The 136140-nt window shown below is 50.6% G+C and overlaps 10 protein-coding genes and 1 pseudogene across 26 annotated transcripts in view; 8 read left to right on the top strand and 3 right to left on the bottom strand.

The window, feature by feature from the left end:
- Nucleotides 1-3304, top strand: part of CORO1A (coronin 1A) — a 5611-nt gene extending 2307 nt beyond the window's left edge. Inside the window, exons 3-11 of the mRNA XM_047712720.1 lie at nucleotides 775-897; nucleotides 1005-1134; nucleotides 1227-1411; nucleotides 1569-1688; nucleotides 1927-2031; nucleotides 2150-2295; nucleotides 2411-2468; nucleotides 2579-2794; nucleotides 3081-3304. Coding sequence (XP_047568676.1) covers nucleotides 775-897; nucleotides 1005-1134; nucleotides 1227-1411; nucleotides 1569-1688; nucleotides 1927-2031; nucleotides 2150-2295; nucleotides 2411-2468; nucleotides 2579-2794; nucleotides 3081-3185 — 1188 coding nt within the window. The 3' untranslated portion in view covers nucleotides 3186-3304. The remainder of the gene's footprint in view (nucleotides 1-774; nucleotides 898-1004; nucleotides 1135-1226; nucleotides 1412-1568; nucleotides 1689-1926; nucleotides 2032-2149; nucleotides 2296-2410; nucleotides 2469-2578; nucleotides 2795-3080) is intronic.
- Nucleotides 3305-5240: 1936 nt separating this feature from the next.
- Nucleotides 5241-6019, bottom strand: BOLA2B (bolA family member 2B). The gene is made up of 3 exons (XM_047712735.1): nucleotides 5864-6019; nucleotides 5678-5775; nucleotides 5241-5383 (listed from the first exon to the last, which is right to left on the bottom strand). Exons 1-3 carry the CDS (start codon nucleotides 5924-5926, stop codon nucleotides 5284-5286), a joined length of 261 nt encoding a protein of 86 aa, XP_047568691.1. The 5' UTR covers nucleotides 5927-6019; the 3' UTR covers nucleotides 5241-5283.
- A 358-nt stretch (nucleotides 6020-6377) lies between these two features.
- SLX1A (SLX1 homolog A, structure-specific endonuclease subunit) lies at nucleotides 6378-9240 on the top strand. Of its 4 annotated transcripts, XM_047712729.1 has the most exons (6): nucleotides 6378-6565; nucleotides 7088-7139; nucleotides 7230-7568; nucleotides 8661-8788; nucleotides 8958-9045; nucleotides 9127-9240. In XM_047712729.1, exons 1-6 carry the CDS (start codon nucleotides 6378-6380, stop codon nucleotides 9154-9156), a joined length of 825 nt encoding a protein of 274 aa, XP_047568685.1. In that variant the 3' UTR covers nucleotides 9157-9240. The 4 variants fall into 4 exon arrangements, with proteins under 4 accessions (XP_047568685.1, XP_047568688.1, XP_047568686.1 ...); XM_047712732.1 differs by lacking the exon at nucleotides 7230-7568; XM_047712730.1 differs by lacking the exon at nucleotides 9127-9240 and having other exon boundaries at nucleotides 8894-9028.
- A 772-nt stretch (nucleotides 9241-10012) lies between these two features.
- Nucleotides 10013-13539, top strand: LOC125090205 (sulfotransferase 1A1). Of its 3 annotated transcripts, none has more exons than XM_047712726.1 (9): nucleotides 10013-10165; nucleotides 10493-10627; nucleotides 11289-11471; nucleotides 11559-11684; nucleotides 11778-11875; nucleotides 12248-12377; nucleotides 12478-12572; nucleotides 13051-13231; nucleotides 13357-13539. In XM_047712726.1, the coding sequence occupies exons 3-9, from the start codon at nucleotides 11324-11326 to the stop codon at nucleotides 13467-13469; spliced, it is 891 nt and encodes a 296-aa protein (XP_047568682.1). In that variant the 5' UTR covers nucleotides 10013-10165; nucleotides 10493-10627; nucleotides 11289-11323; the 3' UTR covers nucleotides 13470-13539. The 3 variants fall into 3 exon arrangements, with proteins under 3 accessions (XP_047568682.1, XP_047568683.1, XP_047568684.1); XM_047712727.1 differs by having other exon boundaries at nucleotides 10034-10165; nucleotides 10537-10627; XM_047712728.1 differs by lacking the exon at nucleotides 10013-10165 and having other exon boundaries at nucleotides 10215-10627; nucleotides 11254-11471.
- A 222-nt stretch (nucleotides 13540-13761) lies between these two features.
- On the bottom strand, nucleotides 13762-28555 carry SGF29 (SAGA complex associated factor 29). The gene is given in 12 exon segments (XM_047713673.1): nucleotides 13762-14130; nucleotides 14849-14973; nucleotides 14975-15008; nucleotides 15096-15131; nucleotides 15371-15517; nucleotides 15605-15734; nucleotides 16617-16681; nucleotides 21687-21696; nucleotides 21699-21758; nucleotides 22457-22532; nucleotides 24103-24191; nucleotides 27789-28555. Coding segments are annotated over 12 exon segments (1032 nt in total). The 5' UTR covers nucleotides 27928-28555; the 3' UTR covers nucleotides 13762-14009.
- A 10263-nt stretch (nucleotides 28556-38818) lies between these two features.
- LOC125090731 (ATP synthase subunit alpha, mitochondrial-like) lies at nucleotides 38819-40584 on the top strand (annotated as a pseudogene).
- Nucleotides 40585-55385: 14801 nt separating this feature from the next.
- NUPR1 (nuclear protein 1, transcriptional regulator) lies at nucleotides 55386-56823 on the top strand. Its single transcript, XM_047714471.1, has 3 exons — nucleotides 55386-55653; nucleotides 56036-56185; nucleotides 56507-56823. Exons 1-2 carry the CDS (start codon nucleotides 55539-55541, stop codon nucleotides 56170-56172), a joined length of 252 nt encoding a protein of 83 aa, XP_047570427.1. The 5' UTR covers nucleotides 55386-55538; the 3' UTR covers nucleotides 56173-56185; nucleotides 56507-56823.
- A 7022-nt stretch (nucleotides 56824-63845) lies between these two features.
- Nucleotides 63846-79646, top strand: IL27 (interleukin 27). 3 transcript variants are annotated; one of them, XM_047713576.1, is made up of 6 exons: nucleotides 63846-63905; nucleotides 65797-65910; nucleotides 77167-77339; nucleotides 77423-77521; nucleotides 78140-78298; nucleotides 79382-79646. In XM_047713576.1, exons 2-6 carry the CDS (start codon nucleotides 65880-65882, stop codon nucleotides 79643-79645), a joined length of 726 nt encoding a protein of 241 aa, XP_047569532.1. In that variant the 5' UTR covers nucleotides 63846-63905; nucleotides 65797-65879; the 3' UTR covers nucleotide 79646. The 3 variants fall into 3 exon arrangements, with proteins under 3 accessions (XP_047569532.1, XP_047569533.1, XP_047569530.1); XM_047713577.1 differs by lacking the exons at nucleotides 63846-63905; nucleotides 65797-65910 and adding an exon at nucleotides 75063-75201 and having other exon boundaries at nucleotides 77167-77315; XM_047713574.1 differs by lacking the exons at nucleotides 63846-63905; nucleotides 65797-65910 and adding an exon at nucleotides 75063-75201.
- Nucleotides 79647-79798: 152 nt separating this feature from the next.
- On the bottom strand, nucleotides 79799-85625 carry APOBR (apolipoprotein B receptor). Of its 8 annotated transcripts, XM_047713572.1 has the most exons (7): nucleotides 85423-85625; nucleotides 84186-85082; nucleotides 84059-84104; nucleotides 83629-83707; nucleotides 81102-83385; nucleotides 80751-81016; nucleotides 79799-80658 (listed from the first exon to the last, which is right to left on the bottom strand). In XM_047713572.1, the coding sequence occupies exons 1-7, from the start codon at nucleotides 85477-85479 to the stop codon at nucleotides 80532-80534; spliced, it is 3756 nt and encodes a 1251-aa protein (XP_047569528.1). In that variant the 5' UTR covers nucleotides 85480-85625; the 3' UTR covers nucleotides 79799-80531. The 8 variants fall into 8 exon arrangements, with proteins under 8 accessions (XP_047569528.1, XP_047569521.1, XP_047569520.1 ...); XM_047713565.1 differs by having other exon boundaries at nucleotides 83629-84085; nucleotides 84167-85082; XM_047713564.1 differs by having other exon boundaries at nucleotides 83629-84104.
- Nucleotides 85626-86477: 852 nt separating this feature from the next.
- CLN3 (CLN3 lysosomal/endosomal transmembrane protein, battenin) lies at nucleotides 86478-97738 on the top strand. The gene is made up of 16 exons (XM_047713573.1): nucleotides 86478-87266; nucleotides 87452-87574; nucleotides 87738-87816; nucleotides 89040-89136; nucleotides 90448-90519; nucleotides 90882-90961; nucleotides 91103-91188; nucleotides 91700-91772; nucleotides 91855-91998; nucleotides 92798-92910; nucleotides 94435-94481; nucleotides 94566-94634; nucleotides 94729-94784; nucleotides 94914-95007; nucleotides 97105-97245; nucleotides 97361-97738. Exons 2-16 carry the CDS (start codon nucleotides 87529-87531, stop codon nucleotides 97478-97480), a joined length of 1317 nt encoding a protein of 438 aa, XP_047569529.1. The 5' UTR covers nucleotides 86478-87266; nucleotides 87452-87528; the 3' UTR covers nucleotides 97481-97738.
- Nucleotides 97739-106861: 9123 nt separating this feature from the next.
- Nucleotides 106862-127818, top strand: LOC125090777 (eukaryotic translation initiation factor 3 subunit C). Of its 3 annotated transcripts, none has more exons than XM_047713795.1 (21): nucleotides 106862-107004; nucleotides 107135-107274; nucleotides 108977-109042; nucleotides 109144-109333; nucleotides 109891-110016; nucleotides 110248-110302; nucleotides 110431-110540; nucleotides 110939-111066; nucleotides 117426-117585; nucleotides 117952-118055; nucleotides 118506-118647; nucleotides 118837-118962; nucleotides 119305-119398; nucleotides 120164-120354; nucleotides 120566-120790; nucleotides 125208-125571; nucleotides 126820-126979; nucleotides 127068-127133; nucleotides 127223-127310; nucleotides 127403-127565; nucleotides 127662-127818. In XM_047713795.1, the coding sequence occupies exons 2-21, from the start codon at nucleotides 107174-107176 to the stop codon at nucleotides 127742-127744; spliced, it is 2742 nt and encodes a 913-aa protein (XP_047569751.1). In that variant the 5' UTR covers nucleotides 106862-107004; nucleotides 107135-107173; the 3' UTR covers nucleotides 127745-127818. The 3 variants fall into 3 exon arrangements, with proteins under 3 accessions (XP_047569751.1, XP_047569754.1, XP_047569752.1); XM_047713798.1 differs by having other exon boundaries at nucleotides 106927-107052; XM_047713796.1 differs by having other exon boundaries at nucleotides 106938-107046.
- Nucleotides 127819-136140: the final 8322 nt, after the last annotated feature.

Genomic DNA, 136140 nt, shown 5'->3' with positions numbered 1-136140 from the left:
AGGGAGGAGGTGAGAGGCCCTCTCCCCTCCCCCAAACCTGCCTTCCCTCTGCTCCTACTTGCCCTGCCTTCCCCTCTGCTGACTCCCACCCGCAGCATACTCCTGTGCTCTTGGGGGGTGAGACAGGAAGGGGAGATGGGCCCTAAGTTGTTACCTTAAAAGGGCCGATGGAAGCCAAGAGAAGAGGAAGTGGTTGTGGGGCTAGAGCTGGGCCCGTTCTTCACACCGGAAACCGTGCAGCAGCGGCTGTCCCCGGAAGCGGCCATTTCCAAACCTCTGCTTCTGCCTGGGGCCAGTTAGGACAGACTTCCCCGGTCCCTATCCTGTTGGAAGCACCCCTCCCCATCCCCCATTTCCCTGGGGAACCCTAACCTTAATACAACCTCCCTGGCCCAGGGCCTTGGCCCATCACCCCCTGGAAAGCCTCCCTCGGGGAAGCTGGGATGGGAGGGCGAGCCCTTAGGGCACTGGTGAGAAAGGAGCCGGCAGAGATGTCAGGACCTTGGCCAGGGTCGGACAATAAGGCGAGACCAGGGCCCAGTGTGGCCGCTGGTACCCAGCCCCACACCCCCATCCTGTATTACTTGTGGCCAGCCCTTCTGAGACACCTCTGGGACTGAGGCAGAGGACAAACCCTCCTGCCCTAGGTCTTGTTCCAACCTCCCAGGGACCCCACTGCCTTCATCTCTGGGCCTCTCTGAAGGGGCATGGGGAGGCTGGATCAGGTTCGGAGAGCAGAAGTCCCTCCCTCAGAGGCCCTGCTCTACTCCCTAGACTGGACGTGTGGACAAGAACGTACCCACGGTCTGCGGCCACACAGCCCCAGTGCTGGACATCGCCTGGTGCCCACACAATGATAACGTCATTGCCAGCGGCTCTGAGGATTGCACAGTCATGGTGAGCGGTGGGTGGGGGGGGATACACAAGGGCTGGGGGGTGGGGGTGGGGCTTGAGCCCCGGATCTGACGTTTGGAGCCCCCATCTCACTGGCCTCTTCTCTGCAGGTGTGGGAGATCCCTGACGGGGGCCTGACACTGCCCCTGCGGGAGCCTGTCGTCACCCTGGAGGGCCACACCAAGCGTGTGGGCATCGTGGTCTGGCATCCCACGGCCCAGAATGTGCTGCTCAGTGCAGGTGCCTGGCGGGGAGGAGAGGGGCAGGCCGGTTGCCTGACAGCAAGGGAGGGAGGCTCATGGCTTTCCAACACTGGGGATGTGATCACCCAGGTTGTGACAACGTGATCCTGGTGTGGGACGTGGGCACTGGGGCAGCCGTGCTGACGCTTGGCTCCGACGTGCACCCGGACACGATCTACAGCGTGGACTGGAGCCGAGACGGCGCCCTCATTTGCACCTCCTGCCGGGACAAGCGCGTGCGCATCATCGAGCCACGCAAAGGCACTGTTGTTGCTGTGAGTTGCCCTGAGTTGGGACCCTTGACCCTAGGACCTTCACCCTCCTACGCCATCAGCCAGGTCCCCAGATGCTGCCCTCTCTCGCCCTCAGCTAGAGTCTGGTGCTTAGGATGTGTGTGTGGGCACCTGACTGACCACCTGCCTTTTCCTGCAGGAGAAGGACCGTCCCCATGAGGGGACCCGGCCTGTGCGCGCAGTCTTCGTATCCGATGGAAAGATCCTGACCACGGGCTTCAGCCGCATGAGTGAGCGGCAGGTGGCGCTGTGGGACACGGTGAGCGCTGGGTGGGGGAGCGGCGATCAGGCTCCGCAGGAGGCTTAGTCCCTGCCCTGCCACTTGCCTGATCATACAGAGCCACGGGCCTCAGTTTACCCTCTGTGGGATGGGGTCTCCACTAGTTGTTCTGCGAGGGCCCACCCCGAGTCCCTGCCCAGGGCTCCTTCCAGGCCTGACTTGGCCCAGCTCATTGTTCCCTGTCTCCCCTTCTCCACCCTACCGCCCATCTCTGCAGAAGCACCTGGAGGAGCCACTGTCCCTGCAGGAACTGGACACCAGCAGCGGCGTCCTGCTGCCCTTCTTCGACCCCGACACCAACATAGTCTACCTCTGTGGCAAGGTGTCCCCATCAGGCAGGGGCTCATGGGCAGGAGGTGGGGGGATGGGGCAGGACTTGGAAAGGCCAGGCGAGAGGACTCCACGGTGTTGATCCCTGCCTTCGCACCCACCTCCTGCAGGGGGACAGCTCTATCCGGTACTTCGAGATCACTTCCGAGGCCCCGTTCCTGCACTATCTCTCCATGTTCAGTTCCAAGGAGTCCCAGCGGGGCATGGGTTACATGCCCAAACGTGGCCTGGAGGTGAACAAGTGTGAGATCGCCAGGTGACTGACCCCGACCCTGACCTGAGCACGCACCCTGGGCTGTTTGGACCCTATGGGGACCTTTGGTTCCAGCCCAGCCCTGCGGTGGTCGCTGCTCACCTCCTTATTTCTACAGATTCTACAAGCTGCACGAGCGGAGGTGTGAGCCCATTGCCATGACAGTGCCTAGAAAGGTGACGCTCCCATGTCCCTTTCTGGGTTGGGCCGGGCACTGACCTCACACAGTTGCAGGGTGGTGGTGTGGCCCAAGCACTCTCTTAACCAGCCTTGGCCTTGCCCACAGTCGGACCTGTTCCAGGAGGACCTTTACCCACCCACTGCAGGGCCCGATGCTGCCCTCACGGCTGAGGAATGGCTGGGTGGCCGGGATGCCGGACCCCTCCTCATTTCCCTCAAGGACGGCTACGTGCCTCCAAAGAGCCGGGAGCTGAGGGTCAACCGGGGCCTGGACACTGGGCGCAGGAAGACAGCTCCAGAGGCCAGTGGGACCCCCAGCTCGGTGAGAAGCAGATGCGAATCTGGGAGTTGGGATGGGATGACACGTCGGGCAGGGACTGCTACTGATGGGGTCATTGTCCCAGTAGAAGGAGGCTGACCCTCTGGGGGCCAAGAGCGGGTAGTTCTCAGACCTCAGAGAACAGATTTCACGTTCTTGGCCTGCAGCTGTCCAGGCAGCTGCTGAGAGACAGGCTGGCCCCAGAGCTCTTGGGAGGGCAGAGGGGGAATGGCTGGGTGAGGGGGAGCCTGTGACAGAGCTGGGACTGATGCAGCATGACATACCCCAGGACACCGTAGCCCGGCTGGAGGAGGAGATGAGGAAGCTCCAGGCCACAGTGCAGGAGCTACAGCAGCGCTTGGATAGGCTGGAGGAGACAGTCCAGGCCAAGTAGAGGACCCGAAGGCCTCAAGTGGGGCCACAGCATCCCCGCCCTCCCTCCATTCGCACCCTTCTCCTCAGGCCACAATGGCAGATAAAAAAATAATAATAAAATGGCTTTATTTTCTGGTATCTCTGACTCTGCTGGTCACCTGGATGCTGGGTCTGCTGAACTGACCTGCTGTCTCTCGGTTGCCTTGATGAGACTGGCCCATGGCGGGAGCAGGGGGGGATGCTTCCGAGCACCGGAGGCTGCAAGGGAACAGGCCACAGTGGGTGGCAGCCGCCCCTTGCTTGGGTGGGTTGAGAGCTGGCAGGATCTGGGCTACACAAGGCCCTTGCCTGGGGCCTCAAGAATTCACATAACTCAGAATTTGCCTTTCCTGGTCAACCATGACAGGCTGCATGCAGACTATACGGGTCACTGTCGGTGGTGGGGAAACTGAACTCATGTGACACTTAAGATGGCACTTACGGGATGCGTTTCAAATGCAAGCCCAAGGGAGCAAAATCAGGGGATCTTTTGGGAGGTCAAAACTTAGAACCAAACCCTGGTTTACAGGTGAGGACTTGGGAGGCACAGAGCAGGAGGGGGACCTCTGGGAGGCAGACCTTGAGTCATGAGCCATCCCCCTCTTCCAGTTCCCAGTCTTCCCTGCAGTATGGCCCTATCAAGTTGAGGGTTAGATGGGGGTCCCGGCCACAGCGGCAGAGCTCCCCTCATACCACAGAGGGACCACAGCAAGGACTAAGTGCCTCAACCACCCCCTGACTCCCCTTCAGGACATGGGAGAGAACCACCTGTGTAGAGAGGCAGCTGCATGGACGTCCCTGTTGGCCCATCTGAGTCTCAATCTCTATGTGAGCCATGTGACCCTGGGCCAGTCACTTCTCTCCAGGCCTCAGGTGCTCTATAAAATCGGGAGGGACAGCATCACAGCTCTGTGAACGCAGTGGATGGATCCAATCAGGGGTGTGATAGAGAAGCAGAAAATCTGGAACGTGAGCCTCTTAAAGTGACATTCCTTCCCTGAGCCTCTCCCGCACAGCGGTGGTGACGTGGCCTCCTATGGAAGTCGTACATGAATACACTCAGTCAGTAGCTCTCCCCCTGGTCCAAGGGACCAAGGAAAGTTGAGGAAAGCCTCTTAGGAATGGAGAAGGGTTAACCCGTCATCACCATGACTTCAAGCTTTACTAGCCCCTTCTCCCTCTGTTAGGAACAAGAGGGAGGTAGGAAGTGGGATGGTTATTTGGGGCCAAGAAACTAGTCCTGAAAAGGGGAACAGAGTGGTGGGATGGTTCAAGACTGTAATCCCTCACTCCCTAAGAGCTCTGGCCCCTCCTGGGTCCCACGGAACCCATCTGTGCCAGACCTTACCAATCCTGGCACCTGTATTTAAGACTGCTACAAGGGTATCGTGTGCCCCGATTTTATGGCCTAGGTGGCCTCATTTTCCTGCTTTAACCCTATCCCTATGTCCTGCCCCCAGCTCCATTCCTGAAACTCTCATGGTCTCCCCAGGGGCAACTGTGGCCACCCAAAGCCCTGGGCTAAAGGGTCATTGTATTTTCTGCAGCAGAGCAGGAAACAGCAGCATTCCAGAAGTTGTGGTGTCCCCACTGGGGTACCACATCCCCTGAGACCATGAAGGGCTGGGTAACCTGCAGGGAAGCATGGGATCCTCCATTATGCCTCTGACATTAGGGTGACACTGGGGAGTGGGGGGAGTTTGATAAATTGGCCAGTGCCCTGAAATCCCGAGTACTTTTCCATCTGTGCATCTTGAAAACTGACAGAGGGCAGGACCCCCTGGTAATGGCCAAGGAACAGCTGCACTGTCCCTAGGGCTCCACCAAGGATTACAGAGAAGGCCGGTGCTGCCTGCCCTGGGAGAGATTTTAAGGACAGAACTTTCATTTTATAAGTGGGGACACAGAGGCCTGTGTGTGAAGGATTTGTCCAAGGTAAAGACAATGGAGAGTGGTAGAGCAGGGAGAAACCAGGCTCTAGACTCGAGCTCAGCATCCCTCCACCCTCCCACACACAACACACTGACACAGAAGCTGGCCCTGATTCATAATTTAATGGCTGTGCAGGCCTTGGTCTCTTATTTCTGCTGCTCACGGGCCCACTGCTCTGGGGTCAGGGTTTTCTGCTCAAAGGCATGAATGTGCAGAAGCTCTTCAGCTAGGCACGTGTTCACCAGCCTGGGGGAGAGATGGGGTTAGGAAATGGAAGGCCAGGGCCTGAGTCACGGCCTCCGAAGGCAGGGTGATCCAGGAGACTGGAGGTATCCCCCAAATTGTGTCCCCGGGCCTTGGGAACCAAAGAGGCAGAGGCCTAAGTCTCCACACAGGGGTCACGAAGGCGGGATCCTTGGGGCTGTGGTCCACGGTGCAGGACCGTACTGGCGGGGGCGAGGGAGTTAGATTTAGGGGAGAGGCCAGGGTTGGGGTCCCGGCGCTGAGATCGCGCTGAGCGAGGTATTCCCGAGGTCTCACCGGTGTCTCTGGAGCAGTGGCTTCCCCTCGAACTTGGCCGACACCACCAGGACTCGGAAGCTGGACGCGCAACGGTTGGGAGTCGTGTCCTCGACTTCCTACGAGGCAGAACGGTGGGAGAGTGTGAAACCCGCCCCTCAGGGGCGCTTTTCCCCTCGCCGGACGAATCCAGGCCGCTCAACTCACCACATGCTCCGCCTCCAGGTCCCGCTGCAGCTTCTCCCGGAGGTATTCGGCGCTGAGTTCCATCGCGGCAGCCCAGAAGGGGCGATAGCCCAGCCGGGATGGAACCCCAGCTCCGACCCCAGCCACACTGCTTCCGCCCTTACCGACGCCACTTCCGCTGAGGCCAATACTTCCGCCCTTACTAAGGAGTCCGTAAACCTAGCACTTCCGCCCTCACGCAAGCCCCACTTTCCAACAGTCCTGGGCTTCGGCGCTTACCATCAGCCGGCCAGAGTCTGCACAAGGCCGGATTCGGGCGCTAATAGGTGTCCGCCTCCTGCACCGCAGCCTGGGTTCTGTGACCCGGTTTGGACACCCTACTCCAGCCAGGAGGGTGAGCGAACCTGCATTGCTGCGTTCTCTAGGGTACCTCGGGATCGCCCCCAGACGCTTTTTCCGAGACAAGCATCTTGCGGCCCTGGCAACTCAGCTCTCCCTGAGGTCACAGGCCACAGCAATCAACCCACAAGTCCCGATGGGCCCTGCGGGGGACACGGCGAGGCCCGGCCGCTTCTTCGGCGTCTACCTGCTCTACTGCCTGAACCCTCGGCACCGGGGCCGCGTCTACGTGGGCTTCACCGTCAACCCTGCTCGTCGGGTCCAGCAGCACAACGGGGGCCGCAAAAAAGGCGGGGCCTGGCGGACCAGCGGTCGCGGGCCCTGGTAAGAGGGAGCGAATTTCTGTCTGGAGAAGGGCTTCAGGGAGGAGAGGCCTGCCGAGAGGGGCGGGGCCAGGATAGTGGGCAGAGCCCTATGGTGGCTGTTAACAGGGCCGGGGGGGCGGGCCTATCATAGGGGAGGAGCGTGGCCCCCCCATAGGGGAAGGCGGGGCCCTATGAAACTCAGCCGTGGGACTAAGGAAGGGATTCGGTAGGAAGCACTGTTCCAGGCTTGGGCGGGTGACAGCGGGCTGAAGAGCAAGGCGGGGGTTGGAAAAGACCCTGCAAGGGAGAGGAACTGAGGAGGCCAGTTAAGTACCTGTGCTGGAGGCGGGGCCTGAGGTTGGCAGGTGCGAAGGGACGTACCTCTACGAAGGGGGCGGAGCCTCGCGGACTAGGTTTGAAGCCAGGCGTGAGAATTCCACTCTCGGGTGGGTGGGACTGGGGGTGAACCATGGTGAGGGGATTCGGCCTGACACCGGTTGGGGCGGACGCTCACGGGCCGCGTCCTCGTTCCCGTCCCCAGGGAGATGGTGCTTCTCGTGCACGGCTTTCCTTCCGCTGTGGCCGCCCTTCGGGTAAGAAGTGAGACGGGGGCTGGTGGGAAGACGGGCCGGGGCTTGGGTTCTAACCCGGGAGGCCCTGAAGCCCCAACTCCCCGCCCGCAGTTCGAGTGGGCCTGGCAGCACCCGCACGCCTCGCGCCGCCTGACGCACGTGGGTCCGCGCCTGCGCAGCGAGGCGGCCTTCGCTTTCCACCTGCGTGTGCTGGCGCACATGCTGCGCGCGCCGCCCTGGGCGCGCCTGCCGCTCACCGTGCGCTGGCTGCGCGCCGAATTCCGACGTGAGCTGTGCCCGCCGCCGCCGCCGCACATGCCACTGGCCTTCGGACCTCCGCCGCCCCGGGCCTCCGCCCCAAGGAGCAGCTCCGGTCCCTTAGCTGACCTGGAGTCAGAGCCCCACCAGGACGCCGCGGCCTTCTGCGCCCTGTGCGCGCGCTCCTTCCAGGTGAGCCGCCCCACCTGGTCTTCACGCAGGGAGACCAGGGTTCAAGCAACTCGGGATCCAGCTGTTTATTGAAGGATCGGCCAGCCCCTCAGACACCTTTTGCCCTCATCACTAAAACGGGGACGATAGTACTTCCTGCCGTTCCTCGAAACCTGTACCTTTCTGCTCAAGGCCTTTTGCCCTTTAGCCTTTGACTGGAAGGTTCTTCCCTAGACCTTCATTTCAGTCTTTATGAAGTGCCACCTTCTCCTTCCCCACGAGGTCTTCCTTGGCGCTGCCATGTAAAACTGTTCTTTCTTGTACACGCCCCTGCCTTTTTTTTTTCTTTTCTTAGAGCCTAAAAACTTATTGTCTAACGTAGTAGGCGTTTTATTTATCTTATTGTCAGTTTCTCCCCTGCCCCAATACAAGGCAGTTCTTGTTCATTGATGTAGAAAAGGGTCTGGCAGGGTGCCTGGGTGGCTCAGTCGTTAAGGGTCTGCCTTCACCTCAGGTCATGATCCCGGGGTCCTGGGATGGAGCCACACATCCAGTGGGCTCCCTGCTCAGCCGGAAGCCTGCTTCCTCCCTCTCCCACTCCGCCTGCTTGTGTTCCCTCATTGTCTCTCTCTGTCAAATAAATAAAATTTTTGAAAGGAAAAAAAAGAAAAGGGTCTGGCAAATAGCAGGTGGCCAATACATATTTAACAAATGAACTGAGATGATGGGTCTGACTTCTGAACTCTCAAGAAATGTAAATTGAGTACTTGCCATTCAGAACTGAAGGGACCTCCCTGAGATCACTTAGCCTGTAAGAACTAGAAGTCTGGCTACAGTGGCCTATGCCGTTTCTGTAATCACTGCTAATGCTCAGGGAAACTGGCTAGTTTAGTCCCTGTGGGTAAGTATTGTAATCTCTCCGTGCCTCAGTTTCATCTATAAAATGCAAATAATAGTAGTGTGTGACTTGTAGCATTGTTTAACGTGAAGCTTTTGGAACGGTGTCTTTCCATATTTATTTCCATAGAAATTCTGAGCGTTAGCTACATCATTCCTTCTGGTTTTCTCTCTTAACTTGCCTGCCCTCCCCCCCCCTCCGCCCCGCCCCAACAGGAAGAGGAGGGCCCCCTGTGCTGCCCCCACCCTGGCTGCTGCCTCAGAGCCCACATGATCTGCCTAGCAGAGGAGTTCTTGCGAGAGGAGCCAGAGGAGCTTCTGCCTCTGGAGGGCCAGTGCCCTGGGTGAGTCCCAGCACCCCCACCCCAGCCTGTTTGAGTTCTGGGAAGATGGCGCCAGTTGTCCAAGTCCAGGCCCCGGGGCAGCTGAGTCCTTATCTCGGCCCCCAGGGGCCTAGCCTGCAGGAGGCTTGTGAGTCTGACTCTGTGTCCTGCCAACTGCACTCCTTGGTAGCTGTAAGAACTCACTGCTGTGGGGAGACCTGATCTGGCTGTGCCAGGTGGGCACCGAGGAGGAAGAGGAGGACTTGGAATTAGAAGAGGTGAGAGGTGGCTTTGACCCCAGCCTCCCTACCCCACCCCATACCCGAGGCTGCCTTTGACCAGTCCTCCTGTCTCCACAGGAACACTGGACAGACATGCTGGAGACCTGATCCTCGGCGCCCCCTAACCCTCTGCCCACTCCTTGTCTCTGTCTGGGCACTTTTTACTTGAGTACAATAAAGAGTCTGAGTTAAGGGAACTTTCTGTTGTTTGCTGGGGAAGGGGGTTGCTGGAGCTAGGAGACAGAGGCCCTGCCAGTCCCTGGGGCCTGAGGAGAAGAGCAGAGTGGGGAGGGCCCGCTCGCTTGTGTGGACCAGCCTCTCCCCTTCCTGGAGGCCCACGTGCCTTGGCTTTTCCTTCACATGCTTCTGAGGTCACATAATTCTTTTTTTTTTTTTTTTTAAGATTTTATTTATTTATTTGACAGAGACCGTGAGAGAAGGAACACAAGCAGGGGGAATGGGAGAGGGAGAAGCAGGCCTCCACTGATTAGGGAGCCTGATGCAGGGCTCAGTCCCAGGACCCTGGGATCATGACTTGAGTCGAAGGCAGATGCGCAATGACTAAGCCACCCAGGTGCCCCTCACACAATTCTTTGAATGCTTGGGAGACTCACACCCTTGATCAGAGCCTGTCCAAATCCAGTGTCCAGGTTGACTTTTAATCCAGATAGTATGGACAAAGGCCATGAGTGGGGTGGGTGGGGGGATACACTACCCCATGGGGCCCTGTGGCTCTCCAAGCCCCAGTTCCTTCTTGTCTCTGTCTGCAGAGCCCCTTCAAAACCAGTGAAAGAAAAGCACCTTGTGGGGCGCATGGCTCTGAAATCCTTGGGAGCTGTGTGTGCAGCTGGCCTCAGTCCCAGGGTTATGAGACTCTTGTTCTTGCTCTTTTCTCTCCCTCTTACCTCAGAAAGCCCGTCCTATCTCCGCTCCACCCCAACCCCTATCACCCTGCACCTCTGCCCCTCCCCCCCCCCCCCCCATTGCTCTGTACTGGCCTTGTGGTCAGAGGTCAGACCAGCAGTTCTGGAAAGCTTGTGCTGCTGGGGGGTGCCTGGGGGCCACTCCTAGCCTGAACCTCTGGCATCTGCAAGACTGGCCTGGAGCCAACAGGAAGGTGAGTGGCCCTGCTCACAAGGGTTTTACCTTTCCTCTCAGGTCTGTCCCCTCTAAACTGGCTGGGGCCATCAGGACAAGCTGTTTGTTGGCCCGCCACACCGGGGTGGAGTACAGAGGGCAGGTCAGAGCCAAGATTCCAGCTCCAAAACACCCCGCAGAATAAAAGTGAAAACTTTTGTCTAATTCAGTCTTCCCTTCATTTTCTACACACTAAACCCACATCTTGGGTTTTCAGGCCCATTTAAACTTGGCTCCTGCTGGGGTGCAAAGGTGGGGGCAGCACAGGGGCCCTCCCGCTCTAAGCTCCACCCTTTCCTTTCTGGAGGCTGGCTCCAGATCCCTCCCACTTGGAATTTATAAACGCTTCAGCTCGGAGAACAGTTCTGCACCCACCCCACCCCACAGCACCTGGTTCGCCACAGCACAAAGTGGTCACAGGACCGACATCCAGAGAGGTCTGGTGAGTTCTCCCGGTGGGGTGGCTGGGCAGGGCTAGCTCCTGGCCCTTTCCCTCTGGTTGGGCCATCTCAGTCAGCCGACACGACCCCAGGCGGAAACCCCCTTCCCCTTTCTGCTGACCCATCACTTAGCTCAGCTGCATGCCAGACTCTGGCCCCCCAAAACAGGCTCAAGTTGCTCACTGGCTGTGTTTATCCCCGAGCCAAAGTGGAGTGGTTTGGCTTCTGGAATGTTTTTGACGATGCATGAGGGGCCCAGGCTGCTCCAGGGACCGGCAGGGGGAGTGGGGCCAGTGCCGCAGGCCAGGGGCCGCTGCAGAAATAGTGGGAGGAGAGCTGGCAGGCGAGGAATTAGGACAGGCAGGCACTAGAGTAGTAGCTCTCAAGGTTGCACTGGAATCCCTTGGAGCTTCCAGAAGACGGGGACGGGGCCCCAGAGAGCGATGTCCTTGATGTGGGATGTGGCCTCAGGCATGGGGATCTTTACGAGCCCTGTAGGACAGCAAAGGCGCAAGCCAGCACCAGCCCCACTGTGTGAGTGTTCGGTGTGGGTTTGAGCCCCAGCTCCTGCCACTCACCAGCTTTGTGAGCAGGGCCGAGTCAGCCCCAGGCCTTCCTCGTGAAGCAGGATTTCAACACATGGCGTGTCATGATGTTGTTAAGGCAAGTCGGCTGCCCTCTGCCCCCGACGCCGTGGAATGGAGCTCATCCAAGACACCTCACGCCCGCCGCTGGCATATGTGAAGGGAATCCCTCTCATCAAGTACTTTGCAGAGGCCCTGGGCTCCCTGCAGGACTTCCAAGCCCGGCCTGATGACCTGCTTATCAGCACCTACCCCAAATCTGGTAGGTGGTGAGGGCCATAGTCCCCCACGTTGGACCAGCGAGGACCTGCCCTTCACCCGGCTCACCTCCCCTTACCCTGCTCTCCAGGCACCACCTGGGTGAGTGAGATCCTCGACATGATCTACCAGGGCGGTGATCTACAGAAGTGTCGCAGGGCCTCCATCTTAATCCGGGTACCCTTCCTTGAGTTCAAGGCTCCAGGTGTTCCCACAGGTTTGCAGTGGGGGCTCTGGGGACCAAGGGGAGCAGAGGGAGGGGGCAGGACTGGGCTCCAGCTCAGCAGACCTTTCCCTCCTCGTGGTATAGGTTTGGAGGCTCTGAAAGATACACCAGCTCCACGACTCATTAAGACACACCTGCCCTTGGCTTTGCTCCCTCAGACCTTGCTGGATCAGAAGGTCAAGGTTAGTGACAGAGGAAGCCAGGGAAGGGGGCAGGTGGTGGTCTTCATCCTGTGGTGGGGCTCTGTGCAAGGGAGACTCCTGTGTAGAGCAGAGAAGTCTTCTCTGAAGGCCTCCCCAGGCCCATGGAGGAGGGGGCTGGTGAGAACCCAGCATACCTTGGTCCCAGTCTGGGTGTGGCAGCACTGAGGGGACAAGATTAGCATCAAGTATGGTGTCAGGGACCACAAGCAAGTCAGCCTCCAGGTCAATGTCCCTCTTGGCCAGACCAAGAGTGAACTTCCCTCACTGGGCTGTTGTGAAAGGCGGAACCGCCTGGCTCGCTGTGTGGTGATGATGCTCTGGTGTGTGTGGGGGGGTAATTCGTCCCTCCAGGTGGTCTACGTGGCCCGTAACGCAAAGGATGTGGCTGTCTCCTTTTACCACTTCTACTACCGCATGGCCAAGGTGCACCCAGACCCTGGCACTTGGGACTGCTTCCTGGAGAAGTTCATGGCTGGGGAAGGTGGGCCTGAGTCTGGAGGAAGGAGCGGGGAGGAGCTGAGCGGCCGCCAGCCAAAGCTAATACCAGCCTGTGTGTCCATGTCCCTGTTCCTCCCCCCCAGTGTCCTACGGGTCCTGGTACCAGCACGTGCGGGAGTGGTGGGAGCTGAGTCACACTTACCCTGTTCTCTACCTCTTCTACGAGGACATGAAAGAGGTGAGGCCACTTGCTGCTGCTTCCCTCCAGGTCACACGTGCAGAGGCAGGGACCTCCCCAGGACCTGCCAAGGCCCTTTCGGCCACCTGTCCCCCAGCGCCCCCCACCCCACCAGTCCCGTGGGTCCTCCAGCCCACCTTCCTGCCAGGGACTTGGAGCTGCAGTGTCACCCAGGCAGCAAGGCTATATAGCTCTGATCTCAGACCCAAGCAACCCAGAGCCAGCCATCCACCAGCATTCCCTGTGGCCAGTTACAGAAGAGGACCGTCCTGCCCTCACCCATCAGGACCCAAATAGGAGCTTAGTTCAGGGTCATAGGGCAGCTAATGTGCCCCAGGGAAAGAGGACCCAAGTCAAGGAGCCGGGGCTGAGAGGTCTCTAGGCGGAGGTGGCCAGGTCCTGGAGGAGTTGGGGACCCTCCCTTTTATTTGCTCAGTGAGCCATCCCAACTGCCACTAAGAGCCCCTCTGCTCTCCAGAACCCCAAGAGGGAGATTGAGAAGATCCTGAAGTTCTTGGGGCGTTCCCTGCCAGAGGAGACCGTGGATCTCATTGTCCAACAAACGTCTTTCAAGGAGATGAAGAAAAACTCCATGGCTAACTACAGCACCATACCCGCTGACATCATGGACCACAGCATTTCGGCCTTCATGAGGAAAGGTGAGTGCCTGTGCAGGACGGGCATCGGGGCAGGCAAGCGTGGAAGTGGAGGCTGGGGCTGGCCTGAGCCACCCGGGGCCTGCTCTGTGGCTGGGGCCTGTAGCCTTCCTCCCCTCTGTCTGCAGGCATCACGGGGGACTGGAAGACCACCTTCACTGTGGCCCAGAATGAGCGCTTTGATGCTGACTATGCCAGGAAGATGGAGGGCTGTGGCCTCAGCTTCCGCACAGAGCTATGAGTGGTGTCCCTGGGAGGCATGCTCAAGGCCCTGCAGCTGTGACCCGTCCCCAGCCTCAAAAATAAAATTCCAGGGGCGCCTGGGTGGCTCAGTGGGTTAAGCCGCTGCCTTCGGCTCAGGTCATGATCTCAGGGTCCTGGGATCGAGTCCCGCATCGGGCTCTCTGCTCGGGCAGGGAGCCTGCCTGCTTCCTCCTCTCTCTCTCTGCCTGCCTCTCTGTCTACTTGTGATCTCTCTCTGTCAAATAAATAAATAAAATCTTTAAAAAAAAAAATAAATAAAATTCCATGTGTATTATTACATCAAGAGTCTTTAATGCAAGCCAAGAACAAAAAAGAAATGCCCACTGGGACCAAACAAATCTATCTCCCCCACAGCCTCCAATTCCCCAACCTGCCCTGTTATGGGGAAGGGGAGAAGGGCCTGGAAAAACAAAACCAAGGAGACATGGGCAAAGGGGAACAATATTTATTTGCCATGAAATCTTCTGCTGCATTCCCCTGTGAGGGTGGTGGGAGACTGGGAGTCTGCCAGCCCGCTTCACTTCTTCTTGGGCTCCTTACAAGCTACCACGTACCTCTGGGCCACATTGAGGGGAGGGGAGTAACCGTCTGCATAGGAGGTGTCTTCAAACAGGACTGAATAGTCATCCTGGGGCTGTGGCAGGGGGCGGGACAGGAGGGGCTGGTCAGAGACCCCCAGGCAAGGCCCCCAACCCAGACTGACAGGAACCGCTGATACACAGGGTCCCTGCCTCTCCTGTCCCCACCTTCACTCCAAACCTAGTCCTGCTACAACACAGCCCTTTTCTCAGCAACAAAGAGCACAGAGGGGGGAGACTTGCTGTACATGTGGGGGGATACTACATGGAGAATCTGGTGGTTTTGGGAGACCCTGTGTTAAAGGGATCAAGGAAAACCCAGAAGACAGCAGGCAGGGCACATGGAGGAGGAGGGGAGAACAGCCTTGAACCTGCCATCAGGCAATGGGTCACCAGCACGGGCGAGCACAACCTCACATGAAGAAAGGGCAGGGGTGCGACAGTCAAGGTTGGAGGGCAGGCCCTGGGTGTGTGCTGCCTACCTCAGTGCAGAAGTGAGATCAGAGGGAACGTAGCCCCCCATTCCATGTGGGGCTGGCTAGGGCTCTGAAGGTGGGAGGGGGGCTGGCTGGCACTGCCCTAGGGGACAGGGCTGGAGGGTGCCTGCAGGCAGAGTGTAAGCAGGAGAGACAGAGTAACATATAGGACTCTCCCAGCTCAGAGAGGCTGGAAGATGAGGGCAGAGAGGAAGGAGGGTGGCAGGTGACCCCATGACCCATCTGTTCTGGCCAGTCCCGGCGTCATGGTCTGTCCCTCCCTTTGGGGGCTACCTTACCCGCTGGGGGGCGTGTGGATCAGGGCACGGTAGAAGCAGTTGGTCTGGGGTACAGGGGCCAGCACAAGCTGCTCCTTCTGAAACAAGGCCTCCGGGTCCGTCTCCGGGTTGGCTTTCCACTGGGGCAAGCGGGATGATACGCCGTCGGCTCAGGGTGTGTCTCCTGGAAGGGGGGCTCAGGTCAACCCATGGCCAGGAGTGGGGCTGCTTCCCAGCCGCCTCCACATCCCTCCCTGACCAGCACACTCACTCTTTGCCTTCTTCATCAATGTCATCCACCTCGTATCTGGAGAACAAAGACAGAACAGTGGATGCAGGGAGACACGTGGTCCAAACTGGGGAGTGACGAGGAGGGGAGCGTGGGGCATGGGGAGGGGAAGCAGCCCAGGGAGCCAGAGTCATACACAGCCCCACCCCCGTCCCCACAGACACTCTGGGGGAGGCTCTGGGCCCAGCCTGCAGATGGGGCAGAGGGCCAGCGCAGGTGTAACGGGATAGCGGACTGAGGGCTGGGTGTCCACTCACTTGTTGGTGGCATGGCTGTAACTGACCACCTCAGCCAGGATCCACTGCTCATCCCCATCCACAGCCTTTACCCGGGCGGCCACCTTGTCTCCGGGCTTGGCCACGTAGTCCCCAGAAGCTGGAATGGCCCCACAGAGGGGTGGGGGCCTAGGGGTTGGAGTAAGGCGTTAGTCCCAGCCCTTCCCTCCGGTCAGCTCCCCGCCCCCCCCACCTCCGGCTCAAGCCTGCCCTCACTTGTCACCAGGCTTCCCGATCCACAGGGGCAGGGTCATGGCCGACTGCTGCAGCAGGGTCATCAGCACGCCCCGGCGCATGGTCTTCCGAGGGGGCTCCGAGTCGTTGTACAGGCCCGCGATCTTGGCCGCTGTGGGAAGGAAGCGCGCCCCTGAGGCACGAGGGACAGGGCTCCTACCCCAGACCCCCAGTTGCACAGCTGCACGGAGTGGTCAGTGGAGCTTGGCCTGGTGCCCGCCTCCCGAGTGACCGCCCGGGGCCCAGTGTGCTGCTTTCACAGACCTGTGAGAGGTCAGATCAGCGGATCCCCTCAGGGTGACGAACTACAGGGCAGAAAAAGGGTTCTGGGGTGCTGGCATGGCCATTTGTTCGGTTAGCAAACATTTCATAGAGCCGTCTGTATACTTATGTGTACTTTTCTACTAGGAGTACGTGTTGTCATTAGACAAAAAACTAAAAACTGTCAAACGCAGACAGACTCCTGACCTCAAGCATGGTTCAACACCCGCAGTCAACCTCGCACAAACCCGGCTGGCGGTGGGACCTGTCTACGGGCAAGCCATGTGCCCATGGAGGGGGTCACTCAAAGGGTAAGAGATGGGAGAGCCACGGCGGTTTGAAGGGATTTGGAAGCCAACACCCTGTGTAAGCTCCGTGTTGAAGGACGGCTCTCCCAAAGCAGCTGGCGCTCCCGCGGCAACGGGGGGAGGGGGGGGAGGGTAGCGGGAAGGAGGCAACTGCCCCAGGCACAAGGGGCAGAGAAGCATGAGGGGGCGCAGTGAGACCTTCCCAGTCTGCACAGGGACACTGGGAGCCCCTGCCTCTGAGCACGAGCCACAACCTCCGCTGCCTCCCAGACCCAGGCTGCCCAGATGCGTGCCCCTGTCAGAAGTCTGTGGATCAACACGGGGCTGAGGCAGCAGCTCCCCACTCCTGCGGGGAGCCACGACCCCAGCCCTCAGGAAGCCTCACTCTGCCTGATCAAGAAGCGCCATGCTGCCCTCCAACTCACCAATCCGCCTTTCTTCCAACAGAGACTTGATTTCCGCTATCTTATCTAGAGCTTTCCGGAGGATGCTGGCAGGGGAGAAGGGAGAGAAGAGGATGGAGCACGAGCACAGACTTCCTCCTGTTTTTCTATTTATTTTTACTTTACTTATTTATGATATTTATTTAGTTAGGATATTATATTTATGACTTTATTTTTAAGTAATCTCTACACTCAATGGGGGACTTGAACCCATAACCCCAAGATCAAGAGATGCATGCTCTACCGACTGTGCCCACCAGGCGCTCCCGTGTTTACATTTTTTTTTTTTTAGATTTTATTTATTTATTTGACAGAGATCACAAGTAGGCAGAGAGGCAGGCAGAGAGAGAGAGGAGGAAGCAGGTTCCCTGCTAAGCAGAGAACCCGATGTGGGGCTCGATCCCAGGACCCTGAGCCGAAGGCAGAGGCTTTAACCCACTGAGCCACCCAGGTGCCCCCCCATGTTTACATTTTAAGAGCATAAACGAACTGACAAGGTAGTAAGAGGCAGCCCCACCAGACCCCTGGAGGACCCCAGAGCAGAGAGCACAGCAGAGCACCGCACCTGACAGTGGGAAGGAGCCATGCTGGCCGCCCCCAGCAGCCTGCGCAGTCGGAGGGTAGAAGCTGAAGCCTGGGCTCCGACCAAGCTGGGACAAGGAAAAGAACACGCTCCAGACTCCAGATGACCGGGGGGTGCTCTCTGGGCTCGGAGCGGGGCTGGAGGTGGAAGGGACGGGTCTCTGAAAGGCTCTGAAAGGCAGCCCCGAAAACCTCTGTAGCTCCTTTCCGGGCTTCCGGGGTGGCTGGGCCAGGCAATCCCGTGGAAGCGAACACGGTCCCCGCTGGAGGAAGGTTTTTTCTTTATCCTACATGTTGAGGACTCTCCCCCAGGGAATATTTCAGTAGGAATAAGCAGCCCAGACTCCATCTGGGGTCATGTATTCTCCTCTCCCACGGCTCTTCCTCTGGTCCACCTTTAGTAATTCCCCTGAGGTTCTGAAGGCCTTCACTGGGCAGGAGGGAGGCCCCGCCTCGCAGGTGGGCCAGGGGGCATCCCAGGCTCCTGTGGAGCTCACCAGGCAGGGGCCGGGGGGTGGGGGCAGCCATGGCAGAGGGAGCCGGGCAGCCCAGAGCGGGATGCCTGCAGCACAGCTCGGCGTGGAGGGCACGGGATGCAGGAGGCACTTAGAGCTGCCACAGGCTCGTGAGCCCCGGGGACATGGGGCAGTCAGGCACCAGGACAGCTGCAGAGTAAAAGCCAGGAGACCAAAGGGAACTTTGAGTCTGACCATCGCTGCCGCACCTGCCTGCAGAACACAGTTTTATGCTCAGATACTAAGCCACACCCTGTGAGACAGTGACGGAGTGGCTCTTAAACCTCACCGCACATCAGAACCTCCGGGGGAGCTGGCATTTAACCAATTAATTAATTATTTAATTATTTTTAAGATTTTATTTATTTGACAGAGGCACTGAGAGAGGGAACACAAGCAGAGGGGAGAGGTAGAGGGAGAAGCAGGCTTCCTGCTGAGCAGGGAGCCCGATGTGGGACTTGATCCCAGGACCTGGGGATCATGACCTGAGCTGAAGGCAGCAGCTTAACGACTGAGCCACCCAGGCGCCCCTATTTATTTATCTTTTAAGTAGGCTCCACACCCAACAGGGAGCCCAATGTGGGGCTTAAACTCATGACCCTGAGATCAAGAGTTGACGAAACCACCCAGTGCCCCTCCCCTGGGGAGCTTAAAAAAAATCCTAATTGTTTTAGGCAAGAATCATAAAGAGATGCCAAAGCTAAGAGTCTGACCGGACATGGGGTATTACATAATCTCAGTATCTCCTAAGGGAAAATGGGAACTGGAAGAGCCCACCCTCCAATGGGACAGGTCAAGACTAGAGCGACACCCCCACTCAGCAAGCTGGGACACTACCCGGCCGCAAGCGCCCCCAGCTAGCCATCCGCCGTCTGAGGCCTGGTACCGTGGCCTTGGCTCTCTCCTCTGGGCACCTGACATTCTAGCCCGAGTTGCTCGGGCCCTGGGAAAGCTACACTGCCCTTCTGCCCGCACCAGCTGGCCCGGTCACAAAGCTATCTTCCCCAGCAGGAGTCTGGGGGATGCAGTTACCCACTGTCTGAGGCCAGAGCACCAATGAGCACACACTCCCCTCCGCTGAGAAACGCCTTCTACACTGAGGTCAGACAAGGATTCGTTCCTACTCGGGAACGGCTACCTGCTCATGGAAGCGGGAACTCGGGAACGGCTACCTGTTCATGGAAGCAGGAACTTTGACCTTGTTTCCCTTTGACCCCTTCTGTCAGTGTGCCAACTCGAGGTCTTTTTATTTTTTATTTATTTTTTCTTCGAGGCCTTTTTTAAAAAAAGAGACCAATTGTTAAATTAAAGAACAAGGATTCTTTTCCATTTTCTGCAAAGCAGGAAGATGAAAACCAGCTGGGGGGCAGCCCTGGAGCTCGTGGAAGAGAACAGCAACGCGTCCCAGGCCTCGGGCTAGTTCCTGAGGCTGGCTCTTGGCGCCTCTTCAGTTGGCGAGGGTCTTAATTCATCTACTTAGTAGTACGGGTGGAGGAGGATGCTGCAGGAACAGAGACAGGCGTTCCCCACCCTGACCAGGAGCCCCCATGGGCAGGGCTGGCGTGCCCAGAGGGACTCCGGAGCGAGTGGTGAACGTATAAACTTGTCAGAGTCAAAAAGTGAAATAGCAGCAGAACTGCAAAAGGCTGGACCCTGCAGATCTGAAAGGAGCTTATAAACGTTTAACTCTGGGTAGGTCAACGCCGGAGAAGAGCCCGCACCAAACTGGTTTCAGAAGCAGTCACTCTGCCAGCACTTAAGCTGGGAAGGGCTGTTTTGCCTTTTACTCCCAAAGTGTGTCATTCAAGCTTACGTAAGCCATACTCCAGCACAGATGGGCGGGAAAGAGCCCGATGACAGCCAGATGGCTAATCTGCACATCAGGGGAAGAGGGGGCAGGAAGGGTAGGCCCGGAAGCTGGGGAACAACACCAGCAATCAGAAGGCGTGATGTCTCCTCCCGCCCAGGCTGGCCCCAGCCCAGCATATGGAGCCCGTCAGGTCCCTCTGTCTAAGCTGCAAAGCCCAGAATCCTCAGCCTCCCCTCTCCCAACTGGTCCCCCAACTTTATTCCAGAACCTGCCCTCGAACCCACCCTTGCTTCTCCATCCCCATTGCCACTGCCTTGGCTCAATTCCATCACCATCTCTTGCCTGGTCTCCTGGTCTGAATCTCACCTGGTCTGCCCCCCACGCAGCAGCCAGGGGCTTCTCTCCTGCTTTACATCTCTGCTGACTCCCTACAGCCTCCAGGATAAAGTCCAGTTACTGGAAGCCCTCCCCGTCCTGCCTTGCCCTTCCCCAGCCACAAAGGACTGATTCTCAGTCCTCCAGTGCTCATGTCCGGCATGCACTCCTCCACTGCCTCTGCCGTGTCTGCCTACTGACTTCAAGTCTCTACCCTCCCTGCGGCTGTCCCAGGCCCCCAGGCACAGTGAGCCCACCAACTGGTGGCCCACCAACTACGCTGTCCAGGTCACTGTTTTCTTAGGGTGTCTCTCCTTTCCAGACTGTGCCCTTATTGGCCAGGTCCTCACGATCCTAGGTCTCTGTGTGAGGACTGCTCAGCACCGGGCCCAGGGGAAGCGCGAGCAGAGATTTGCAAAGCAAAGATGATGGCAGGCAAAGAAAACCTCAGACCATGAGTCCAAGGCAGGGTCTCAGAGCACAAGACAGGGCCTGTGAAGGGCCAGATGGGAGGAGAGGAAGATCCCGGAGTCACCAACAACACTTAGGGTGCTGACCATCACATGCACAAGGCAGTATTTAAACAGCAGGTTGCGGCTCATTAGGGACTTGTGAGATTAATTTCTGGGCTAATAACCAGCATTTAAAAAATAAGAACAGGGGTGCTTGGGTGGCTCAGTCGTTAAGCATCTGCCTTCGGCTCAGGTCATGATCCCAGGGTCCTGGGATTGAGCCCCGTGTCAGGCTTCCAGCTTGGTGGGGAGTCTGCTTCTCCCTCTCTCACTCCTCCTACTTGTGTTCCTGCTCTCTCTCTGTCAAATAAATAAATAAAATCTTAAAAAAATAAGAAATAAAAAAAACAAAACAGGAGTGCCTGGCTGGCTCAGCCATAAGAACATGTGACTCTTGATCTCAGGTCAAGAGTTTGAGCCCCGTGTCGGGTGTACAGATTACTTAAAAACAAAAAACAAAAACCCCCAGCCTATATATATGGTAATAGCACAAATGTACTTCTCGTTCCAATTCTATGACATATGTCCATATAACGTACACATGTGTGCTACAGAAAGGTGATCGTGACACCATTCTAGCATGGCAGTAAGAATATGGACCCTGGGTTTACAACTGGGCCCTGACTTACTAGCTGTGTCACTTTCAGCACATCATGGAACCCCGTGATCAGTGTCCTCACCTGGAAAACGGAGATAACGCCCACCTTGAGGCCGCTCCGAGCATCGTATGACACACACACAGAGCGTACCTGGCACAGTACCTGACTCAGCAAGGCCACAGAGGAGTCCTTATTAGTGTTATTACAGCGATGATGACCAGGTCCTAATATTATGATGAAGCCACGACAGAGAATGTATTTCCTACCATGGGTTATGGTCAAGACGGTTTGAAAATCATTGGTCTTAGGGACTTTATATACATTATCTCACGTTACATTGACCGTTCTGTAGACGGTTATGATCCCCGTTGTCACGATGGAGCAACTGGGTCTCAGGGGGAACCACTGCTCCAGGTCACAGGACACCTAGAATGCCATGCCGGGCTCCAGCCCCCACTGTGCTGCCATCTAGGGAACGGCAGGGCTAGTGGGAAGTGGAGGCCCAGCAGGAGTTCTAGGGAAGGCGGGGGCCCCAAGGGACAGCTTGGGGAGCGGAATCTACTTCTCCGTGCAAGGAACCAGCGGCGGGCACTGGGGTCTGCAGGCCCCTGCAGCCCAGCACATGGTGGGCAAACAAAGTGGAGGGGGACGGTACTCACTTGCACTCAGCTCCGCGTCAGCCTTGGCGGTCGTGTACAGCCCACGTAGTTTTGTCCGGTAATAGGGAGAGACTGCAAGCGAACAGAGGAAGAGGTGGGCAGGGGGCCAGTTGGCGGTTCTATGGGGCTGCTTCCATGCATGAGGGTCAGACTTCCAGAGGCGTGCAGAGGCCACGGACCGGGACGTGAGCTGTGGTGGCTTGGAAGTTACCTGTGGCCGCTGCCCCATGTTTAATGAGTTCATGGTTTCATACAGCACAAATACCATCACTGGCATCTGGCAGAGGACTTCTGCCACAGTGTGACACCACGCAGAAAGTACACAAGCACTTTCTCAGCACACAGGAAAACAGACAATAGCTCTCAAAGCTGCTCAGAATGAGAGAGCACCAGCCAGGAGGCTGAGCAGGAGGGCTTCTGGGGCTGTGTGCAGGGGATGCCAGGAGGAAGTTCTCCCTCTAGAGACACAAACTAAACTGGGGCGCTTGTGCACTCAAAGAGGCACCCCTGGATGCAGCCTTAACACTGACTTCCCAGCCCCTAGACTGGGGGACTTTAAGGTTCCTGAGTGCTAGGTAGTCTGTCATCTGTTCCTGGAGACACCTTTGGTCACTCAACTGAAGGGAGATTGTCCCTGTGGTTAAGAAGCAGTTCGTTTTGGATTATGTAGCTTTCACGGAAAAGGCCGTCTGAAACTAGTGACAGTCACATTCCCGGTCTCAGCCCACCCCGCTCTGTCCTCCCCTTCTCTTCTGAGTCCAGTGACTTACTCTTATTCTCTGTCTGCATCCGCTCATGGGTCTTCTGGATGTTCACTAAGTTGTGCTCACTCCGCGAACGCTCCTCCTGCAGGGGTAAGTGCAACAGGTCAGGCGGACAAGCCCCTTGTCCTGCTGTGTCACCCGGCACCCGGGGACTCAGGCCCCAGAAATATGTATGCCAGTATCTTCCGGCCCTTACTTTTCAGGTTACATCCCACTACAAAAGACATCGTTTGGGAAGGCATTTCCAGGACTGCTCCATTCTGGGCCACAGGACTGTGCAGTGGACGGCTCCCACGAGACGGGTCACTGGGTACCTATAAACCTGGCTGGGGTGCCTGGGTGGCTCAGTCGGTTAAGCATCCAACTCTTGATCTCAGCTTGTCTTCATCTCAGGATCGTGAGTTCAAGCCCCGTGTTGGGCTCCACTTGTAATTTAGATCAATGCGCTGTGGCTGCCCTGACCCAAGAACAGATCAATACAGGACATCCTGAGCTACAGCTGGCAGAGACGGGACTGTTACTTGGAGCACCACTGGGGGCCCCGCTAGGTAGGAACAGGGCCCTGGAAAACACACAATGAAAAGCTGTCTCAGTACAAGCCTGTGACCTGGGACCGGCGACTGGCTTTATCCCCCACTGACTCAGAACCCAGAAATAACTGAATCATGGCCAACTGGAATAAAGCAAATACTGTGAAGAAAAAATATTATTCATAACAATATCTGGTAAAAGGGCAAGGCCAATTCTGTTGGGAGAGCATAACAAATAGCTCTGTAACTCTTCCCAACTTGCTCTGTAATGAAACTGAGCTCTGCCATGACTGTAGCTGAGCGCGGTAAGACGCCGGCAACACCTGTAAGCTCCAGCGGCCTCCTGCCGAGAAGCCACCTGATACTGGTATTGACAAGCAAACGTGCTGGGAGCGGCAGCAGCCGCAGCAGTGGCAGCCTCCTCGGACTGGCCCGGGAAGAACCGGATTCAGCGCGCCATCAGCTAATTTCTATGCTGAAGTTTCACACAAATGTATTACAGAGCACGAACAGTGCTGGATGAAGCAGGGAAATGGGTAATTAGATTAGTATAAATTCTGAAAACGTGTATGCGGGCCCGACGGGATGGACTGTTTGTTTCTCGCATCTCTCCCTGGCCCACCCTAGCTCCTCCATCATCAGCAGACTTGTGCTCACTCTGCCGCCAGTGAAGGATAAACTCAGCAGGACTGTCTTTTCAAACCTCGTTCCAATCAAGGCCCCTGACTAGCTCCTGGAATGGGATCTCTCCACTCCTGGCATATCCCGCCTGCTAAGGGGGTCTTTGTTCGGCTGGGACAGGCGGTGGACGGAGGAGGGGAGGGCCATGGTGGGTACAGGGCATTTTTGTCAGATGGCGAAAATGTTCGGAAACCGATCATGGGGATGGTGGCCCAACTCTGTGAATATACTAGAAACCACTGGAATCATGGGTGAGCTGTACGGTATGTAACTCCTATCTCATTACAGCTGTTATGGAACAGAGAAGATCAGGATGTCCTGCCGCCGAAGGAAAATGCAGCGGTCACACCCCACGTTCTCCTCCCCTCCCAGTCCATCGGTCACCTGGGTCCCTGCATGTCCAAAGTTTGTAAACGCCCTCCCCGGCCCACAGCTCCTTACCTGGGTTTGTTTGATCAGTTGATGGAGCTCCGTGAGAAGTTCTGCGATGCGGGAATCAGCAGACACCAGGGCCATTGTGTCTGGGGTGCCTGGCGGAGGGGCGGGTGTTGAACAGAAGAGACGCTGTTAGTGACTGCTATGTGTTAAAGCTCAGAGAGTCAAGTGACGACCTCATACCATAACACAGTAAAACCAGGAATTTCACATAATTTCTACAACAGTTATAACAGCATTTATCCAAACAAAAGAACCCAAGGTTTATCATCATTTTTTTGACAGTGCTTCCCAAATAACTTAACATACCACATAAACCAGCCTAATGAGTCAAAAGGACTTAGAATTTGAATCTTGGGAAGCTTTGATGTACATGCCTCAGTAGGATCACAGATCACTATGAAACTCAGGATTTATTAAACTCAGCTGGAAGTAAGAGTCCATAGATGGTTCTACAGTTGTTAGCAAAACTTAGCTCTTTTAATATTGAGAAGTTTTCTTTTTGTGTGTGTGAGAATTTTTTTTTAATTTTTTTTATTTTTTCAGTATAACAGTATTCATTATTTTTGCACTTTTGTGAGAATTTTTAACTTTCTTAAGTCATCAAAGATCTGATAAAGACAAAAACACAGAAGCTTTGGTTTTCCAGGCACATAAAGAGGAATAAGCCTTTAATTACAATTTCTTATCATGAGCAAAACAGCAATCTAAGAAAACGGTCTTTTTCGTGGAGAGAAAAGCAGAATATCAATCTTACACCACTGCACTTTTTATTTTTTTTTAAAGATTTTATTTGTTTGACAGAGACACAGCGAGAGAAGGAACACAAGCAAGGGGAATGGGAGAGGCAGAAGCAAGCTTCCCGCTGAGCAGGGAGCCCGATTTGGGGCTCAATCCCAGGATCTTGGCATCATGACCTGAGAGGAAGGCAGACACTTAACAACTGAGCCAGCCAGGTGCCGCAATACTAGTGTGTTTTTAAAAACGATTTATTTTGGAGTGCCTGGATGGCTCAGTCAGTTAAGTGTCTGACTTTGGCTCGGGCCATGATTTCAGGGTCCTGGGATTGAGCCCCATGGGGAGTGTTTCTCCTTCTCCCTCAAATAAATAAAATCTTTAAAAAAAAAAAAAACAAACTTCAATCTTAGTTCTGACACCACAAAAAACCCTTTTCAAAGATTTGCCTTCACATACCTTCCACAACTTTCTTTTCATTCAGATTTAATCATAAGCCTTTCCTCTCTAAATAACCAATCCCATTTGGGGGCAAAATTACTTTTTTTCCCACTCAACAAAATATATTCTCATTTCTTATACCTTCCTTACACATTTCCTACTTTCCTAAATACAGAACTGAGTCTGTTGGTAAACATGCTTTATTGCTTTACTGAAAAACTGTGCTAGGGGAAAACATGTCTCTAGAAATTATAAACTGTACTCATAAATTGCCAATCTAAAGAATTCTGGGGTAGGGACGGGTACGTGGCTCAGTCAGTTAAGCGTTTGCCTTCGGCACAAGTCATGATCCTAGGATCCTGGGATCGAGTCCCACATCAGGCTCCTTGCTCAGTGGGGAGCCTGCTTCTCCCTCTGCCTGCCGCTCCCCCTGCTCTCTCTCTCTCTGACAAATAAATAAATAAATAAAATCTTTAAAAAATTTTTTTTGTTTAGCAGACAGTTCACAATTGTTTACTACTTAATTTTCACTGGAGACTAAGGTTTCTAAGTTAAAATTCTGTTAAATGTTAAGTAAGGCTGATGGAAATGATAAGAAAAACAACTCTTGTCAGTTTCTCCGCAAGAAGGTAGAAGCACAAACCTGTGTTCAGTAAACAATGCTTTAGTATATTGTTTTGTTAGAGAGAAGACTTGGATTACCAATGAATTCAATCCAATTGATTGTTTAACTCAGCAAACTTTAAAGGTTCAGGTTTCCAAAGATTTTGAAAGCCATTTAAAAGTTTAACTTTGGGGCGCCTGGGTGGCTCAGTGGGTTAAAGCCTCTGCCTTCAGCTCAGGTCATGATCCCAGGGTTCTGGGATCAAGCCCCATATGGGGCTCTCTGCTCCGCGGGGAGCCTGCTTCCTCCTCTCTCTCTGCCTGCCTCTCTGCCTACTTGTGATTTCTATCTGTCAAATAAATAAATAAAATCTTAAAAAAAAAAAAAAAAGGGGGCGCCTGGGTGGCTCAGTGGGTTAAGCCGCTGCCTTCGGCTCAGGTCATGATCTCAGAGTCCTGGGATCGAGCCCCGCATTGGGCTCTCTGCTCAGCAGGAAGCCTGCTTCCTCCTCTCTCTCTGCCTGCCTCTCTGCCTGCTTGTGATCTGTCAAATAAATAAATAAAATCTTAAAAAAAAATAAAAATAAAAGTTTAACTTTAAACTTTTTTTTTCTTTTTCTTTTTTTTTTAGAGTAGGCTCTACATCCAGCATGGAGCCCAATGTGAGGCTAGAACTCACCCAATGTGACGGTGAGATCAAGATCTGGACTGAGATCAACAGCCAGACACTTAACTGACCCAGACGCCCCTACCTAGAAAACCTTGTATTTACTCACCCTCCTCCTTCTTAACAATTACCCATGAAAGCTTTAGGAGATAGGTGAAATTTACCAACATTTTAACCCATCTTTTGTGGACAAACTGCAGCACTGCAGCAAAGATAACACGAGCTTATCTGACCTTTAGTAAATCTTGGTAAAGTGAAAGTTACATTTCACGCTGATAACTCCAAGGACACCACCATTTTAATTAAACCAACAAACCTAAATCAGCATTAATACAGAATACATTGCCCCTGTGCACACTGAAAGTCAGTCGATGTGTTCCCCACTGTCAGTTCTGCCTGGGGCACGCGTGGGGAGAGCTGAAGGGGGAGGCTTCAGTCCAAGGGAACCCTGGGCCCCTTCATGCTGATCGGGGGGACACTATGATTGGAATGGTGCAACAGCTTGGGGTGGTCTTTGCTCCCCCACAGCGAGGACCCAAGAGGCAAGAGCCAATGGCTCCAGAGGCACAGAGGTCTAAGCGGGGCTGGTTATTAAGCCCCTCCTACGGTGGTGCAGAAACAGGAGGGGGAAGGGGAGGCAGAAGAACGGAGGTGCTGCCAAAAGGCCCAAAGGCCTGAGGTGGATAAAAGCCCAAACAGAAGAGGACTCTGGGTCCTAAGGCTCATCAGCTTGGACAGAAGAACAGATGCCACATTTTCTTTCCACCCACAGAAAGTGAAAACAGGGCAGTCCGTGTGCAGTCAGAGAATACAGGGAACCTCCTCGAAATAAGACGAGTGTCATCAGCTACTTGGGAAGGCTCCTGAAAGTCCATGTCTGGAGTCAGACTAACCACAGAAAGCTGGCCGCTGAGAGCCGTCAACCCGGAAGGAATGAGGGAGAAGTCCCCACACACAAGGCATCGGACAACGTTCATCCAGGCCTCTCAAGACACAATTCAGATCCAGTGCCCAAAATAAGAAGCAAACAAAGAGGCAGCAAGTGACATGGGAAAAGAGGGAGGCGTGGGCAAGATCTTGGCAGCAACCTGTTGACAGGAAAGAAGGCGGGGCCCATACAGAACAGGCCCTCTGGGGTGGCGCCTACTCCTATGGGACGGATCATGGATAAAGCTCCTGCAAAAATCGCCCGGATTAGACAGGGGTTCCATACTTTTGTTTCTTCAGGTCTCTCATTTGTCCTGACCCGTGGGCTGTTTGGCATTCCGGGTCCTGCGCTCAGATTGAGTGGCACCCTGTTGGGCAAAGGCCCCAACTGGGTAACAGCTCCCACTGGTCCCTTCTAGGAAGCACGGGGTCAGATGTATATTGGGTTTTATGTTCATGGAGGGGTCGCACAGGGTTATTTAGGAGGGAACCTTATATGAGAGTCAAGATCGGCGGCCGTCCTGATGACATGTATGGCCACCCTGTGCCCGAGAAGAATACGAGTATTGAAAGATTGGGTAAAGCAGGCAGAGCCTGAGCCAGCACTGTTACAGCCAAGGTACTAGTGTCCAGCCGGGTGGCAGGCGTTTGTCCCTCCCTGGAGTGTAGCCACAGGAAGGAGGTTCTCTCCTGAGCACTCGGACAAGGCACATTCCAAAGGGTCATATTATTCAGGACATCCCTGAAAAAGAACAGGTAACAAAGACTGGGGATGAAGAAGACTTACCCAGCAGTACTGAATCTCCCAAATTCCTTTTGGTGTTGTCCCTGTATAGGCCCCCAAAACTCACGCAGGGGTTTCACAGTCAAGAAAGAACCGCTGACAGTGCAACTTAGTAAGTTTATTTAGTAGCACTGGGACAGGGCCCCTGGGCAGCAGGAGGGCACCTGGGCTGTGTGAGGCTGGTGGCTACAGACTCAGCAGTCAAAGGGAAGGAGGCATGCAGGAAGTGTCAGATTACAAAAGTTTCTTCAAATTTCTTTGAATTTCTGAAACTACTTTTGCAAGTTTCCTCTGGTATTCCCACGACCTGGACACCCCAACCAGACACCACAACAGAGCAGAAGGCAGATGCCCAACGGACTGAGACACCCAGGCACCCCTATCCCTCATCATTTTCAATGCAATCCCAGCTGGCTTCTTTGCAGAATTAACAAGCTCATCCTAAATTCATATGATAATTCAAGGCATCCAGAAGAGAAAAAACAATCTGGAAAAGAAAGAAGTTTTCCCAACTACAAAACGGACTACACAAAGCTATAGTAATCAAAACAGTAAGGTAAAGGCAGAAGGATAGACCTAAAGATCCATGAAACAAATCGAGAGACCAGAAATAAACCCTCACACTCATAGCCAATTAATTTCCAACCAGGGCGCTAATGTAAACTTAGTGGGAAAAGAATCATCTTTTTGACAAATGGTGCCGGGACAACTAGATATCCATATGCAAAAGAATGAATTTGGGCCCCAACCTCAGGCCATATACAAAAATTATGTGAACAAACAGTTCTCCAAAGAAGATATATACAAATGGACAAGAAGCCCATGAAGAGATACTTAATATCATTAGCCATCAAGGAAATACAAATCAGAACCACCAGGAGGTATCATTTCACTCTCACCAGGATGGCTAAAACCAAAAAGAGACATAATAAGTATCCAGGAGGGTGTGGAGAAACACTGATGGATAAGGACTGGTTTTATTCACACAAAGGAATGTATTACTCAGCAATAAAAGGAATGAAGTACTGATCTGTGCTACGAAACAGATAAACTTTGACCTTATGCTAAGTAAAAGCCACACACAACAGACTACGTAGTAGATGAAATACCCAGAACCCAAGTATAAAGTTTTGTTAATTTTAGACAGATGCCCCTCCCCACCCATATCCCTTAGTCTTAGGCAAACACTAATTCACTTTCTGTTTCTATAGATTGGCCCACTCTGGAATAATATTCTTTTGTTTGCATATGCCACATTTTGTATATTAATCCGTCAACCAATGGCTCTTTGGGTTGTGTTCACTTTTTGGCTACTGAGAATAATGCTGTTATAAGGGAGTGTCTGGCTGACTCCTGATCTCAGGGTTGTAGGTTCGAGCCCCACATTGGATCTAAAGATTACTTTAAAATAAAATATTTTTAAAAGAAGAAGAAGAAGGATGCTATTATGGACACTGTGGACAAGTTTTTCCATGGATATGTTTTTGTTTTCTGGGTCCATACCCAGGAGTGGAATTGCTGGGTCCTGTGGTCACTCTTTAACCCTACAAGGAGCTGGCAGACTGTTTCTGAAGCAGCGGCACCATCTTACGTTCCCATCAGCAACATACGAGGGTCCGGCAGCTCTGTGTCTGCACCAATGCCTGTGACTGTCTTTCTGACACCAGCTGCCCTAGTTAGGGCTATGAGATGTTAACTCTCAGCTAATGATGGTGAACATGTTTTCACGTTTTCTTTGTAGAACTGTCCTTTGCCCATTTTTATTGAGTTATTCGTCTTTTTATAATTGAATTTTATCCTCTGAAACACATTTTTAAATTTTTATACTGTCCAACCTATCTGTTTTTCTCTGCTTGGGATGCAGACCCGTTTTCTCACACACACGACACTATCTGCACCGCCACAGCAAGACATTTCAGTCTACAGAAGAACATGTCCCTTTAAAAAAGAGTCTAGTTGCATTAGCTAGAACAGCATGAAATAATGGATCTTGAGTTTAGAGATAAGAAGTGTACAAACTTGAGAAATAATCAGCAGGAAGGTCATTGCTAAAGTCTAGGAACTGATCTGCTGAGTGAGAAAACAGGAAGGAGGAAAGACCACCCCAGAGCTCAGTAGAAAGATCCCAGAAGGGACGGGTTAGCATGGAAGAGGGCTGTTCTCTCTCCAGCTAACTGAAGCAGGAATCCTAGATGGAACCACTTGCCTTCTACCTGCCCACACCCCTGCAGAGTAAAACCAAGGCAAGCCCCCCAGCTGGACCCCGGGGTGGGGTGGAGGGACTGTACTTCGCAGCATCACTAACACCGGCGGCAGCAGGCGCGCCCACAGTGCGGTCACGTAAACTGGTTATCCTTCCCAGTGATTCTGTCGGACATTTCGAACCTTCTCAGTGTGTTTGCTACTGCCCTCAGACCTGGGTCTGGGGTCCAGCTAGCTGAAGTCCCAGGTTTCTACTCTGCTGAACTGTCCCCCCCAAACCAAACTTGTCTCTTATTGGACTCTTCCTTTAAAAACTGGCGGTTTCTTCCACAGCCAGACTGGAAGCTCCTTGGGCACAAGCACACGCCTCCGCTTTTATCAACAATCCCCTGACATCAATAAGCACCACGGACAGGTCATTAAGGACCTGGCAGGAACTTTATCATTGTTTATACTTCACACAAGATCTCTCTCCTGCCCTGACCCCCTACCCCACCCCTGCCATGAGGTCCATTTTGAATTTCCTGCATCAGTGATTCCAAACTTTGTTGTTAAATACAGGCTTTTCCCTGGCTCCTGTGAGGAGGTACCAACTTCCAGATCCACCACCAGCCCCTAGGACTCCCCCAAGATTCAGAATCTTATTTTCATGCCAGCTATACACCTCTACTGGAGAAGACCTCAAATCCCCGTTTGGCAGAGACACTCCTTACATGAACCTCTCTACTTGTGTATGCTAGAAATAGTCTACAGTTTAAAAAAGACTTTAAATCAATGTGTCCAGAAAAGACTCTTAAATTAAATAATGGATGGTTGTACAAGTCTGTGAATGTACTTTAAAAAACCTAACAATGAGGGGCGCCTGGGTGGCTCAGTGGGTTAAGCCGCTGCCTTCGGCTCAGGTCGTGATCTCAGGGTCCTGGGATCGAGCCCCGCATCGAGCTCTCTGCTCAGCAGGGAGCCTGCTTCCTCCTCTCTATCTGCCTCTCTGCCTGCTTGTGATCTCTCTCTGTCAAATAAATAAATAAAATCTTAAAAAAAATAAAAAATAGGGACGCCTGGGTGGCTCAGTGGGTTAAGCCGCTGCCTTCGGCTCAGATCATGATCCCAGGGTCCTGGGATCGAGTCCCACATCAGGCTCCTTGCTCAGCGGGGAGCCTGCCTCTCTCTCCGCCTCTGCCTGCCTCTCTGCCTGCTTGTGTGCTTTCTCTCTCTCTCTTTCTGACAGATAAATAAATAAAATCTTTAAAAAAAAAAATTAAAAAAAAATAAAAAATAAAAAATAAAAAACCTAACAATGAATCGTGTGCTTTGAATGGGTGAATTATACGGTACATGAACTTTTAGCTCAATAGAACTTAAAAAAAAAAAAAAAAAAAAAACAAACCAGGATGTCCAAAACCAGTCCCCCCCCCCGCCAGCCCACACTCCTTCCCTGTTGATATGTCCTTAACCCATTCAGCAGCCTGTGCTGGAAACATCAAGAGTTTCAAAACCTGCCTCCCTATGTCTCATCAGTCACCACTCCTGCTGACTTACTGCCCCATAAACCCATCCCCTCCTTCTTGGCCTTCACGCAGGTTTCCCACCACACCACTGGCCTCCCCACCCTCTTCTGCATTTTCCTCTCCATCAAATCCACCCTCTGCGAGGTCCTAAAACCTCCCATCTAAAAGACAAGTGTGGTCATGTCCCCCTAGCAAAGTTTTCAACCCCTGCCTGGAGAGAAGTCAAGACCTTCACACACCACACTGACTCGATGAAGAGGCTTCCGTCCCATCCCCCCTCTGTCCCCACCCACAGGCCACCTGCCCCCACCTCTTCATCTCACCACTGCCTGCCTCATACTTCATATTCCAGCCATTCCCAGCTCTTCTGTTTTTGATCACACACCATGTAATTTCTAGCCCACGCTGTTCCCTCTATCTGGGATGCCCTTCCTGCAACTAGGACAGCCTAAATCTCTGCATGAGTTAACTACTTAGTCTCTAAGACGTGGCTTACTTACCAAGTCATCTCCTCCCACCAGCCACGGTCAGAACCCCAATGCCCCCAGCCCCACCCCCAGGCTCCTAGACTGAGTTAAGTCCCCTTTCTCTACGTAACATCCTGTGCACCTCTCACAGTGCCTATCAAATCCTATTAAAATCCTCTTCGTGTGTTTTTGTCTCCTCCCCAGCTGGTCTGTCTCTGAGGGTGGGGCTCACTCCCCCTTCTACCTAGCTCCGGGCTGGCATGTGGTACCCACCATGTGCACTTCTGCTGTTCACACCTCAACCCACCACGGCGTGGCTCTACCTCAGTCCTCCGTGATCTCTTGTCCCCTCTTGGACATTTCCACTGCACTAAGTACCTGACCACACGCTGCTTCTCAAAGTTCTGCTCTATGGATTTCCAGGCCTCCGGTCCCCCCGTTTTTCCAACCACCCTGCACGGTCTTTCTGCTGCTCCCTCCTCCACCCCAAAGGACCATCACCCCAGGAAGACCTTCTCTGTCTCTAACCATTCCCTGGGCATCTCATTGGCTGTTAAGGCCCCATATTCCAAAACTTCCAAATGGAGCTCATCAGCCCTGACCTCTCTCCAAGGTTCCCAGCTCACATTTCCAGCTGCCACCTGAGGCTCAACCCAGATGCCCCTCAAGACACCTCCTACTTCTTGCCCTGCCCTGCCTTCTAGATGGGGGTTGATGGCATCTATCGCTGTCCAGCTAGCTTCCCAGGCTGCAAATCCCAGAGTTATCCATCCCTCCTCCTTGACCATCTACAACCCCACCACCCTGATCTACTCTCTTCAAATTCTAGGGATTTTGCCTCAAAAATTTCATTCAAAGCCAGCCCCTCCATTCCACCACACCTGTCACTCTCTTAGCTGGGGCTCTCCTCACATTATCACAGTATCATCCCATTTCTGCACCTCATCATGGTTGGCCACAAAGCCTGTTTCTCTTTAAAAATTTTTTTAATATATACATATATACAAAACATATGCACATAATAAAAAAATTCAAGTGATACCAGAAGTACAATGAAATCTCCCAGCCCTAGAACCACCTGGGTATTTCTTGGGTATTTCTCTAGAGGTATCCCATGGATACACAGGAGGAAAAAAAAAAAAAGCGTGTTACCTCCTCAAACCTTCTGCAAATGGAAGATGCACAGACAGACACACAGACCGAGAGTTGGAGGCAGACACTTGCAGCGCATTGGCTGGAAAAGTGGACCCACATGGTCTGGAGGGGAGGGAGTAGATCAGATACCAAAGCAGGCAGCAGTGGGCAGGTGGGCCCCGTTTCTGGAGACCTTCAGCCTCTGACACTCAGCCCTACACCAATTATCGGGATCCCCTCTCATATGAATGGTTACCAGTGGTTTTTAAAAGGCATTCATCTCCCCTCATTTCTATGCAGCGTGAAATACTGAGAAGTGTGGACAGGGTGACAGCAATCTGGAGGGTTGCCCTGCCTGCTGGGTGGCGCCCTGCCTAAGAAAATCTCACCTCGTGATTTGACAAAAAACCACTCCTTTCTCTGGAACGACCTGGTCACCAACTCACCAAGTGGACCGTGAAGCTGTTCCACTACCTGGATGTCCCCACCCCCACAACCTAACAGATAAATGCCAGCAGGTTCTTCCTGCTCAATGGCCCCCTCTTCCTGGGGGCCCTCCTAAACCACTCAGGAGTCAGAAACTCCCCTGGATCCCCAGAGCACTCTGGCCACACACCTCTTCCCTCTTTTTCCTAATCTGGCAGAAAAAAAAATGGAATAACAATATTAAAGAATCATTAAAGCAAGCCCCAGCAACCTGAAATGATTTTCATTCTGTGTGCCCCTCTCTGCACATGCGACAGAACGGCCATCAGCGTGCATATGCTCTTGTCAAACTGATTTCTGCTTGTGTGGGAGCCCACTTCTCACACTCCCAGCCCCTGAAGTACAAGAACAGAGTTTTATTCATCTTTGTGTCTTGGCACCCAAAACGAAGCCTGGAATGTAGAGAGGGCTTGGCAGCTGCTGGTCAGAAACCACTCTGGCAAACACAAGAAGAGGTGAACGGCATGTCCAGCACTCAGAGAATTATGAAGTCATATAAAAATACGAAATATACCACTGGCAAAACAGCCCACAGATAAACGAACTGATGCGCATACTTGAGGAGCGTTCCAAGAAGGGGACCAGGGGCAGAACAGCTGCTAAGTTCTCACAAGGCCACAGACTCATCCTTGGGGAGCTCCTGAGCCTTTCCAGGTCTCAGGAAGAACCAGAGCGCCCACCTGAGGAGCAACAACATAAGGCAGGCCCAGGCGGCGCCTGCCACCACGTACACGCTGAGTGAACGTGAGCTATACCCCCTCCTTGTCTGGGAATGGGGGAGGTCAGGGAACTGCCAGGAAAAAACAGCGACTGTGCTAAGTGCTAAGTGGAGCAGCCGAACGCCCATGGAGAAGAAAACACAGATGCATCACTCCCGAGCCCGAGGGCAGCAACGCTGAAGGGCCACACAGACTCCGCACCGTTGAGGAGGGCTCTCCTGCCTACTGGGCATGAGGCTTGCCTGGGAGAACCACCTCACTTTACAGTTTTACAACAAACTATCTCCAGATCCGTCCCGAGCTTGGATTTCCCCCAGAAAACACAGCCAATGCCAAGCCTATGGGAACAAAGCAGCGGGCATGGAACCATACAGGATGGAAAGGCCAGAGTTCTGAGCTGGGAGGAAGTGGCTTCGGGCCCCAGCTGATCCCATCAGGATTCCCAACCTCGAGAGGGTGGGCAAAGTCTGAAAGGTTTCAGGCTTTCTTACAAATTTGAGGCAAGGCCCAACACTATGAACTTCTTGGCTCCTGGCCCTCTCTTCTCAGCACTGATTTAGGAGCCACGCTGGCTATTTCTATCCACAGAGGGAACCACCATTCTGACATTTCTCACTACAGATGATTTCCCCCCATTCTGGAACTTCATAGAAATGTAATCATGGGGACGCCTGGGTGGCTCAGTTGGTTAAGCAGCTGCCTTCGGCTCAGGTCATGATCCCAGCGTCCTGGGATGGAGTCCCACATCGGGGTCCTTGCTCGGCAGGGAACCTGCTTCTCCCTCTGCCTCTGCTGCCACTTGGCCTGCCTGTGCTCGCTCGCCCTCTCTCTCTCTCTCTCTGGCAAATAAATAAATAAAATCTTAAAAAAAAAAAAAAAAAAAAAAAAAAGAAATGTAATCATGGGGCCCCTGAGTGGCTCAGTTGGTGGAACAACTGACTCCTGATTTCTGCTCAAGTCATGATCTCAAGGTCGTGAGATGGAGCCCTGAGCTGGGCTCTGCCAGTGCAAAGGGTCGCACAGGGTTGGCTCGGGATTCCCTCTCTCCCTCTGCCCCTTCCCCTGCTCACATATGCCTTCTCTCTACATAAATTAATTAAAATCTTTTAAAAAATGAGGAAATGTAATCGTGCCATCCACATTCTTTAGCGTATGGACTCTCTGAACGTGCGGCGTGTGTATCGGGAGTTTGTCCTTTTCTATCGCTGAGTGGTGTTCTCTCTCACGTGCATCTGAACAAACCTGTCTGGCCAGCTCTGTTCTGAGGGCACCTGGGCTCTTCCCAGCTTGGGGCCACCATGAATAAAACTAAGGAGCAGTCATACAGAAGTGTTTTAGGACATACGTTCGTTTTTTCTTAAGCCCTTGGTCCTGAGCTGGATGTGTGATTTTCCAAGAAAGTACCCAACCAGACTCTTCCCCCGAGAAGGTAGAGCAGATCCCACTCCCGCAACAACGAACGAAGTTTCATTTGCTCGCCATCCTTGCCCTGCACAGTGTGGCCATCTTCATTTCATTTAAAACCATTTCAGCCGTTCTGGCTAGCAGGAAGCGGATTCTCACTGCGCTTTCAATCTAGACATCTCCGGAGACCAATGAGGTTGAAGGTGCTGCCTTCCCACGCCCTTACTTGGCTTCCTTCATGTTCAAGTCCGTGGCTTTGTAGTAGTCACGAGGCTGTGCAACCATCACCGCCACCTGATTTTAGGATATCTTCAAGACCTCCCCAAATCTGTACCCAACGGCAGTCACTGCCCCCTACCCCCAGTCCCTCCTCTCCTCAGCCATGGGCAACTGTTCACAGATCTTTCTTTTCTGGACACTTCCTTAGAAACAGAATCACACAGCACGTGGCCTGAAGAGACTTGGCTTCCTTCACTGAGCACAGTATCTTCAAGGTTCGTCTGTACTGTCGGCTTGTATTTCGCTCCTTTTACAGCTGATATCCTGTGTACGGACAGACCTCATTGTTTTTGCATTCATCAGCTGATGGGACATTTAGGTAAAATGACTTTCACATCAAGAATCTGGGGGGCGCCTGGGTGGCTCAGTTGTTAAGCGTCTGCCTTCGGCTCAGGTCATGATCCCAGGCTCCTGGGATCGAGCCCCACATTGGGCTCTCTGCTCAGTGGGAAGCCTGCTTCTCCCTCTTGCACTAACCCTGCTTCTGTTCCCTCTTTCATTGTGTCTCTCTCTGTCAAATAAATAAATAAAATCTTAAAAAAAAAAATCTGGAATTCCTTCTGCATGGCTATCTCATTTCCAAGGTGAGTCTTTATTAGTGACAAGGCATGAAAAACAACAAACAAGAGACACCCCAGGGCCACCCTGTCTTCTGGGTACCCCCTCCTGCTGCACTTAACCAGTTAGGGGGTTGTCACTTGTTTTTGTGCGCGTGGGTACGCAGTTTATAATTGTTATTTGCAGAAGGCTTGGCGTAATACGAGCTACTCCACCACTACAGGAAGCGACCTCTGAGCATTCTCCCATCACCTTTCCTCTGTTTTGGTAATAGGACTCCAATTTCTCTTTGGGAAACTGTCCCTCCCCTTGGCTCCAAAGGTGGGAGTATTCCATTCTCCTGACCAACATGACTGGCTCAGGAAGATGTATGCGACCCAAGTCTGGTCCAAATCAACTTAATATCCTTGGCTAGGAGCCATCTACCTGCAGAGAGATACCCTCTTTCATTTGGTTGCTAAGAGAGTAGCAGGGAAGCCTGGAAATGATGGAGGCTTTTGCCTGCCTAAGAGAGAAACCAATGTGGAGAGAAATAGTGCTGAAAGACATAAAAAATCCTGGGGACATCAGTTTGGTTTCTGGATATAACCGTGCCTGAAGGTGCTAGACCCACGACTTTTCAGTTAGAGTCTAACAGACACTCCTCTTCTGCTTGAACTGGTTTGGGCTCACTTTCTGTTAACTGCAACTGGGAAGTCTGATAGGGACAAAGGACGTATTAACTGCTACTTATCCAGTCCAGACCTGCTCTCTAGCCCTTCTCTAAAAGCCAAGGCCTCATTCAAACAAATCCAAACAGGCTATACTTAAACCTCTCTAACATTAATCCTACAGAGCTTAAGATGTAAGCGCTTTGTTCTAAATCAAAGGGAAGGCAGGCTTCCAAGACCCTACGCTAAGATCCCATACTCTCAATCTGGCCACCATCACAACAACCTCCATTCATCAACGGGTTTGAAAAAAGTTAAGGAGATGCTCTTTTCTTTCCCCTAATACCTACCATGCTTCCAGACCAGAGCCTACACAAGAGATTCTCACTGAAACCTTATACTAATCCCATAAGCACACCCTCTCTATAGCTGGGGAAACAAGATCAGATTGGTTAAATTATGCGGGTAACTTGGAAAATACAGGTAACTGCAAAACTGCAAACTAAAACCTGTGCTCTCCCTCCCAATTTCAGGCCTTGTAACAAGCTCAGCTTATTCGATAGCAAAAGAGATGACAGAAGTAGAACCATTTCGTCTACCGGAAACTGTCATTTAACTGTCAATGGTGATTCATGGTGGTGCCTGATAAAAAGAGATAGAAAAATAAAGGGGATCAGGACAGTTATTCCTTACTGAATACCTACTATGCGCTAAGCACTTCTACATAGATTGACCCCATCTAACTCTCCTAATGGTCCTGCAGAGTGACTGCCGTACTCTTCATTTAGCACTGTGGAAACCAGAGTCTTGGAGAAATCAGGGACTTTACCCAGGTCACGCAAGTCGTAAGTGGTAGAAGTGGGACTCAAATCCAGATCTGACTCTACCACCTAAGTCTTAAGGCTCAAACAGCGCTTAGTACAATCAACATCCAAACCCCGTTGGTTCGATGTTCAACACACTGGCTTCTACTACATGGATACGGAGACCACAAATCCTGGAGCGATGTAAATTGGGTATTTTGTTTCAGTGCAGACGATACAGCAAAATTCTATAGGAGATTCAATGAAAGTCTCTGTAAGGCAGTCAGTCCGGAGGCTGTGGCTGCAGATGACCCCCTCCCCACCCCGCCACCCGCCCGGAGGAGAAACTGAGAAGATGCTGTCTGCGCACGTCGCCACAGCCATGGCCTGTGCCCTCCCTCGGCGGGCCAGGCTGTTCCCCAAAAATGCTTTGGGATCACCCTTCACTGCTGCAAGGAACCTCCATACCTCTAACACCTATCTTCGGAAGACTGGCACTGCTGAAGTGTCCTCTGTTCTTGAAGAGCATATTCTTAGGGCTGATACCTCTGTTGACCTTGAAGAGGCTGGCCGTGTCCTGAGCACTGATGATGGCAGTGCCCGTGTACGTGCGCTGAGAAATGTTCGGGCACAGGGAATGGTGGAGTTTTCTTCAGGTTTACAGGGTATGTCTCTGAACTTGGAAGCTGACGATGGTGGTATTGTTGTGTTTGGAAATGATAAACTAATTGAGGAAGGCTACTATCATGAAGAGAACAGGCGCCACCGGGGACGTTCCAGTTGGTGAGGAGTTACTGGGCCGTGCTGCAGATGCCCTTGGTAATGCCACTGATGGAAAGGGTCCAGTTGGTTCCCAGACCCATAGGGGAGTTGGCCTGAAAGGCCCTGGGATCGTTCCTTGAATCTCTGTGTGCAAACCAATGTAGACTGGCATGAAGGCTGCGGAGAGCTTGTTGCCCACTGGTCCTGGTCAGCGTGAGCAGGTTACTGGGGACCGACAGACTGGCAAAATACCAACGGCTTTGGATGCAATCATTAACCAGAAATGTTCCAACAATAGACCTGATGAAAAGCAGAAGCTACACAGTATCTACACTGCTGTTGGTCAGAGGGGACCCACGGGTACTCAGCTGGCGATGAGACCTCCAGATGCAAAGGCCGTGAGGTACACCGTTGTGGCTTTAGCTTCTCTCCTGACGCCGCTCCATTTCAGCACCTGGCTCCTTATCCTGGTGGTTCTATGGGAGAATATTTTAGATATAATGGCAAACATGCTTTGATCATCTACTGAACAGGCTGTCACTTACCGTCAGATGTCTCTGCTGCTCCGCCAGGCCCCTGTTCATGAGGCTGATCCCGTGTGTTCTACCTACACCACCGTCTGCTAGAGAAAGCAGCCAAAACGAATGCTTCCTTTGGTGGTGGCTCCTTGACTGCTTTCCCAGTCACAGAAACACGAGCTGGCGATGTGTCTGCTTATATTCCAACAGACGTCATTTCCACCACTGACGGACAGATCTTCTTGGAAACAGAGTTAGTTGTTCTACAGAGGAATCCTCCCTCCCATTATCGTTGGCTTGTCTGTGTCCCATGTGGGATCTGCTTCCCAAACCAGGGCCATGAAGGAGGTGGCAGGCACCACGAAGCTGGAATTGGCTCAGTATCATGAGGTTGCTGCCTTTGCCCAGTTCAGTTCTGACCTTGATGTTGCCACTTAACAACTCTTGAGTCACGGCATGCAACCGACTGAGTTGCTGAAGCAAGGACAGTATTCTTCCACAGCTACCAAAGAACAAGTGGCTGTTACTTATGCTGGTGGAAGAGGGTATCTTGATAAATTGGAGCCCGGAAAGATCACAAAATTTGAGCACGCTTTCCTGGCTCATGTCATCAGCCAGCACCAAGCCCTGTTGGGCATAGAAGGACGGATGGAAAGATCTCAGAACAGTCAGATGCTGAGCTGAAAGAGACTGTGACAAACTTCTTGGCTGGACCTGAAACTTAAACTCCTGTGGATTCCCATGAAATACCAGTTTGGTTTTGTTGTCGTTCATCCGACCAATCAGTTCCATTTGTAAAAGGATTACTCTCATACTCCAGATGTACAAAATTATGTTACAAATGAAGGCTGTAAGGACGCCCGGGTGGTTCAGTGGGTTAAGCCTCTGCCTTCAGCTCAGGTCATGATCCCAGGGTCCTGGGATCAAGCCCCGAGTCGGGCTCTCTGCTCAGCAGGGAGCCTGCTTCCTCCTCTCTCTATACCTGCCTCTCTGCCTACTTGTGATCTCTCTCTCTCTCTGTCAAATAAATAAAATCTTTAAAAAAAAAAAAAATGAAGGCTGTATATTGGGTTGGCCAAAAAAATAAAATAAAATCTTTGTAAGGCTCTTTGTACACAATTTTAGAACTGGGGTTCGAAAGGCCTGTGACTTACTACAGGTCCCCATTTCAAGCTCCAGAAGGTTGGGTCACTAAAGCTGCTGCTGATGGATGCTGATGGACCTAGCCCCTGAGAATAGGGTGCCCACAGTTGGGCCAGCTGATTATGAAACAAACACTGTGGTTTACAGAGCACCTTTTTCTTTTTTTTAAGGTTTTTTTTTTTTCTTTTGAAGCTAAATTTAAGCAATCTTTACACCCAACATGGGGCTTGAACTCATGACCCCAAGATCACGAGCCGCATGCTCCTCTGAGCCAGCCAGGCACCCCTACAAAACACTGCCAAGGCCCTTCTTCAGATCCCAGACAGCCCGACCCTCTCAAACAGCAACAGCACATGATGACCACAGTTAGCAATTCCAGAGCCCACATTCCAAACAAGCGCATGCTTTGGTGCTTCTGTCATGCCTGCCTGAAATGCTCCCTGATCCTTCCCCCTGTCTCCCCTGGGTCTCAAATTTGCTCATCTTTCAGGGTCCAAATCAACTAGCAGCAAAGCTAACACTTCTACAGTGGCGCTTACCAGCCTTCTTCACACTGGAGCACGCGCAGAACAGAATACTTACAGTCACATGTGAATGGCAGATTCGTGTAAAAGAACAAAGCTGCTCAGAGCCAGAAAAGTATGGCAGGGGGATCTGGCTGCCCCAGGCCCCACTCATCTGCCCTGATGCCAATGGCAATCAAATCTTCCAAAGCACAGTGGTCAACTTCTGTTCTTGCACTTGTCACACATACGCCGAGTGACTGTTTCACTTACCTGTCTCTCCTGGAGACCATGAACTCTTAGAAGACTGCCATGCAGTTGTATTCCTCTTTAATATTCCCCGCAACTTGCACAGGGCCTGGCACCTACTAAGTCTTCAGAATAGATCACTGAACCAAACTGAATCCTGAATATCTCTTAAAATAGTCTTTCAACAATTCCGGAGCTGGGCTATTAAATACCTTCACTCGAACCTCAGGAAAAAAAAAATGAGTTGCCTTTTTTTTTTTTTTTTTTTTTAAAGTAAGCTCCATGCCCGGCATGGAGCCCAACACAGTATGGAGTCCAATGTGGGCCAGACGTGGGTCCTGAACTCATGACCCCAAAATGCGAGGCCCGAACTTATGACCCCAAGATTAAGACCTGAGCTGAGATCAAGAGTTGGATGCTTAACCAACAGAGCCACCCAGGCACCCCAATTAGCTATTAGACTCTAAGGGGGACAGTCTACTCCCCACTTACGGAGAAGAGGTACTTCTCTATAAATTCATTCCCTCAGAAGTATTTGTCAAATACCCACTCTGTGACAAGCATGAGAAACAGACAACAGTGGGGCGTCTGGGTGGCTCAGTCCTTAAGTGTCTGTCTTCTGCTCAGGTCATGATCCCGGGGTCCTGGGATCGAGCCCCACATTGGGCTGCCTGCTCGGCGAGGCGCCTGCTTCTCCCTCTTCCACTCCCCCTGCTTATGATCCCTCTCTCTCTGTCAAAAGAAAGAAAGAAAGAAATAGACAACAGTGAATGACAAAAAAGTGTCTCTGCCTTGCTTACGAAATTCGGTCCAGAAAGGAACACAAACTTTAAACAAATACTTCTATATACTTATTAGTCGGTGAAGTAAACACTCTTAAAGGAACACAGAGAACACAATAGGTACATGGATAAATTTGAATAAACGATGACAGGGAATACTGAAAAACTGAAAACACAAATTCTCAGGCAAACAGGACCAAGCGCCAAAGAAAATATCTTTTTGACAGAGTATCTCTTTGAGAGACTAAGTGCCAGTAGTGAAACTTCAAAGCCTCAAGGGCAAATAGGTACTAAAAGGAAAGGGGGCGGATGCAAAACCCACCAAGAATAACTCAGTGTTTGGCCTAAGCAAGTGGAAGAATGGGAAGACTGGGGAAGGTGAAGGTATGTGAGAGGATAAGACTCAAAATTTCAGTTCTGGACATCTTTGAGATACCGATTTGAGACGTCAATCTGGGGTTCAAGGTAGAGCACTGGGTTGAAGACGAAAATCTGAGAGCGCCCGAGACGGTATTTATACTTAAAAGTCTTGAAACGGATAGCTCCGGAGAGCAAAGGAGAAACCAGAGAGCTGAGGCTAAAGAACAGAATGTTCCACAAATCAAATGAAAAACGTGCCCCATGAAAGGGCAGTGATGACCCGCACCAACCATTGCTTCGGGAGTGAGAACGAACAGAACACTGGATTTGGCGACCAAGGGACCACTGGTAGTTACAACGTAAGTGCTATCTCAAGTGGAGTGGCGGGGGCCTAGACTGGAGAGGGTTCAGAGACCTGGACCTCATGCTGCAAATGGGCGCAGAGAGACGAGGAGGCCACTGAAGTCTCTGGAGGGCGAATAGTTATCTCATTAACGGGAGCTTATTATCCTCAGACACCGTCTTCTCGCGCCTGGGCTCAGAACCCCGCCTCCGCCGCCTGCGCGCCCGGCACCGCGCTCGCCCGCTTCCCCTCCTGGCCGAGCCGGCCCGCGCACGCGCAGATCCTAACACCGCTGGCGCGGGCCCTCCCTTCCCTAGCCCCGCCTCTCCCCGCCCAGGGCGCGTGCGCACCGCCCCTCGAGAACCGCTTCTGGGAGGCTCGGGAATGGGAACGTACCGGGGGCGGGCGTGGGGGAGGGGGAGGGGGAGGGGGCAGGGACCCCCGGCCCTCCGCTACCTCCATTCCCCGGGGACCCCAGACCGCGACCCATCCCCACCTGACAAGCCACCGGCGGAATAGGCACGTCGCGCTCGCAATTACGACGGCAGGCGCGGGCGCGCCCCTCGAACCCTTTTTCAAATTCTGAAGATCATAACGCGCTTGCGTTCGAAGATTCGCGGCACGTCGAGACCCGCACACGCTTTTTTCCTTTTATGAGCCAGTCGCAGCGCGAACCCCCTCCACGCACGCGCCGTACTTTCTCTGTGACGTGCCGCGCTGCTCCTTGGGATATGTAGTTTTTACTTTGTATCACACTACGCCCGACTGGCCCGCTGAACGTTTTAACACGCTAGGGCACTCATGTTTTCAGCAACCTCTGTCATTCCCCCAAACCTCTGTAAGATAATTAAAAAAATTTTTTTTAAACCTCAAACTGCTCCAAAATATAAGGTCTATTTGAAAAAAATTTTAAACAAATTAAAACAAGCAGATCCGTAGACCCAGAAATTGCACTTTTATGGGAGATTTCCCAGGAACGTGTTAAGGACATGAATAAATATTAAACTAATTACTTTACATCTTAGTATCTTATGGTTTCTTACATAACCCCTACCAAAGCTTGAAATTAACATTTATTTCGTTTATTTTTACACTTGCCGGCTCAATAAGATTAGAATCATCTGTTTTGTTCACCTTTGTATTCCTAGTACTTAATACATTCCTAGTACCTATGAGGGCACATCACAGGCCCTCAATATTTGTCTATGCACTTAGAAGAATCTCAGACTTCAAGACAAACTGTTTCAGCCCCAAATTAACACAACATTTTTTTTTTGCCATCAAGCTTGTTTCTTTTTGAAGTCTCTATCTCACTGAATGGCCTGACCACCGACCCAGTCTCAGCTCTACATCCTGCATTTTTAAGAAGCTTATGCTGGCGAGGATTTCACAAATTTCGCGTTTGTAGAGGTCTCAGAAGTTGTCTCTCCTGAATGTCAACTATTGACCTTAGTCACAGAATTTATCTGTAATCTCTGATGTTTCTACTGTTAAACAACAAAAATTCGACTGAGTAACTTAAAAGGTGAAATTGGTTTTGTGGAATGATTCATGAATCAGGCAGCATCCCATCTGACAAATCAAAGGAGTTCCATCGAGCTGAAGAAAAGGAAAGGTTTTTGAAGATGGGGGGGGGAGGGTATTATTAGCCAAGAATACATTGTATCAGGCAAGGTCACCCTCCTAAGGGGAATGGATCACTAAATCTCCTAGTGCTGACCAAGAAATTCCATGTTGATTGGTTCAATAATAAATAGGAACAGTTCTCATTTGTTGGCCACATACTGTATATGTTAAATATGGTTTATGTGTTTCATTCGTATCACATGCTCCATCCACTTTTCATCTCCACCACATGTGCCCTGGTCTAAGCCACACTTGCCTAACAACTTTTCATCTCCACCACATGTGCCCTGGTCTAAGCCACACTTGCCTAAACAACTGTAAGACCTTTTAATTGTTTATCCCCAGATGTAGAGGTTGGGCTACTCTTTGCTTGCTTCCTGACAGACTGTAATCATTGGGCTCTGGATACCCTCTCTCTTGTTTATTCTATTTATGGCCCTTATTGCTTTACTTCTCCTCCCTTCCCCAGTGTGTGTGAGAGTGTCTTTGTCAAACACGCGTGTTGTCTTGTATGCATGGATTTTTAATTTACCTAAATGGTATTGTGCTATAAACCTCATTGAGTTTCTCATTTTTCCCACTCAGCACGATGCTTTTAAGACTTGTCCTTGGTGCTGTGTGTGCCTGTTACTTAGAATAACTGTGCAATATTTCATAATGGACACTCACATTGTCGTGTGATATGTGTCTAAATTGCGTGATGGATGTCCCAACTACTGGCTACCACAAACAGCGTCACCGAGAACAGTCTCAAGCCTGCCCCCTTGTGGCCAATGTGAGGATTTTTCTGGGCAGTATAACTGCCGGGTGAGACTAATAGCCCCTTAAATTGTCTGCCTTCATCCGTTTGTCCAGAGTGTTCTTCTTTTTTTCCCAGAAATCCCATTTTGCTAGCAACCTCTCAGTGTAGACGCGCACTGATGTGACTCACAAGAGACTGATGTGTAAACCAGAACCCGCTAAGTTATATGGGGAGATTTAAAACTGTGGTGCTGACCAGAACACTCCCTTTGCTTGGACAGCAGAGTCCCTTTCTGTAAGAAAGCCACAGTGGCAAAAAAAAAAAAAAAAACAACACTGGGCCCTCTGGTCTGCCCTTTAGTCTCACTGGATTGGAGCATCACATCTGAAATCCTTTCTAAAAAGCCTTGAAGTCACAAGGATCTTGACTGAAGGCCTCTTGAGGACCTGCAGAGGGAGTTACATAGCATGGCTTCCTAACACTCCCTTAACAACTTCCTAACACTCCCTTCACAGAGTTCCCCTGCTGAGGGCAATACTCACATCTCTCCCCTCTCTTTGCTTTCTCCCCCTTCAGAGCTGGCTTTTTGCCAAGGGGCTTCAGGCTCCTTCTGTGGAAAGCCAGATGCCCCTCTCTCACCTTGTCCCTGTTCATGCCTACCCATTACCCACTTGAACAAAACAAAAAAAGGCCTGAAGCCCACATCCATCTTGTTAGTTCTGATGACAGACCTACCTAGAGGTCATGTCACCCCCAGGGACGGCTGGACTCGCCAGGGAACATAGAGCTCCAGGCCCAAGAGATAGGAACGCTTGCTTACCATTCAAAGGAACATGAAAGAATTCAACCAAATGAGCTTACCCACGTGTAGACCTTCCTGGGACCAGACAGAGCAACACCAGAAGCAACTAAGTCACGTCCGTTAACACGACTTCATGGGTCTCCAATCAAAAGCATCCACCTTCTCAGAAGCTCCCCCCCGCCAAGCCTAGCCCCAGATTTTGCCCTTAAAAACCCTCACTTGTGGGGCGCCTGGGTGGCTCAGTGGGTTAAGCCGCTGCCTTCGGCTCCGGTCATGATCTCAGGGTCCTGGGATCGAGCCTGGGATCGAGGTCCTGGGATCTCTGCTCAGCAGGGAGCCTGCTTCCTCCCCTCTCTCTACCTGCCTCTCTGCCTGCTTGTGATCTCTCTCTGTCAAATAAATAAATAAAATCTTTAAAAAAAAAAAAAAACCCTCACTTGTAAGCCATCAGGGAGTGGGACTCTGGAGCATCAACTCCCTCAGTGACACCACACCAATAAATAGCCTATCTTCCTTCACGGCAAAAGCTTGGTGTCAGTGTTCATTGGCTTGCAGTGCATAGACTGACTGAACTCTCATTTGGTTTGGTTACGGGCTGTTCAGTTGGATCTGACCTCCCACGGGAGGCAGGTGGGGAAGCTGTTCACACTTACTGCTTCGTATCCCCAACACATACAAAAGAAGGCACAGCACGACCAGAAGGTGGCGTTGTGTGCATGGAACCTGAGGGAGGAAGGGGCTACAATACATTAGCTCTTAAAAAATGGCTTTAAGGGGCGCCTGGGTGGCTCAGCGGGTTGAGCCGCTGCCTTCGGCTCGGGTCATGATCTCAGGGTCCTGGGATCGAGCCCCGCATCGGGCTCTCTGCTCAGTGGGGAGCCTGCTTCTTCCTCTCTCTCTGCCTGCCTCTCTGCCTACTTGTGATCTCTCTCTGTCAAATAAATAAATGAAATCTTAAAAAAAAAATGGCTTTAATCCCCCATATCCCCTGTCACTTCTAAAATAGGTATACACTGTAGGAAGCCACACATTTCAGCAATCTAGAATCTGTAATGGAGAAAGTATACATTTTGCATTATCCTAGTCTAGGGTATGACCACTGTGTACCCTCCCCTGATCTCCTCTCCTCTCGTTTTTGTTTTTGTTCTTTTACAATAACTACAATGATTTTGCTTACAAAAATAAGATTAGCCTGAGGTTCCATGGGTGACAGCAGCTCCAAGATGATGGTCTTTATTATTTGAATATATTATTTGAATAGACTTTCCTCTGTTAGTATGGAATGTTGTATCAGATGGAACAGGCTCAGAGATCGCTTTGACGGACCCCTAGGATTCTCTGGACATTCCTCAGGCAGGATGCCCCCTTCGAAGACCAGTACTTCTTCTATAAGGGGTCCCAGAAGCACCTCACCATCCAGGAGTGGTTGGATAGAAAGTCAGCTAGATCGCATAAAACCTGGATTGGAATTTATACAGTCAAGGATTGTGAACCTACCCAAGAAGCCCTCACCAGAAATTTTAAGGTGATATTGTCCACTTTGTTTTGTTTCTTTTTTTAAGATTTTTATTTATTTGAGAGACAGAGAGAGAGATGAGAGATAACACAGGCAGGGGGAGGGGCAGAGGGAGAGGGAGGAGCAGACTCCCCACTGAGTGTGGGTTTCTCCCTCCTGGGGCTCTATCCCAGGACCAAAATCATGACCTGAGCCGAAGGCAGACACTTCACCCACTGAGCCACCCAGGTACCCCGTCCACCTGGTTATTTGAACAGACAACCGGACGTTAAGGACCTCTGTGTATTTATTCTACCAGGAACATGCCAAACTGCCCAGCAGAGAGAGTGAGCCTGTGAACACAGAAGTGACAGCATCAGACATCAGACACCATGACCCCAGCGAGAAATGGATTTGGGACTTGAAGAGACAGGACTCCTCACTGGAGGTAAATATCATCATTTTACAAAAGTGAACATTGTTGTTATGTATGTCCTTTTTTTGTATGTCCGCATTTTTGACGACTCAAGCTATGTTGACAAAGTGAAATTGATTGGAGAATATATGGTAACATGAGCTGAACAGACTGGCTTATAGGGCTGCTTGAGATTTTCTGAAATCCATTTTGTTCTGTTCTTCACGAGTGTAGCTGTATGCTGGGTGCCCTGGTGTCCTGACGTCCCCCACTCCTGAGCTCTGCAACGTGACCCAGTTGATATAAAAATTTTAGCTTAACCAAAAGTCTATACCATGCCTGGGTGACTGGGTGGCTCAGTTAGTTAAGTGTCTGCCTTTGGCTCAGGCTACAATCTCAGGGTCCTGGGGTGGAGTCCTGCATTGGGCTCCCGGCTCCGCAGGGAGTCTGCCTCTCCCTCTCCGTCTGCCCACCCCCATCCTGCTCATGCTCTCTGTCTCTCAAATCTTAAAAAAAGAAGAAGTCGTCTATACTACGCCTCTAAAGAGACAATGTAAGTTACAGGGTTTGGAAAAATCTTACTGTCTACACTTGGGTAAGTGGGAGCCACGTAAACTTCCTTCTTTCTATGCCAGATGATCTGTGTGCTGAAACATCACGTACTTGGCAATAGAACTAGAGAGACAGAGAGTATTTTAAAAATAACACCAAACTGGGGGTGTCTGGCTGGCTCAGTCAGAAGAGCATGAGTCTTGATTTTTGGCGTCGTGAGTTTGAGCCCCCATTGGGGGTAGAGATTACTTAAATCAATAAAACTTTTAAAAAAAGAATAATTGGGACGCCTGGGAGGCTCTTTCTCCCTGTCCTCCCTGTTCATGCTCTCTGTCACTATCTCTGTCCATCTCTCACAAATAAATAGATGACATCTTTTTAAAAAAGTAAAAAGATAAAGACTAATTAGGATTGTACATAATGTTTTGCAACGTGATTTTTTTCATTCACCAATGTATTACAGACGACTTTCTCCTCACAGCTGGAGACACAGCTTGTTCTGGTTAATGGCTACGGAGGATTTCATGGAAGGATCCTGATCACCTGATTACTTCTTGGTGGACGCTTAGGTTGTTTCCAGTTTTTCACTATTACGAGCAGAGTGGTATGGGGGGTGGGGATGAGTGTTTAACATTACTAGTGTAGGAACGCCTGGGTGGCTCAGTTGGTTAGGCCGCTGCCTTCAGCTCAGGTCATAATCCCAGTGTCCTGGGATCGAGTCCCACGTTGGGCTCCTTGCTCAGTGGGGAGTCCACTTCTCCCTCTGCCTCTGCCTGCCTCTCTGCCTGCTTGTGCTCTTTCTTTCTCTGATAAATAAATAAAATTTTTTTTTAAAAGCCTTTCGTTTAGGGACGCCTGGGTGGCTCAGTTGGTTAGGCGGCTGCCTTCGGCTCAGGTCATGATCCCAGCGTCCTAGGATCGAGTCCCACATCAGGCTCCTTGCTCAGCGGGGAGCCTGCTTCTCCCTCTGCCTCTGCCTACCACTCTGTCTGCCTGTGCTCATGCTCGCTCCCTCTCTCTCTCTAACAAATAAATAAATAAAATCTTTAAAAGCCTTTCGTTTAAAAAAAAAATTACTAGTATCACCAAACTGCCCATCAAAAGACTGCATCCAGGGTCTCCTGGGGGGCTCAGTCGATTAAGCGTCTGCCCTCTGTTCCGGTCCTGATCTCAGGGTCCTGGGGTGGAGCCTCACATCAGGCTCCCTGCTCAGCGGGGAGCCTGCTTCTCTCTCTTTCTCTGCCTCTCCCTTTGCTTGTGTGCTCTCTCTCTCCTCTCTTGTGGGCTTTCTCTCCAAGGAATAAACAAAAATCTTTAAAAAAAAAGATTACATCCCTTTATATTCAAGGTGATTCTATCACATAGCCAGGGATAACTGCACGTCAGCTGCTGGGCTCGGGGCTTCTCTGGGCTGCCGCTCTAAAGTCAATACAGACCCGTATTGTTTCACTGCATTTATGCTTCTGGGGTCTCCTTGGTACACAGTGATGGCCCCAAGCCGGCATGATGACATACTCTGCGTTCGAACCTGGGAATCTCCAGATCCTTGAAGCCAAAGATTTCTGCACATCCACCAGGCTGTCCAGGCTTTCCTGACTTGGGTGGTTTAACTCGGGCAGGTGGGTTTATCTTGCTGTCTTTCCCAGTCACTCTTGTTTAGGCTTCACTGCCTCTAGGAAGCCTGCCCTGATTCTCTTCTCACCCCTGCACCCTCCCCACCCTCCCCACTCCCATTGGGTTGGGTACCCTTCTGAGAGCTCCCCAGCCCCCTGGATTTAGTTCGGGCTGATCACGCTGGCTTGTAATAGGCATGCCTGTTGGGCAAGAGATTTCTTGGAGCATCGTGAAGGTACAATCACATGCAGAAAGAAAACAAACTTCCTTGTGGCTGATTACACATACACACCTTTTCCCACTGAGTCACCTTCTGGGCCCTGGAGGTCCGTGCCATGTGTTCCCCAAAGTCTCTTCTCTCTTGGCCACCCTCCCTCTGCCTGCCCTGCCCCGCCCAGGATCGAGACTTTATTTTTCCATCAAGTGCAAGATCAAGGACAGGGAGATGTTCTCTGCTGGCTCCGCAGAGGATGGCTCTAGTGTCTTCACAGTTTTCAGTGGGACTAGAGTTGGGCCTGTCAGTTCCCCCCAGAGCAGAGGACCTGGAAGCTTTAAAACCCACCATTCTTAAAATAGCTTCGTGAATTCAACTGATCATTTATTGAGCCCTGACTGTGGGCCAGGCCTGGAGGGTTACAGTAAAACAGACAAGATTCCTGCCCTTGTGAATGGTGATAATGGTAATTTATTGACCACTCACTCTGTTCCAGGCACTGGGCAGAGCCTTCACAAGAACTGGCCCTTTTAATCCTCACAACAATCCCTCCAGGTAGGTATTATTATCAATCTCATCATACAAATGAGGACACTGAGGTACAGAGAGGCTAAATAACTTGTCTGAGGGCAAGAACCCAGCTTTGGACCCAGGCTGTCTGGATGCACAGCCTAGTCCTTTAACCACTAACTAAACCAAACCAGGACTGCATTCTTTTTTTTTTTTTTTTTAAGATTTTATTTATTTATTTGACAGAGAGAGAGAGATCACAAGTAGGCAGCGAGGCAGGCAGAGAGAGAGAGGGGGAAGCAGGCTTCTCGCTGAGCAGAGAGCCCGATGTGGGGCTCGATCCCAGGACCCTGAGATCATGACCTGAGCTGAAGGCAGAGGCTTAATCCACTGAGCCACCCATGCGCCCCCAGGACTGTCTTCTTGGGGGAACAACTCATGGAGAAGTAAACAAAAAATTAGTGCTGACTGACTGTACAATATGGAGAAAGTTTAATAAAATGAGGGTAATTTGGGGGTGCATGGGGGCTCAGTCATTAAGTGTCTGCCTTCGGCTCAGCTCATGATCTCGGGGTCCTGGGATCAAGCCCCACATTGGGCTCCTTGCTCAGCAGAGAGTCTGCTTCTACCTCTGCCTCTGCTGTTCCCCCTGCTTGTGCTTACTCTCTATCAAATAGATAAATAAAATCTTTTTTTAAAAATTAGGGTAATGGGGTAAAAATGGGGCATTCTTAGCACCCAGCCTGGTCCAAAGTAGGGGGAGGGAGGGCAGGAAGAAGGAATCCCTGACAAGCACTTCACACACACACAGTTGCCAAACCTTTGCCAGTGTTTGGCCGGCTGTGCTGACTTAGAACCAGGCTGGAACTGGGATCAGGTAGACCTCAGCGGTGGGGAGAATCCTTCACCACTCACCAGCCTTGTGACCTTGAGCAAGTCTCTCTGAGCTTCAGTTTCCCTTCTTTGAAGATCACTGGAAAAAGCAGTCCACACCATGCTGGCTCGGGACCAAGCCCTTCCCCCCAACCCAGTGGTGCTCTCTCCATCTACCCTTTCCCGATGAGCAGATGGAAAGTCAGAAGTGAGCCCAAGAAGTGAGCTAGTTATGGGGAATTTGTGGGGGTGTTCTTGGTAGTCACAGTGACAGGCAGGCAGGCCGAGCAGGACAGTCACATGCAGAATTGTACCACATCCTGCAGGCATTTGAGTGTCCTGCTACACAGTCAAGAAGCAAAAACACTTATCTCCAATGACCTGAGCCTAGAACCTACCCCATCCCAGGTAGTGGTGAAACCCACCACCTTTTTTTTTTTTAAGATTTTATTTATTTATTTGACAGACAGAGATCACAAGTAGGCAGAGAGGCAGGCAGAGAGAGGGGGGGGGGAAGAAGGCTCCCCACTGAGCAGAGAGCCCGATGTGGGGCTCGATCCCGGGACCCTGAGATCATGACCCAAGCCAAAGGCAGAGACTTAACCCACTGAGCCACCCAGGCGTCCCAGCCCACTGCCTTGGAAGAACCCCATATCTTGGGCGCCTGGGGGGCTCAGTCGTGAAGCGTCTGCCTTTGGCTTAGGTCATGATCCTGGGTCCTGGGATCAAGCCCCATCTCGGGCTCCCTGCTCAGCGGGGAGCCAGCTTCTCCCTTTCCCTCTGCCCCTCCCCAGTGCTCCTACTCTCTCTCAAATAAATAAATAAAATCTTAAAAAAAAAAAAAAAAGAACCCATATCTCCTTGTGGTTTCCACCTTAATTTGTCTGGGTATGTTATCTTTGCTTATGATTATTTTGCTCTTTCTCTTACCGTGGAGTGTGTTATTATTAGTGGGGAGGAAAACTTCTCCTCCTAGCCTTCAGTACCTTCCAGCTGGACTAAGAATTAAATTGAGGGGCACCTGGGTGGCTCAGTGGGTTAAAGCCACTGCCTTCGGCTCAGGTCATGATCCCAGGGTCCTGGGATCGAGCCCCACATCGGGCTCTCTGCTCATCGGGGAACCTGCTACCCCGACCCCCGCCACCTACTTGTGATATCTGTCTGTCGGGTAAATGAGTGAAATCTTTTTTTTTTTTTTTAAGATTTTATTTATTTACTTGACAGAAAGATCACAAGCAGGCAGAGAGGCAGGCAGAGAGAGAGGAGGAAGCAGGCTCCCTGCCGAGCAGAGAGCCCGATGCGGGGCTCGATCCCATGACTCTGAGATCATGACCCCAGCCGAAGGCAGCGGCTTAACCCACTGAGCCACCCAGGCGCCCCAAATGAGTGAAATCTTTAAAAAAAAAAAAAAAAGAATTAAATTGACACGAGACAGATTAGCAACCCAGAAAAGCAAAGTTTTATTATGTGTGTCATGTGTCATGAAATTAAGACCTCAGGAAATGACTGAGGCAGGTAGTTTTTATCTTTTTAGACAAAGAGACTATAAAACTAGGAGGAATTGAAAGGACATAGAAAACTTTGTAAATTAGTAAAAAAAAAAAAAAAAAAGAAAGAAAAAAAGAAAGGATGTCTCTTTACCTCCTGGTCCAGGGAGTGGATCTTTTACTTGGGAATTTTATGTCCTGCTTTCCGGCGTTCAGAGGAGGGTCTGAGAGCCCTCCTCACACCGGTTGTCTCTTAGATAATTTTTATTTAAAATAACCAACATGCAAAAGCGGCACATTTGGGGGTGGCCTTCCCCGGGGCTCTTACGTAATTATCCCAAACTGTGTTTTATTCAAGTGACCTCACTTTCATTTCCTGGATATTCAAGAATTCACAAATCAACCAAACCTGAAAAACAAAAACTAAATTTAATTCTGGCTCAGGTCAGGGAGAAACGCAAGCAGAAGTATCTCTTCTTGTGAAGCAAAGGACGGGACTGGGTTATTACAGGGTTTGGTGGGGGGGAGGTGAAATTAGGTAACACTGAGAGGAAACAGTGTTCGAATGGACTCACAGCGAAGTGGGAACGGGAGCAGAGAATGACCACCCACTTGGCCCTGCCCCAGCCTGTCCTATTGTACTGGAGACCACTGAGGTTAAAAAAAATTAAAAAGGTGGAAGGTTGTATCTGCCTCCTTTCCTGCCCGGGACCATGGGAGCCGACCCATATACCTCAGTGAAAACATGAGTGGACAGGGAGTGGCCTCTCTGGGTCAGATCGGCAGATCCCTCCAGGCGAAGGTGGAAAATACCAGTTTCATGCGTTTCTTCTCCAAATCCCTTTCCTTAATTCATATGAAATAGGTCCAAACACCTGTGGACTTCATAATGTCTTCTACCCCAGTATATCCACGTTGTGAAAGACATTATTTCATTATAAATCGACTTCCTGGGGCGCCTGGGTGGCTCATTGGTTATGTGCCTGCCTTCGGCTTAGCTCATGATCTTGGGGTCCTGGGATCGAGTCCCCTCCACCACTACCACATTGGGCTCCCTGCTCAGCGGGGAGTCTGCTTCTCCCCCTTCCCTCCCCCTTGCTCATGCTCTCTCAAATGAATAAATAAATCTTAAAAGAAAAATTTTAAAAAAATTGGTTTCCTTTTACGTCTGCTTTACCTTCTAGGGACGGCACGATTGAGCTGTTTGGAAATTCTGTGGATAACTCCTTCGTTGCAGTGTACATGGTACCAGGCACCTTGGCAAGGGTCCTTCCCTGTGGACTCTCGCTCGATTCTCTTGCCAACTCTGGGAGGTCAACGAAGCTATCATCGTCCTCGTTTTTACAGTTGAGAAAACCAGGGCACAGAGAGGGAAGGTGACATGTTTGGGGTCACCCAGAAAGTAGCAGATGAAAGGATTGAGCCCAGGGCCGCTGGCTCCAGAATCCATACTCTTAACCACTCTGCTAGGCTCCCTCTCGGGTGAGGGAAACTCCCTAGGGACCCACTCCCCCCCGCAGCTCGGGATATTAAGGGGGCTTTCCAGAAGTTTCCTATCGAAAAGGGGCGTTGGGTGCGTTAGGGGTGAGAACCACTGACCTAGTTTGGGGTGTGTTCTTCTCTCCACCATCTGCCACCCTGGGTGTCTGAGCCAGAACTGGGTGGGGGTCAGCTGTGTGGCAGGGGGAGGGGACCGACCAGAAGGGGTCAGCCAGGTGAGGCCCTCAGATTCCCACTGGCCATGATCCCAAGGACTGTTTATGTTCACACTCTGCCTCTTTCCTCCTCCTCCCTCAGGGGCGGGGATCTCCTCTGTGGAAAAATACCCAGATGGGCGAGCCCCAGTCAGAGGGAGGAGATGAGGGAAAGGGGCTGGGACTCACACGACCGAGTCTTTCCCCCTCGTGATTGCTGTTTACTGGGTCAGGTTCTGGGAAAGGGCCAGATTGCATCAGACAGAGCCTGAAGAGGACACGTGGCCCTATAAGTCGGGCTGGTGACCAGGGAGGTGTGGAGAAACCAGACACAAACAGAGCTTTCGAAGACGACAGAGAGAGAGACAACGAGAGAGAGAGAGAGTCCGGTATGAAGGCCAGTTTTCCGAGAGCAGCCAGCCCAGCCCAACAGCCCGGAGGCCCAGAGGACGGAGACCCCAGCCTGGATGAGTACGAGCTCTATGGCCTATCTCACTCCTACCTGGGTAAGGTCTGGCCCCATCACCTTCCTGCTTCCTCCACACCCCCAACTAGGATTCCTCCGTGGCCTTCTCCCCACCCTCCAACCCATTCTCCACCCTGTTCACTTGACCCCTCAAGTCACCCCTTTCCAACCCCTCTTCCATTGAGGGCTGTCCTGTTCAGCCCTGGGACCTCGCGCACCCCTAGAATATGGGAGCAACAAGAGACCATCGGGGGCCCCTCACTCCACGTTGGGGGCAACGGGGGTCCTGACTGCCCCAAAGCTATGCGGCCACCGCTCCCCAGTCTCCCTCCTTCCACCCTGCACTCCCGGCACCCCTCTGCCTCTCCTTGGATGTACCAGGCCTCCGTCCACCTCACCCCAGCCTCTTGCCCGGTTCCCAGGAGCAGGAGGCCGGAAAGGTCGCACCAAGAGAGAAGCTGCCGCCAACACCAACCGCCCCAGCCCTGGAGGCCATGAGAGGAAGCTGGTGACCAAGCTCCAGAATACGGAGAGGAAAAGACGAGGGGCACGGTCCTGAGACAGACCTGGAAGTAAGGAGTCAGGGGACCCAGGGGGCCCTCTGCCTGGGAAGGACATGTCTGAATGTGTGTGGTCGGGTGGGAAGAAGGGATCCAGGGACTCTGGCCTCAACTCAGAATAAAACAAGACACACACTCAACTCCGAGGGTCCTAGGGACCAGAGCAAAGGGGGAAATGCAGAATCTTTCCAATTGGAGGGAAATTTGGCTAACGGGGAGGGAAACAGAGTCCCAGGGAGGAGAGTGTCCTTCTCTGGAGACACAGAGCGAGTGACCAGGAGAGGCAGGGTGAGAACCCAGGATGAGAACGGTCCCTTTCTTCCCTTGCCCTAGGTGAGGCCGGAGCACACAGCGATGGAGACAGGACCACGGAGAATCGGAGCATCAGAGAATTGGCATCTGGGGTGGGGCCCAGGCCTGCTTGTCCTCCCACCACACCACCCCCGGACTTACCCTACCTGACTGAGGCTCCGAGGGGCCACCAAGGAAGTGCCCCCAGTCCCAGCAAAAGGACAAGATAGGGAGCAAGAGGCAGGGAATGGAAGGGCAGTCGCCAAAAAAAAAAAAAAAAAAGCCCCTAAAAAAGAAAGACAGTGAAGAAACTGGACCTCCCTAAGGGCGGGAAGGACAATAAAGAAAGTACACCTGCAGCTTGTGTGTGGCATCTGTCCCCCCTCGGCCCAGGGTCGTGCGTCTGCCTGCGCGGGGGCTGCATTTGCACGAACCAATGAGAACCGGTTTTGTCAGTGTCTGTATTTGGTCGTGCGCCCGGGAGAGTGTGTCCCGGGTTTGGTTCTCCTGGACGGGAAGAGGCCAGTGTGTTTCCTTTTGTTTTATTTTGGTGCCCAATGTTCTGGCCAAGGTGTCTCCATGATTTCTTACGAAATGCAAGAAAAATTCCTGTTTCTTTGTGATGCTGCTTCCCCCTCCTCTCCATCTCTAGAATAAGCAGTCTTATTGATCCTGCATGTCATTTTCATGAAAAATCACCTTTTGGGGGGGGGCAGGGCGCGCCTGGGTGGTTCAGTCAGGTAAGCTTCCGGCTCTTGATCTCGGCTCAGGTCTCCATCTCAGAGTGGTGAGTTCAAGTCCTGCATTGGGGCCACACCTGGCATGGAGCCTACTTACAAATAAAATACAATTAAAATGATAGAAAAACCACCTTTTGAAATGAGTGGTATCCATCGGTGCCACTTGCAAAATGGAGAAAACTAAGATTTAAAACATTACGGGATTTGCCCCAGATTACTGAGGGCTCAAATTCAAGGATTGTCATGGTCCTCATCTGTGGGGCGAGTCCCTCTGCCAAGGGGGCTGTCAGGACAAGGCTCTGGGAGGTCAGCTGGGGGAGGAAGAACCTTACCTCCTGTGCATAATCAGTTTGAGAAGAACATGGGGCAAGTAAGAGGATCTATTGACTGAGATTTGGGTTTGGGCTGCGGTAATGGAGGCTCAAAATGGGATAGAAAGTTCTCTCTCTGTCACGTAACAGCTCCAAGGGCCAGTACTCTTGGGCTAAAATGACAACTTCACCATCTAGGATTCCAGCTACATTTAGCTCATTGTTCTGCCACCCCCAAAACATGGCTCTCCGGGCACTTGGGTGGCTCAGTCCATTGATCGTCGGACTCTTGGTTTCAGCTCATGTTGTGATCTCAGGGTTGTGAGATCGAGCCCTGCATCAGGCTCTCGCTCAGCTAGGCGTCTGCTTGAGATTCTTTCTCCTTCTTCCCCTGCCTCTCTCAAATAAATAAATAAATATGTCTTTTAAAAAAACAACAACGTGGCTTCCACTTTTGGGTCCAAACTAGCTGCTTCAGTACGTATCATGTGTATCTCAACCCGTGGAAAGGGAGTGGGGAAGGGACTAGCAGAAGCCACACTGATTCATCATTAAGGCCATGACCTAAAGTAGAATCCATTACATCTGGTCAGAATTTAATTACATGGCCACACCTAACCTGGCTGGGAAACATGGTATTTAGGTGCTTAGTTACGTGTTGGCCAAAACTGGGGACTACTGGAAAAAACTAGCAAGAAACATTTTCCATAGGCAGACTCAACAGGAGGAGGGAGAAAACCCCTAGGCCCCCGGCAAAGCATTTTTCCTTTTCTCCTGCTCTTCTATGTAAGCCCCAGGCTGCAAAACTTGGAGACACTTGCTCTTAGGGATCTAAGAATACAAGCAAAGGAATGAGACTGCTGTTGGAGAGGGAGCAGGTGCACAGTCTGCCAAAACCAGCTTGAACCTCTGGCAATCTCTGTCCATCATCCTCCCCTGAGTCAGACCTACCAACAGTCACAGAATCTCTAGCTGGGTAGAATATTAGAGGACATCTCGTCCAGTCCCACTGCACTCCATTCCTGGGATGCCTCTACTTGCTTGAATACCTCTACAGACAGGGAACTCGCTTGCCTTGAGTTGCCTGATTCCTTCTCAGAACACCTTGTTAATGGGGGGCGGGCACTCATTCAGTTAAGTGCCTGACTTTGGCTCAGGTCAGGATCCCAAGGTCCTGGGATTGAGCCCCTGCATCCCCACCCTGAGCCTGGCGGGCTCCCTGCTCAGCAGGGAGTCTGTTTCTCCTTTTTCCTCTGCCCCTCCCCTTCCCCAGCTTGGGTGCTCTCTTGCTCTCTCTCTCTCTCTCATAAATAAGTAAAATCTTTTTAAAACATGTGGACTGAAATCTGACTCTCCCACCTGACCCTGAACAAGCTGCTGCTCTTCTGGACCTTTCTGTCTGACACACCCTCCATCCCACCCACCCTGCAAGGCTCAGCTCTTCCAAGTCTTCCAGCACTAGCCCTCCGCCTCCACCTGTCCCCTCACCTCCTCCCAGACAGACAATTGCCCTGGAATCACACACGCAGCAAACCCGTCCCTAGGCTCTTATGAGCATTTGGCCTAAACCTCCTTCAGACGTCCCCTTGAGCCCCTCTTTCCGCAGCAGATTATTTATTCATTTAGTTAATGGTTATCAGATGCCTTTTATGTTACCAGGGCCTTGTTGAAGGCATGGACAGCAAAGAGGGACAAATGGGACCCGGGTATGGTTGGAACCAGGCCTTAGGGTCAGTGTCTGCTCTTGAACTCAGCAGACAGATGGGAGAAGCAGCTCTGGGCAGTGGGCTCTCAGCCCAGCATAGATCTCTTGGGTCAGCTTCAGAAGATCACGGCCACAGCTCCCACGTATTGGGCTACTACTCTGTGTCCGGTGCTTTGTAGGCATTGTCCCATTTAATCCTTCCAATAACACACAGGCAGACTCTTACTGACCCTATTTTATAGACCAGAAAACGGAGGTCCAGAGAAGTTAAGTAACTGGCCCAAAGTCACACAGCCACAGCCTGCAGTGGGATTTTGAATTTAGGTCTGTCTAATTTTTGAAGCCTGAAGCCTGGGTCTCTCTCCCTTTTTACTTTATACCTGAGAATAGCCATGTATGGTTGTGGAATCCTAGATGTTAATTTCTGGTTAATTACTCCTTCTGAGCCTCAAAAGGCCGTACTTTAAAGAAAACAAAGGCTGTGTCTCTAGCTGAACCTGGCCACTCCCTGTCCTTCCACACTTTGCCAGAAGGCCCCACGTGCTGCTATCACTCTTGGCCTCTGATTGGCCTTCCCTGGAGCCTCGCCCTCCATGGCACAGTCTCTACCTCCAAGGCCTTTAAGAGGTTCCCAGAACCAGGTAATTCCTGGAATTACTGAATGTTCAGATCTGAAAGGCTCATGGGAGTTACAGCCCCATTCTCTACCCTTTGCAGAAGGGCCTGGTGGGGTAGGAATGGGGGGAGGTAGGGAGTGGCATAGAGTGGCTGAAATTCACAGGAGGACTGGGGACCCAAGTGGGACAAGAGCCCGCTGGTCTCTTCTGTTCCTCCCACTCTTCTACCCCCTTTCTTTTTGATCCCCTCATTGCATGTAATGTCCATCTCCCCGGTTTCTAGGGTTCCTCCTGAGAACGGAGGGACGACTGACCTCTACTTCCCCTCAGGAGCTTGTGGATGCTTCCCCATCGGGTTCCCACAGTTCAGAGAATTCCAGCTCCTTGCGGAGAATCAGGACACTCACCATGGGGCTCTTTACTGGCTTCCCAGACATCTAGTCCGCTTCCGCCCACTCAGCTCTCAGATGTGTCCTTTTTTTAATTTCAGAATCACCCCATGGTTGATCTTTAACTGGCGCTCCTTAAAGGTAACGCTAATAATAGGAACAGTGATGGCTACCATGATTGATCGTCTGCCGGAGGGTTTTCCCGGCCTCACCTCACCCAGCACCTTTGTGATTTCTGCCCTATGTGCTTTTAGGCTATACCGTTGTTTACTTAGGACTTTTCAAATGACCTCCTTTCCTTTTTCACTCAAATGTATTTTAAAGGGAGTCTAGGGGCGCGTGGGTGGCTCAGTTGGTTAAGTATTCTGACTCTTCATCTCAGCTCAGGGGTCGATCTCAGGGTCCTGAGTTCAAGCCCCACCTTGGGCTCCATGCTGGCCATGGAAGCCTACTTAAAGAGAGAGACAGAAAGATTACGTAACCACCGAAAATGGAAAACCATAATCATTTGTCATAACTAGAAGATTATAAAAAGAAACACCTATCTATAACTTTTCTCAGGCCACCTGTGTACACTGCCAATGACCTTGTGGGCTGGGTCAAGGAAGGGGGTGGTGGGGTGGTCACACTTGGAGAAACATGGATGTTTACTAGCCAGCCAGTCTGCCAGGTGCTTTGCATACACGGGAGGAGACCTCACTGTCATCACTTGCTTACAGATGAGTTAAAGGAGACCGGGATGCCTGGCTTCCCCTCCTAGAGATCCTGATTTCATAGGTCTGAGATAAGAGCCTGGGCATTGGCTGGGCATTGGGAGTTTGGAGAGTGATTCTAATGAGCAGGGACGTTTGTCTTGGGTTGCATATACCGAGCATGGGTACGGTAAGTGCTCCCAACCCCTGTGCTCTCCTTACCACGTGGCTTTGCCACCTTCCCATCAAATGGGGGACATGGACTGTGTTCCTTTGGAACATGGAGGACCTTCAGGAGCCCCTGGCCTGATCGAGGCAGGCAGAAGTCGTGCTATCCCCCCCCCCTTTTTTTAAAGATTTTATTTATTTATTTGTTGGAGAGAGAGAGCACAAGCAGGGGGAGAGGCAGGCAGAGGGAGAAGCAGGCTCCCTGCTGAGCAAGGAGCATGATGCGGGACTCATCCCAGGACCCTTGGATCCTGACCTGAGCTGAAAGCAGATGCTTAACCAACTGAGCCACCCAGATGTCCGAAGTTGTGGTATCCTAACACAACATGACACCACGCCGTCATCCCACTGCGAAAAAGTCCAAAACAACACACGTGGAGAGACGGCGTGGCAAGGTCAACATCGTGCTGGTCTTCCACCCCGCGGAAGCTCCAGCTGAAAGCCAAGTGTGTGAGAGAAGGGAGCCTGCAGATGGTTCCAGCTCCCACTGTAGGGTCACCTCCAGCTACTGAGTCTTCCCAGAGGAGGCTTGATATATAGGGGACCAGAGACAAGCCCCCTTCAATTGCCCACCTACAGACTTAGAGCATAAGAAAATGGTCATTTCACAGCATTATGCTCGGGGATGGTTGGTTACACAGTGACAGCAACCGGAACGGCCTGATGGTCCCCCAGACTAGGTCCAGATCCTGTGTGCGAACTTGGCTGTGACCTGAGACAAGTTATTATTGACTCTGTATCTTAACATCCACACCCGGGAACAGGAGATTAAGAGGACACCCAGCTCCTGCAATGGTTCGGAGAACTCAAAGATATGGAGTTTTTTTCCAGCACTTAGCAGGGTACCCGACTCGGAACAAGAACTTGAGGAAACAGGGGCACCTGGGTGGCTCAGTGGGTTAAAGCCTCTGCCTTCGGCTCAGGTCATGATCTCAGGGTCCTAGGATTGGGCCCCACATCGGGCTCTCTGCTCAGCGGGGAGCTGCTTCTCCTTCTCTCTCTGCCTGCCTCTCTGCCTGCTTGTGATCACTCCCTATCAAAATAAATAAAAAACGGGGCGCCTGGGTGGCTCAGTGGGTTAAGCTGCTGCCTTTGGCTCAGGTCATGATCTCAGGGTCCTGGGATCGAGTCCCACATCGGGCTCTCTGCTCAGCAAGAAGCCTGCTTCCCTCTCTCTCTCTGCCTTCCTCTCCGTCTACTTGTGATCTCTCTCTGTCAAATAAATAAATAAAATCTTTAAAAAAAAAAAAAAACTGCAATCCTGTCCTCACCCAAACCCGTAATCCTCTTTCCCTAATTCATAAAAAAAATAAATAAATAAATAAATAAATAAACAACAACAACAACAACAACAACAACAAAAAACTTGAGGAACCAGCACAGTAGCAGACAGAATGGGCTCTGCACCCAGACTCTGTGGGTTCAAGTCCCAGCCTTCTTATTTTCTCATTGACCTTGGGCCAGTTACCTGACCTTTCTAGCCTCAGTTTCCCCACATGCGAAGTAGGAATGCCAGCACCGTTCAACATAGGGTGGGTTGCTGTGATTAAGTGAGCATTGCAAAATGCATGGGAAGTAGCATGTACATGATTAAAGCAATGACACAAAACCAGGGCTCCGGCGTGCCAGAAATGTGATCTATTGTGTAAGCCGATATTTCCTGCTCTTTTTCTGCCCACAGCAGGTGTTTGATGGGGTGGGTTCACTGTGTTTTCTCTCCTTTCTCCAGGATTGCTCAGGGGCAGAGCCGGGAAGGGGCTCAGAATGCTCTTGGCCTCAACATCCCCTCAGTACACCGGCATCGGCCAACGTGTCCCCTCTGCCGCCCCTCCCGTCCTTTCTCCCCGCTCTATACCATCCACCCACACAGCTGCGCTCTTGCTGTGTTCTGGGCCACTTCCCACAGCCCCTGGGTCACAGCCAGCTGTGGAGTTATGTCTGGGGCCTGTTCACCGCTGGAAAAGGGGGCACTTCCCCTCCCTTCCTCAGATAGCTCTCTCCACACTATTCAGAGAAACACGGCCTGGACTCCGTTCTAACTTCGTCTTATTTCCTTTTCAAATCGCTCCCTTCCTTCCTTGACTTGGGGAGTGCTTTGAAGTCTGCCCCACGCCACCCACCCTGTTCTCACAATCCTCCCCACGATTCTCCCGTGCCTTTCAATCTCCTACCACTGCTGAACTAAAAACGAAACTGCACCAACATCCCTCCACCCTAGCAGTGACAGCCATGAGGCCCTCGCTGATTTAGCAGGAATGGGATGAGCGTGAAAGGGAATATGGGGAAACTCCGCCTGGGTTTGAATATGAAAACTGGGAATGGATGGTAACCAGGCTTCCGGTGGTTGATGGCTTTGCACGGCATACCAGCGTCAAATGATAACATGACACTCGAAACTTGCATGGTATATACCAATCTGACTTCACATAAAACAAAGTGTGACAATATTATTCAGCCTCAGCAATTATTATGATTATCACACTGAATATTTGCCAGAGCTCCCTGTGGGAGGGCAAAGGGCTGGGTCACGGGTTCACTGCCGGTCATAGGCTGAGCTGGGAGTGGACCAGCTGTGCAGACAGCCACGTCTGTTCGTAGGGTTCTAGAGAGCTCTGTGGCCTTCAGAAAGGCAGGAGTGGGGGTGGCAGGCGCAGGGAGAAAACAAAGAAGGGAGAACAACCCATTTGCATTGTCCCTGTGTGAGCAGCCAGCCCCAGACAGAGGACACCTCTCCCCTGGGGCTGGACAGAGCACGGCAGGTCTCTGTTAACTAGAAACCTTCCTTTTCTCTGTAAAACAAGGTGTTCTTTGCTTTTCTGATTGCAAAAGCAGTTAATGCCGAGGAATCAGAAGATAACCACCTACCTCTGGGTTCAGGCCTCCAGACTGACTGATCACATCCTCTTTCCAACTTCTTTTTGCTTACCCCCTGACTTTCCCCCCGCCCCTCCTTTCAACTTTCATCTTACATCAGCTCTGTGCAACCTTATCCTGTTCTCTCTTTTCTGGAGAACTTGTTTGGAGAGTTGTTGTTTTTAAAGATTTTATTTATTTGACAGAGAGAGACACAGTGAGAGAGGGAAAGAACAGAAGCAGGGGGAGTAGGAGAGGGAGAAGCAGGCTTCCTGCTGAGCAGAGAGCCTGATGAGGGGCTCCATCCCAGGACCCTGGGATCATGACCTGAGCTGAAAGCAGATGCTTAACCAACTGAGGCACCCAGGCACCGCTGTTGTTTTAACTGTTTGAGGAATAATCATTTATTCATTTGACACATATTTATTGAGCCGGGGAATATTCTAGAAGCTATGAATACAGCAGAGCTTACATGCTAGTGGGGGCATGTAAACGATGATAAATGAGCGACCAAACGCTGGAATTTCAGCAGGGCTTGTGCAGTTTAAAATGCCTTGGTTAAGGAAAGCTTCAGTGAGAAGGGAGGGACTTTAAAAAGTGAAGGCCAGGAGGAAGTTAGGGAGTGCTTTGTGCTGAAATTCCTCTTTATTTCCTTAAGAGCACACAGTACAGTATCATCTAATATACTATGTATTTTACTTATGAAGTAAAGTCTGGGGTTCCGGGAGGTGACCACTGGCAGCCAAGACAACATGGGCAAGAAAGACTGGAGGCTCAGTGACCAGAGGCTGAGAGCAGGGACTAGGGAGGGCAGAGTCTTCTCCTCTACTTACGAGGATCCCTCCGTCCCCCTCCCCCTCCCTCAGGTGCTGCAGTACCTCCCCCCTCACCCGCTTATGTGCTTGCACGCACTCTCTCTCTCTCAAAAACGTTCATGAATGAGTGAGTGTGTCAGAACTGGTCTGGCTTCACACCGGCCCTTTTGCTGCACACATTTCTCCTCTCATCCCTACCTGTCAGAACCCTATTAATTCCCAATAACCCTTTACACCTTGCCTCCACTTTTCAGAGGTTCCCCTTCACGGTCATCCAACAGATCTGACCCTCCCAAAAACCTCATCAGGCAAGGTTGGTCCTCATCCCCATCTTGCAGATAAGAAACTGAGGCCAAAAAGAAACCTGGCTTGCTGGGTCTGGGTCAGACACTCTCTCTCTGGCAGGAAGCTTCCTCCCCTCACCCTGAACCCAGAGCCCTCCCCATGTCTTTCTGCGTTGATGGCTGCCCGCCCCCCACAAGTAAGAGGAGGAGGGGAGGGGCTAGGGACTATCCAGGGTGTCAGTGTAACTTTGCTGCTTCTATGTGAGTGGTCTGGGCCCGCTCTGCTTTCCTCCTCTGGTACCAGGTGGATGGATGGACCCAGTGGCTCAAACCAGAAAGGACAGCAGCGAGGACAAGCTGGGTGAGTGGGTCCTATGAGCGGGGCCGGTCTACCCACAAGATCTATCACCTGTGGAGGAAAGAGTGAGCCAGGATGGAGGTCAAGGAGGTGGAGAGAGGGGGATCTGACCTAGCTCTGACCTCTGAGCTCTACCCCAGCTTCCTCTCTGGCTGCAAGGGCCTTGTCTTCACACTTTTGCTCCTGAGGACTTTCTGGGATTTACAGAAAGCTTGGAATGGACAGGCCAGCAGGTCTGGACTCTGGGAGATCCTGGTGGAGGAATGGGAGGAGCCCCCAGGGGCTGGGAGCCTCCCCAGGTCCCACACTCTGATTTGCCCCTCCCCTCTACCCTCTCCAGGTGTCTCTGCTCCCTTCAATCTGACTCAGGCTGCTCATCTGCTCATTGCAGTCTCTCTGGCAAGATCCCCAGTTCCAAGGAACATGGAGAGGACCCCAGGTCGGGGCCGGCCAGGTAGGGTCCTCCCACTCTCTGCGAACGCAGGAGGGATCATCCTGTATCAACACTGTTTGGACTGGAGGCCTCCACATTAGGTCTCCTGCTGTCTTTCGTTTCTGGGCAGAGTTTCTGTTTCCCCGACCTTCTTCCTTCCTTTTTCATTCAGGAGAGGCAGTTAGTGCTGGAATGTGGAGTACCCATGGTCAAGGCTATAGTTGATTACACCGTCCTATGTAACTGACATTTGCTAAGACAGTACCCTTTCAATATTCTCACCAAAAAAAAAAAAAAAAAAAAAGAAGAAGTATATGAGAGGATGGAATGTATCCATTAACTCAAAGTGGGGGGGGGTAACTTTCACAGTGTACACATGTATCAGACCATCACCTTATCATTTTATTTGTCAATTACACCTCCATAAACATGAGGGAGAAAACAGTGTGGCCTCTCACTTGAAGTTCTGGTTCAAATTTCAGTCCTGTACCACTGTGTTATTAAGCTCAGTTTCCTTGTCTGTAGAATGGATCATTTTGAGGAACACATGCGTGTGTGTGTGTGTGTGTGTGTGTGCGCGCACGCAAACCCATTTGAGCCATGTCTGGCATAGAGAGAGGCTTATAAATGCTACGCTACACCAGGCGGTATAGTATAAGTGGTTAAGAAAACCAGAGGTCCTGGGTTCAAATCCCAGAGCTGTCACTTACTAGCTAGGTAACCTTGGACACAAAGCCTTGATGGTCCTCAGTTTCCTTTCCATATAAGGAACGTGAATAATAATACCTACCAGACAGGGTTAGTGTGAAGATTACATGTGCCAATAGTTTAAAAATGCCTGGTATAGGGGCACCTGAGTGGCTCAGTGGGTTAAGCCTCCGCCTTCAGCTCAGGTCATGATCTCAGGGTCTCTGCTCAGCAGGGAACCTGCTTCCCCCTCTCTCTCCGCCTGCCTCTCTGCCTACTTGTGATCTCTCTCTCTCTCTCTCTGTATTAAATAAATAAATAAAATCTTTTAAAAAAATGCCTGGTACATATAAGCATTTGGTAAAATGATATTATAATTTTATAATTATAATCTTATAAAATTATAATATAATTTTAACTTTTCCATTCTGTGTAAGCTCCATGAAGGTGGAGCTTTCTGCCGGCCCCATTCACTGCTGAACTCCAGCACCTAGAGCAATGCCTGGGACATACTGGGTTTGCACTTAAGAAATATTGACCAAGCTTCTGCTTTGTTTTCACGTTATCCTTTCTACCTGAAATGCTCTCTCCAGTGGCTTCTGATAGAGTGCTCTTTCTACTGCATGATATATTCACCTTTATCATTCAAAAAAAAAAAAATCTGGTCTGTGATTTTTTTTTTCTGACATTGGAAATCTATCAGGAAGGCAGATCAAAGAGGGGCAGGGGACCGGTGCTACAAATGGCAGAAACACAGCTCCAAGTAGCTTCAGCAAAAAAGAAGATTGGCTCATGAAACTAAACACTTCAGTATGACTGCTTCAGGAATAGTTGGATTCAGGAGCCCAAAGTCAATCACAAGATTCTTGTCTTCTGCTCCAGCTCTCAGCTCTACTTTCCCATGTGTTGGCTCCAGCCTGAGGCAGGGTCTTCCCTCACAGCAGCTAAGAGCAGATCCTACCTCTTTAGAGTCATATCTGCAGAGAGAAAGCTTCTTTCCTGAGGGCAAGTCCAGGGACTGACTCTCAGTGGATCTCATATCCCCCCTTGAACTGTCCACTCTAACGACTGGCTGGGTCTGTCAGATACCCATCATGGGGGGGCGGGGAACGCAAGGAAAGTCAGGCTCGTAAGAGGATGGACAAATTTCCCAAAGGAAAATCCAGATGCTTTTTTTTTTTTTTAAAGGAAGAATGGGTGGGCAAGTGGAAATGACAGATGGCAATGACATCCCAAGGGATACTCTTCTCTCCCTCATTCTCTTACTTGCAGGCCAGTTGGCAAGCTTTGCTTTTATGTGCTCTCAAGAGTAGTAACACTTGCCCGTTTCCAGAGCCCACGTTCACTTCCTTTCTCTGTGAGGAAAGTCCTGCTCTGTCCATGCTCCCGGTGAAGTCAGTTACAAACTGCCCTGATGTGATGTGTTCCCTCTGGTTTCACATGTTTGTCCAGTCTCCTCGGCTAGGTGGCCACCTCTATGGGCAAGGACCGTGGTTGCCACACCTTGGTACTTGACCCCTGCTTCTGTCTTCCCCTCTCCTACCCAGGGGCACCACTTCAATTCTGAATCATGAAAAGAGTAGAAGTGGTTCATATCAATCTTGCCCACAGGACTTAGATGTCTGAGGAGGTGGGTGGACATTCGAGGTCTGGAGAAGACCCTAGGGCTCTGGGAAGGGCCCAGAACATGTAGAAAAATTGACAAGCTAAGAGATGAACATTTGGATCTTAGGGCTACACACAGGGTCTTAGTGTAGTTGGGAATGGGATGGGATGGACCCGAGAGCCAAAGAGGGAAGAAGGCATTTATGGAAAGGTGAGACCTGCTGGAGGGACAAGGAGCTAATTATCTGAGCTGAGGGGGCCTGGGTGGCTCAGTTGTTAAGAGTCTGCCTTCAGCTTGGGTGATGATCCCAGGGTCCTGGGATCAAGCCCCACATCGGGCTCCCTGCTCGGCAGGAAGCCTGCTTTCTCCCTCTCCCACTCCCCCTCCTTGTGTTCCCTCTCTCACTATGTCTCTGTCAAATAAACAAAAAAATGAAATTTTAAACAATTATTTGAAGAGCTGAGGAAAGAGTGTTCTAGGCAGAAGGAAGAGTAGGTACAAAGGCCCTGAGGTAGAAGTGCGGCTGGTGTATTTGTGGGGCAGCCAGAAGGTGTGAGACGGAATAAAGGAGGCCCGTGGAAAAGATCATGAGGGCTTTGTCAGCCATTGGGAGGGTTTTTGCTTTTGCTCAGAGTGACATGAGGAGCCACAGGAATCAGCGAACCCAGGGCCAAAACCGAGGCAAGAGCAGGGAAATGCAAGTGGGCAGAAACATATATGCTATGTATATTCTTTTGCATAAGTCCGATATTGTATAAAAATATAAGCAGTGATGGGGTACCTGGGTGGCTCAGTCGGTTAAGCCACTGACTCTTGATATCAGGTCAGGTCATGATCTCAAGGTCATGAGATCAAGCCCTGTGTTAGGTTCCGAGCTGGGATTGGAGCCTGCTTAAGATTCTCTTCCCTTTTCCCTCTGTACTCCCTGCCCATGTACATATACTCCCTCTCTAAAAAAAATTAATATAAATATAAGCAGTGAGTGTGTTCCTTTCCTGGGGAGTGAGCTGTCCGCTCAGCTTGGGGTGTCACATGCAGTGGGCCAGACGAGTGAGGGACATGGCGGCAAGGGGTGGCCAAGACCCCGTGGAGGCCACGAGGGGAGGGCCTGGGGAATGGTGTGGGGCCCGGTGTCAGCCTCAGCATTCAGGGCCTGCCCGCCTCCCTCAGACACCTGACAGGGCCTGCCCTGGGGCTCAGCCCAGGGTCTGTCTCCACTCTAAGTGTTCTTCATAGAGAGGCTTGATGAAGCCGCAGCTGGCCCCTGAGGGGTGGGGTGCGGGCAGGTGGGCAGGGGTGAGTCCCATCACTGGTTCTCAGAGTTGAGGCTGTCCTCATCCTGGCCCAGAGATTTCTGCTTCTGGCCTGAATTCTGTTCTGATGTGTGTTTCTGGGTCAGTCACTAGGCCCCCTCTGCCTGTGCTCCCACCACCTGCTCCCCCAACCATCCCTACTTCCTGAGGTAGCCTCTTCTGTTTCTTACTTTCCTCCTCCCACTCTCCTTCAGCCTTTGTCCATTGATGACAACCGTCCCTCGTCTTTATTAACAACAGCTAACATTTCTTTCCTCGTGAGTCTTACACTACTACCAATAGCTAAAACCTATAGTTTTACCATACACCAGGTCCTGTTCCACTCGCTTTATAAATAATAGCTCGTTGAATCTTCTAGACTATCTTTCGAGTTTGTATTATTTTCCCCACATTATTGATGACAGAGCAGGCACAGAGAGGTTAAGTAACTCACCTAAGATCACACAGCTACTCAGCAGCAGCCATGTACGTACGTAATCGTCACGGCATCCTAACCACCTGGTGGAAGCAGCCACCCCACTCTGGAGATGAGCCAAGAACGGGGAGATTTCAGGCCTTGACCAAAGCAAGTGTTGGCACTGTGAAAGAGAAGGTCTGTCTCCCTCCCCAGTGGGGCCCTGCCCCATGACGCCCTATACTGTTCCAAGTTCACCTTCATGTCTGAGCTGAGAGCTGGGCAGGGCTGGGATGATGAGCCTCATCTTGTGGATGAGGAAACTGAAGCACAGAATGTCTGCGCCACTCTCTCGAGAGGGCACATACACTTGGGGAAGGGCCAGTAGGGCCGGGACTCAAACCGGGACTTTTCTCTCTCCATGCTGGTGTTTTTCCTCTGCAGCCCTGCCTCCTGGGCTTCAAATTCTTCCTTCCCCGACAAAGCAGGCAGCCCATCCTCTCCTCTCTTAACACACAGAACACCCAGCAATAAACATCTCATCAGTAGTTAGCCCGCCCCGCCGCCCCCCAGCCCTTTCTCTCAGACCCTCCCAAGAGGAATCCCAAAAGAGATTCCCCATTTAGAGGCAGCACCCCAGGTCTGGGGGAGGGGGCGTGGTGAATGCACGAGGCAGAATGAATCCTGTAGACCCCCGGGGTGTGGGTGGGGTGGGGTACCCAGGATGGGGGGCAGGTGCTGTGCCTCAGGGCTTGGGGTGGGTCTACCATCAATGATTGGGAGACTCAGAGGTGTGATCCCAGATCCAGCCTGGCCTCACCTACCCCCAGCCTTCCTGCCTGCACCTTCATTTCATGGAGGGGTTAGTTCCAAGCCTTGGAGCTGACATCAGAGGACCCAGGGATTCCCCTCACTAGCCCAAGATGAAAGAAGGGGACTTGAATTCCAGTCTTCATTCTGTCACTGATCTGTTGCGTGGCCCTGAGGAAGACTTCCCCTCCCTAATTCCATCCTGATGTCACATCTGAAGCTTCTAACTTCTACTTCCTAGGCTCAGGATTCCCATGCAACCCCGTGGAGTGCCCCATGGGGTCCAAGCCATAACGGGGTACTCGGAAAATGATCATAAAATTGGTGGATGGTTCTTTTTCCTCTTTTTTTTAATCATCTAGGTTTTAATTTCCCTACGTAATAGCAGCATTTGAAAACCGTTACTACTTTTAAATGAGGAACCTGAGGTCCAGGGCTGGCCAGTGACTCACCTGAGGTCACCAGAAGTATTAGCTACATACTAGAGTCCAAAGCTTGGCGCCCTTGGCTTCCTTTCCAGCCCTTCCCAGTCTTCACCACATCCCTTCCATTTCCTGCTGGGAGCCCAGCCCAAGCTTCAGCTCACCTGCCAAGATCCACATCTGGAAACAGAGGCCCAGGCAGACAGAAAGGGGCCCAGCCCCATCCTCCAGGCATGGGGACAGAGGCTGGAGCCGCCCTCCTTGGCTCTCTGGTTTCTTGGTGAAGATCTGCTAAGATTGTCTGCTAAGGACCGTACCCAGCTGCCCAGCTTCCCACTTGACATCGTCAGTACCAATTGTAGCTATTGGGGACATCTGTGCACATAACTGGCACGAATGCCCACCCTTGTGGGTCTCAGACTCTAGCACATGGAGACAGACCAAAAAAGGGGAGAGAGAAAGTGTTAGATGTTTTTAAATGTTATGTAGAAAAATAATGCAGGGAAAGGGATAGAAAGTGGGTAGGGAGGGACGCCTGGGTGGCTGTCAGTTAAGCATCTGCCTTCGTCTCAGGTGATGATCTCAGGGTCCCCTGGGATGGACCCCCAAGAAGCAGGCTCCTTGCTTCTCCCTCTCGATCTGCCTGCCACCCCCCCTGCTTGTGCTTGCTCTCTCTCTCTCTCTCTCTCTGTCAAATAGGTAAACAAAATATATATTTTTTTTAAAGTGCCGGGGGGACTTAATAGATACAAGCAAATAATTTCAATGAAGTGAACATATATTAAAGATAATGTCCACAAACTATGATTACATGGGATTTCTGGAATCTAAGGAAGGGAATCTATAAAAAGCTAAGAATAAAATACTTAATGCAGTTTAAAGCTTACTTGCTGAAATGAAAAAAAAAATACAGATATTCACTATCACATCTAGTTAACATGCTGGAGTACAGAGCTAGAAGAACAAACAACACACTGAATGTGCATTTTTTAAAAAGATTTTAATTTATTTTTTGACAGAGAGACAGTGAGAGAGGAAACACAAGCAAGGGGAGTGGGAGAAAGAGAAGCAGGCTTCCTGCTGAGCAGGGAGCCAAAGCTTGGCTCGATCAAGACCCTGGGATCATAACCTGAGCCGAAGGCAAATGCTTCACAACTGAGCCACCCAGGCGCCCACCCCACAAGGTGCATTTTTTAAAGGTATAAAATCTATAAAATCTCTTTAAAGGTATAAAGCCTACCTTTTACAACCAGAAACGAAGTAGGACAAAGTACAAATTAATGATCTTTCCTGAACTCATCAAGGAACTGAGGTAACAAGGCAAGCAACTGACCTCACATTCAGAACAGGATAGATATCTTCAGTTAGGAAATAGAATATTTATTTACTTACGGCAGACACTGATAAATACCATCTAAACTGACAAAAATAGTAATGTGGAATTTTGTTTTAACAAAACCCACTGCAAATTAAAAACATAGGTTAAAAATGAAAGTATGTTAAAAAAAAAGAAAAAGATAAACCATGTAAACACTAATCAAGAAGAGCAGGACTCACCGAATTGATTTCAGACAGAGTAAACTTCAGGGGAAAAAAATGCAATATTATCGTGGGTAAAGAGAGAGAGACATCACACTCTGATAAAAGGATAGTTCTTCAAAAAGACGTAACAATCTTAATTGTGTCTCTACCTAAACAATATAGCATCAAAACACATGAGAGAAATTGATAGATCTAAAAGGAAAAAAAATATATATATCCACAGTTATGGTTGGAAATTGTGACATTTCTTTCTAGAAAAAAGAAAAGAGAAAGTGCCAAGGGCAGAATTGTATCTTTTAATCAGGTCAGTGAGGACTCTGTTTGAGAAGGTGACATTGGAGCAGGGATCATAAGAAGAGAGTGGGCTTTGCAGATAACCAAAAGAGTGTTCCAGGCAGAAGGGACAGCAGGTGCAAAGGCCCTGAGGCAGCAGCATGCCTGGCATGTTCTAGGAGCAATGAGGGAGAGAGTATGGCCGGAGTGGTATGAATGAGGATAGAGTAAGCAAGATAAACAAATATATGATATCCATTGCAGACAGGACTTATGGCAGGAAGAAATGAGCTATTCAGGGGAGGAAGCCTGTGACAAGGGGTAGGCTGAGAAGGGGGGACTACCGAGAATACAGTGAGGGCTTTCTAGGCAAAAAAAAAGAGCTTGTGGAAAGGCAAGCTGGTATGAGATGTTGCATCGTATTCAAGCACAAATCTCCAGTTGCTGGAACAGAACAGGGCGTCGGGCAGGGATGAGGCTGCAGGGATCAGCCTAAGCCAGACAGGGATGTGCAGAGAATCAACAAGAGACAGAAGGCCTTGGGGAACCCTCAGAGAAGGTCGGGAGGATTGGGAGGTTGTGGTGATAGAGCGGGAGATGGAATTCAAGGTTTGAGAGGCACAGCAGTTCTGAGCAGTTCTGGGTAAAGGATGGGGAGTGGCTGTGGTCAGAGGGTAAGTGGGCTGGCTTGCCTCCAGGACGTATGGCAGGACTTGGGGGACAGCCAGACCGGGGTCTGTCCTCACAATCAGTCTCAGGATGTTTGCCCCCCCCCCCCCCCCCGCCGCCCCCAAGTGGGGAGCCTCAAGGGCATGGGGTGTGGGGGAAAGAGCTGTCACCACTAGGGGACACTGCAAGGGAAACTATTTCGGGCTAGGGAGGTGCCAGCTGCTCCCTCTTCCTTTTCCTTCTCCTCCAGGCAACTGTCTGGGATTGCTCCCCCAAATGTACTGGTACTTCCCAAGCAGTTGGTTCCAGGCGGCCCTACTGGGCAGGGCCAATATAGGGCTGAGGAGGCAGAGTATAGAAAGGGAAAGCCCCCTTGGTTTCTGTCTCACTGCAGGGACCCAACAGGGAAACCCCACATGATCCCAAAAGGAAAGTGGGCCTTGGGGAAGACCGAGAAACCCCCATCTTGTCCCTGAAGATGGAAAATCCAGGGTGGTGCTAAGGGTGGAGTTGTGCTGGAAGGGAGACTGGTGGTTGGTACAGACCAGCCCTGACAGCCATCCGCAGAGCAGAAACACAGAGCTGGATTATTCTGGGACCTGACTGAGCCCCATCCTGACCTCACACAACCCCAGCCTAGTGAGCCCTGACCCTAAACATCAACAGAGCTCTTATCCTAGCCCAAGCCTGGGCACTGACCTGAGTCACGGGCTCTGTCAGAACCACAGCCCAAGCTCTGCACCCAATCTGGACAAGAGCTCAAAGCCCATCCCCAAATAGTCCCAAGCAGACCCTCCAGGTCATTGAGAGTTCTGACCCCAAGTGCCGACAGAGGTGGGATGTTGACCCCAGACAAAGCTCTAGACCAAGTCCAGCTCTAGACCAAGTCCTGATCCTAGTTATAGATTGAGTGCTAATCTTAGATCTTACTCTGATCAAAGACTGAGCTGTTGGCTCTGAAGGGAGACATTCTCCTCCGCCCTGACCTTGGCCGTAGACCGACCTTTGATCCTGCCCAGCCTGGGACCCCACTGCTCCACATCAAACCCTGTCCCAGCTCCACAAGGAGCTCCCCACTTCCTTCACAGTCCCTCCCTCAACCATCTGGTAAACCAGAAAAGAGTGGGATGACTCAAACCCCCAAGTCCTCTCTGATGGGCAATCCCCTTACCTGGCCATCTGTCTTCTACAGGACAGCGAGCTGGTGATGGAAATAGGATGATAATGACAGAGCAGTGAAACAGAATGGTTTGAGTCTCCGGGACCTACCGGTCCCTAGAACTCACCCAGGAGAGGGGACATGAGTGTAGGGCCAGTCCTGGAAGCTCAGCAGGGGGTCTGGAGCTTGGCTTGACCGAAACCCCAGCTTCCCGCCACCCCCCCTCTGCATATCCCGCCCCCTCTGGGAAGGGAAATGACATTTCCCCATTTCAGCAAGGGGTGGTGAGGAGAGAAGACTGAGCGCAAAGCCGAAAGTACAAGCAGGACGGAAAGTGAAACCGGCGCAGCCCCCAGTATAAGACCCCTGCCCGGGAGATGGCTGGCCACACAAGCTGGGCCCCGCTATGGGCCAGATGGCAGGCGACCTTGGCTGGCGTGAGTCTGAGGCCAGGGCTGGGGGTGGAGGGTGGGCAAGCCTGGCTGACACTGGGCAGGGGGTGGGAGGGCTTGATGGGTGTGGATGGGGGCAGCTACTTGGCCAAGACTAAGAATACAGGATACGGTCGACCGGAGAATGGGAATGAGTCTGGCATGAATGCGGGGTGGAGCAGAGACAGAGGGGTGATTGGTCGGCCAGGGCTAGCCAGAGAACAGGATGAGAAAGAGGTGGGCAGGCAGTTTGACCAGGACCAGGACCAAGCATGTAAATGAAGAGTTTGGTTTGAGTGAATGAACAGGGACAAGACAGTCTGGCTGACAACTGGGGATGATAGAGAAAGAACAGCAGGAGGAGTTGGCTGGAGTGTGGGGCTGAGGCCAAGGAGTCAGCAGCCTAAGTGGGTCAAGGGTCTGTAGCTTGGAAGGAGATCTGATCCTCTGTGGGTGACTCAAGGAGTCAGAGCCTGGAACCAGAACCACAGGAAGAGGAGCAGATAGTAGGGCCATGGTAAGGACCAAGGGCTAGAGGATGGGAATAGAGCCAAGGCCAAGGACCCAGGACTGGGTACAGAGGGTAGGGAGAAGCCATGGGAAAGGTCTGGAGCTCCAGAGCTCAGATAGGATGCAGAGGGTCAGTAGGAAATGGCACAGCTCAGTGCTGGGTGGGCAATAGCCACCAGAGCCCGGGGGCACGCACTTTCCCTCAAAATAGAGCTAAGAGGAACCCCACGCCATCAGAAGTCTCTCTGGGATAACAGAGGGGTCCCTAAGCCAGGGGATACTGAACATGGGGGTCTCAGGCACTGCCCCCCACCTCTGGAAGTACATTGGTGAATGGAAGCACCCAGAAACTCCCCTTGGTCTTTATTTATAGGACAATTCAGGAAGCGGAGCCCAGGGGTTAGGGATCAAGATCGGACAGGGGAGAGGCATGGAGAGGAGGGTGAGCAGGAACAGACTTAGACTTACAGCCTAGTTTTGGTTTGTGTTTCGAGAATTGTGTAACTCCAGTGATTGCTAGATTTCCTCTCCCTGATGGAGAAACCGCCAAACACTGCCTTCTTCCCATGGCTCCCACCCTAGCCCCCCCCCACCACCACCACTCTTCTTTCCAGGAAACATAGAGCAGGAAGTACTTTCAGAAATCAGCTGGTCTCACTCCCCCATTTTATAGATGGGAACCTGAGACACAGAGATAGATGACTTGCTCAAGGGAAGAACCTGGATGAGAAATAGAGGTTCTGCCTCCCATTCTGGGCTCTCCTCCTTTTCCTGGCACCCCCTGTTCTTCCAACACTGCAGAGTGACCCACCTGCCTTGGTGGTGGCTGGACCAAGCCATCCTTCTGACTCCCTGGGATGGAGCCTCCAGCACTGCCCACCCACCCCTGGGGCTCTAGTTCAGGCCATCAGAGCTACCTGGCTAAGCTCAAGGAATTCTCTGGCAGAACACAGCATGCCCATTGCAGGGGAGGTGGCTGCCTCCTCTAAGTTCCCTGGGGGAAGCACCCAGGCTCTGCGTTTGGGCAGATCTGGAATCCAGTCCTGGTTCCCTCACCCTCTAGCTATTTGAACTTGGGCTGGTCAACTTCACTGAGCCTCATTTTCCTCATCTGCAAAATATAATAATATGATAGCCCCAGGGTACCACATACAGTTGAGCAAGTTGTTCACTGAAAAGACATTTAGCCAAGGGAGTTAGTGGGGATCAAGATCCAGCCTGACATCTGCTTGCAAAGGTGGGTACTCTGTGCAAGGTTGTGTCTGTCTTGGACAAGGGGTAACTTCTTTCCATACACACAGAGATGCCATATAGTATCCTCAAAAGCTTCCATCTTATTGATGGCTGTGCAGGGTCAGCGAGATGGTGCACAGGGCTTGCCTAGAGTGCAGGCTAGAAAGGGCACATGAGTTCTTCTCAAGCTTTGCCCTCATCAGGCCCACCGTCTCCCCCTCTCTCCAGGGCTCGGCCTTTTGCTGCTCTCCTTGCTCCTGACTCGAGCTGGTGTCTGGGGATTCCCGAGACCGCCAGGGAGGTCCCCCCTGAGCCTGCAGGAGTTGCGGAAGGAGTTCAAGGTCAGCCTGCAGCTCGCCAGGAAGCTGCTCTCCGAGGTTCGGACCCAGGCCCACCGCTTTGTGAGTCTCCCTAATGCAACCGATTTCGAGGGTGGGCAAATCCCCACTCCCTCTGGCCCTCACTAACAGACCTTGCCCCACAGGCTGAATCCCACCTGCCAGGAGTGAGCCTGGACCTCCTGCCCCTGGGGGATCAGCTCCCCAATGTCTCCCTGACCTTCCAGGCCTGGCACAGCCTCTCTGTGAGTTGTTGGATGGTGGATTGGGGCAGGAGAGCTGGCAGTAAGGCTGGGCCGGGTGGATGGAGATGGAAGTCAGGGATCGAACAGAAAATGGATTTGGGGAGGAATCAGATCTGGATGAGGCTGAGTATGTCATTGGATATAAAGATTCAGCTGGAGGGGCGCCTGCGTGGCTCAGTGGGTTAAGCCGCTGCCTTTGGCTCAGGTCATGATCTCAGGGTCTTGGGATCGAGCCCCGCGTCGGGCTCTCTGCTCGAAGCGGGGAGTCTGCTTCCTCCTCTCTCTCTGCCTGCCTCTCTGCCTGCTTGTGGTCTCTCTCTGTCAAATAAATAAATAAAATCTTTTAAAAAAAAAAAAGATTCAGCTGGAATAAAGGAGTGGTGTGAGAATGAGGTTGTACATACAGAGGAGAGATAGGTTTGGGACGAGGAGTGGGGCTAGGGTTGGAAGGAGGCTAGAGACAAGATAAAAACACAAGTGAGGGGATGGATGGGGAAAGGGGATGGCAAAGAAGGGGTCAGAGTGGGGCTGTGGACAGAGAGTGACAGGATGGTGATGAGGTTGGGTTTGATCCTCAGCCTGTGAGGCTTGTCTGACCCCTTCCCTTCCTTCCCACAGGACCCAGACCGGCTCCGCTTCCTCTCCAAGATGCTTCACCCCTTCCATGTCCTCTTGGGAGGCCTGGGGAGCCAGGGGGGCTGGACCAGCTCTGAGAAGATGCAGCTGTGGACCATGAGGCTGGATCTCCGGGATCTGCAGCGGCATCTACGCTTCCAGGTAGCATGTCCCCCCCCCACCACCCTGCCTCCTCAACACCCAGAGACCAACACAAAAAAATTGAAGGTCTTTGCCTCCCTTTTAAAAACACAGGTTTGCGTAAGTATGGAGGGAGATGCTCTAGACCCTCTTTTGGGCGGGGGGCTTGCTCTGTCCCCTGAATCTCTGCCCTCTCTTGGGGTCTTGGTCTGAACAGCCCTGAAGCTCCCAGAACGGCTGTTGGCATCAGCAGGCTGTGCAACCAACCTGGCTCCCTTCTCCCTCAGCCTCTCACATCACCAGGCCTTCCTGAACATTCCCAAGGGAAACTGGCATTTTCCTCTTAACAAAAGGAAAATAGGGTCTCCTGGGTGGCTCAGTCGGTGAAGCATCTGCCTTCGGCTCAGGTCATGGTCCCAGGGTCCTGGGATGGAGCCCCGCATCAGGCTGTCTGCTCAGCGGGGAGCCCACTGCTCCCCCTGCTTGTGCTCTCTCTCTCCCTCTGAGAAATAAATAAAACCTTAAAAAAAAAGGAAAATAGGAAATGCAAGCAGCCTAAAAGCTAGCTATCCCACCTCTCTGCCCATATCCAATCCTAAGATGACCCTTAAGAACTTCTGGAATCCCAAGTGCCCAGGGCAATCCCGGATGAATGTGGCATCTCCATGAGCAGCAGCAGCAACTTGCTCTATGACTTCCATTTTCTTTTTTTTTCTTAAGATTTTATTTATTTATTTGACAGACAGAGATCACAAGTAGGCAGAGATGCAGGCAGAGAGAGAGGAGGAAGCAGGCTCCCCGCTGAGCAGAGAGCCTGATGCAGGGCTCCATCCCAGGACCCTGGGATCATGACCTGAGCCAAAGGCAGAGCTTTAACCCACTGAGCCACCAGGCGCCCCTGACTTCCATTTTCTTGAACCAAAAAAATCAGGCAGGACGCGGGAGATGGTGACATAATGGCAGCTCTAAAGGAGGGGCTGTCCGGGGATATCATGCCCCTTGTGGTCTCTGATATCATTCTGTACCAGCGGGCACATAAAGGAACAGGGATGCGCTCCGGGGTGCAGCTGGGCTGTTTTCTGACCGGTGGGTATCTCCCTGCAGATGCTGGCAGCAGGACTCAAGCTCCCCGAGGAGGAGGAGAGTGAGGAGCAGAAGGGGCAGCTCGAACGGGCTCCGGGGAGTCCCTCGCAGGTGTCAGCGCAGCCGTCAGCACAGCCGTCATGGGCCCAACTCCTCTACACTTACCAGCTGCTGCACTCCTTGGAGCTTGTCTTGGCTCGGGCCGTGAGGGACTTGGTCTTGCTCTCCCATGCCGGACACACAGCCCCAGCCTTGGGATGCTCGGTGTCCGACTCCCGGCCCTGATGGGGTGACTTCTCAGCCCCTTCCCTCACCCTTCAGGACCTGAGGACTGGAGTCTGGATAACGGGACAGCTTCTGGCTCATGGGCCTTAAACGAGGCAGGACTCCACCGGCTTCCCGCCCCAACCCCTCCCCAATAACTTAAGGCCCCTCCGGTCCCTAGCAGATATTTATTTCTTGGATATTTATTTATTGTTTAGGGAAGTGATGGTTTATTTATTGTTTCAGAGCCTGCTTGCTGTCCTTGGGTCAGGCCACCATGCGGGGTGCCCAATAAAGCACTCTCATCCTCCCTTGGCCTCTTCTTTTCAAAGAAGGGGTACCTGACCCCTGAAGGACAGGAGTCAGTAGCCTCTGGCCACCCTGGGCCTCTTTCTGCTCCTAAATTCTGGGGGCTCCTTCCCCTATTCTGGCTTGCTGGGCTGGTGGTTTCCATGGTAACTAGCAGAGTTGCAAGATTTTTGAAAGCTCAAGGTCTCTGGTGCCCCTCTGTTTCCCGTTGCAAATGGAGCTCATAGGTGCCACTGACCTCCTTCTTCTGGGCCAGTTCCCACCCCCAGGGTTGGCGTGACTGTTCCACAGCTCCCCCAAAGGCCCCCGGTGGGGACTGGGAGCAATCAGGGAGGGAAGGCTGAGGAGAGAGTTGTCCCGTCCCCTCTGTCCTCCAGACAGCCAAGACAGATGGGAGAGGTGCTCGGCACCTGCCATGAGAGGCGGTCCCGGCGGGCCAGGAAGTCCGTGGGCCGCATCACCGAGTCGCGCTCCTCAAGGTCATGGTTCTCATAGGCGTCTGGTTCTGTCTGCTCCATGAATAACACACCGAAAAACTGAGGCCCAGAGGCAGAAAGGGCATGTCCAGAGTGGCAGATGGAGAGAGATGACGCAGGGTTCAGCAGTCCTTCTGACCCTCACTCAGGGCCAGGCTCCCGGGGGGCTCAGGGGCCCCTCGCTGCGGCTTTGGCTGGCCCAGGCGGGCTTGCAATTCCTGCATCATACCCATGTGTGCAAGGCCAAACCTGCGGATGGGAGACAGGTGATGGGAGCTGGCCTCCAGGTGGCCACGGCCTCCTCCGCACCCCAGCCCAGCCACCTCACCCCCTGGGCTTACCCACGTCCCAGGGGCCTTCTCCTGGCTGGCAGTGGGGTCCCTTCGGGTTTTGGGGGTCTGGGTTCTGGGCGCTCCTCTGCTTGGAGAAGTCTCCGCTCCGGGGCCGACAGCTGTTCCTCTGGTGGGGGGCTGGGAGGCACCTCTTGCGGCTCAGGCGCACGGGTCCGTCGGGAAGAGGGCCGGGAGCGGCGCAGCGAGGAGTTTCGAGACAGGAGGACCCGGCTCCGGGGGGCAGAGACGTCCAGGAGAGCCCCAGGGAGCAGGGCCTGTGGGGAAAGGGGCACAGGGTACCACGGGGCCAGATTCGAGATTCTGATCTCTCCAGCCCCGGACCCCAGCTGGAGCTCTCACCTCACTCCAGAGGCCGCAAGCACCCCCTCCAGCACTTCCTGCCGTCTCCCCCGTCTCCCTGTGGGGCCCAAGCTCGGCCTCTGCAGGCTCCTGGCTTGTTGACTGGTCCTCCGGGCCCTGGACGTCCTCCAGGCCTTCTGGAACAATATCCTCGGCCTCTGCTCTCCGGTCTTCAGTCTCCTCAGCATCCTCCACATCAAGAGGTCTTCCTGCCTCTTCCTCGGGTCGGTGGTCCCCACATCCCCCCTCACTGTCTTGCCCCTCCTCCTTCATTTGCCATCCCACAGCCTCTTCTTTCAACAGCGTCTGTCCTCCTGGGAGCCCCTCGGCTTCCCTTGTGGCCACGGTCCCCTCTGCCCTCACCACCTGGGAGCCCGAGGTAAAGCCATCCATCCCACAGCTTCCTTCCTCCACTGCAGGCTCCCTGACCTCCACCCACTCTCCCCTGGGTTCACCCTCTCTGGCCTCCAAGGCCTCTGCCTGGGCCCCTCTGCCAGCCGCCTCCTCGTCTGCTGAGCCCTCTGAGCCAAATCCCAGCCAGCCTCGGTTTTCTCCCCATGTAACCTCCATCAGCTCCACGCCTCCCCGAACCTCCTGCCTCCCTTCTGAGCCCCAGGCTTCCCCAGCCTCTCTTGCGGGCCCTCCCTCCACCCCAGCTGCCCTTCTGTCCAGAGCTACATCATCCCTTGCTATCTCAGCTGCCAAAGAACTGGCCCCTGGGTCCTCGCTGTCCTGGAGACTCAGAGTGGCCTCCTCTAGCCTCCCATCTCCGCTGGGTGTTGGGTCTGCCCCCCAGGGCACCACGGCCTCCACCTCCTCATCCTTGGTTTCTCCGCCATCTGACTCTCCCAGGGACTGACCTGTCCCTGCGTCTGCCCCATGTCTTCCACCCAGCTCCTGGCTCTCTGCTCCAAGGGTCTCTCCCTCCTCTGCTCCTATTTCTTGGGCTTTCTTCCACTCCCCGCCTGCCTCCGGGACATCTGGGAACGTAGACTCTCGGCCTCCCTCGGACTCCTCCGGTGCCTGGCCTCCTGCAACCTCCCCCTCTTCTGCATCTGCTTTTTCCTCCCCGGTATCCCCTCTTTCTACATCCCTTCTCTGGTTCTCCCAGGCCTCTGCCCCAACCAGGCCTCCCATGTTCCTGGGATATTCCTCTGGGCTCCCTCCCGTCTCCTCTCTGCTCAGGGCCGAAGCGCCCCAGAGCTCTTCCTCAGGCTGCTCCACCAGGGTCTGGGAGCCTGCCACCGGCTCAGGTTCCCGGCCTTCTGTGACTTCATGCTCAAGGTCACCCCACCCCGCCCCACTACACCCCTGTGCTTCTCCACCTGTCTGAGCCTCCCCATCACTCCTCTCCTGGCTGGACTCCTTCTCAGGACTGCTGGCCTCTGGGGCCACTTCGAGGTCAGCATCCTCTTCAGGCTCATTTGCCAAGTTGTCCTTGGGCAACTCAGCCTCTGAGACCCGGCAACCCTCTTCCTCCTCTTTAGCCTTTTCTGCCGCCACCTCCTCCTCCAGATGGGCTGGAACAGTCCTGATCGCTGAGGTTTGCTTCCCCTCAGCCTCTTTCCCTCCCTGATCTTCCTGGACCTCAAAGCCCTCCCTTACCTCCCCCTCTGACCCCCGGCCTTCTTCAGCCTCCGCCCCTGCTCTCTGCTCCTTAGCTGGTTCTTCTGCACTCTCAGTTCCCAGGACACGGGTCTGTTTGGGGGGAAAGCTCATCTCAGCTTCTCTATTCTCATCCACCTCCTCCTCCTGCTCTCCCCTGGAGGCCTCCTCGAATGCCCAGGTCTTCCCAGTGCCCTCTGAGGTCTTTTCTCCTGAGACTTCCCCATATTCTGTCGTCCTGGCTTCTGAGAGGTCACCCTCTTTTCCAACTGAGGTTGTCCTGGCCTCTACCCTGCCTAAAGTTATCCCAGCCTCCTCGCTGCCTGAGGCTGTTCTATTCTCTTCCTCCCTACCTGAGGCTGTCCCATTCTCCGCCCTGCCTGTGGTTGTCCTGGCTTCCTCCCTTCCTAAGGCTGTGCTGTCCTCCTCCCTGCCTGAGGCTGTCCCATCCTCCTCCCTGCCTGTGGTTGTCCTGGCTTCCTCCCTTTCTAAGGCTGTGCTGTCCTCCTCCCTGCCTGAGGCTGTCCCATCCTCCTCTCTGCCTGAGGTTGTCCAGTTCTCCTCCCTTTCTAAGACTGTGCTGTCCTCCTCCCTGCCTGAAGCTGTTCTGTCCTCCCCACTGTCTGAGGCTGGGCCATCCTCCTCCCTGCTTGAGGCTGTCCCGTCCTCCTCCCTGCCTGTGGCTGTCCCAGCTTCCTCCCTGCCCGAGGTTGTCCCATCCTCCTCCCTGCCCGAGGCTGTCCCGTCCTCCTCCCTCCCTGAGGCTGTCCCGTCCTCCTCCCTGCCTGTGGCTGTCCCAGCTTCCTCCCTGCCTGAGGTTGTCCCATCCCCCTCCCTGCCCGAGGCTGTCCCGTCCTCCTCCCTGCCTGAGGCTGTCCCGTCCTCCTCCCTGCCTGAGGCTGTCCAGTCCTCCTCCTTGCATGAGGCTGTCCAGTCTTCCTCCCTGCATGAGGCTGTCCAGTCTTCCTCCCTGCCTGAGGTTGTCCCATCCTCCTCCCTGCCTGAGGCTGTCCTGTCTTCCCCACTGTCTGAAGCTGGGCCATCCTCCTCCCTGCCTGAGGTTGTCCCATCCTCCTCCCTGCATGAGGCTGTCCAGTCCTCCTCCCTGCATGAGGTTGTCCCATCCTCCTCCCTGCCTGAAGCTGTCCTGTCTTCCCCACTGTCTGAGGCTGGGCCATCCTCCTCCCTGCCTGAGGCTGTCCAGTCCTCCTCCCTGCCTGAGGCTCTCCAGTCTTCCTCCCTGCCTGAGGTTGTCCCGTCCTCCTCCCTTTCTAAGGCTGTGCTGTCCTCCTCCCTGCCTGAAGCTGTTCTGTCCTCCCCACTGTCTGAGGCTGGGCCATCCTCCTCCCTGCCTGAGGCTGTCCAGTCTTCCTCCCTGCCTGAGGTTGTCCCGTCCTCCTCCCTTTCTAAGGCTGTGCTGTCCTCCTCCCTGCTTGAAGCTGTTCTATCCTCCCCACTATCTGAGGCTGGGCCATCCTCCTCCCTGCCTGAGGCTGTCCCGTCCTCCTCCCTGCCTGAGGCTGTCCCATCCTCCTCCCTGCTTGAGGTTTTCCCATCCTCCTCCCTGCCTGAGGCTGTCCAGTCCTCCTCCCTGACTGAGGTTGTCCTGTCCTCACATTCTGTCCCCGACTCCTGTGCTTCCTGTGCCCTTGGGCCTTCACTACCCCTTAGGACCACCATCAGCTCTTCTTCCTGCCTGGCCTGTTTGGCTGCAGACCCGTGGATCTCCTCAGCAATTGCCTCCTTGACCGGTTTTAGTGACTCCCTGCTGTCCCCTGCTACCTTTTGCCCATTGGCACCTACCACCCCCTCAGGCTCCCTGTGCCAGGTCCATTCTGACTCCGCCTTTCTGGCTACCTCTGGTTTTCTTTCCCTGACCTCTTCCGCCTCCTCCTCCTGTTCCCGGGTTCTTAGTGTCTCCTCTCTCTTCACTTCCTGCTCACTGGGCCCTTGACTCTCCTGGGCTTCGCTGCTGTTGTCTCGACCAGCCTCAGACCCTGCCTCAGACTCCTTTCTGGCCTCTAAGTGGGCCCTTGGCTCCTGGCACCTGGCGGCCTTGGCTGCCTCCTGGACCCCAGTGTCTTGCCTCTCTGCCTGAGACCTGTGGGAGCTGCCTTCTTCCCAAGCCCAGGTCTGTTCTGTAGCTGAACTTCCCTCCTGGCATCTTCCAGCTTCTCTGGGCCCTCTCAGCCCTCCATCCTCCTGGCTTTGGCTGCCTCCAAGGCCCTCCAGGGCCTCCTGGGCTTCCTTCTTTTCAGGTTTCCCTTGCCTTCCCGCAGCCACCTCCCCCAGTTCCTCGGCTGCCCTCTCCTCCTTCCTGTCTGCAGTAGGGACTTCATCTCCCATAAGGTAGGAGACAAAGGAGCTGAGGGAATCCTAGAAGGGAAGGGGGAGGGGACAAAGGCATTAAGGGGAGGCCCAGCCCTCTCCCTTGGGATCCTGGCCCAGAGGAACTCAGGCCACAGAAGAGGGGGTCTGGGCTCTAGGAGGGGAAAGAGAACTGGATTTGCAGAAGGAAGAGGAAAGGGGCTAGATTTGGGGTAGGTGGATGTGGCCATGGAGGTGGGGGGGATTGAAATCCAGAAACGATCAGGCTAGGAGGCTACCTGATCCTGGGAAAGGGATCATGAGTATGAGGAGAGTCTCAAAGAGAGGAGGGAAGGTGAGGCCCCAGGGAGCAGGGTGAAACTCTCTGACATCTCTTTGCCCCTCTCACCAGCACTCCCCGCAAGGCCTGATGCAGCCCAGGGAGATGTAGCCGGAGGAAATCCATCCTGTCTGTCTCCGTCTGTGTGTCCAGAAAGCTGACAAATGACCGCCCCCACCTACTGAGACAAGGCAGTCTTCCCCAGGGCCCAAGACACTTCCTCTTCCCCTGTGTCTCCCTGACGCACCCCCTATCCAGGCCCTGCCCACCCTCTGCAATGCCCACAGCAGCTCCCAGCCTGGGCTGGGCAATGGGTGTGCATCGCACAGGGGACTCAGGTGCATATTTGGAGCTGAAGAGCAAGGGGGGAGGCCATAAAGAAAAACCTGGGAGCAGCAGACCTCAGAATTGGGGAGCGGGGAGGAGAGAGGGGGCGTGTGGCAAGAGCAGCTCAAGTGACTCAGGTCTTGTATTCACACCTCAGCCATTTCCTGCTCCCCCCAAGCCACAGCCACTCTGTGAGAGGAAGCTGGGGTTTGTGGTTCCTGTTTTGCCTAGGGACAAGGAGTGGGAGTGAAGAGGGGCTGGTAAGAGCTTTGGCTTCTCATTTTAGGGTCATTAATGCTTTCTTAAGGGGAAGAAGGGGCTGGATTGGTGGCTCCAGTGCCCATTCCCTCATGTGTAGTCATTCTTGTGAAACAAAACTTGGCTAAGCTTTGTATTGTGGTTATTTGTGTCTACCTTCCACCCTCCTGTGAGTTCCTTAAAGGCAGAGGCCATGTATGACATGTTGCTGAGTTTGTAGGGTCCCGCATGGGTAGTAGGACCCCATTTTTCACTGGTTGAGTAATCTGGGAAGCAGACCAAAGGGGGCACATTTCAAACAGCAGTCTGAGGACTTGGTGGTGAGAAAGAGCTGGTAGAGGTGAGCACCAGCTGGTGGAAGCCCATAGAAGAGATTAGCAGGGGAAGGACTCAATGAAGAAGATTCAGGATGCTGCTTTACCACCTAGAGGAAGGTAAGAGAATAATCACTTCTTATTTTGAACTATATGAAGCGACTTTGATCTACACCTCTTCCCGCAATCCCCTGCCTGATCCCCACTTTCCAAATTTCCAATTAGACAAACCAGATGAGATCACAGAATCAGAATCTTGGGCCTTAGAATCCTCTGGTTTAAGGATTCTTGATGCAGGCAGGAATTCCACCGCAGCCTGCTGAGCCAAACATGTCTGCCTCTGGTATTCTATTTCCTATTGTTAAAAAGAGTCTGTACCGTCAGCTTTAGGTCTAACCTTGTATCATTACCAGCAACTTTCCTTTTTTTGTTTTCTCATGTGTAAAACCAGGGGGTCGATATTTCTGTGATATTCTTTGGTTCTGGGATAATTTGGGGAAAGGGATCTCTTTAATGTTTTGGATATTGCCAATAGACAGAAATTATCCTGAGAGTTATCTTTTTTTTCAGTTCTTGAAGCAGTCTAAGGGCAACAGAGAGGAATAAGAATCCCCTGAAGCTGGCTGTCTTTATTCTCCGCCAGAAACCGGGACTAGAGTAGCCCGGTGGCCATATTTATTTCTGGCAATTGAGGGCCGGGAAAGGAGCTGAAGCAGCTCACTGCCATGACTAGTACTGGCAAGGAAGGCCAAGACCTTGCGCCCCGCTAGTCTAACGTCACGGCTCTTCTTGCCGATCCTACCCGCTCCAGTTTTAAACCAGCGGTTCCAGGGTTCTCCGAGCCTCTCTCTGGCCCCCGCCCAGAGGCCGGGAAAGCCTGAAGCCGAGAAGGAGAGAGGACCCGGAAGTTGGGGGGGGTGACCTCCAAGCACGTGATGAGGGGGCCCGCGGGCGCTGTCACGTGACCCGCCTACCTGCGGTACCTCGGAGCCGAACTTGCAGCTGCTCTTAAAGGTACAGACCGCGGAGGCCCCTGCATTAAAGGGGGCCGGGGCAGTCTCATGGGTGGGGCAATAGTGGGTGTGCGAGGGTGCGAGATGGACCCCCGGGGTAACGTGGTGTGTCGCCCCGCGCTAGTGCAGCGGAGAAGCCGGAGCTGGGACCTGCAGTGGGGCGTTGATCCTTCTCATCTGTCGCAGACCCTCACCCGCCTGGTTGGAGCCAATCCTGGACTCTCGCTGACTTTGAACCCTTCGCGGGACCTGAACTTGATGCCATGGGAGGCTGTGCGGGCTCGCGGAGGCGCCTTTTGGATGCCGAGGGTGCGTATTCCCTCCCACCCTCCTGGGAGTGACAGCCTCTGCCCCGCGACCCCACCTGACTTGGGGCTCGGGCGCCGGCTCGGCCCCTGGGAGGACACCTGTGGGGCCTTCGTGCACCTGCGAGTGGGTTGGGGGTCATGCTCTCTTCTTCTCGCCCTCCCAGGGGAGGAGACCGCCCCGGAACCTCGGTCCCCTCTGTTGGACCGTCAGGGCGCCCTTTGGAGGAACGTGATGGGTTTCTGGTGAGTGGCCCGAGGAGTTCAGCAGAAGTAAAAATGGGGTGGGAAGAGTTGGGAAGCAACAGGAGGAAAAAGGGAAGAAAGAGCTGAGTTGTGAAAAAGGAGCTGAATTCACAAATATTTACTGAAGCCATTGGTTTGCCCTAAGGCAGCGCGTAAAATTCCAAGACTTGACTCAATTTACTTCCACCTTCAGGCTTGGACCAGGTCCTCCTATCAGCTTTAGGACTACTTACTTCATGTTTTCACTCCAAGGAATTCAGACTTTAAATTTGTAAATACGTGTATTTTTTAGAAGAAAACTTTAAATCACTACTCTGGGCAAGAAGCCAGTGTTTTTCCTAATGCACGTTTTAATAAACACATCTACACTTTTTAAAATGCCATCCATCTACCTCCTGAAATCATTCCAGTTTTGAGCCTTGGGAAATCCTTCTAGCGCTAACCTGAACCTTGAGGGCTTAGGTGGTGCACTGGGTTGGACGTGACTTCACATGTGATTCTGAAAGAGTCCCATCACCTCTCTGAGCCTCTCTACTTGACAGCAGCAAAATGGGAAGAAAGGCAGAACCACTTAGTGGGCATGTGAAAAGAGCCCATGAAATCTCTGGCACTGGGCCCAGTTCCTTTCCCATCACTGAGTGCAGCTCTGGGAAATGAGAGTAAGCAAGAAAAGATCCTTCATGGGTCATAAAGGGCTTTAGTAGGATCATCTTTTAATCCCCACAGCAACCTGTGAGATAGTGAGAAGGAAAACCTGTGTCCCCATTTACACGTGGGTAGCCCAAGGCCACTCAGGTAGGAAGCAGCATGTGTGGAACCCGAACACAGTCCTTTGGGCTTCAAGCCCCAGGATCTTTCTACTGTTCCACAACACATCAGAGAGCATGGATCAGTGCGTGAGAAACCCCCCAGGAACTGAACCATGATGGGAGCTTGGAGGGAGAGTCATCAAGGTTGACTCTTCTCTTCCTGGGAGAGATGAGATGTGAACCCAAGTCTGTCATCCCAAAGCTTGTATTTCTAGCCCTAACACCGAAATGGAAATGGGGCCTGGTGAGAGAGAAGAACAGGCAAGCTGATGGAAGGCCACAGGAAGGGGCAATTTGGTGCTAGGACTGTGAGTAGATTGTTAAGCCTGGAAGGAGGTTAAGATCTGTTCTTATATGTCAGTTATATCTCAATAAAACTGATGGGGAAAAAAAAGTCTATCCTGCTCACTCCAGGCTCCTGGGCCTTTGTAACAACTTCTCTTACGTGGTGATGCTCAGCGCTGCGCATGACATCCTTAGCCACCAGAGGGCATCTGGGAACCAGAGCCATGTAAGTGACCGTCTCTAATGCCACCACCATATTTAGTCCTTATGGGAAGATGGGGGACTCCCCCTAGAGCAGGAACCCCCTTTGAAAAACTAATGGAATGGGGGTGGCCCAGGGGTGGGGCAAGGGGACTGAAGCTCCAGCTTCCCAGACCACAGAGCAAGGAAGGGTTTTTAAGCATCGATTGGTGCCACGTATATAAACTCAAAGGTTTGCTGGGTGGGGCCATGGTCTATGAAAGCGCTTCTTAACCGCAGCGCTGTTAATTTTAGGCTGGAGAATTCTTTGTTGTGGGGCTTTCCTGGACATCGTACAGTGCTTAACAGCACCCCTGTCCTCTACCAGTAACATACCTCCTGTTCAGTAGTTGAGAGAAGAATGTCTCCAGGCATTGCCAGATGTTCCCTGGGGGGGTATAATCACCTCCAGTTAAGAACCTCTCGTCTATGATGAGCTGGAGGCGGGGGTGGGGGGATGGGGGAGTGTAAGTGCCAAAGGAGTACAGCCACCCCCTTGCAACTCCAAGTCCAACAGGAATTTGGTCCAAGATCAGCTTTTCTGGAAAGCCATTTTTCCCCTTGACTTCATAGAATTATTTAAAACGTTGGCATTTACATACTCGCGTGTCTGCCTAAAATAGTTACTTGAAATCCTCAAGTCAGGGGGTGCTCAGGTGGTCCACACGTGAGCCCAGCAGGGAAACAAATGAGACCAGGCTTGGAGCCCCAGGGCTTTGAAAAACGGGACGTCCTCCTAGGGGCCTAAGGGGAGTAGGGTGAAGAGGAAAGGGTCACTGCGGGGGTGTGGTTTAAGCCCACCCTCGTGGATCTCTAAGTGAATCTCTTCTCATTCTCAGGAGAGAGGGATGCATTTCCAGACTGGGCATAGAGAGGCCCACTCCCTGAAACTGATGTGGCAACCACACCCAGGCCTCCATTGGAAGAGGTCCTTATAAATATATTTAGATCAGAGGAAATAAGGTGCTTAGGGAGGATACGGCTCACTCTCCTACCTGTGCCTTGTTCTAGAACGACAGTAAAATTTGGAAGCCTCAATTTCTAAAAAACGAAAGCTCCCGAGTGTGTTACCCAACTAGAGCCCATGTACGGGGCCATCTTAGGCCTTTGGGTCCTTAGTTTGAGCTTTGTGCGTTAAGCTTTCCCGCCCCCATTGTGCACATAGAGAAACTGAGGTCCCAAGAGGCCAGTGTTGACCCAAGGCCATCCCTCAAGTCAGGGCTGAGCTGGCACTGGAGCCAGGCCCTTTTTGTGTCACCTCTTGCCTCCCTGGTGAAAGACCTTCCTCTGTTGCCAGGTGAACCCGGACCCACCCCTCACCCCCCACAATAGCTCCTCTCGATTTGACTGCAACTCTGTCTCCACTGCTGTGAGTACCCATCTGGTCCTCCCTGAGCCCCGCCCCCTCCCTCAGCACCCAAGCTGCGGGCAGTCATGATTATCATAATAAAGACATTTCCTGAGCCTTTTCTGTGTGTGGCGTCCATCAGCTCATGTACTCCCCCAGCGGTCCTACGAGCTAGCTAAGCGCTGTACCCAGCCTCCATTTTTCAGACGAGGGAACTGAGGCTCTTGACACAAAGCTAAGGAGCCGCAGAGCTGGGACTTGAACCCAGACCTATCTGACCTCAGAGCCTGTGTCTGTAGCAGGTGTCTGTCTTCCCTTGGTCACTTGGTTGGGAGGCTTGTCCCTAGGACCATCGGGGGTCTCATTCCGTTCTTCTGTTCCAGGCAGTGCTCCTGGCAGATATCCTCCCCACCCTCGTCATCAAATTGCTGGCGCCCCTTGGTCTGCACCTGCTGCCCTACAGGTCTGAGAGGGGGTGGCCGGCAAAAGGGCAGGCAGGACCCGAAGAGCGGGGCGGCCGTGAGGGCCCAGGAAGTGGCGGGAGGGTTAGGGCGTTGCAGGCAGAGGCTGACCTCCCTCTTCCCTCCCTATCTCTCGCCCTCAGCCCCCGGGTTCTCATCAGTGGGATTTGTGCTGCCGGAAGCTTCCTCCTGGTTGCCTTTTCTCATTCAGTGGGGACCAGCCTGTGCGGTGAGTGTGAGGTTTTGTGTCAGGTGGGGAACCCAGAGGAGCCGAAACAGCATTGTGGGGTAGTCTCCCCAACTTCTGAGAGGAAAGGGTTTGTTTTTGTAACCCTCAGAAGCCGGCTGGGACTGTCATGAGGAGGAGATGGGAGACGAGGTCATTTTGGAGTGGGGGGTGGTTGGGGTCAGGGGTGGGAGGGCAGAGATAGGAGGAAATGAGTGGAGTACACGGAGCTCAAGATGAGCAGAGTCACCAGGACTCCACGACGGGGGGAGGGTGGGGGCCGGCTGAGGCGTCCAGGATGAGTTCTTGCTCCGGTGTCGGTAACTGGGTAGATAGGGGGTCCCATTCCCTGTGAGAGGCATGGGGGGGCGGGTAAGTTCTTCAGATCTGAAGCCCCCCTGTCCAGGGGATCTGAGCTGATGCAGAGGAGGTCGTGGCCAGACCCCTCAAGGGATTGGGGTTATGGCAGAGGCCAGGTGTGGCCATTGCCATGCTTGTCCTCCCCACCCCCCAGGTGTGGTCTTGGCTAGCATCTCGTCCGGTCTGGGGGAGGTCACCTTCCTCTCGCTCACTGCCTTCTACCCCAGGTAAGCAGGAGGAGCCGGGAGTGGGGGAGAGGACCCCCTGGTGCAGGCTTGGGTCCTTCCTCATCTCTCATTTTCTTCTCAGGGCTGTGATCTCCTGGTGGTCCTCAGGCACTGGGGGAGCAGGGCTGCTGGGAGCACTGTCCTATCTGGGCCTCACCCAGGCGGGCCTCTCCCCGCAGCACACCCTGCTGTCCATGCTGGGTGTCCCTGCTTTGCTGCTGGCCAGGTAGGCTGCCTGGGCTGGACGGATGAGGGAGCCAAGGGGAGAACTAGATCAGGCTCCCAATCTCCAGATCCCAGCAGCCTCGTAAAGAGGGCATGTGGGTTCCGGACTGGGAGAGGACTGGTTTGAGTTCTGGAGCTGCTGCGTGTTGGCTGTATAGCGTGGGATAGGGTGCCTCACCTCTCCAGCCCTCCTTGCTTCCCTGTGGGGAGACGTGCACATGGCATCCAGTATGGAGTGGATCCTGAGATGATTGGCTGGGGTGTGGGGGGTGGACTTTCTTTTACTGATTTTGAGGCTGTTGGGAAAAAATTTTAACTAGCTGGTCAAACCTGTGATTTCACCGATGATTGCTTGGGACGAGGCCGTGTAGAAATAAAGTGAATCAATTTCAAAGAAAATCATAAGCAAAAAAAAAAGTATATTGGAGGAGTCTAGACATGGCCGAGTGTAGACACGGTCTCTATCGGAAGAGACTGAAATTGGAGAAGTTTGCGCCCAGCACAGAATGAACGGGGAATGATCATTAGAATAACAATGACAAGAAAACGGAGTAGACCTGCTCCGTGTGAGCGGGCAAGCTGAATGGGTAGCGTTCGGGCCGACAGGTAGCAACAACAAGGAGACAAATTTCAGCTCTAAGGAAGGAAGCACCTTTCCGCAGTCGGAACTTTCTGGCACAGGATGGGTGTGGGGCTGACAAGGAGTGAGGAAATGAGGGGGGGGGGGCTCCCCTGGGAGGGAGCGGCCCCTCCAGCCCGACAGAGGGCCTTCAGTCTCATCTTCCTCCCACCCGTTCTAGCTATTTCTGTTTGCTCACACCTCCTGAGCCCCAGGACCCTGGAGGGGAAGAGGAGGCAGAGTCCTCCGCACGGCAGCCTCTGATAGACAGCGAGGCTCCAGAGTCAAAGCCAGGTAGGAGACCCAGGAGTCCCTCAGAGCCATCGCTCTCTCCCCGGAGGGGCATTAGCCTTTCCTCTCTGTGGTGGATGTGGTCAGGAGGGCAGGTGGACAGCAGTGCTGGTTGTGGTAAGAGCCAGTCGCATTCATCTATTAAAGAGCTACACACTGGGGCACCTGAGTGGCTCAGTCGGTTAAGTGTCTGGTCCTAGATTGCATTTCAGGCCATCCTCTCAGGTTTGTGGGATCGAGCCCTGCCTTGGGCTCCACACTGAGTGTGGAGTCTGCTTGAGATTCTCTCTCTCCCTTTGCCCCTCCCCCCATTCACATTCTCTCTCTCTCTCAAAAATAAATAAATCTTTGGGCACCTGGGTGGCTCAGTGGGTTAAGCCGCTGCCTTCGGCTCAGGTCATGATCTCAGGGTCCTGGGATCGAGTCCCACATCGGGCTCTCTGCTCAGCAAGAAGCCTGCTTCCCTCTCTCTCTCTCTGCCTGCCTCTCCGTCTACTTGTGATCTCTCTCTGTCAAATAAATAAATAAAATCTTTAAAAATAAATAAATAAAAATAAATCTTAAAAAAAGAAAAAAAACTGCTCAGTGAGTACTTACCATGTGCTGATTTTTCTTTAAGATTTTATTTATTTATTTGATAGAGAGATCACAAGTAGGCAGAGAGGCAGGCAGAGAGAGAGGGGGAAGCAGGCTCCCTGCCGAGCAGAAAGCGAGATGCAGGGCTCGATCCCAGGACCCTGGGATCATGACCTGAGCCAAAGGCAGAGGCTTTAACCCACTGAGCCACCCAGGCGCCCCACCATGTGCTGATTGATGAGCCCTGTAGGTACCGGGTGACTGAGATGAGGAAAGGGGGCCCATTCATAAACAAGTAGCTGAATCAGAAAGATGTTATTTTTTAAGCTTTGGTAAGTGCTGGCCGGACAGAAAGCAGGGATTGCTGCTAGGAACTTGGGCGGGGGGATAGAGAAGGGTCCCACTTAGAGGCCATGGTCTGTGAAGGCCTTTTTGAGGAGGGGTCATTGGGCTGAATTTTGAATGACAAGGAGTCAGGTCATAGGCCAGGGGAACAGCATGTGCTAAGATCCTGAGGTGGGAAGGAGCTTGACTGTTCAAGAAGCAGAAGGAAGGGGCCAGTGTGTCTGGGTTGGAGATGTATGGCTATCAGACAGTACAAGAGCCATGGAGAGGTCCCACCTGTTAATCCCCCCCCCCCTTTTTAAATCGTGGTAAAGTTTACCAATTTAACCATTTTGGGGGGCAGAGGGAGAAAAAAAAATCTTAAGCGCAGAGCCCGATGGGGGCTTGATCTCGAGACCCTGAGATCATGATCTGAGTTGAAATCAAGAGTAGGACGCTCAAGGGACTGAACCACCCAGGCGCTCCTTAACCATTTTTGGTTGTACAGTCCAGTGGCATTTAAGTGCATTCACGCTGAGAGTGTGAATGTGGTTGGTCCTTGCCCACCAGCACCCCTCTGCCGAGTCCGTGCGCCAGCCTCACCTGCCCTTCCCTCCCTCCCTGCAGACTCCAAGTCAAACCTCTCCCTTCTGGAAAGGTGGACCGTGTTCAAGGTATGGCTGGGTGGCTCTGGCGCCCCCCTGTGGCCGGTGCCCGCCTGCCGGCCTTCCACTTAAAATGTCTTCTGACTCTTCCAGGGCCTGCTGCCATACATCGTTCCCTTGGTGGTGGTTTACTTCGCGGAGTATTTCATCAATCAGGGACTGGTGAGTGAGGGCTGCTGGGGTGGGGGTGGAAGTAGCCATCGAGGCGGGGCCCCGCATGTCTCCGACCACCTGCCCTGTCCGCTCTTTGCTGCAGTTTGAGCTCCTGTTCTTCCGGAACACGTCCCTGAGTCACGCTCAGCAGTATCGCTGGTAAGAAGGGTGAGAGGGTGGGTGGCGGGACGGGCGGGGGCCTGAAGGGGAGCCCTTGATGCTAGGGCCTGGGGGTGGCCGCGGCCACCCTGCTGAGGGGCTTCTTCCTCCTCCCTGCCCGCATTGAAGGTACCAGATGCTCTACCAGGCCGGTGTCTTTGTTTCCCGCTCTTCTCTCCGCTGCTGTCGCATCCGTTTCACATGGGTCCTGGCCCTGCTGCAGGTACCGAGCCCGGCCCTCCCTCCATTCCCACCTTGGCTCCCAGCTTCCCAGACCCCAGGCTTCCTGCTTCCCAGACCCCAGGCTTCCTTCCCACTTCTCCAGGAAGTGTGTTGCTCGCCGTCAGATTCTGAGCACAGGGAAACAGAAGGCCAGCAGGGCTCTGGCTCTGTGTAAAATGTGTGGCCTTGGTAGCCCGGCAAAACCCGGGCGCAAATCCCAGCTTCCGTTCTCTGTAGCTGTGTGACGACGGGCAGGTCCCTGAACCTGCCTGAGCCGAGATGGCCTCGTCTGTGAACCAGCTGCGGCCAACATCTACTTCTCAGGGTGGTTGTGACACCCAGAGACGGGAAGTGTTTTAATCCACTGGAAGCACGCACTTAATCCTTATTTCCACGAGCCTTGTGCAGAGGCACCGGCTTTCAAATAATGTTTCTGTGGGTTAAAAAAAAAAAGTACTGTTCTTTTATTCTGGGTGGTTTGTTACAACAAAATCAACGATGTCACAGCCAACAGGTCATTTACCACAGGGCTGGTGAGCATATTTAACTCCCTGTGGTGGAAGTAGTACAGTGTTAAGCGAACACACACCGTTCTTGCCATGGTCCAACCAAAGTAGCTTCACAGAACCAGCCTTCAAGGTCACAAGTCTATAGCCCCTGGAAGTTACTATCAAAATTAACCTTCCTTTAGTCCAGGAAAGCCCTTTTCAATAAACTGAGCCCAATTCTAGGATAAAAAGGTAGAAACCAGTATAGTTTGCCCTTGACTATTACGGCAGGACCCCATGACTGTCCTTCAGCTTTCTCCCTTCTTGATCTGAGTGGGGATGCCAGCCCAGGGCCTTGTACCCCGAAGGCCCCGAATCATGTCAACAATTCTGAACTCAGGGGTTCTTCGTTAGACGCCACTGAAATGCATAGCTTAGGATTTTCTATAGAATTAGAGACTTATAATCATTGAATTCCATTACAGAAAGCGCCTGGCCACGTGCTACAGACAGATGCATTAGCGGGGTGTCGCCAGTCACATTAGCATTGCTGGGATGTGTTCTTTTTTTTTTTTTAAGATTTTTTTTTTATTTATCTGACGCAGAGAGAGACCACAAGTAGGCAGAGCAGCAGGCAGAGATAGAGGGGGAAGCAAGCTCCCCGCCGAGCAGAGAGCCCGACGCGGGGCTCGATCCTAGGACCCCGAGACCACGACCCGAGCCGAAGGCAGAGGCCCAACCCACTGAGCCACCCAGGCGCCCCGGGGGTGTGTTCTTTTTAAAGGCAGATCTCTGAGCTCACCTCAGGCTTAATGAATTAGAACCTTCGAGGGCAAGGCCTATGTGGGTCACGTGATTCCCAGTGATCTGTGTGTGCAGTCAGATATGTGCGCCGCCACGGCTCAGGCCTGGGACACTGGGGTCCTGTGGAGGACTGGGGCACAAAGGGGAGACCTGCTCCCTTGGGTGGGGTCAGAGAGTCCTCCTTAAAGACACGAGAACGCCGTAGCCAGAGTTTCTCAACCTCGGCGCCGTTGATTTGGGGTTGGATCGTTCTTTGTTGTGGGGCTGTCCCGTGCACCGCAGAACTGAGCAGTATCCGTGGCCTCTACCCACTCCCTCCCCACTCACAACAGCCAAGAACATCTTTAGCCATTGCCAAGTGTCCCCTGAGTGGCAAAAATCACTCCCAGTCGAGAATTGCTCGTCGACACCCATAGTCTCAGTCTGGTAAAATGGCGGGGGAGGGGCGGGCCTCTCTCTTCAGGGAACTCCTGGGCATGAGAGCCCAGGAGTGGGAGGGGTCCTGCTTCAATCTGAGCCATGAACGGTGGTAACCAGGAGATCCCAAGTGAGGGAAGGAGAATAGTGTTCCAGGGACGACATGAGCCAAGGCGCGGTTGGGAGAGTGACCTGTGACATCTAGGGTGCCAGGACAGGATCAGGAGAAGGCCTGCCCCAGATCCCAGGGTCTGGTAGGCCCGCGGGGTGCTGGGATTTGATCTGGGTCTGTCAGCCCTCTCCTCAGCATCTCCCAGAACCAGGGGCCACTGGATGGGACCGCAGCCTCTGGTCCCACGCTCAGCCCTCCCCTCCTCCTGCCTCCCCAGTGCCTCAACCTGGCCTTCCTGCTGGTGGACGTGTGGTTGAGCTTCCTGCCCAGCATCTACCTCGTCTTCCTGGTCGTTCTGTATGAGGGGCTTCTCGGAGGTGCCGCCTATGTCAACACCTTCCACCAGATTGCCCTGGAGGTCAGCACGGGCTGGGTCAGGGCTACGGGGACTGCTGGGGGGGTTGCTCTCTGGGGAAGGCCTGGGCCAGGGTGACTAGGACCAAAGCCTCACCCCTGCTTCCTGCCCTCCGCAGATGAGTGATGAGCACCGGGAATTTGCCATGGCAGCTGCCTGTATCTCTGACACTTTTGGAATCTCCCTGTCGGGGCTCCTGGCCCTGCCCCTGCACGACTTCCTTTGTAAACTGTCTTGACACTCCGGCTTCTCAGGACATGGGACACACTAATCTGGGCCTGCACTGACAGGCGGGCGAGTCAGACCGCAGGCGCACAGCCCAGAACTCACCCATGAGCCCTGCCCCAGGTTTGCCTGAGCGGCTGGGGTGCAGAGACACGCAGAGGTCCCGTTCTCCTTTGAGCGAGCCGGCAGTGTTCACCCTCTCCCAGGCTGGTCTTGGGGACTTTCTTCGTGGTGTTACATCCTCAGAATAAATGCCTATTTTATTAATTGACTCCTGTGCCATTTTTCTGCTTGGAAACAAAATGTTCTTTTGTTATATGAGTAATACAAACCCGCTTTGAAATATATGCAGGAGAGTATAAAGAAAGCATTTCAGCAGATTTCTGCCTGGTCTTTGAGGCTTTACTTATTCATTCACTCATTCATTCATTTCATTCATTCACTGTATGATGCAATCTGCATATATTTTCCCCAACATGTAAGTTTGCAAACATAGAGGTTGAAAGAATTCCTACAATAAACACAAGTGTAGGCACCCCCTGGGTTCTGCGGGGAACATTCAGCTCCCCGCAGTTACTTTAGGACATGTAACACTCCATCCAAATGAGTCTCTGATTTTCATAATGTATTTCAAAGTAGGAAGTGGAGTTTAATACACTTCCCTCTTTTTTTAAGATTTTTTTAAAAAGATTTTATTTATTTATTTGACAGACAGAGATCACAAGTAGGCAGAGAGGCAGGCAGAGAGAGAGAGAGAGGAGGAAGCAGGCTCCTTGCTCGTCAGAGAGCCTGACGTGGGGCTTGATCCCAGGACCCCGGGACCCTGAACTGAGCCGAAGGCAGAGGCTTTAACCCACTGAGCCACCCAGGTGCCCCTTCTTTTTTAAGATTTTATTTTATTTTTTAAAAGATCTTATTTGACAGAGAGCACAAGCAGGAGGAGCAGCCGAGGGAGAGAGAGAAGCAGACTCCCCGATGAGCAGGGAGCCCGAGGCCAGGCTTGATCCCAGGATCCCGGGATCGTGACCAGAGCCGAAGGCAGATGCCTAATAGACCGAGCCACCCAGGTGCCTCTCATTGAACAACTTTGAATATAAATCTTTTTTTTTTCCCCTAAGATTCCACTTATCTATTTAACAGAGAGAGAGAGATCACAAGTAGGCAGAGAGGCAGGCAGAGAGAGAGGGGGAAGCAGGCTCCCCACCGAGCAGAAAGCCTGATGCGGGGCTCGATCCCAGGACCCTGGGATCATGACCTGAGCCGAAGGCAGAGGCTTAACTCACTGAGCCACCCTTGAATATAAATCTTTTAAGGGACCCTTGGAATAATGGGTTTGAAATGCTAGTTACATATTTTTTTCCTACGAAACATTAAAATAAAAGCAGACAGTCCCTGGCTTACGATGGTTTGACTTAGATTTTTCAACTTTACCGTGGTGTGAAAGCAAGGGCCTATTGAGCAGAAGCTGTACTTTGAGTTTTGAATTTTGATCTTTTCCCTGTTGGCGATATGTGCTATCCTCACTTGTGACGCTAGGCAGGGGCAGCCGACCACAGCTCCCAGCAAGCCCTGCCAGCGTGAGAGTCAACAATGGACACACAACCCTTCCCTAGCCATACAAATTTGCCACTTTTGGTTCAGTATTCAATCAATTACATGAGATACTCCACGGTCTTGTAAAATAGACTCTATTGTAAAATTAATTTATTGTAAAATAAATCTCTGACTTTGCCCAACTGCAGGTGAATGTTAAGTGTTCTGAGCACATTGAAGGTAAGCTAGGCTAAGCAATGACATTCAGTAGGTTAGAAGTATTACATGCATTTGCGACTTTAGGTAGTTTCAATTTACGATGGATTTATCTGGACATAAACCTTTCGTAAGTTGGGGGAGATCAGTACATAACCTTTGGAGCTCGAATTGAGCATCCTTGTACTCTCTGAGACTATCCTATTCCATCCCATCCCTACCAGTGATGTTTGTAGCCCACGCTCAAGGAAATGCTGACATGGTGGTTAATAGCATGGGCTTTGCAGGCAGAGAAGCCTGGCCTTCAGGTCCCAGCTCTGCCATTCATGAATTCAGGATCTTGGGCAATTATCTTCACTTCTCTGCACCTCAGTTTGCTGGTCGGTCAAATGGAGGTAACAGTAGTACCAACAGCTCACAAGGTGGTTGTGAAAACTACATGAGCTCTTGGGTAGGCATGGTCAGCCCCCAGTACATGTTAGCTTTGTCCATGCTATGGCTGGAGGGAGTCCTGCCTTTCTTTTTATACTGCATTATGCCAATGGTTCTCAAACTTGAGTGTGCTCCAGAGATCTTGTGACAATACAGATTTCTGGGCCCAGATTTCTGGGCTCTGATTGAGGAAGTATGGGGTGGGGACCAAGAATATGCTTTTCTATCATACACCCAGGTGATGCTGCTAGTGTTACTAGCATCGGACTCTCTGCTCAGCGGAAAGCCTGCTTCCTTCCTCTCTCTCTCTCTCTCTGCCTACTTGTGATCTCTCTCTCTCTCTCTGTCAAATAAATTAATTAATTAAATATTTAAAAACAAAACAACAAAATTAATCAATTTAAAAAAAGAAAGAAAATCAGCTGTTGAAAATCACTTGACTACAAATGTGTGGATTTATTTCTGGACTCTTAAGTCAGCTCCATTGATCTAAATGTTAATTCTTCTTCTTTTAAGATTTTTTTTTTTAATTTGACAGACAGAAATCACAAGTAGGCAGAGAGGCAGGTAGAGACAGAGTGTGGGGGGGAAGCAGGCTCCCCGCCGAGCAGAGAGCCTGATGTGGGGCTCGATCCTAGGACCGAGCTGAAGGCAGAGGCTTTAACCCACTGAGCCACGCAGGCGCCCCCTACTTGTTAATTCTTATGCTAGTACAACACCGTCTTAATTACTGTGGTTTTGTAGTGAGTTTTTGAAATTGAGAAGTGCGAATCCTCTTTGTTCTTCTTCAAGAATGCTTTATGAATTTTAGGGTGAACTTGTCAATTTTTCTACACAGAGGCCAGTCGTAATTTTGATAGAGATTGCATTGAACCTATAGATCAGTTTCAGAAGTATTGCCAACTTAACAACATTATCTCTTTTGATCCATGAACATTGGATGCCTTTACTCTTATTTAGATCTTTATTTTCTTCCAAGAATGTTTCCCAGTTTCATAGTATACATTTTTCACTTTTTGTGTTAAATTTATTTCTAAACATTTTGGTTTTTTTTTTTGGTGCTTTCGTAAGTGGAATAGTTTTCTTTTGTTTTTTAGAGAGGGGGTAGGGGCAGGGAGAAGGAGAAAGAGAATCTTAAGCTGGCTCCATGTCCAATGCGGAACCTGATGTGGGGCTTGATCTCACGATCGTGAGATCATGACTTGAGCCAAAGTCAAGAGTCTTACACTTAACTGACTAAGCAGTCCAGGCACCCCAGTGGAATTGTTTTCTTAATTTCCTTTTGGGATTGGTCTTTATAAATGTATAAAAATACAATTGCTTTTCGTCTATTGATCTTTTACCCTACAACCTTGCCAAACTCATTATTATTTCTGATAAGTTTTTCATAAATTCCATAGGATTTTCTATACACAAGGTCTGTCCTCTGCAAACTTATCTAATCTAGATGTCTTTTATTTAACTTTTGCTGAAATTGCTTGGCTAGAAACTCTAGTACAACCCTGAATAGAAGTTGTGAGAGTAAACTTCCTTGTCTTGTTCCTGATTTTAGGGGAAAAGCTTTCAATCTTTCATCATTAAGTATGATGTTAGCTGTGGATTTTTTGTAGATGTCCTATATATCATATTGAGGAAGTTCCCTTCTGTTCCTAGTTTGTAGTGCGTTTTTATCGTCAAGATGTTTTGCATGTTGCTAAATCCTTTTTTTTTTTTTTTGCATATATTGAGATTATCATGTGGTTTTTGTCTTTTACTTTATTGGCATGGTGCCTTACATTAACTCATTTTCATATGTTAACCCAACTTTGCATTCCTCATAAATCTCACTTGGTCATGGTCTGTGTATCACATTTTCTAGTATTTTGCTGAGGATCTTTGTGTCTCTATTCATTAGAGATACTGGTCTGAAGTTTTCTCATGTAACTTTTTGTTTGGTTTTGGTATCAGAGTAATGCTGACCTCATAGAATGAGTCAGGAAGTAGTCCCTCTTCTCTTTTTTGGAAGAGGTTGTGAAGAAATGGTATTAATTCTTTAAGTAGTTGCAGAATTATTAACCAGTGGAACGAACTGGAACTGGGCTTTTCTCTGTGGGTAGTTTTTGGTACATGTGGTTTTTAAGCATTTGAAATGGGGTTAGTATGACTGAGAAACTGGACTTTTAATTTCATTTAATATATAACAAGTTACAGATGACTATTGTTGACATTGGACAGAACAGGTCTTGGACAGTGGTTCTCAATGCGGAGGCACTACCCTCTCTGGTCATTTTGGAAGTTTGTGGGAGTTTGTGGGAGTTTTGAATCTCACTATGAATGAAAGCATCGCCCTTACAGGCTGAGGGCCAATTTCCTACACCCGAGTGGTTTCTTAGAGTCCCCACGAGACATCTAACAATATGTGCCAAGAATCTAACTTCATTTTACATGTGAACTTGAAATATATCTTGCTTTCTTTTATTTTTTTAAGATTTTATTTATTTGTCAGAGAGAGAGAAGAGAGAGAACACAAGCAGGGGGAGCAGCAGGCAGAGGGAAAAGCAGGCTCCCTGTTGAGCAAGAAGCCTGATGCGGGACTCCATCCCAGGACACTGGGTTCATGACCTAGGCCGAAGGCAGACACTTAACCGACTGAGCCACCCAGGCATCCCTCTCACTTGCTTTTAACATACACTGAATTTTCCAGGAATTCAACTATTATGTACATCGGAAGAAGATTGTGTTTTGTTTTGTTTTGTTTTGTTTGGATCTTAACCAAGAGCTGTTCACTATATTTGGAAAATCCCTTCACTGAAGGCAGCACTCATAGTAAAACCCATTGTTTTTTGGCTGCCATTGTAGCTGACTCGTTTACTGTGATTCTAAATACATGTAAAAAGTCTCAATATATATATACATATCTCTTTTAAAATATCAAATATAGGGGTGCCTGGGTGGCTCAGTGGGCTAAAGCCTCTGCCTTCGGCTCAGGTCATGATCCCAGGGTGCTGGGATCGAGCCCCACATTGGGCTCTCTGCTCAGCAGGGAGCATGCTCCCTTCTCTCTCTCTCTGCCTGCCTCTCTGCCTACTCGTGACCTCTGTCAAGTAAATAAATAAAGTCTTTAAAAAAGAAAAAAAAAAAAGCTTTACTCACAACAGCCCCAGGCTGGGCACCGCTCAAATCAACAGGAGAATTAATACACTGTGGCACAGTTACAGGATTGGAGTACCTGGCAATCGTAATTCGTAACAATGTGGATGAATCTCACAGGCTTCTGAAAGAGGTTGCAGAAAAAACAAAAAAAGACATACATTATAACTCTATGTATGCATCCAAATCTCAAGAACAGGCAAAACTGGGCGCCTGGCTGGCTCAGTGGATTAAGCGTCTGCCTTCAGCTCAGGTCATAATCCCAGGGTCTGGGATCAAGCCCCAAGTGGGGCTCCTTGCTCAGCGGGAACCCTGCTTCTCATTCTCCCTCTGCCACTTCACCTGCTCGTCCTCTCTTTTTCTTTCTCTCTGTCACATAAATAAATAAAATCTTAAAAAAGAAAAAAAAAGAATAGGCAAAACTAACAGATGGTCCAAGTGAGATCAGTTAGTATACTTTGCCATCTGTATGCTGCCTTTCCTTTCAATAGCAATCAAAACCCAGCAACACATGATTGAACCCATACTTCCTGAAATGCACTGAGGGAGATATTAAGATGTGTAAAGATACTATCCCTGTCTTCAAGGAGCTCAGGGGCTATTTGGGAAAATAAAACACACACAAAGTTAAAAAAAATGTGCATGTCAGGTTATATTATCTATGAATTTCATAATGCATCTCAAGGTATTTGTTTTAAAAATGGGACACTGCCTCAACCAGAGCTGAGGCCCCCATAACTGGAGTGGAGTGAGGAAGAGAGAGCATGGTACCTAGGATCTAGTCCCAGAGAGGAGTCCTAATTTCGCCCTTTTCCTCCTTACCTCCCCATCCCCCGCCCTGTGCTTGGTCCTCTGCCTCCTCCCAATCCCCTCCCCTCTAACGATTATAATGTATCACCCTTTGTCCATCTTTAGGAAGTAAAATAGTGTCTCCAGAAGAGTCTTCTGTGGTCTTTGAATTGAAGGATCTGGTTTGGGGACCTCACTGTCGCTAGCTGAGCCACTGCGCACTCATTCAGAGTTGTGGTTTTCTCCTCTGTAGAAGGAGATGAGTAGTAGCTGCTTTGCCTGCCTACCTACAAGTTTGTCCTGACTTTCAAATGCCTTTACACATTTGGAGTTGCTGTTGAATGCCAGCAATGACTAACACCTTTTGGCTGGCTGGTTGCATCATCACAGGCATTCAGAGAGAAGCGATTTGCCAAGGGAGTTGTGACTCCCACGTGCAACAAAGGCACCAGACTGATCAAAAGCTCCGCCAGGGTGTGCTTCCTGTTCTGGGACCATTAAGGGTCCCATCAAAACCTAGGCATTAACAAAATTCACCTGTTAAAAACGCCCATGTTATGCTTGGCTCCAGTTTAAAAAGCCTCGTTATCCTTATAAAGGAAAAAATTCTCAGGTTCCCTTTACTCCACTGCCCTCATTCCCATCCATCCTCATCACAAGACTAAGTTGTTTTAACTCAAAAAATTGTCAGGGTCTAGATCTGAAACAGCAAAACTCTGAACAGCTCTGATGGCTATGAAATAATGTTTAGGTTGGAATACAGGCTAGCCGTGTGATCTTGGGCAAGTCACTTCACCCTGTAGGTGTCAACATCCTCTTCTCTAAGGGGTTGTTGTGAAGATTTTAAAGAGGCATTCATTGAGAGAAGTCTGAAGACATGCATTTTATGGTTCATGATATAATGGTACAATAGTCAGCCATTAAAAAGAATGAAACAGGTCCATATGCCTTATAGAAAGAGCTGTAAGATATGTGAATAATGAAATAAGATACAAAAGGACAAAAAGAATGCTATGATTTGTGTAACAAAAAAGGTGGAGGGGGCACCTGGTCAGCTCAGGCAGTTAAGCATCTGCCTTCGGCTCGGGTCATGATCCCAGGGTCCTGGGATGGAGCCCTGCATCAGGCTCCCTGCTCAGCGGGGAGCCTGCTTCTTCTCCTGCTTCCCCTGCTTGTGTTCCCTTTCTCACTCACTCACTCTCTGTCTCTGTCAAATGAATAAATAAAATCTTTTTTTTTATAAAAGGTGGGGATATACATATATCCCATCTCTCCATTGATACATCTCTCCGTATAAATATAGATACATAAAAAATATAGGTAAAGGTATATGTTATAAGGATTATAACAATAAGGATCTATCAGATACCTAGCTATCTATAGATCCTTATTGATATAACCCATATACACACACTTACACACATATCTCTATCCTTTTTTGTACCTTAGCTGTATATACAGAGAAATGTGTGGAAGATTAACACTGTAACCTGATAATTATGGTTGCCTCTGGGGAAAGAAGCTAAGAACTGGGGGATCAGGGGTGTGACAGATATTTCTTCATTCTTGTACCTTCTTCTGATCATTTACATTTTGTAATGTACATTTAATTAATGTAATTACATTCTGTAATCATGTACATGTTTTAAGAGAAAGATCGTCCATGTGAAAGGGCTTGGCACACACTAATATTCATCTGAATCTATGTTACACTTCAATAAAAAATTCACTTAAAAAGCCACCTCCCTGTTAAATTAAAATTTTTCACAATGACTTAGTAAGGGATGGGTAAAAAATAGAATTCAATTTTTTTTTTTTGCAACTTATCAGGTTCTTGGGAGTAACAGGAAGCTGCTCTAAAATCAGTAGCTTTCCTTTAGTGTGAATTGACGTTTCTTCATCTCCAGTGACTTTGATTTTTATCTCACTCAGTCTCCTTTCCCTCTTACCTCGGGCTTCCTTGGCAATTTCTGTGCATTCCCTTTCTGTTTGGAGAGGTGAAGAGGTTGGTCTCAGAATCAAGTGGGTCTGGGGGAGAGAGAGGGAAGAAGGGAAGAAGGTAGAGAGAGAGAGATAGGGAGACAGAGAGAAGGGGAAGAGAAGAAAAACAGGGGTGACAGGTCAAGACATACAGAGAGGACCTCCACATTCAAACCCCAACATACCAGACACTGACTGTGCCTTGATCTTCCCCATTTCCAGGATTTTCATGCTGTTTTCTCTACCCAAAGTGGCCTCCTTCTTTCCCTTCAGTCTGCTAAATCCTACTTTTCTTTCAGGGGAACACTGTGCTTCCTATGTAAACCCAGGCCCAGACATGCAGCAAATACTAAATGACTAGAACTACCCTGAAAAAGGTAAAACAGTCTCTGTGCCATTAAAACCCCCGCTGATGGTTTCTTTAGCCCGCCTGGATTTAAATCCACAGGCCTATGAGGACCTGCATGGTCTAATATTGTCTACTTCTATACTATTAATGCCTGCTCACTCCACTGATAACACACTGGCATTCTCCTTATTCCCAGAACATGGCCGAGTTCATTCCTCCCTCAGAGCCTTTCACTTGCTGTTTCCCTTCCTTAGAAGAAAAGTTGGGAATGCTCTTTGCCTAGAAGACCATCTGCATGACACTCCTCTTTCTGTCATTTGGATGTCAACTCAAATGTCACCTCTTCAGAGGCTCTGCCCTTCTTATTCAAAATAATCTTCCTGGCTAACCCATTACTTTCTGAAATCATCTGTTTACCTGATAATTTATGCCACTCTAATAGACTATGAGTTCCTTGTGAAGTCAGGGACCACTTCTGTCTTATTCACGGATGTATTCAGTGCCTAGAATCCTGCTGGTTCGTAATAAATGCTTGGTAAATCAGTATTTGTGGCACAATGAGTGAATACTAGCTAACTGTTTATTGCGTGTTTATTTTGTACACGGCACCGCCCTAAATGCTTCACATATACGAAGTCATTTAATTCTCATACATCCTATAACGTAGGTGCTAGTATTTTCATTTTATAGTCGGCGAGAAAGCAGCACAGGGAGGTTAAGAAATTTGCCCAAATTCACACAAAGTGGTAGAGGCAGGATTTGAATCCGAAGTCTGATTTGAAGTTTGCTCTAAGCCTAGCTCCAAAACCTAGCAGCTCATCAGCGTTACGTGGGCGTTTTTTAAAAAAGTAGACTCCTCGCCCTGAAATTCTGATTCCGCAGGTCGTCGGTGAGGCTGGGTATAAACGTCGACAGTCGGCTTTGAGACTCTCCAGGCTCCGCCCTGCCTGCCACACCTGTCCCCGCCCCTGCGTGGAGCAAAGACCACAGGAAATTGTAGTCGCGGATATAGTTCGTCAGCGTCTCCCGGAAGTGACGTAAGGACCCGTCTTCCCTCTTCTCGCGTTTCCGTCGTTCCGGCTACACGGTGTGACTCGCGAGCTCCGGCGGTGTGTATTTCTTGGGCCTTGTCCTTTGAGGAGGGGACGCAGATCGGGGTACTTGTGGGGACGATGGGAGGTGGGGGTCGGGAAGTGGCGACCTTGGCCCCTTCTTGTCGTGATTCCGGCTCTCCCGCAGGTCCGGCTGCGCCCGCCGCAGCCCCTCAGCGCCGTCGCCATGTCGCGGTTTTTCACCACCGGTTCGGACAGTGAGTCCGAGTCGTCTCTGTCGGGGGAGGAGCTCGTGACCAAACCCGTCGGGGGTAACTACGGCAAACAGTGAGTGGGGGGGCCTGCGCCGTGGTGACCACTCGGGGAGTGCGCGGTTCACCAGGCTCCGGAAGGCCGAGTATGTGATGGGGAATGGATGTGGGGGCGACGACGAGGTTCGCAAGGACGCGGCGAGACCGGGTTCTGAGGATTTCGAGAGTTGAAGGGACCATAAGATTGTCGAAGGGACAACCTTCACGCTTCAGGGTGCTGTGAATGTGGGAGTTCACCCTCCGGGTTCGAGGGTATAGAATCGGAAGAGATTTCCCACTGGCGGGGTCTGTTGCGTCAGCTTCCTAATTGGCCTGCATGTCCACAGGCTCTGTACCACCCCTCCTCCGCTCGGCATCGGACTCCGAAAGCCCTAGTTACTCTTACCACCAAAAAATCCTGCTCACAAAAAAATCCAAAGTGCTCACTTGGGATTTGGGATCTGCTGGATGTGGCTCTGAAGCCCAGCCACCTGGTACTCTTCGGCTGGCTCACCATCATCTATTATTAACTTCTCTTTGATACTCACTTAAATACCCATCCTCTGGGGCGCCTGGGTGGCTCAGTTGGTTAAGCGTCTGCGTTTGGCTCCAGTCCTGATCCCAGGGTGCTGGGATCCAGCTCCACATGGGGCTCCCTATTCATCGAGGACTCTGCTAATCCTTTTTCCTCCCCTGCTTGTGCATGTGCTCTGTGTCAAATAAATAGATAAGAATCTTAAAAACAAATAAATACTCTTCTCCTATCTCTGTAAATTGAAATGCTTTTCACTTTCTGAAACAGTGCAATGTTTCAGGAACTTCTTGCCATTTGCACCTTTTCTGGATCCCATGCCACTGTTTAATAATACATATAAATACACACATGTGCTCACCCAAATAGAATTTTATATTATTGCCACAATCAGAAAACCAACATCGCTTTTTCTAAAATACAAAATAATTGGAAAATGAATAAAATGAAATGAATGGAGATATGTTGCTATCTGAATGTTGTCTGTGGTCTAGTCTCTCTTTCTTTCTTTCTTTCTTTATTTATTTTTAAAGATTTTGTTTATTTATTTGACAGACAGAGATCCTGAGTAGACAGAGGCAGGCAGAGAGAAAGGGGGAAGCAGGCTCACTGCTCATCAGAGCCAGATGTGGGGCTCAATCCCAGGACCCTGAGATCATGACCTGAGCCAAAAGCAGAGGCTTAAACCCGCTGAGCCACCCAACTGCCCCTAGTTTCTCCTTTTTAAAGAAAAATGCCAATAATAGAAGTTCTAAAGCCTTAGGACTTTCTCTTTACCCTTGGCTTCTCACACACTCTGGGACACATTGGTTTCTATGATCTAATTCAAGTACCACCTTCTTAAAGCCTTTTCCATTGTAGCTGAAGTACCCTTTTTTCTTGACTTCTTTTAGTACTTAGGTACTCGTGTTTTCATGTAATTAGTTTTCTGACTTAGAAAGTAAATACCTGTGTTTATTTTTGTGAGGGTGGAGATGGTCATCTTTGTATATGCAACAGTGTTTGATAAAACGGGCATACGTGAAGTAGGCTTAGATGATTGAGTTGTGTATGACAAGGTTTTGAAGAGGAAGCATCAAGGGTGAGCATCAAGTAGGATGGCCTGAGTAATTCCAGTCTTTCTGCCCCATCTGAGAAGGGAACTAGAGATCACTTGAAAAGACTGGAGCAAGGAAGAGCAGTTAATGGTCTCTGTTTTTTCAAATAGGCCATTGTTGCTGAGTGAGGATGAAGAAGATACCAAGAGAGTTGTCCGAAGTGCCAAGGACAAGAGGTGAGGCCATGGGGAGGCCAGATGGTGGGGAATCTCTGTAGCAGTGAGGGTTTTCTGGTGTTGGTGGCCATGTCCAATGTGGTTTTGGGCTCCCAACCCAGGTTTGAGGAGCTGACCAACCTCATCCGGACCATCCGTAATGCCATGAAGATTCGGGATGTCACAAAGTGCCTGGAAGAGTTTGAACTCCTGGGAAAAGCATATGGGAAGGCCAAGAGCATTGTGGACAAGGAAGGTGTCCCCCGGTTCTATATCCGCATCCTGGCTGATCTGGAGGACTATCTTAATGAGGTGTGATTTCTGTGGGTGAGGGAGGATTCAGAGGGGATTGTGGACCTGGGGCCTGCTCCTAACCCACTTCTGGGGGTCCTCTCTCCTCTTGCTGTACATACAGTACTTCCTGGGGCCTGAGAAAAAGAGTGGTGAAGCAAAGAGAGGGACGTTTTTTGGCCAAGAATTTTAACCATAATTACTTTCATATTCTTACTTGTGTTGTTTTTTTTTTCTTTTGGTCACGATACACAAAGGATCTTTTTTTTTTTTTTTTTTAAAGATTTTTATTTACTTATTTGACAGAGATCACAAGTAAGGAGAGAGAGGAAGGGAAGCAGGCTCCCTGCTGAGCAGAGAGCCTGATGCGGGGCTCGATCCCAGGACCCTGGGGTCATGACCTGAGCCGAAGGCAGAGGCTTTAACCCACTGAGCTCCCTAGGTGCCCCACAAAGAAGCTTTTAAAAAATAAGTTAAATATAGTTGGTGGACAGTACAGATGGTATACAGATAGCAAAACTCATGGTTGTGATGAGTCTGACATTCCCTGTTCTTTTCTTCCATGTACTGTCCTTTAGCTATGGGAAGATAAGGAAGGGAAGAAGAAAATGAACAAGAACAATGCCAAGGCCCTGAGCACCCTGCGCCAGAAGATCCGAAAATACAACCGAGATTTTGAGTCCCATATTACAAACTACAAGCAGGTGGGGATGCTAGAGGCAGACTTTCTGAACTATGGGGACAGTAACCACCCCCCACCCCCACCCCCCACCCTGAGCAAGACAGAAGGGCATTTGCAAATGGAAGGCGTGCCTGGAGAAGGAATCAGGACATGTCTCCAGAGGACATGTCTCCAGGGTGGAGGGGGAGGACGGTGTGGAAGGAGCGGTGTTTGGTAGGCATCCTTAGTTATTCTCACATCTCCCTTGATTAAGAACCCTGAGCAGTCTGCAGACGAAGACGCCGAGAAGAATGAGGAAGATTCAGAAGGTGAGGGGTGGGGACCCTCCCTGAGAAGGGTTACTAGTGCACAGTGATTCTCTTGGCATGCTTTCTTGGTTGCCCTCCGCCTCGCTCTTCACCACTCTGACTCTCTTCTCTGTCCTTCCCGCCCCCAGGCTCTTCGGATGAGGATGAGGATGAGGATGGAGTCAGCGCTGCAGCTTTCCTGAAGAAGAAATCAGAAGCTCCTTCTGGAGAGAGTCGCAAATTCCTCAAAAAGATGGAGGTAAGAGCCAGGGCGGGACTACGAAGGGCGATTTGCCTGCCATGGACCATTCTCAGGTTCCTGGGGAGAAGAAGACTCACAGAGTCCTAGGCTTGGGAGGGGTGGGGTTTAGTGAAGTCTGGTTTGAGACCAGGCTTCGTCTTGGGTTAGAGCACGGAGCAACCCGGAACCTGGAGCACTGGATTCAGGGCCACGGTCTGCTCCCCGAGGAGCTCTCTGTCCCTGGAGCAAGTCCTCACTTCTCTCTGGGGTTGGTGGTCTACTCCAGCTCTTCATATGCTGGTCCATGAATATCTACTCTTGTTTTGCTCCTGAAAATCTCTGGAACTTGGGTCAGCAGGGAGACCAGTCAGTCTCCCCATCTTTTTCCTGCTGATCCTCTCTCTTCCTTCTCTAAGGATGATGACGAGGATTCAGAAGATTCAGAAGATGACGAGGACTGGGACACGGGTTCCACGTCTTCTGATTCTGACTCAGAGGAGGAAGAAGGGAAGCAGACCGTGCTGGCCTCACGATTCCTGAAAAAGTAAGAAATCAGTGGTGCCTTGGGCCACAGTGGGAAGCAGTCTCCTGGAGGGTGATTGCTTCTTCCTTGCAGTGTTTTTGGGTTGTCCAGGCCAACAGAGGGGTCTTGGGCAAGTATGTGGGGTGGCTGTGGTCACAAAGCTAGTGTGTTCTGAGGATGGGATTCGAAGGTCCCAAAGTCCTTTAACCGTGAGATGACTCACCGCACATGCGGTGTAAGTGTCTTACTGGCACTAGATAGCTGCGTGCGGTGTTGGACAGTCTGCTTTCCTTCTCGTCTTCTGTTTTCTCATCTGTAGAATGAGGGTTACCTCCCCCTGGCTCCGAGGAGAGCTGAGAGTGGTGTGTCGGACAGCAGCTCAGCCGAGGACCGACCAGCAGCATGGCTGCTCTTCTCAGCTTCCCGGGAACACTCTGGGAGCTGAGCAGGAGTCTGATTTGGACTCTGGTTCCAGCCCTTAGTCCTTCAGTAGCTGGTCAGCTTTGCTAAGTTACTTAACCCTCATCATGGTCTTCCGTGTCTTCCTTTGGAGTCGAGGTGATGCCTATCCCTGTGTGCCCCACAGCGGTCCAGTATCAAGCCCATTGATAACAGTGCCCCTGCTTATGGGAACTGTTGCTGTTGTGTCCTGTTTTCAAAAGTTGGGGTTATGTTGCTTCAGAAGGTCGTGAGTTCCCGGGCCCTAGAAAGGACTAGGCAAAGGCATTTTGTTGGAAAGCATTTTTTGTTTTGTGCTTCACTTAACTGGTAAAGCCCAGGAAGCGTATGTATTTGATGTATGTGTGTTTATAACGCCTCTGATGCCACATGTGTGGGGTTTTTTTCCTCACACCTGCCGGTTCTCCAACTTTCGGACACCAACGTGGTATTCCAACAGGCAGTTCAGTTCTGCAGCAACCCAGAGTTAACCACAGACCCCACAGGTTAAGGGCTTAGTCCTACGAGACCACCACCACCTCAGAAGCCAGTGCCAAGTCCCAAGTTTGGCTCCTGTACTTCTGACCAACCACCTATAAATTCAGAGTTTCCAGAATCCCCTCCTCAGTTTCAGTAGTTCGCTAGAACAACCCATAGAACTCGGGAAAGTTCTTTACTTGTAATTACCCACTTATTTTAAAGGGCTGTGAAGGGTACAACTCAGGAACAGCCAAACGGAAGAGATGCACAGGACAGGATGTGGGAGAACAAACCCAGAGCTTCCATTCCCTTTCTGGGTACTCCACACTCCCAGCACCTCAGTGTGTTTTTACCAACTGGGAAGCTTTCCAAACTTCATTGTTTAGGGATGTGTATGGCATTTTATTACATAGGCATGAGTGAGTGAGTCATTGCTCCTTGGCGATTAGCTCAGTCTCCAGCCCTTACTTCCCACCTAGTGGTGGTGGTGAGGCTGAAAGTAATTAACCTCTATAATCATGCCGTGGTCTTTCTGGCAGTCCACCCCCTCCCTTTCTCTGGGCAACCACTATCTAGATAACTTTGCTTTTTCTAGAATTTCATGTAAATGCAACCACACAGTTACTTGATTGGGAGGGATTTGGCTTTTTTCACTCAGAGTAATTAAGGTTAATCCTATCTTCTATTTTCTTTGTCACTGCTTTTTTCTACTTTTTTTTTTTTTTTAATTAACATATCATGTATTATTTGCCCCAGAGGTACAGGTCTGTGAATCGGCAGGCTTGTACATTTCACAGCACTTAACCATAGCACATAGCCTCCCCAATGTCCATCACCTAGCCACCCTCTCCCTCTCCAACCCTCAGTTTGTTTTGTGAGATTAAGAGTCTCATAGTTTGTCCCCCTCCCGATCCCATCTTGTTTCATTTTTTCCTTCTCTACCCCCCCCAACGCCCTGCCCTGCCTCTCAAATTACTTTTTTCTACTTTTTTTTTTTTTTAAAGATTGGTTTTATTTATTTATTTAACAGACAGAGATCACAAGTAGCCAGAGAGGCAGGCAGAGAGAGAGGAGGAAGCAGGCTCTCTGCAGAGCAGAGAGCCTGATGCGAGGCTCGATCCCAGGACCCCGGGATCATGACCTGAGCCAAAGGCAGAGGCTTTAACCCACTGAGCCACCCAGGCGCCCCACTTTTTTCTACTTTTTAAACCATTTCTAGATTGTATACTTTTGTCTCCTCTTACTAAGTGTGTTTCCCTCCACTGGTTTGGTAGTTATATTTTATCCTTTTAGAGTTACCCTTGATTTATATTTTTAGCCTGTGAAATTTTATTTTGTATACCTAATGAACAAAATCTAAAATTAGGTTGAGTTAAAATTCCAGTTGACAGAAGTTGGGTTAACCTTGGGATCCTCAAAGGTCTTTGACATTGCGTTTGAGTTTATGTCAACAAATAATTCAGAAACGCTATTTTTTACTTGAGTCACAAGACCAGTTTTTAAGGTTGATTTCCAGCCAAGATGAAAGCAAGATTTATATAAAAGGAAAAAGAACAAGGAGAGAGAAATCACAGATGGTATGGGAACAGTGAATTTTGATTGCACGTTTTTTTTCTCATTAGCGATCTAAGCCAACCGGGGTTGGTGTTAGTTGTTAATGGGTTTTCTAGAATATGACCGTCTGTTTCCATAATGTCTGCCAGGATCCTTTTTCAGCATCTCCATAGTAAATCAGTCTCTACCCTTTTCCTCATCAAATTTTCTCAGCTTTCGTTTTTTGGTTAAAACAAGCACATAAAGGAATGAGTTTTAATCAAGCTTCTATCTCTTTTGGTGTACAGTAAGGCTGTCTAGCAACATTAAGGCACCTGGACATTAGGTAGTAGGTTTGGCAGAAAATATGAGGCCAATCACAGATATTATCAGAAACATTATAGTCTATGTTCTATTTAGTTTTTGAATCAGGATAAGCCTATCTATGGGAATGCCTTAGAGAATCAGTGAACTTTTAAATGAAGTGGATTTTTTCTTTAGCACCCAAGCCTGGGGGAGGGGCAAAGGGAGAGGGAGCAGCTTACTCCCTGCCAAGCTTGATCCAAGGATTCCAGGATCATGACCTGAGCCAAAGGCAGTTGCTTAATCAACTGAGCCACCCAGGAGCCCCTCAAGTAGCTTTTTTCTTAATTGACATACTTTTCCAAAGTATCCAAATACCGTCAGATGTTCTTCATTGTACATCTTTATTATTGTCTTGGCTGCTTTATTATAGTTTTTATTTAGGGTTAACTAATTTTTAGCTAAGGAAGTTATTAATGTGAGTTTGGGGCTAAAATGTTGATTTAACTTGCTGTATGGACATTAGAGGTAAATTACAGATTGGACATTAATGTTTCCAATGTTTCCTGTAGTTGGGGTAGGAAGTCTTTTTTTTTTTTTTTAAGATTTTATTTATTTATTTGACAGATCACAAGTAGGCAGAGAGGCAGGCAGAGGGCGGGGAGGCAGGCTCCCTGCTGAGCAGAGAGCCTGATGTGGGGCTGGATCCCAGGACCCTGAGATCATGACCTGAGCCGAAGGCAGAGGCTTAACCCACTGAGCCACCCAGGTGCCCCTGGGGTAGGAAGTCTTAAGTACAATCTGATGAAATCTAGTGTCTTGGATCCCTTCTGATAAATGACCACGTTATTCTCTTAATCGAATGTGAGTGTTGGGTCACCACCTTCGGTGTTCTGAGGGTGAAATCTGAAGCCGGCCCCTGCATGTGGAGGGCAGGGAGAGACCAAAGAAAGAGGCAGACATCTCCATGTGGGCAGCAGCAGGTTCTGTAAGCAAGGGAGCTAACAGGCGAGACTTGTCTTGGAAGGTGCCAAGGCTAGTCCCATCTCTGCACCCGCCACAGGAATCCTACAAGTTTATACAGAGCTCGTAACGGGGTAGTGTCACATACACAGTCCAGAAGTCTGGTCTTAACACGTTACTCACAGGGCTGTGTTCTTGAACCGGCCCCCAGAGTGGGAATGGGCAGACCGTACGTTGCAAGGACGGGGAGAAGGTAAGGGGTCTCCCGTTACCCAGGGTCAGCTCGAGGGTTGCCTGGCAGTTATGTCCTCTCGATGCCCTTCACCAGTGAACAATCACGATTTTTTTGAGACTGAGATAATATTTAACTGTTGATACAGTGAGCAAGATTCTTTTGAAACTTCGATAATATTTAACTTGATAATGTAGATAGTGGAGAAAAAAGGCAAAAAAGATTACTGCAAAAGGAGTGAAAGAGAAAGAAGACACATAATTTTAAAATGTAAGTCTGTTGTCTCGGTTATGAACCTTGATTTGAAGGCGTGTTGGAGGAAGTCATATACGCCCAGTAGCGTGACTGTGGGATTCACAGACATGCTGCCCACTTTTAAGAGTTACTGGCTTCTGAAGGCGTGTGTGTGTGTGTGTGTGTGAGAGAGAGAGAGAGAGAGAACCTCAGAATGAATATGGTGGGACTGGATGTCCAAACTGTTAGGATCCTAAGCAGGAGCACATAGGGACTCTAGATCAGTAGTTGTTGTTAAGAGGGTGTGGAATGATCCTTTCCAGTGTAGTTTTAGGGCTGACTTATATTGGTGTCTCTTAATACCTTTTGACTCTTGGCTTTGTATTTAGAAAGAAGTGTATTTGGTGATACCCCGTTGGTGAAGTAGCTTTGCATCAGTTGGATTTATAACTGAGAGAGCATAAACATTAGTTTTCTAATTTCTAACAAGATGTGAATATACGAAGGTATAATCTTTCATATCAGAGAGGTCAAGCCAAATTTGTCTTCCCAACTAGAATTTCATAGGGTGAGAGGGGCACCTGGCTGTCTCAGTGGATGGAGTGTGCAACTCTTGATGTCGGGGTTATGAGTTCGAGCCCCATGTTGGGTGTAGAGATTACTTAAAAATGAAATCTTTATAAGGGGGGGGGATTTCATAGGTTGAGAGTTCATTGTGTTTTTGAAGTGTTAATCCTAATATCCTTAGGGCTAGGAGTAAAATTTTAGGCCTGGAGAGATTAAGTTTCTTTGAAATTTAAGCAACATTGATTTTAAAATAGCATTATGTTTTTTGGTTTTTTTTTTTTTTCCCCCCATGTATTTTTTTTTTTTTTTTAACTTCCTTAAATTTTATGTTTTATAAACATATATTTTTATCCCCAGGGGTACAGGTCTGCGAATCGCCAGGTTTACCACTTCACAGCACTCACCATAGCACATACCCTCCCCAATATCCATAACCCCACCCCGGGGTTTTGTTTTTTTTTTAAAGATTTTATTTATTTATTTGTCAGAGAGAGAGCACAAACAGGCAAAGTGGCAGGTAGAGGCTGAGAGAGAAGCAGGCTCCCCACTGAGCAAGGAGCCCGATGTGGGACTCGATTCCAGGACTGTGGGATCATGACCTGAGCGGAATAACCAACTGAGCCACCCAGGCGTCCCATAAAATAGCATTATGGTTTTTGATCTTAAAGGTTTAGGGATATGACCAAGAGGTTTCAGTTTAATGAACATACTTTGTGTGTTTGCAAAGGATTTTACCTATAAAGGGAGTTTTTGTCATTAAAAAGAGAGCGTTGCTATAGTATAGGGAGAAAACCCACAAGCTGTCAAGTTCTGGCATCCTTTAGCAAGCAGGAAAGTGATCCATCTGGCAAATTTATAAATTACTACTAAAATAGATCTTTTAAGCAGTTAAAATGAAAGGTATTTGTAGATATTTAAGTGGCAGTTGAAGAGAAATATAATTTGACTATCTGTTAAGTTTGGAAAGATTTGTTCATCAGTATTTATGAAAGTTTGAGATAATTTGTTTCTGTTGTTGGGCTTATATTTCATTACATAGTATTAAAGCGTGGAGATGGTTTCAGACACGAAGTGGCCTGAGACTGCTTTGGGATAGCCAGTGGTCTTTTTTGCTTTTGGGGGGGGAATTTTGTTGTCTTGAACAGTTGTTTTTTAAATTCAGAATTTAGTTTAATTCTCATAAGTGGGGAGCATTCAGTCTGGGAACAACAAATATTTTTATGCTAATTTCAAATTGGTTAGTTGTTGGCTAGTGAGAAGATTAGATAGAGCAACTGGTATTAAAGAACAACAGTGTCTCATGAATATAGTTTCCTCCGGGAGACCTGGGAGGTTAGCTTTGGGGCCACATGGCAGGCTGTCCACAGTGAGCGGGCTGGCCCCTCTACCTTATTAGACCAGGAAGATTTTCTTAGTGAGTATGATGTGGTCACAGGCCTTGGTTAGTTCTCAGCCAGGTTCACATGCTTGATAGTCCTTGCTTTGGCTATGGTTACAGTTAACTTTAGTTCACTCTCATCGAATATAACTTGAACCCAGGGCTTGATGGAGAAAAAAAGAGAAGTTCATGAGAAGAAGAAGCCTCAGAGGTAGAGTAGGACTGGTCTTTCATCTTCTCCCATGCTGGCAGGGCTCCCACCACAGAAGAGGACAAGAAGGCGGCTGAGAAGAAACGGGAGGACAAAGCCAAGAAGAAGCACGATAGGAAATCTAAGCGCCTGGATGAGGAGGAGGAAGACAATGAAGGCGGGGAGTGGGAAAGGGTCCGTGGTGGAGTGCCCCTCGTTAAGGTACAGGCTTTAGTGTTTTGTGTTTTTTTGTGTTTGCCTTTTTTTTTTTTTTTAAAGGATTTATTTGAGAGGGCATGTGCATGTGCTTGAGTGGGGAAAGGGGCACAGGAGAGAATCTTCAAGCAGACTCCTCGTTGAGTGCGGATCCCGGTGCAGGGTCGAGTCCATGACCCAAGCCGAAACTAAGAGCCAGACACTTAACTGACTGGGCCCCCCAGTTTAATACTAAACTGGGCTTTAGTATTCAAATGAATTGGGAAACCATTTGGAGGAGCACACAGGGGCCCCCCTGGTTGGTTTGGGAGAAAAGTGAGGGCAAGAATGGGTTTATATCAGCTTGCACATGATAGGACATGTGTTACCTAGGAGAAGCCAAAAATGTTTGCCAAGGGAACAGAGATCACCCACGCTGTTGTCATCAAGAAATTGAATGAGATCCTACAGGCACGAGGCAAGAAGGGAACGGATCGGTAAGATTCGTGGGCCTGGACTGTGGGATTACAGGGTGAATGCTCTTTTTCTCTAAAACATGGATGGAGGTTGATGGGGAAATAGCACTGTTTGGGAAGATCTGTGTGTGGCTGCCATTGAAGGAATGGTGTACTTGGAACATACCAGTCTGCTCTGTACTCTCCCTTTGATCTTAAACCAGTCACTTAAACTTTGGGGATTATTTTCCCATCTGCAGAATGGGAATACTCACTTTTTAAAATTATGGTAACTGGAGGGAATAGCAGATTGTTAGCATTATTGCTGCTTCTGTTTGGAATTTATAAAGGAGAAGCAAGTAGGCAGGTGGTGAGGATAGTGGGGTAGTGGGAATGACCGCTGCCTTGCCTGTCTAAAGAGGGCATGCTGTGTGACAGGATGAGGTTTTTTTATTTGTCTCTGATGCCTCACCCCTTACTTTTCCCCTCCAGGGCAGCCCAGATTGAACTGCTGCAGCTGCTGGTACAGATTGCATCTGAAAACAACCTGGGAGAGGGTGTTATAGTCAAGATCAAGTTCAATATCATCGCCTCTCTCTATGACTACAACCCAAACCTGGCCACGTACATGAAGGTGAGGGCAATGAAGAGGAGTGTCCCAGAGCTGAGCTAGTTGGGGTGGGGGTGGGGGTTCCTGCCTGGTGTTTTAAAACTCAAGGGCTGTGGAAGCAGTCTTGGTAGTTGAAGACCCCATGGATTCCTGGTGAAGAGTCTCTGTTTCTCCCACCTTCACACCCCTGCCTGCCATCTGCTCTCTTGACAGCCTGAGATGTGGCAGAAGTGCCTGGACTGCATCAATGAGCTGATGGACATCCTGTTTGCAAACCCCAACATCTTTGTTGGAGAGAACATTCTGGAGGAGAGTGAGAACCTGCACAGTGTTGACCAGGTAAAGACATAAATTGGTGGGGGGTTGGAGGGTAGGACCTGAGTGGCTCAGATGGTTAAGCATCTGCCTTTAGCTCAGGTCATGATCTCCAGGTCCTGATATCGAGCCCCACATTGGATTCCCAGCTCAGCAGGGTCTGCTTCTCCCACTGCCTCTGCCTCTCCTCTGCTTATGTTCTGTCTCTCTCAAATGAATAAATAAAACCTTTAAAAAAAAAAAAAAGAAAGAAATTGGAGGCTAATTGGAGGTGTCTGCTGATGAAGGCTCAGTGGAGACAGAAGAGTCACAGTCTGGCACTGATTCTGGGCTAATTTATTTGCTCCTCCTTGCCTTCTTGTTCAGCCACTGCGTGTCCGTGGCTGTATCCTAACCCTCGTGGAACGAATGGATGAAGAATTTACCAAAATAATGCAAAATACTGATCCTCATTCCCAAGGTAAGCTTGGGCAAGCGTGGGCATCAGTGAGAGGGAAAGTGCAGGGAATAAAACAAAGGGTTTCACTGACAGTGTCTGGGGGGCCAGCCCTTCCCTTGCCCCAGCATTCACATGAAGGGCCTGGGAAGATGCTAGGCCCCATTCCCATAGCTTCTGATTCAGTAGGTCGGGGGTGGGGGCCCCCTAAATTTTGCATTTCTTATACGTTCCCTGGTGATGCTGCTGTTTGTGGACTATACTTTGAGAATTGTTGGGGTCTGGCCTGAGTCCACTCTGCTTGTTTGGCTTGGATCAGAGGCATTTGGGGTGGGGGTATGAATGCCCACACAGGCCATCAGGCGCATAGTGATGAACAAGGCAGCTGGAGGCTGGAGCTTACATTCCGGTTCTGGAGAAAGACAGTTAAACAAGTAGATAAAACGAGGCAATTACAGATAATGTGAAGCCTGCGTTAGGAATTTAAATAGGGACCTGTGTTAGAGACGGGATGGCCACTGTGGATAATGCTTGAAGGAAGCATCTTAAGGTGGGGCCATTTGAAGTAAGATCTGAATGAGGAGGAGGAGTTAATCAGGGCAGGAAGTAGCAGAAGAACTCACCGGACAGGAACAGAAAGTGGGTGTCCAGGGAGGGGATGGTGTTTTCAGGGCACGGTGAGGAGACCGCTGGTGGGTACAGAAGTCACGTGGAGGTAGCTGGCTTGATGGGGATGGACGATGGGGGCAGCCAGGTGCCCGCTGAGCGGAGGGGGGCTCTCCCTGCCAGAGTACGTGGAGCACCTGAAGGACGAGGCGCAGGTGTGCGCCATCATCGAGCGGGTGCAGCGCTACCTGGAGGAGAAGGGCACCACCGAGGAGATCTGTCGCGTCTACTTGAGACGCATCCTCCACACCTACTACAAGTTTGATTACAAGGCTCACCAGCGGCAGCTCACCCCCCCTGAGGGCTCCTCAAAGGTGAGTCTTGTGGACCTGTCCCAGAGGAGAGGGAGGTATCTGTGCCAATGTAACAGCGGATCTGATTATGGGAATTCTCGGAGGCAGAGCGGGGAGGGACGCAGGCAGGGACGGGAACAAGGCTGGACAGAGCTGAAGCCTGAGCCGTGCCTGAGCTGTTCAGGGAGGTCTCTGCCGAGTCTCCCAACAGCACCCTGCCCCGCCCCCCCAGTCTGAGCAAGACCAGGCGGAGAACGAGGGTGAGGACTCGGCTGTGCTGATGGAGAGGCTGTGCAAGTACATCTACGCCAAGGACCGCACGGACCGCATCCGCACGTGTGCCATCCTCTGCCACATCTACCACCACGCCCTGCACTCGCGCTGGTACCAGGCCCGGGACCTCATGCTCATGAGCCATCTGCAGGACAACATCCAGCACGCCGACCCGCCGGTGCAGGTAAGATGGGAACGGGCTGCTCTGGCCCTGGTGGCGAAGGGAAGACCGGGCCAGGCCCCTGTCCTTTGGGCATACTGGCTCAACCAGGTTAGCTACCTGTCTGGCTGATGGAGAAATGAGCGGACACCCAGATGCCTGGCATCTCTGATCCTCCTGCCCGTTCGCATGTGGGGGCCTGTTCTGACGCCACTGGAGGCCTCTGGGGTGGAGGTTAGGGTTTGGCTCATGTTTATGATCCCTACTGTGTGTCTAGTTGAGGAACATAAGAGAGCTCTTACTTTAGAAGGTGAGAGAAATCTTAACAAGTTATTAACTTAAGGAAAGCACGGGCCTAGGTGCAGTGCGGTATGTTGGGACAGGACTGTGGGACGGCTGTGTTGTGGCAGTGTGGTGGGGACGTTGTCATATGGGAGTGTTGCAGCCGCGCCAATAGGCAGGTCCTGTAAATGCGTTTGGAACAATAAAACAATCTTGGTGTGTATAATAGTACATGTTAACCTGCAAATCTGAGGGGGACTCATGTGATGGTGGTTTTTAAACAGCATTCGAATCTGTCCTGTCTTAGTCCAGTGCATGGATTTATCTCAAGTTCTTGATCTCTGTTCCTCTTGATAGGCTTCTGGTCTGTTTCCAGTGTGGGGCTGTCATAAACGGCTGTACATTTTCTCTTGGGTGAATAGTTAAGAGTAGGATCAAAGTGTAGGTGTGTGTCTGGTTTCATAAGAAACCCAAAAATGGTCACATCACTTTACACTCCTCCCGGAATGTGTGTGTATTATACTCCTTGTTGATACCTGGCGTTGTCGATCTTTCTAATTTAAGCCACGTTGGTTGTTTGATGGTGTCTCCTTGTGGTGTTGGTTCATAGTTCCCTGATAACCCCTGAAACTGACTGCTTTTTATTCTGATCTGACATTTGTCAGACAAATGTTTTTCAAATATTTTTTTTCCTGTGTGTGTTCTGCCTATTCATTTTTAACACCATGTCTTGTGGTATAGTCTAATATAACAGGTTTTTTTTGGTTTTTCGGGTTTTTTTGTTTTTTTTTTTAAAGATTTATTTATTTGACAGACAGAGATCACAAGTAGGCAGAGAGGCAGGCAGAGAGAGAGGGGAGAAGCAGGCTCCCTGCAGAGCAGAGAGCCAGATGCAGGGCTCGATCCCAGGACCCTGGGATGATGACCTGAGCCGAAGGCAGAGGCTTTAACCCACTGAGCCACCCAGGCACCCCTTGAAAGTTCTTAAAGGCTTTCACGTTTAGATCTATGGTTTTGATACATGGTATGAAGTCAGGGTCAAAGACGTTCTTTCCCCATCTATTGTTTTGGTGACTTTGTGGAAAACCACATGAAAAAAACCATATGGCCTCATAATTGTAAATGTATTTTTGTTCTGTTCTGTTCCATTCATTCATCTCTGTGTCTTTGTGCCAGTCCCACACTGGCTCGATTACTCTGACTGTAAGTCTTGAAGTCAGGTAGTATGAGTCCTTCCACCTTGTTCTTTTCTAAGAATTCTCACATCAATTTTAGAATTTTCTTGTCATTCTCTACAAAAATGCCTGCTGGAATTCTGTGGACTCTATAAATCAATTTTGAGAGAATTAACATCTTAACAACAATCCAGTCTTCCAGTCTTATACCTTATTTCATTTTGAATTTCTCTCTGCAGTATTCTGTGGTTTTCATTGTTGAGGTATTACACATTTTTTCAGAAATTATTCCTCAAGGGTTGCCTTAGCAGTTAAGCACCTGACTCTTGATTTTGGCTCCAGTCATGATCTCAGGGTCATGAGATCGAGCCCTGCATTGGGCTTCGCGCTGGGTGTGAAGCCTGCTTAAGATTCTCTCTTCTCCACCTCGGTGGCTCAGTGGGTTAAGCCTCTGCCTTCGGCTTGGGTCATGATCTCGGGGTCCTGGGATTAAGCCCTGCATCGGCCTCTCTGCTCAGCAGGGAGCCTGCTTCCCTGCCCCGCTCCCCACCTGCTTCTCTGCCTACTTGTGATCTCTCTTCTTTTCTCTGTCAAATAAATAAATAAAATCTTTTTAAAAATAAAATAAAATAAAATTTTTTTTAAAGATTTATTTAGGGGCGCCTGGGTGGCTCAGCGGGTTAAAGCCTCTGCCTTCGGCTCAGGTCATGATTCCGGGGTCCTGGGATCAAGCCCCACGTCGGGCTCTCTGCTGAGCAGGGAGCCTGCTTCCCTTCCTCTCTCTCTGCCTGTCTCTCTGCCTACTTGTGATCTCTGTCTGTCAAATAAATAAATAAAATCTTTAAAAAAAAAAAACATAAAAAAATAAAGATTTATTTATTTGACAGACAGAGGTTACAAGTAGGCAGAGAGGCAGGCAGAGAGAGAGAGAGAGGAGGAAGCAGACTCTCTGCTGAGCAGAGAGCCCGACGTGGGGCTCGATCCCAGGACCCCGGGATCATGACCTGAGCCGAAGGCAGAGGCTTTAACCCATTGAGCCACCCAGGTGCCCCAAAAATAAAAAATTAAAAAAAAAAAAATTCTCTCTCCCTCTTCCACTGTCCCCCTTCCCCCACCCCCACTTTCTCTCTTTCTCTAAAAAAAAAAAGAAAAAAAAAATTATTCCTAAATATTACGACTTTCATTGCTTTTGTAAATGTTATTGGTTTTTTATCTCATTTTCAGTTGTTAATAACTGATGTATAAAAATACAATTCATTTTTGTATTTTGGCCTTGAATGCATCTGTTTTGCTAAATTCACTTGTTCAGTTTAGCTTCTCTGCTGAAATTACCACGTCATTTGCATACAGACAGTTTTATTACTATACTAGTCTTTATGACTTTCCTTTTTTAAAAAAAATTTAAAAGTTTTTATTTATTTGAGAGAGAGAGCGCGTGCGCACAGGCGGGAGAGAGGGGCAGGAGAGGGAGAAGCAGGCTCCCTGCTGAGCTGGGAGCCCCGTGCAGGGCTCGATCCCAGGACCCTGAGATCATGGCCTGAGCCAAAGGCAGAGGCTTAACGACTGAGCCACCCAAGCGCCCTTCTGTTTTTCTTTCTTTCTTGCCACGTTGCCATCACTCCAATCTCCAGTTGTAGTGCTTCACAGAAGTAGCGAGAGCAAGCCTCTTGCCTCGTCCCCAGTCTTAGGGAAGCGGTCAGCATTTTACCCTGGAGTATAATGTTAGCTGTGGTACTTTTGTAGATGCACTTTCTCAGATTGATGAAGTTCTCTTCTGATCCTAGTTAATGGAGAATTTTTGTCCTAAAATAGATGTTGAATTTTACTTAGAGCTTTTTCTGCATCAACTGAAATGATGCAGTTTTTTCTCCTTTATTGTGTTCATACGGTGAGTAACCATGATTTTGGATTTTTGTATCTGCTTTTCATTCCAGAGATATGGCCTGTTTGATCATGATCTGTTATCTCTGTTCTATACAGCTGGATTTTGTGTGCTAATGTCTTTTCAGGCTCTTTGTATCTGGGTTCAGGACTGGTACTGACCTATATACTTCTATTGTCATCAATAAAGACTTTATCCATCCCCCCCCACCGTTTATACTACTTAAAATCTTCCCCTGTCTTCATTAGTGGCAGGTCCATATTTTCAGTTGCCTAGGCCAGAAACCTCAGTCAAACTCAATTCTTGTTTTCCTCTGACGTCCCTTGTCTCATTCCCCGCCACCCAACCTCCCCACCCCCGCCACCTGTGCTCAGAGTCCGGACCTAACCACGTACCAGTTCCGCTGTTGCCCTCTGGTCAGAGCCACCGTCATCTTCCTGGTCTCTGCTTCTCTCTTCCTTCAGGCTGTTCCTAATGCAGCAGCCAGGCTTAACCCTGTTAAGTTAGATGATACTTATTTTCTCAAAACCTTCCCATGGGTTCCCATCCTAGAAGCATCACCGTGGCTTATGGGGCCGTGTGCTTGCCTGTCCAGTTCATGCTCACATCTTTACAGTTCCAGCTGGATGGCTCTCCTGGTCCCTTGAGTACACCTGGCACGGTTTTCCACAGGAGCCTTTTTGCATTGACTTTTCCTTTTTTCTAGAACACTCTTCTTCCAGATACCTGCATGACTTGGTCCCTTTTTTTCTGTCAGGTTTTTATTTAAACTTACTCCCCTCAGAATGAGGCCTTCCCTAGTTACCCTGTATAAAATTGAGTTCCTGCCACCACCACACAGCTCCCTTCTTAACTCCCTCCTCTGTTTTCTTTTTCTCCTTGGCATGAGTCCCCTTCTGCATACTGTGGTTATTTTGTCCTCCGTCCCCTTATCCCTAGCACATCAGCTCCATGGAAGGACGGGGACTTGTCGGTTTTGTTCTCTATCCCAGCCCCTAGCCTAGTGCTCAGGATCCCGGAGGTGCTCAGCGTACATTTGCAGACCGGGTAGATGGCTTGCCTGGTGGCGGCCCCTTCTGAGCACCTTGCCCTTCGTTCCCAGATCCTGTACAACCGCACCATGGTGCAGCTGGGCATCTGTGCTTTCCGCCAAGGCCTGACCAAGGATGCGCACAATGCCCTGCTGGACATTCAGTCGAGCGGCCGGGCCAAGGAGCTGCTGGGCCAGGGGCTGCTGCTGCGCAGCCTGCAGGAGCGCAACCAGGAGCAGGAGAAGGTGGAGCGGCGCCGGCAGGTGCCCTTCCACCTGCATATCAACCTGGAGCTGCTGGAGTGTGTCTATCTGGTGTCTGCCATGCTCCTGGAGATCCCTTACATGGCTGCGCACGAGAGTGACGCCCGCCGCCGCATGATCAGCAAGCAGTTCCATCACCAGCTGCGGGTGGGCGAGCGGCAGCCCCTGCTGGGTGAGTGTGGGCCCTGCAGTGCAGCGGACTTGCTCACTCGTCCCTTAATGCCTTTTCTTTAATTTTTTTTTAAGATTTTATTTATTTATTTGAGAGAGAACATATGTACACAAGCAGAGGGGGAAGGAGAGAGGGAAGGGGGTAAAGCAGGCTTCCTGCTAAGCCTGGAGCCTGATGCGGCGCTCGATCCCAGGATCCTGGGACCATGATCTGAGCCAAAGGCAGGCATTTAACCAACGGAGCCACCCAGGTGCCCAGAGGCTTTGTTTTATGCTAATTGGAAAATTGAGAAAGTCTGTATCTCCAGCATCACTTAGGGCTCTCTGTCTCACTGCAGTCCCTGCCTCTTTATGACTGCCAGGGGTCAAAAGGCAGTTTCTAGTTCAGGTCTGTGCTACTGTTGGTTTTGTAGGGAAATAGTCTTTGAGCCTCTAACTTTGTCTCTTTTAAAAGTGACAGAGTAGAAGCTGATCGGAAGGGTTGTGTTCTCTTCCTTACACTTACCCTTATTCATGCGTTATTCTCTGGGGCTGATCTGTTACACCTTTGAGCTTGCTCCCTGTGCTAGGGCCTGCCGTGTTCATGTTTCTTTACGCCTGCCATCCATTCCAGTCGTAAAGTTTTTTGCACTTTTGTTGTCTACTCTGAATTCCAGTTACTCTTGCTTGCCATGTTTTCTTTTCCTGGGTTGTCTTTAAAGAAAAACAAATTGAAGCAGTGATACACAGGTATGGTTAAGTCATGAAGAGGGGGGTATAAGAAGGAATGAAGTTTGGTAGATACAGTTCCAGCTGAGATACTAGAAAATTTTTTTAGGTTGGGGCGCCTGGGTGTCTCCGTTGGTTAAATGTGTCCCAACTCTTGATCTTAGCTCAGGTCTCGATATCAGAGTCCTGACTTCAGCCCCCATGTTAGGCACCATGGGTGTGGAGCCTACTTTAAAAACAAGAAGGAAAGAAGAATTTTTTAGGTCTAGGGAAATGAACCTCTGAGGATAGACACAATAATTGCTGTTGTTTTCAAGGGGCTCACCAATCCCCTGAAGCATGTCATAGACTGATTTAGTCTAAATAAGTGTATTTTGATATTAAGTGATTTATACAATCACGTGGCTATTTAATGGAGAGCTGGGAGAGTCCCAGTCTGGTTGGTTGCTCTCCTGTCCCATGTTCCTCCTTGAGTGGTGCCTGAGGTAGGAGCCATGGTCCCATGCTTACCCCAGGCCCTGCCGTATTCCCAACCTTTCAGGTCCTCCTGAGTCAATGAGGGAACACGTGGTTGCTGCCTCCAAGGCTATGAAGATGGGCGACTGGAAGACCTGCCACAGCTTTATCATCAACGAAAAGATGAATGGCAAAGTGTGGGACCTTTTCCCCGAGGCTGACAAAGTCCGAACCATGCTGGTTAGGTGAGCAGAGAGGAGGGCCTTGGTGGGTAGGGAAGAAAAGGTCTCCTTCCCTGAAGATTTACCCCCTTTACCCTCTTCTCCTCCGCAGGAAGATTCAGGAAGAGTCACTGCGGACCTACCTCTTCACCTACAGCAGCGTCTATGACTCCATCAGGTAGGATGGGCCCTGAGATGGCAGAGGGGCCCCAGCCTTGTGGTCCAGGCTCCTAATTGCTCCCTGCTCTCTGCCTTTTTTCTCCCCAGCATGGAGACTCTGTCTGACATGTTTGAACTGGACCTGCCCACTGTGCACTCCATCATCAGCAAGATGATCATTAACGAGGAGTTGATGGTAAGGGCCAGGGCGGAAGATGGGCAGGTGGAGTCGTGGGGAATTGGGAGTGGCGATCTGTGTCATGGCCGTCCTCGCCGCGCTTCCACCAGGCCTCCCTGGACCAGCCAACGCAGACGGTGGTGATGCACCGCACCGAGCCCACCGCCCAGCAGAACCTGGCCCTGCAGCTGGCGGAGAAGCTGGGCAGCCTGGTGGAGAATAATGAGCGGGTGTTCGACCACAAGCAGGGCACCTACGGTGGCTACTTCCGAGGTCAGTGGTTCTGTCCCTCTGTTCTCCCAAGGTCCTGGCCCCCTTCTCGCCTCTTTGTGGTCATTCACGGCCTCCTCCCCTTCCCTCTCCCTTCAGACCAGAAGGACGGCTACCGGAAGAACGAGGGCTACATGCGCCGGGGCGGCTACCGCCAGCAGCAGTCTCAGACAGCCTACTGATGGCCTCACTTCTGTGCCTCCGGCCTCTCGGTCGTAGTCCAGGCCCCGAGTTATTAAAGTTCTGTTTAGAGTCATTACAGTGCGTGCTCATCTGCATGGCGCCACAGAGGTGGGTAGGACACAGGCGTTTGCTGATTCTGTTTCTGAACTTCTACCACATGGTAGGCACGGGGCTCAGGATACGGAGATGACTTGTGCGTATCCCTGACTTCAGCGAGCCTGCTGCTCTCTGACTGTGACAGAAAATTGTAGTAGCACGTGAGAAGTTCTGCCAGGGGCTTGGATGGCAGTGGGTGCGTCGAAGTTAACTGCATAGAACATGGAGGAATGGGCAGTGGCTGTGTAGACGAGGACGTGACTCTGGAGGGTAAATATCAGGAACACGTAATGGCGGCGGCGGCGGCGGTGGTGGGTTGCCCTTGCCAGGGCCTGGCTGGCAGTTCTCCAGGCGGGGGAAAGGGAAAGTCAGTGTCGGCCTGTGAGAGTGTGGTCCTTGGACCGGTGTGATCTGCTGTTAGCCTGGACCTGATGAAGACAGGCAGTGTAGTGAGGAATCAGCGCTGAGAAACACGCCGTCCATATGACATGGAAATGTGCTAGCGTATTTCTTTTCTTTTTTTTTTTTTCTTAAAGATTTTATTTATTTATTTGACAGAGATCACAAGTAGGCAGAGAGGCAGGCAGAGAAAGAGGAAGGGAAGCAGGCGCGCTGCTTCGAAGAGAGCCTGATGCAGGGCTCAATTCCAGGACCCTGGGATCATGACCTGAGCTCAAGGCAGGGGCTTTAACCCACTGAGCCACCCAGGTGCCCCTGCTAGCGTATTTCTGATTTGTAACGTGTTTCCAAAAGTAGTGATTCCTGGGAAACTGGAGAATTTTTGTAAATGGTCCTCCACCGCACTTGAGAAGCAGGGACATAGGCAGAGGAGAAAGAGCAAGGGCAAAGCATGGAAAGGGTGACGGGATAGCGCGCTTGCTGTGGAGTGTGTGCGGAGGGCGTGCCGGCAGCTGGATGGGCTCGCCTCTCAGAGACTTAATGCCTTGGGCTTCTGGAAACAAAATACAGGAATGGATCCAGTTTAAAGAAGAGTCATGGAGCAGCATTGTAGACTATGGGATTGGAGGCTGGAGAGCCAACCAGAAAGTAAAAAACATCTGAAGCCAAGGTGGTTAGATCTGAGCTGAGGGAGGGGTCAAAGAGGGATGTGTGAGACCAGCTGCGGTGTCTGTGACCAGTTGAATGTGGGGGTGTAGAAGTCAAGAGCGAAAGGCCTTCCTGGCTGGGAATGAAGAGCTATGATAAGGCTGTTAACAAGAAGTACTTGGGAAGTCTCTGTGTTCAGGAACATACAAACAGCAGGGTCTGTAAGGCAGACCAAGAGTGTGGCTAGATGTTAAAATGTTGAGTTTGAGACCAGTTTGGGACATAAGCGAGGCAGCTGGAGATTAAGAGTTTGGATTGCATATAGGCTAAGTGGCTGTACACAAGGGGATTCCAGAACAATGATTCAAACAAAGCAGTTTACTTCTCATGTGACAGTGCAGAGGTAGGGGGGTGATCCAGGCTTGGGGTTAAGCCGTTGTGTTCCACAAGGTCATCTAGGGACTCAGGGGTCCCACTCCCTTACTGGTCCACCATCCCCTGGGTGATGGTTCTCATCTACATGGTGAAAGCCGGTGCCCCAGCCCCACATCCTTGTGCAAGCAGATGGGGGAAGAGGAAGTGGGAGGCCTGGAAACTGCGCTGATCCCCTTGGCTAGTACTTAAGTCCCATATTCTTCCTATCCTGTGGGGAAATCTGAAATACCTTCGGCTGGATGGCTGTGTGAGTTCATTCAGACCTAGGGAGTCCTCGTACTAAAAGAAAGAAGGGGCGAGTGGACATTGGGAGACCTTTGTTACTCTATCATGGAAAAGAACAGGAGATTTCAAAGTGAGTGTTTTATAAATGATTGTCGGAAATAGAGCAGTGGATAACATTTGTCAGAGCCAACGTTATCGACCACTTGTGTGCTGGCGTTTTACATGCCTCACTTCATTGAATTCTCTTGAGGAAATTTCTGTTATTTCTATTTTATCAATGGGGAAACCGAGGGCCAAAACAGGTGAAATGATTTGTCAGAGATCCCAGAACTGGGAAGTGAGGGAAATAGATGCACAACAGGGTATCCTGATTCTGTGAGCCTGGCTTTTAACCATCAGTGCTAATTTTCCTTCTGGAAAGAGGGGCATAGAGGAGAGGGCTAAGGACTGAACTCTGAACACGTGAGTTGGGTTACAGAGAGGTAGAACCAGGGAGGAGAGGCGACAGAAAGGCTGAAGAGGCTTTGCATCTCTGCTGTGCTGACTTGTACTAAATGTGGCCCGTTGCATTCCTTAGCGGAAGGCAGGGCCCTTCATTGCATTGCCCACTGCCCTGGCTCCTTTTACCCTTCTGGGGTCTATGCGTGCTAACCGCCCGATGGTTAGAGCCAGGGCTAGATAATATTTTAAGCTTTGTGGGCCACATATGACCTGTCACATACAAGTTTACTGCCTTTTCTTTTTTTCTTTTTCCTTCTTTTTTTTTCTTTTTCTTTTTTTTTTTTTTTTTTTTTGAGAGAGAGAGAGAGAAAGCAACGGGTGGAGGTGAAGGATGGGGCAGAGGGGGAGAGAGAGAGAGAGAATATTATGCAGGCTCCATGCCCAGTTGGAGCCTGACACGGCTTGATCGCATGACCCTGAGATCATGACCTGAGCCAAAATCAAGAGTCAGACGTTTAACTAACTGAGCCGCCCAGGAGCCCCAACTTTGCTTTTGAACAGCTCTTTAGAATTAAAATCTATGCTTGGTTGATTGTACAAAAACCGTCCACAGACCAGATTTGCCCCAGTCCCTGCCCTAGATACAAAGTGATCGGTGCCCCCCAGAATTGCTCAATAGGGCATTACCGACCAAGGCCTACAGTATGTTGGGTGTTGTTTTACCTCTGCTCTGGCATTTTGTAGGGAAGAAAACGAGATGACCTCTCCTGATGCACACCCTTCAGTTTTTGTAAAAAAACAAATGCACAGGGGCACCTGGGTGGCTCAGTGGGTTAAGCCGCTGCCTTCGGCTCAGGTCATGATCCCAGGTCCTGGGTTCAAGCCCCACATCGGGCTTTCCGCTCGGCGGGGAGCCTGCTTCCTCCTTTCTCTCTGCTTGCCTCTCTGCCTACTTGTGATTTCTCTCTGTCAAATATATAGATAAAATCTTAAAAAAAAAAAAAATTTAAAATAAAAAAAAACAAATGCACACGTTTTTCCCAAAAGAAAATTTTCAAAGTGTTTTTTTAAATACCTGAAACAGTAGCTTTTGTAAGCAAAACAAAAAGTTTCAGATTTACAAAGAATTTTCCAAAGAAACCTAATGTGAATTTGAGCACTTTAGATGAAATGTAGCAGTTTTTATTTAAAAAAAAAAAAAAAAAAAAACCTCAGATGCACAAAATCTTAAAAGTATCTTCCCAACAAATGCTTACACAGCAAATTTAGATGAAAAAACATTTTAAAAACAGACTCTGAAGTAACTTCCCAATGTGAGTTTGAGCTTATCTGGCTAAAACCTGATAATTGTACAAATGAGCTCAGATTCAGAAGTTCACAAAATGAACCTCTCAAGGTCAGTTAATTGTACAAATCTAGCTGAAACAGTAGTCTTCTATGAAAACAAGATTAAATTCAGGAGTTTTCAAAACTAACTTCCCAGGAGGAGTTTGAACAAATTTAGAGGATCAGAAAATTTTTTGTTAAACTCCAGAAGATCATCTCAGAAATACATTCAGGCAGATCTGGGTGAAATAAGAATGAAGCAGCTTTGAAATTTAAGCTCAGATTCATAAACTATCAAAACTAACTTTGTCGGGGGGGGGGGGCGCCTGGGTGGCTCAGTGGGTTAAGCCTCTGCCTTCGGCTCAGGTCATGATCTCAGGATCCTGGGATCGAGCCCCACATCGGGCTCTCTGCTCGGCGGGGAGCCTGCTCCCCCCACCCCCAGACTCTGCCTGCCTCTCTGCCTACTTGTGATCTTTCTCTCTGTCAAATAAATAAATAAAATCTTAAAAAAAACAAACTAACTTTCTATCATGAATTTGAGAAGTGGAGCTAGTGACAGCTGTTTTTGTGAAAGTAAGCTCAAATTCACTAACTCTGAAGTGTAGCATCCCAGCATCAGTTTGAGCAAAGTTAGATAGGAAACAACAGTAGTGGCTCTTGTGAAACTGTGTGAAAACACAGGTTCATGAGTTTTCAAAAGTTGCTTCCCGTCTTCTGATACTGGTCGAAAGTTAAACCGAGTAGACCCTACCTCCCACTGCTTACCACTAAAAATGGGGGTTACAAAAAGTTACTTAAGGACTCTGAAAAATAAAAGCAGACATATCAGGGAGGGGAGTTAAAACTTAAGCCCTGTATACAAGAATGAGATTCCTTTGTTCATGGCTTTTACCTCTGAGGTCAGGCCGCAGAAACCCCAGAGGGACCCATCTTAGCTGTGGTCACAGGACGAGGGTAAGGGAACCTGTGATCAGAAAACATAATCAGAAATTCCATTTCTTGTCCCCCCCCGCCCGCTCCCCGGCCTTCCCACAGGGACAGGCGAAAGTTAAAAGGCTGCAGTAGAGAGGCTCTGATAAGCTAAAACTCTTGTCATCTAGAAACCAGGGAAAGGGGACAGGAGGTCTGAAGAAGGGAGTCACCATTTTCTTTTTCTCCCCGTTTGGGCCCAGGGATGCCCCTGTCATAGAGCTCTCTCTCTCCTAGCGGCACAGGCAGTTAAAACTTCCACAGAACCCTGTTTTCCTGCCCAGAGATTAAAGTGCCTGCTGAAACAAAAATGTTCATGAGGGGACTTTAACAGAATCCAGAGTCTCCCAACATAATAAAAATTGTTCAGGATACAGTCTGGAACTATTCTCCACATGACCAGTCCTCAGGGGAGACGTCCATTGACAGATGCCAAAACCAAAACATTTAAAGCACCTATCATAACAGTACTGTGTGAAATGTAAACACTGTAAGTGAATGAAAAGCTAGTTCTTCACATAGCCGCCACAAAACACAAGCCGATGAAATCTGACCGCGTATATCCTGCATCATGGCCAAATGGATTTATTGCAGAAATGCAAGGGTGGTTCAACATCAGGAAAATCCATGTAATACACCACATTAGTAGAATAAAGGAAAAACTCATAGGGTCAGCTCAGTTGATGCAGAAAAGGCATTTGACAAATCCAATGTCCTTTCGTGATAAAATACTAGAAAACTAGGAACAGAAGGAAGTTCCTTAATGTGACAAAGGGCATTTGTGAAAAACTGACAGCTAACATAATTATGGTGAAAAACAAAGCTTTTCCCCCAAGATCAGGAACAAGACTAAGTTCTCTTTCAACATTGTACTAAAAGTTTGAGCCCAAGGCGCCTGGGTGGCTCAGTTAGTTAAGCATCTGCCTGCAGCTCAGGTCATGATTCCAGGGTCCTGGGATCCCAGCCCCGCGTTGGGCTCCCTGCTCAGCCGGGAACCTGCTTTTCCCTCTCCTTCTGCCTGCAGCTCCTGCTTACGTGTGCGTGCGCTCTCCCTCTACTAAATAAATAAAAAAAAATAAAAGTTTGAGCCAAAGAAATTAGACAAAAAAAGAAATGCATCTAAATTGGAAAGGAAGAAGTAAAACCTTTATTCACAGACATGATCCTGAATATAGAATATCCCAAAGGATCCGCAGGAGAGCTACTGGAACGAACAAGTTCAGCAAAGTTATAGGGTAAAAAAAATCAGTTGTTCGTGCATCAAAGGATATCAGCAGAATGAAAAGGCTATCTACAGGTTGGGAGAAAATTCTTATATCTGATAAAGAGTTAACATCTAGGGCGCCTGGGTGGCTCACTGGGTTAAAGCCTCTGCCTTCGGCTCAGGTCATGATCCCGGAGTCTTGGGATCGAGCCCCGCATTGGGCTTTCTGCTCAGCAGGGGGCCTGCTCCCCCCAGCCCGCCTGCCTCTCTGCCTACTTGTGATCTCTGTCTGTCAAATAAATAAATAAAATCTTCAAAAAAAAAAGTTAACATCTAGACTATATGAAGGACTCCTCCCATCCAGGTACTAACCAGGCCCGACCCTGCTTAGCTTCCGAGATCAGACAAGATCGGGTGCATTCAGGGTGGTATTGCCGTAGACTAGGAACTCCTACAACCCAACAACAAAACTGGATATTAAAACGATCGACGGTCTTGAAGACATTTTTTCCAAAGATAACAAAGTGACCAGTAGGCACATGAAACATGGCTAATTAAGGAAATGCAGATCACAACAATGAGATACCACTTCACACCCATCAGGATGGCTACTAGGAAACAGTATTGATGAGGATGTGGTGAAATTCACACCCTCCTGCCTTACTGGTAGACACGTAAAATGGTGTGGCTGCTGTGGGTAGCTTGGTGGTTCCTCCAAAAGCTAAACAGAATGAGCATGTTATCTAGCAATTCTTCTTCTAGTTCTATACCCCAAAGAACTGAGAACAGGAGCTTAACACAGGGACAAAAGGTACCCCATAGAGAATGTAGTCAGTGGTATTGTAATAGTGTTGTACGGGGACATGGTAGCTGCCCATGTGAGCCCAGTATGTAGGGCTGTGACATCACTGTGTTGTACACTGGAAACTAGTGTAACACTGGGTGTCGACTATGCTTCAGTAACAAAAGGAAAATGGACTGAAGTTGCTAGCTGTATACCAGTATTCACGGCAGCCTGTCCACAAGAGCCAAAAGTTGGAAACAAGCCAAGTATCCATCAATAGATGGAGAGACAAAATGTGGTGTACACATGGAATATTGGTCAGCCCTGAAAAGGGATCAAGTTCTGATATATGCTACATGCAACGTGGATGAAAACATGCTAAAATAAGCCAGACCAAGGGCATCTACATTGTATGATTCCATTTGGTAGTATCTAGAATGGGCAAGTTCATAGAGACAGGAAATAGAATGGAAGTTACCAGAGGCTGGGGCATAGGCAAATGGAAAGTGCTCGCTCATGGTTTACACGGTTTCGGTTTTAGGTGGTGAAAGGTTTTGGAAATAGATTGCGGTGACGGTTATACAACAGTGTGAGTGTATTTAAATGCCACTGAGCTGTGTACTTAAAAATGGTTAAAAATTACCACTGTGCACATATTTAAATGACCAAAATCCAGAACACTGAAAACACCCAAATGCTGGCTAGGGTGTGAAGCAGAAGGAAATCTTACTCATTGCTGATGTGAATGGAAAATAGTACAACCGCTTTGAGAGACATCTGGGCAGTTTCTCACAAAACTAAACATACTCTTACCATATCATCCAGCAATCATACTGCTTGGTATTTAGCCAAAAGAGTTAAAAGTTTACATCTACACAAAAATTTGCATGTGGGTGTTTATTGTAGTTTTACTTGTCATTGCCAAAACTTGGAAACAACCAAGATACCCTTTGTGAGGTGAATGGATACATAGACTGGTAAACCCAGACAGTGGAGTAGTACTCAGTGCTAGCATGATCAAGCCGTGAAAAGACATGGAGAGGGGCACTGGGTGGCTCAGGCACTTAAGGCTCTGCCTTTGGCTCAGGTCATGATCCCAGGGTCTTGCAGTCAAGTCCTGCATTGGGCTCCCTTCTCAGTGAGGAGTCTGCTTCTCCCTCTCCCGCTCCCCCTGCTTGTGCGCTACCTCTCTGACAAATAAAATCTTTTTTTAAAAAAATCTGAATGGACATAATACTAGTGAAGAGATTGAATCAGCAATCAAAATCTTTCAACACAGAAAAGCCCTTGGACCTGAGAGCCTCACTGAACATTTACAGAAAAACTCACACTAATCCTTCTCAAACTTTCCCCAAAAACTGAAAGGAGAGAGCACCTTTAACTCATTCAATGAGGCCAGCATTGCCCTGATACCAAAGCCAGATGAAGACACTCCAGAAACACTAAAGTCTAGTATCCTGTATGAACACTGATGCAGAAATCCTCAACAAAATAATAGCAAACCAAATTCAGCATTGTAGTGAAAGGATTATATCCTATGACTAAGTGGAACTTAGTTCCTGAAATGCCAGGGTGGTTCAACATTTAAAACTCAATCAGTGTGATACACCACATTACCAAAACCAAGGGAAAAATCCACAAGATCATCTCAACTGATACAGAGAAAGTATCTGATAATATTCAACACTCAATGATAAAAATATTTTCACAAACTGGGAATAAAAGGAAACTACTTGGGGCGCCTGGGTGGCTCAGTGGGTTAAAGCCTCTGCCTTCAACTCAGGTCATGATCCCAGGGTCCCTCTGTTCAGCAGGGAGTCTGCTTCCCTTCCTCTCTCTCTGCCTGCCTCTTTACCTCCTTGTGA

This window comes from Lutra lutra, chromosome 18 (assembly GCF_902655055.1).
Source record: "Lutra lutra chromosome 18, mLutLut1.2, whole genome shotgun sequence".
Taxonomy (NCBI): Eukaryota; Metazoa; Chordata; class Mammalia; order Carnivora; family Mustelidae; genus Lutra; species Lutra lutra.
This window is presented reverse-complemented; position numbering and strand designations above follow the sequence as displayed.

Coding starts and splice junctions, on each gene's coding strand:
- BOLA2B (XM_047712735.1), bottom strand. CDS start 5,926: ATGGAACTCAGCGCCGAATACCTCCGGGAGAAGCTGCAGCGGGACCTG. Junction 5,776..5,863: donor ACCTGGAGGCGGAGCATGTG/GTGAGTTGAGCG, acceptor TCTGCCTCGTAG/GAAGTCGAGGACACGACTCC. Junction 5,384..5,677: donor CCACTGCTCCAGAGACACCG/GTGAGACCTCGG, acceptor TCTCTCCCCCAG/GCTGGTGAACACGTGCCTAG.
- CLN3 (XM_047713573.1), top strand. CDS start 87,529: ATGGGAGGCTGTGCGGGCTCGCGGAGGCGCCTTTTGGATGCCGAGG. Junction 90,962..91,102: donor CTGCACCTGCTGCCCTACAG/GTCTGAGAGGGG, acceptor TCTCGCCCTCAG/CCCCCGGGTTCTCATCAGTG. Junction 94,482..94,565: donor AAAGGTGGACCGTGTTCAAG/GTATGGCTGGGT, acceptor TGACTCTTCCAG/GGCCTGCTGCCATACATCGT.
- SLX1A (XM_047712729.1), top strand. CDS start 6,378: ATGGGCCCTGCGGGGGACACGGCGAGGCCCGGCCGCTTCTTCGGCGTC. Junction 7,569..8,660: donor TGTGCGCGCGCTCCTTCCAG/GTGAGCCGCCCC, acceptor CCGCCCCAACAG/GAAGAGGAGGGCCCCCTGTG. Junction 9,046..9,126: donor AGGACTTGGAATTAGAAGAG/GTGAGAGGTGGC, acceptor CTGTCTCCACAG/GAACACTGGACAGACATGCT.
- LOC125090205 (XM_047712726.1), top strand. CDS start 11,324: ATGGAGCTCATCCAAGACACCTCACGCCCGCCGCTGGCATATGTGAAG. Junction 11,472..11,558: donor CAGCACCTACCCCAAATCTG/GTAGGTGGTGAG, acceptor CCTGCTCTCCAG/GCACCACCTGGGTGAGTGAG. Junction 12,573..13,050: donor TCTACGAGGACATGAAAGAG/GTGAGGCCACTT, acceptor TCTGCTCTCCAG/AACCCCAAGAGGGAGATTGA.
- NUPR1 (XM_047714471.1), top strand. CDS start 55,539: ATGAAGGCCAGTTTTCCGAGAGCAGCCAGCCCAGCCCAACAGCCCGGA. Junction 55,654..56,035: donor CCTATCTCACTCCTACCTGG/GTAAGGTCTGGC, acceptor CCCGGTTCCCAG/GAGCAGGAGGCCGGAAAGGT.
- IL27 (XM_047713576.1), top strand. CDS start 65,880: ATGGAGAGGACCCCAGGTCGGGGCCGGCCAG. Junction 65,911..77,166: donor CCCAGGTCGGGGCCGGCCAG/GTAGGGTCCTCC, acceptor CCCTCTCTCCAG/GGCTCGGCCTTTTGCTGCTC. Junction 78,299..79,381: donor AGCGGCATCTACGCTTCCAG/GTAGCATGTCCC, acceptor ATCTCCCTGCAG/ATGCTGGCAGCAGGACTCAA.
- LOC125090777 (XM_047713795.1), top strand. CDS start 107,174: ATGTCGCGGTTTTTCACCACCGGTTCGGACAGTGAGTCCGAGTCGTCT. Junction 118,963..119,304: donor ACCTGCACAGTGTTGACCAG/GTAAAGACATAA, acceptor CTTCTTGTTCAG/CCACTGCGTGTCCGTGGCTG. Junction 120,355..120,565: donor CCCCTGAGGGCTCCTCAAAG/GTGAGTCTTGTG, acceptor CCGCCCCCCCAG/TCTGAGCAAGACCAGGCGGA.
- APOBR (XM_047713565.1), bottom strand. CDS start 85,479: ATGGATTTCCTCCGGCTACATCTCCCTGGGCTGCATCAGGCCTTGCGG. Junction 84,086..84,166: donor GGAGGATGGCCCAGCCTCAG/ATAGTGGGGAGG, acceptor GGACAACCTCAG/GCAGGGAGGAAGACTGGACA. Junction 80,659..80,750: donor AGAAGGCCCCTGGGACGTGG/GTAAGCCCAGGG, acceptor TCCCATCCGCAG/GTTTGGCCTTGCACACATGG.